The following is a 124,966-nucleotide window of genomic DNA, read 5'->3' as shown; positions in this document are numbered from 1 at the left end:
CCACAAGCTTGGGACACTTCTGCAGCCTCGCGGCCCTTTCCCAGGTTCTACACTGTCCCCCGGGAGCGCACGCATGATGTAGCCTGTCCTCTGTTGCAGGCACCGCTGGGAGCTCTCTGTCCTGAGCTTGGTCACCTCTCCTCCTGAAACCCACCTGGCAGCTCCACGTTAGCCCGGGACACTCGGTTTCGTGGGACACCCGATTCCCCGGCTGCCCATAGAGCTGACATGCAGACTTTCCCTGGGCATGAGACTTCTCGCCACCCTGGGAGAGAGACGGGACAGAGGGAAGGGCTTGCTCGTATCTGTGAGCAGCAGGGGCACAGCAGAACCTTAATCCAGCCTTGGATACAGTTGCTGGTGGTGAGGCTGAGCCGCCGCCAGCTCTGGTGCACCCAAGCAAAATTGCCCAATGGTTCAGGCATGATGAGGACATTGCATGGCGCAGGGCTGCGTAAACCACATCTCTGAAGGAAACCAGGCGGAAAATGAGAGCAGGAAGCTAGAAGTCTTTATGAAGCATATCTTTTTTTCCTGTCAGAGACAGCCAACTGCCTGCCTGTTAACAGCCTACATCGGTGGACCATAAAGCACGCAGCAGATCAGGAGCTGTTTTCTGGCACACGCACACTTGTCTCCTATAAATACTACTCTGGGAGGGAACAAAACAGGTATTGTCTCTTAATGCTCCCATTAAACAGAACCACACAGGTGGTAATTAATGCATCATGACATGATGACAAAGTGTAAGAAGAAATTGTTGCAACAAAAAGTCACCACAAGAACAGCAGGATTCAGATTAGTGTTCATTTCGAGATCGACTCCTCCTTCTTTGCTTGAAGAGCTAGGGACCAGCTATTCCACATTATGAAAGATTTATTTGTCTGCTTTCTTGAGTTTCGGGTCATAATGGAGCTTTGTTATCTTTAATAGATTCATATACTCCTTCCCTAGTGCTTTGTCAAATAATAATACTTACAAGGCAGTAAAAGGAAAAAGAAAACACAAAGAAAAGAACCACCCCGTGTCATAAGTCCTGGGTAGGTGAATGTGTGTGTGCACTTCTGTGCACGTGTGTATAGGAGAGGAGTTGTTTATTGCACCGTCCAGCACAGAATGAAATAATTTATGTACCATCTACATGCAAATGTATATTTCATTTAGGTAATAAACTGCACCCTTGTATAATTTACCCAAACAATGGAGCTGTGAGGACACGGCTACTAATCTTCAAAAATCAACTGTGCCTTTTCAAAAGGGATTTTTGTCTTTCTGTGAATTGATCAAACTTGACAAGTAATTTCAACCTAATGTTCACGGCTAGCCTCCTCTCTCCTCACCATCTGTAGGTGAGAAATCCTATTTTCTGGAAGTGACAGAGTAATGCAGGAGGCTGCAGACATCTGTAAAAAAAAACAGAAGTGGTTTTCCCAGAGCTACAGGCAAAACAAGGGTGAATTCAGGAAGGGTATGAGTATTTTTGAACAAATTATATATTCTTCATGCCTGCAACTGTCCACATGGAGTCATGTTTTTTAAGCCCCCAAGTTTAATGAGAACAACTGAGAGATTAAAATGTCTCTGTATTTAAAATACTATGGTAGAAATGCTCCAGTGGAATAGCCTTGCTCTTGTTAACAAATATAATAAAGACTCTCAGAAGAAATTAATTCTGAAACTTATTGCATCAATGAAAACTGCATTATAGACAAAGAGACTGAATGTAAACTCAATTTGCTTGCAGATTTATTTATAAAAATATCAGCTTTGACTGAAAGCTGATCAGTCCTACATCAAGCAATACAGGAGAAATTGGAAAAAGGCCAGTTATCACCCTGCCAGGATCACTGACATGACTGAGATTAATCCAAAACAATTTGCACAGCTACAAGAAAGCTTGTGCAAATTTTGTTTTTTCTCCCAGGAAGTACAATGCTAGCTTTTTAGGGCCCTTTTTGGCCGTACCAGGACACTTCAGGGAATACAGATCAGCCTCCGTGCACCAGTGGATGGAGATCCTGGTATCCTTAGGCTGAGAGTATCCAACCCCAAACATAAACACATCTGTGTGCAATCCATATAAATACACCAACACTGAGGGAGTAATTAACTTTTTTACTTAGAAAACCTTCTGTGCATGTTCCCCCTTTCTGGGTCACTGCTGCTCCTGAGAAATCATTCAGGGCTATTTTCCCTAGCAAGTAGGAGGTCCTCATGTGGGACACCAGGCGCCCTCCAAGGTGAAAGGTTGGTTTTTTTACCATGCCTACATCTAGAAAACTGGACCCAGGAGTGTCCCCAGCTGCTGGGTCCTGTTGCACATCTGTGCCCTGCCTCCAAGAGCCCCAAGCCAGGCTCTTTCCCACACACGTGCTCTACTTCCCAGGCAGAGGAAGCCCTTACCTCCTCTCTTCACCCCTCTTCTGGGGCTGCTTATTGTCATTTTTTGGGGCAGACCTGCTAAACATAAGCTAAAGTACTCATTTCATAAGGATGAGAGGGATAAGTGGTGGCCAGCAGGCAAGCTATGACTCAAGGCCAGCTGTAGGTCAGGTTGAAGCACCTGGCTGTACAAGGCACAAGGAATGGCTGGAGGGTGGCAATTCACTTTGGTGTCACGAGAGTTTTTGAAGTTCTGAAATCTGCTTTAACTTTCCCATCACAAGAAACCCCATAGCTTCTGATGGTTTTCACAGCAGGGGATTATGTCAAAACAGATTGAAAAGGTCCTTTGGAAGATTGAAAAGGTCAGGGCTTTCAGGTCTTTCTGTATTTCTCCCCCTTTGTTTCCATCCCTTAAGGGTATAACCAGACAGTCCACCTCAAACTTCACTAAAGCATAATGGGAAAACACAGTCAAAATATATGGCCACAAAATATCTTCTTCAGGAAAAAAAAGAAAAAAATAGAAACTAGCAAAAAAATACATTTTTTAACAACAAAAAAAAAAGTTCTCTGCAACTCTCCTAAGCATGTTTTCTTCTCAGACATCCCAGCTGAAATTAAAATTAAGCTTCTTTCTGTTGTTGGGTAGGTGGACACTGTGTTAGCTCATCAATCAAGAAAATTATCTTCATCTCAAGGTCTGGTCATTGCTGGTTAATGTGGGTCATGGGGTTTTCTGATTGCACAAGCGAGAGCTGATCCCCTAGATTTGCCCCATGAGGGCACTGGCAGCAATAAGTCAGTGGAGCAGTGTTAGGTTGGCCATGCAAAGAGAAAGACAAGATTTTTTTGGTCACAGAACTCACCAGAATGGGATTTCTGAGCCAGGAAAATGCCAGATACGTTTGTTTCTATTTCAATATGGGGAATAAGATTTCATTTCCATCCTGTGTAAATAAATAGTGATTTGCCAAAATATATTGGCCTCTAGAATCACAGAATCATAGAATCATTTAGGTTGGAGAAGACCTTTAAGATCAAGTCCAACCGTTAACCTCACACTGCCAAGTCCACCACTAAACCATGTCCCTAAGTGCCTCATCTACTCGTCTTTTAAATACCTCCAGGGATGGGGACTCCACCACTTCCCTGGGCAGCCTGGTCCAATGCTTGACAACCCTTCCAGTGAATAAATTTTTCCTCACATCCAATCTAAACCTCCCCTGGTGCAACTTGAGGCCATTTCCTCTCGTCCTATTGCTAGTTACTTGGGAAGAGACCAACACCCACCTCACTACAACCTCCTTTCAGGTAATTGTACAGCGCAATAAGGTCTCCCCTCAGCCTCCTTTTCTCCAGGCTAAACAACCCCAGTTCCCTCAGCTGCTTCTCACAAGACTTGGTCTCCAGACCCCTCACCAGCCTCGTTGCCCTTCTCTGCACACGCTCCAGCACCTCAACATCCTTCTTGTAGTGAGGGGCCCAAAACTGAACACAGTATTCGAGGTGCGGCCTCACCAGTGCCGAGTACAGGGGCACGATCACTTCCCTACTCCTGCTGGCCACACTGTTTCTGATACAGGCCAGGATGCCATTGGCCTTCTTGGCCGCCTGGGCACACTGCCGGCTCATGTTCAGCCGGCTGTCAACCAGCACCCCCAGGTCCTTTTCCGCCAGGCAGCTTTCCAGCCACTCTTCCCCAGGCCTGTAGCGCTGCATGGGGTTGTTGTGGCCGAAGTGCAGGACCCAGCACTTGGCCTTGTTGAATCTCATACAGTTGGCCTCGGCCCATCGATCCAGCCTGTCCAGGTCCCTCTGCAGAGCCTTCCTACCCTCGAGCAGATCAACACTCCCGCCCAACTTGTGTCATCTGCAAACTGACTGAGGGTGCACTCAATCCCCTCGTTCAGATCATTGATAAAGATATTAAGCAGCACTGGCCCCAAAACTGAGCCCTGGGGAACACCACCTGTGACCAGCCACCGACTGGATTTAACTCCTTTCACCACAACTCTCTGGGCCCAGCCGTCCAGCCAGTTTTTTACCCAGCAAAGAGTCCACCCATCCAAGCCATGAGCAACCAGTTTCTCCAGGAGAATGCTGTGGGAGACGGTGTCAAAGGCCTTACTGAAGTCCAGGTAGACCACATCCACAGCCTTTCCCTCACCCACTAGGCAGGTTACCTTGTCATAGAAGGAGATCAGGTTGGTCAAGCAGGACCTGCCTTTCATAAATCCATGCTGACTGGGCCTGATCACCTGGCTGCCCTGTACGTGCTGTGTGATGGCACTCAAGATGATCTACTCCATAACTTTCCCCGGCACCGAGGTCAGGCTGACAGGCCTGTAGTTCCCCAGATCCTCCTTCCGGCCCTTCTTGTAGATGGGTGTCACATTTGCTAACCTCCAGTTCACTGGGACCTCCCTGGTCAGCCAGGACTGCTGATAAATGATTGAAACAATCATTGTAACAACATTACTCTTGTAGGTAAAACAAAACAAAACAAAACAAAACAAAACAAAACAATGCCTCTATAATCATTCATAAATTTCTTGAATCATCCAGTCTTGAAGAATGCTATTTTTTTCCCCTTAGACCTTTGGGCTCCCTGAGGCTGTGAGCTTAAACCCATGGTGAGGTCAGAGAGTTAGACTCCACTGATGAGAGCTCCTCTCCTCTCCTCTCCTCTCCTCTCCTCTCCTCTCCTCTCCTCTCCTCTCCTCTCCTCTCCTCTCCTCTCCTCTCCTCTCCTCTCCTCTCCTCTCCTCTCCTCTCCTCTCCTCTCCTCTCCTCTCCTCTCCTCTCCTCTCCTCTCCTCTCCTCTCCTCTCCTCTCCTCTCCTCTCTAGCTGTTGCTCTGGGCCATCTATCAACCATTGCTCAAGTCAGGCAGGACTGGACCTGCAGCTCCCACCATCAGTAGAAAAAAGTTCATCAAGTTCTCTAAATCCTTTGGGTCATTGAGGGGAACAGGGAGAGAGCCCAATGCCAATGAAACCTTCATTTTTCTCTGAAAAGAGAGGCAGCAACCTAAGTTAACTGCCAATTTCCATAAAGCCGTAAAAGTCTGGCAGCATTAGTAAGATAGGATTCAGTCCGCAGCTCCTCATTATTCAGAGGGATGGGAGGATACGGAGATGCCAGAGTAATCTGGAGCAGACAATGAAAGTTGTCGAGGCTCCTCTGATTAAAACTGCAAATCCTACAATCCTAACCCTAATCCCCCCCGTGGAAAGGTTAGATTAGCCTGGGTCCTGAAGAAAGATAACTCTATCTTTTCCTTAAGTTACACGTTAAAATTCAATCTCCTCCCAGGAGACAGCATGCATGGATATTGCTTTTTCTCTCCCCCTAATTAGGAAAGTATAAGAAAGTAAACGCTGCTGCTTGCACAGTAACTGGCATAGCGGAGGGGGCTGCCTCTGTGCTCTCTGATTGCTTTATTAGCACGCAAAGCCTACCTACATGGCCAGGGAGGCTGAGCGAAGGGGGACTTTTCCAGCCCTTGGGGGCTAAATGGTGTTTTGCAAGACGCTGAAGCAAACTGTCAACTTCTCCTCCCATCTACACCGGTGTGAATCTACAGCAAGCGGGCATGCTGCCAAGGAGAGCCAGTCTGCTTCCTCAGGCCTCGCACAGTCCTCTGGTCATTTGGAGCTTTTTTTTTAATGGGATTATTTTCTGCGTGACCTGCGCACACCAGGGGTGATCCCGATCACCCTGAGACTCCTGGTCCAGCCAAATCTTCGCATCCCTAAAAGCTGCCTTTAATGTCAGCGGGACGGGCCGTGAAGGCTGCTTTCTCAGCAGCACGCCGGAGGGATGCATTTATGTGTTTTGAACTAAGGAACCCACACCCCGCAGCCAGGGCCTGCAATGGCTGACGTCCTCTGGGTATGGGGACACAGGCGGCAGCCAGTGCGATAGGCGTTCAGAAGATGCTCAACGTCAGCGCGTGGTGAAACACTCTCCCCTCTGGCATCCTCCCGCTGTGCTTCACTCCAGTAAGCCCCCAGTGCATTTTTTCCTGGCTGACGCCCCAGCCAGAGCAGAGGCAGGAGCGCAAGCCTTCTTTGCGCAACCAACAGGGAAGGACCGAAGAGTGCAGAAGGGCTCTTTCCAGCTCCCAACAGTGCCAACAGTTCCTTGACACAGCGAGGCACATCCTTGATGAATTTCCCTCCTTTGACTTTTCGAGCCACTGTGCCTCCATACAGGGCTGCTGGTTTTCAGCAGGAAAAGACCAGTTTTGGAGGATGGATGGAGCAGAGAAACCCTCCTGGAGAAGTGCAGCCACCATGGAGCAGGGGACCCACTGCAGAAGCCCATGCCACTGGAGGGCTCAGCAAGCCCCTCCGAGGGGCACCAGGATGAGCCTCCACCTGCAAAATGACCCTTCTCAAAGCCCAGAGAAGACGACAAAGCAGCAGCCAGCATTAACGTGACACTTTTGTCAGCCGGGCTCTGACTGTGCTCGGATGGAGACAATAATAACTCGGTGTCATTTTGTTTCCAAACCAAATACGGATGAGACCTTTGAGATCAACTGGAAACCCTGCTGATGCCTTTAAAACACATCCATGGGAGGACTGCAAAGCATTAGCCGTAATATTTTTTTTGTATGGGATAACTATGTTTTAAGAAGGGGAGAGCGGTGCTCATTAGCAGCACAAATGTACCAACCTGTATTTTCAAGCTATTAATATGGTGGCTAGTGTTAATGGAAATATAATAGAATGAGATGCTTTTAAAAGTATGGGATTTAGCAGAGTCAGGAAAAAAAAAAGACATTAATGACATTTTAATAAGAAAATCAGCTTGCAGAAATTTTACAAGTAATGATTATTTCCTTCATTTGACTAGCCTGAATAGCTTTGTCTTTGCTGGGATGCACTTGCGAGGTGTGCACGTGAGGACAGCGAACGATGCATTACAGGACACAGCTGTGACTGTCCTGGAAAAGAAACGTGGTTCAGGATTTTACTGTCTGCCTGGATGAGAGGCTAGAGCCTGTCCATATCCTTTCCTCTGAAGAGCAGGGAAGGCTGTCGGATGTGCTTAGGCCACTGGCTGCTAGTCATCATCTCACTTCTCAGCTCTCTCAATCTATCCTTAGATTCACCTTCTCTCCTCCTCTGAAGCTAGAGCTGAGGCTCTTGACTTAGGTAGGGCATCTTGTCCTCCAGGAGCATGTGCACCCAGTTAGGCACTCAATATAAACCCAATAATACACGGGATCTCATTATTGCACATGCATGTACTCGTGCACACCTTTTAGAGGTTTTCTCTTTGCTAGGAAGTGACCGATGCTCTCACCCACCTCTGTGGCGTGCTGACATGGGTGGACCATTACAGCTTTCCACTAGTGAAGCTGATCTGGAGGGATGGGATGGTGCTAACTGGGCAAGAAGGGCCAAGGATTTGTCTCGCCTAGCTTGGGGTGCCAACAGAGCAGTTGTGTCTACCTGAACAGCCCACTCTCAGCTCCCTTCCCTGTCTGTGGGGAGAAATGGACGCATTTAGCATCGAACCCATTTGACCTCATTTGGACCTCTGCTCTAGGAGAGGTCTCACACCTTGAAGGGGCCTATTTGCCTTCACTGGGAATAATGGTGACCACATCTGAGCTTGAGATTTACCCTGCAAACGTGCCATGTGAATCCAGACAGACATGGTCAGTCCTTCTAAGATCTGTCCCTCCTAAGGTGAAGTTGTATATACCTGCATCACTCTTCTCCACTGATGGCATCAGAAATTCCCAGGGGCCTGAGGAAATAACAAGAGAGATGCTGTTTCAGGGATGGATCGGGATGATTTCCATACTGCAGTTCCAGCTTAGGTAGCTTGAGCCTGCCTTATCATGCCTTGGTGGTAGAGAGGACACTCAGGCAAGGAAGATTTCTGCCTTGTCCAACAGAGACAGCATCACCGCGATCCTCTGCTTGGATCATGTCTCCCTGAACCCCACATAAATCACTGTTTGAGAAGCTGTATCTGAGTAGCTTGGTTAAATCCGTATGCATCTTAAAGATACAGCCTCAAAAGAGACATTTCTTGCTATTTCTGGAGTCTGACATCTAGAATATCCTCTCACCATCTCCCAGTCCTGCAGCTGTTATAAAGAGAGAACTTCTGCCTCTCTCTATTAGGCAAACAGTCTCTGGTCCCCCACAAAAGGGCTGGATCATGGAGGTAAGCCAGTGGAGAAATCCCCTGTGACAAAGACTTTCTCCTGGCTTAAAGCTCCTGGTGTCAGCCACTGATGGTACAAAATTTGTAAATTTTGGGGCCAGAAAGGAACTAATTGCCTTATCTGAGATCCTTGATAGAATTAAGGGCCATTTAATTTCACTCAGTATTCTCACACTGAGCTCGAAACTCCCTGCTGAGCTATGGCATGCATTTTAGGAGGACATCCAATTGCTTTTTGAGGTTGTCAGTGAGAAAACAAGACATGAGGGTATCCAGGAGGGGTGTTGCTTATGGTGCCCTCTTTTTTAGTACTGGTCACGCTTTGCAGCAAAAGTAAACTTAAGCCCTGTCAGACTGAAATGATTTGTTAATGTTATGTTCAGTGCTCTTTCCCTACTGTTACTGCTCACTCAGACGAATGCTGTGTGAGCCACCAATGTGGGGTGTATGCTTTGGCAGGCCAAAGTCCAGGAAGTGTGCTATTACCTGAGCTTTTCCTTTTTTTATGGTTTTTTTCATTCTGGATTTAGAAAGGTTAAAGTGAAAACTGGAAGCCAAACCTTCATGCCTGAACTGTAACACAGCAAGGTAGCTCTGACCACTTCAAAACTATAATGCTCAGGAAATCAAGTGGACCCCTCTAACATTTGGAAGTCACTGGAGAGACTCTCCATCGTTTTCTTTTCCCTGGTAGATTTATTCTGTCATTTGCTTTTGTTTGTTTTCTTTCCAGCATACTATGAAATTTAAAATTAAAGTTCTACTCTGAGGGGAAAGGAGTGCAAGAGATGTTATAATTTATCATCTGAGCTGCTAAAGCAGAAGGGAAAAACTCAGCAAAGATACTGGTTGTCACCTGCCCTTTAAATTAGAGTATATTGCTCTGAAAGGTGTACCATATTGCAAGGAACCTTTAGTGCCATTTGCAGTATTGCTTCAAGCTTGGTTGCTTGCAACTTGATTTCTCCAACAGTTTCTACCTAAAAGCAAGTTGCGTATTAGGAAATAACACTGCAAACATGGATCACGCAGAAACACTTTTCAGCATCAGCAGTAACATCAGTCCCAGAAGCATACGGAAATTGTGGGGTTGCGCAGAGCTCTTGCCTGCCAGTGCACATGGAGCCAAAAGGGATCAAGCAGTGTGTGTGACGCACGACCATTTTCTTGCTACCTCTCCTGCGAGGTTATTTTATTTTAGTGAAATGTAATCTCACAGGGTTTCATTTTAGTCATTGTCACAGACAACACAAAAATAGATCAGTCGCTTTTCTTTTTTCTTTTTTCTTTCATTTCACCAGCTGAATTTTCTGAAATTCTTTGCCTCAGGTCCTGATTCAGCAGAGTACTTAAACATGCATTTAATACTCAAAGGATTATTAGTAGAATGGTTTGTAAACATTTTCAGGGTAGAAAAATGTGTCTGTGCTAAAGCTATCTCTTCCTATAGCGAAGGGAAACAAACAGTAGCATGGAACCTCTTCAATTTTTTGCTGTCGTTAGCTTTTCTTTATGAAGAAAGCTGGACTTTGCAGCAGCAAATCTTGTAGCACAAGGAATCAGAGGTCTCTCACCCAGCTTTATAGTTTAAAATGTAGATGTTTACATCTAAGCCAATTACTGTGGCTTCCTTTATAGCCAAGGAAATAAGCACTCGTGGGGTGCTGCTGCAGGTCCCCTGTGTGCGCGGTGCTGAGAGGAGACCCCATGCACCCACACTGGAGACCTTCACAGCAGCCATGATGGGTCCCCACAGCCTTCCTCAAGGGTAAGCCTACTTTCTCCTTAAAACTTGAAAACCCCACATTTTCAGCTTTGAGCTCAAGTCATTGATTTCTCTCTTCAGTGAAAAAATGAAGCCGGTTGCTAATAATGGCAGCATTTCTTTCTTCGTAATCCATTTGAAAGAGGCAGGTAGCACTACCAAGCTGTTCAGTTCACGGGATTTGTTTGTGTCTTCAGCTCACTGTGAAGCTTCAAAGTGCCGCGTAAGTATTATTGGGACTGTGTTTTCAAGACTGTCCACCACCAGCCTTATTGTTGCATACTTGAGCATATTGCTGTCCTTTGTAAACACACATGAAACCCATCTTGTGAGAGGGCATTATTTGTTTATTCCTGGACACCTTTAAAGGATCTGGAAATTAATTATAATGAATTCCATATATATGTGTGTGTGTGTGTGTGTGTGTGCACATACATGTGTGTGTGTGTGCACGTACGCAAGTGTATATTTGGCTTATATATAATTTATATATATATATATGAAATAACTTGGAATTATTTTGGAAATAGATGATCCAGAAAAAGAATTAACTGGGCATGAACTGTGCCTTCATTTTACCACTGACATGTATATTTGCACGAATGCCTTGCTTCCACTGTCGCTGCCTGTGTTAGTGACACCTCAGCCTGTCGCAACACAGATGTGGGATGGCAAAGTCGTGGCACTGAGGAAGCAAGAGGCTCCTGTCTCCCCGAATGACCGGGACATCTCCAGCCATAGTGTTTCCCGGGGTATTTACTGGGCACACATACTCGTTAGCTTAATAGCAGGAGGGCCTGAGGCCAGGCAGAAGGGAAAGCCATAGCTGTAGATGAACAATCTGCCAGTAAACAAGGTTATCCCAAGTGATGCTCGAGCTCTGGGCGAGGCTGCGGTGTTGCAGCCCAAGTCCCGAGACTCATTTCTCCAAGGCTGGGTGCAGCAGGTGGTTAAGTCATTTTCTGCAGACCAAGAAGCAGTTGTCAAGGAGCCTGGCCAACTTCCAGGGCATGTCAAGCCCTAAGGTAAGATGGGCAGGTCTTCAGACTCTTTTGCATGTGTTTAAATCCTTTTCTTGGAGACTTTGTGACTGGGGATATCTTTTATTAAACCACTGTAAAAAAAATTACCAGGCAGCTGCCTTTTGGTCTCTGCCTTCACCCCATCTCTCCCAGAGCAAGGGGGTGCTGCCTGCCCCTCTGTTATAGCCACCGGGCTGGGAGCAAGTCCTGGGGATGGCCCACAGCTCCCTCCCTGTCCCTTTCCCTTCTTTTGCCTCCTTTCGCCATTGAAAACTGTGTGTTCCCCTCCAGCAAAGAAGCGGAGCAGCTTAGAGCTGTTACTGGGTGCTGTTATGGTGGGAGGCTCGGGGGTCTCAAAGGAGGGAGTGGATAAGGTACAGGATTGAGGACTGATGGTTGACACCCCAGGAGGGTGCAAGCCCCGGGAAAGGGGCTTTTCATCAGGTCCTTCACCTAAATCCCCCCTCCCTCACACACCCTGCAAACTGCTTCTTGCAGGGCCAGAACTAATATGCCTTTTGCCTTCGGGAGGAAAGACTCCTTGCAATCCATACAGGATCTCAATACACCAAGTTTTCTAATGCCACACCTTCCTTTTAATGGAGAACTCAGCCGGGTACAGACGACCACAAGGGACTTCAGCCGTACCTGGCTCTCCTAAACATCTATTCAGAGAAATTAGTACAGCTCCAGGTCTGAGCAAGTCTGTCCCGCTGAGACCTAAGACAGAGGTTTAAAAGGAGAAGGCAGGTCTTACTAGCATAGCACAGCCCTCTACCACTATGCACTTCTGAACTACAGCTACGTCAAGTCCCACTGTGTTGGAGCAACAGCCCTGTGGCTGCACCCACCCTACAGATTCGCCTCAAGTCTCAGTGGTAGAAATCTCAAAGCTAAATTATTAAGAGGAAACATTTCAAACAGGGTAAGGCCTGGCCCTCCCTTTTGCCTGATGACAGTTTTCACCTGTAAAAATTGCACCTCCATGTTTGCACTTGCAAAACACTTCACCGTGTACTTGCATCACTCCCCACTCCCCATTACCCCAGCAAATAGCTGGAGGTGGCATCAGTTTTATCTGAGCTTGCTTCTCGATCCCAGGTGGAAAGAGTCTGTGCAAATTGCAAGGCCGACCTTCTGAAAATGAGGCCTTGAATTACTCCTCTCTTGTATTTAACTTCCGATTTACCATATGGTGGGAAGATAAATTAGATAGGTTAATTAGGAAGCCCTGGAATTCTGTTCATCGTTGTGCTGTGCAATCATAGATGCATCTCGCCTTTAGGACTCTGAATATGCTGACATGTAGTCTTTTCTGCATGCCAGCCTCACGGCATCTCCATCACAATAAAGGAGCGGGAGGGGGAGATGGTTGGAGTAGCCAAGCAAATCAGGAAAAACAACCAGCTAAATTGAGTGCTTTCTAATCCAATGCATTTAAGTCATACTCAATAAAGGTTGCCAACAATCCCTGGCCTCTCTGCTGCAAAGATCACAGAGGCATCTGATTAGAATAACGTGTGTCTTCTAAAAATCCTCCTTTAAAAAGATTTTCATTCTGGATAGGCAACAAGTAATGAATCAGAAATGTCCCTTTGCGAGTGTGGGAAGAAGGGGGCATTCACCAAGCCCACCCAGCCCCGGGAGTCCTACTGCTCTCTGCCTGCTGCAAGATGGAAAACTCATCAGCTATGGCAAGTTTTTTCTTCCCTGCCAAAAGTAAATAAATGGAACAGAAATAGCCCTAATCAGTCGTGCATTCAAGTAATTTCCTGAAAACAGTTTTGGGCTTGAAATCCAAGCCCAGTTTAGATACTAGCAAATGCAGTCACACATCCAAGGGTCTCCAGGAATCTCATCCCTCAGAAAAGTATCAATTTCAACATGTGTGTTATATGACTTACAGTAACTTGTCCCAGGTAAGGCTTTTGGGGTTTAGGAGACGAGAGTGGGCAAGGATTTGAGGACAGATTAGGAATATAGTGAGGAAATGGATAACCATGGTGTCACATCATGGGCAGAGGGGCAGAGCAAATCTGTGACATGGGCTGTCAAGAGGAGAGAAACACAAATATTTTTTTGAAGACTAATTTAAGTTTTGCACCTGAATCTTGTGAAAACCAGACCAGATGAAACCTTGATTATATGTTGTAAAAGAGCACAGATTGTGCAACACATACTTTGTGGCTGTTTATTTGCCTGGAGAAGAACAACTCCATGGACTGTGTGCATCCATGCTCTATCTGTGTTTATTCCCAGGAGGAGTCTGAGCTTTCCACTCACAGAATAGCTGGTGTCCATGCCAGAAAATAGTACTTTCTTGGGCACTCGTGGTCAATCTAATGCTCTGGAGATGTTCTTTAGCAGGGTCACTTGGTGCTTTCCTCCCTCCCCCCGCCATCTTAGCGGACCATATCAGCCTGAATAATGTCACAAATGAGGTGTCCAACCTTCTTGAGGAGGGTTGTGTTTGTGTGTTGTATTTCACATGTGTTGTTAGAGCCAAGAAACCCCTCAGGGTCTTTCAGACTGCACCTGAGCAAAGCTTTGCTTGCAGCAACAACATTCAATGCACCTTCCCCTATTACAGTCCGGCTTCCCCAGACTGCTGGTATTTTTGCAGCCTCGGAGTCTTAGAGGACGTGTGATGAAGATGTTTCTGTCCAAGACATGCCTATAGGTGTGGTGGCAGAAGAACCAATTCACATGGGGGAGAAGGAGAGGGACAGGTGGATGGATATTCAAGGAGGGGTCCATACTGGCCTTCATAGCTTCACCCAGCAATGGCAGGGCAGCAATGCTAAATACAGCAGCAAAGCTCAGGGCCCCTTCCTACCATGTCCTCCTCAGAGGTCACTCTTGCCTGGTCAGAGCTCTGGCTCTGGCCTGGTGGGGTGGGATAACCTCCCTTTTCTAATCTGGCTGCACCTGTGACAGCTGGGGACGGGGGAGGTGATCAAAGCTGCATGGCCCTCTATTCCTTGCCCAACACCCACACCACCGGAAAACTCAGTTGAAGATGAAAGCCTGAGATAGCTGAGAAAATGTACAGTCAAAACAGACTTGCTGCATACCAACGCGTGGGGAGAGCCCATAATATCAGCCATATTCTTCAGTTGTATCTACAGTCCCCACGACCTCACACTTTCTTTGGAAAATTGGACAGGAATGAGGACACGGCTTGTGATATCCGATACCTGGAGAACCACTGAGCTATCTCAGATTTGCAAACATGTTTAAATTTAGCAGTAAACCATTCTTGAAACTTGGTGCCAGACTCTGCTTTTATTTGCTCTGGTAAAAAGGTTTCAATGCAGCATTAACGCACACTGGTTTTACTGGGAATTAGACTGTTAGCTTTAGCGTGGCATATGGTATTTTTTTTGTACCAACAATTAGGTATTTACAGGCATGCAATTTTATGCCTAAGGCTAGCTTCCGCCAAGCAGTAAGGGTTTGCACATATGGTGCAGATTTCCTATAAACAAGAAGCTTAGGTGGAATAGCAGAGCACTGGAAGGTTGCATTCAAGTCTGATAGTACCTTGAAGAATTGTAATTTCTCCTTGTTTGGTCCATCTCGGAGGGGTACAGCAATGTACTACCTCTAACCATTCCCTACAGTGTGTCCCATAGAAAATGAATTTTCCATTCCCTTTATGGAATTAAATTAGCACTGTTACAATTCCTCCTTCAGGATGTTAAAGAATATATAAGGAACCTGTTTGTGATCTCCAGCTGACAGAGACACACCATTTTATACTTCCAGTATAAGTGAAATCTGCTCCAATCCCCTACCTGCTTCCTTGTCGAGTGCTCTTTTGCAGTGCCCATGAAATCTCTGATTATTTAAAATAGTTTAAAATAGCTATGGGTTAAGAGAACTTGAACCTTTCCGTACTCTTCGAAGAGTAATTTAGAAAACCTGACAGGGTTCAGCATTCTGTTCCTGATCAGTATAATCTTTTACATCGTTGGCAGTGGAGTACCAGCTAGACGAAGGGAAGATAACCACTCACAAGTAAGCTGTTGAAATAAAAACATATTAAGCAAAAGGCTTGGACATCATTCAGTAATGACCTTCATCAGCTGAAATGTTTTTGTATTTTAAGTGAATTAATGAGCTATAATTATTAGTGATCTTGGAGACGGTGACCAGAGAAAGCATTTTGCATAACGCAAACAGTACAACACAAATGGAAGCACTGTCTGTCTCAAACAATCGGACAAGGTCCCTTTTGTTATAATTAAGTGTTATCACCTTCCCTGCTTCTTAAAATGTGCTTCGCACTTTATACTTTGATGTCCTCGTGCCACCACCCTGTCACTATTTATGGTACAGTCACCTCTGCCATAGCAATGGAGGTTTTGAAAATGTTTTACCTGACTTTTAACAGACGGATGTTAATGGGATATTTATTTACAGAATAAAATTAAATCGAAGCTGAATCTTAATGTACAATTTACATAATCAGCTTTGTTCTGAGCTGGTGAGCTGTTTTTCCCAGCACTTGGGACCCTTCAGTCACAGCTGCATCAAAGAAACAGCCACTGAGAATGGAGATTAAACAATTTCCTAAAGCTAGAAGTCTTGATGAGAATCTATTATTCCATATTAGAATCCCATAATTTCTCCAGACACTGCCATAAGATCAAAGATGTATGTTAGAGCTTTGGCATAGCCCATGATCAAAAGGAAGATGTTCAATTTGCATTTAGAAAACATTTCTGTCAATTATATTTGTCTGAAAATTTGAAAGTTCTGCAATTTTATCTTATCTTTTGCACCAAGAAAACCCTATTAACCTAGAGGCATAGAAAGACTGAAAAGCTAAAATGTATATATTTACAATGAGTTTGGTGAGATTTGGTTGTGCTATTTGTGTAATCTAACTATGGTCCTCCATCCTGCTGATGCTCAGCTCAACTGGAGTTTTGCCACAGGCTTCAAGGAGAGCAGGACAGAACCCTCAGCTGCAATGCTGAAAACCTGCTCGGTGGCTAAATCCCTAACTCCGAGGCTGGGTGAACGGCTGTGAGCCGCCAGGATCAGGCTGGGGAGTTGATGTCGGGTTCAGGGAACGAGCTTTTGGTTTTTGCCTACAAGGAGAGCAAGACAAGTGACCTCTGCCAAGTCACTTACGGCTCCCCCACCTCGCATTGGTATCCTTCGGGGTGTTGTCTAGGCAAATGCATTAAGGGATCTGACCATCGCTCAGGCCTGGGTTCTTCCCACCTAACCTTGGCCACTCCAGGCTCTCACCAGCCAGCGGGGAAAGACCTGCACCCCTGGAGAGGGTCCCTCAGCAAGCCTGCCTTCCTCCATCAGTTGCAGAAGCCACTTCAGGTGGCCATGGGTCTCAATTACTGCTTTCATTTAAGTGCCTCCACCTAGGTGGGTTGAATACAACTTCGGAAAATGTGGTAATGTTTTAAAGCTGTCTACTTTAAAACCAGCCAACGGCCTCTGTAGGAAACAAATTGTTCATGCACCTTATCTGAAGAGTTGCTCCCCCCCTTCTTTGCACCTCACTGCATGAATATTGTGAGTGGTCTGAGCTCAAATTTGAATGTCAAAAAAAGAAGATGACTAGTCCTGTTTCAGTACAAAGGTTGAGTGAACGACTTCCACCATATCCTGCATTTAGAAGTACGCTTATGGCTAATTCTGTGCTGAACTGGGACCAACACTGGGAAGACCAGACTGGGCTGCTGAGAACCCCAGCAAACAGCCTGCACCACCACAGAGAGCATGGGTTTCGGCCAGTGCCACAGCTTCTGAAGCACATCCCCAACTTCATGAAACCACAAACAAAACTCTGGGAAAACTGTCTTCAGCAGTTAATAGGAACAAGCCAGGGCTCAAGGAAGCTCAAAACACTTCGAAAAAATTCCTAAATTGCAATTTAGGGATGGGAGGATGTGGTGGGGCTGCTAAGACAAGTGCAAAAGGCCAGGGTGAGTGTTATATGAAGACAGTGCAAAACCAGCTGTATTAGACTGCCTAATAAGAAATGAGAACAGGAAAGTCAGCATTTGCACAGCGCCCAGTTACAGGCAATAATCCAATTTGCAGGGAAGCAAGAGGCTGATGGTGACCTTGCCAAAAACCCAGCTTTCCAAAAATAGTACTGACAAATGAATAGTGCAAAAATAAGCAGCTAATCAGCAACAATAAGAAGGAGAGACACAGAAAGTTTGTCTCTTTGCAAAAGGTAAGTTATGCACCATAAGAATGACATCCATCCATTTCAAACCAGAATAGCTATCAGTTTCCAGGACTTGCAAATCAGTGAACAGGCTAGGAAAAAAATTAAGTTTACCCCATTTTTTCCCAAACCTGCCTAAATGTTATGGCAATTAACAAGTTGTTCCTGTAAATACCTGCTGCTGCATTTTTCCTCCATCCGTACTTCAAATAGGCTGCAAAAGCGGTGAGCCCAGCCCTCCTCACCCGCACCCACTCCGGTTGGAGACCTGTAGGAAACTGTGATGGCCCCCACTGAAGTGGTTAATGCCACTTGCTAGGGGCATGGAGCAAAGCAGAGAATGGGCAGTGCTTAAGACTGTGTGGGTGCAGCCCTGTGGCACTCTGCAGGCAACTCCGTCAAACCTCACCATCTGTGCCCTCAACATTGAGTAACAGATCGAGCAATACTCATGTAGACCGAGCAATACTCATGATCATCTGCCTTTCTGCCATCACCCAGAAGTGATCCCCCACTGTTGTCACCAGCTCTGTCCGATTTGTAACCAAATAAACGCAGACTGGAGATTTGGTACCTTCTGAGATTATGAGCGTTTGCTTATCACACAGTCCTCTGCAAGATTACGCGCTGGGCAGTCATTGTGGGCATTGTTACCTCAGCACATGACAGACCTGAGAAACCTTTAAGGCTTGAGTCAATTCAACTTCTCTACAAGAGACGCCAAAAAACATACACCAGGTATACGCTGTTTATAACCAGGAAGATCAAATATCCAAAGCAACGATCAAAGCGTGAAGGCCTCACAAAACCTAATTTCCTCCAGGAACATTGTTAGCATTCGGGAGAAGTAGCGTGTTCCCCTGAGGATCCTACATGTGTTCCTGACACTTAAGCTCTGCCCAAACTAACTCAATGTTATTCACAAAGTAATAATTTCCCCACACAATGGAGAGATCTGACTCAGCTGCTTAATGAAGGCATCTCACAGAAAGCAAAGCCAGGGACTGGGTCCGGCAGCACACGCTCCCGAGCTTGTGCCACTTCACCACCTGGTGAAGCACCTCCTCTGCTCAGGACTGCCAAGCTCCTCACTCAGAGAGCAGGATATGTCCCCTCTAACTCAGAGAGCTCTAAACTGAACATCTAAGTTGGAGCTAATTGCCCCCAAAGCAATTATAGAGGCAACAGAGAGAAGCAGGTGACTCCAGCTGGTGACTCAGCCCATCCTAAAACGTTTGTCTAAGAGAGGTCAGATAAATCACAGCCTGAAGGTGCCCATTTCTTCCTACAGGCTAGAAAGGAAGCCCGGGGTGACTAGCCGAGATCTGGATGTCCTGTCCTGGATGGACACCCAACATTAGGTGAGATGACTCCTCCCAAGCACCTGGTGGAAATCTGCACGTCCGCATGTCTTTCCTACCCACGTACAGGGACCTGCCAGGAGTCAGTGCCCCAACCACTGGCAAAGGAGCAGTTTATTTCTTCTAACAGGACACAAATCACTTTGTTAAAATATGAACACATGACTAAAGCTTGTCACTACTGCTACTCTCCTCCGGAGCTCAGCATTAGGGTCTTCATAGACCCCCTCCTAAGACTTAACAAATATTACGTTAAAACACAGTGAGGGAGACAGCTAGGAGAAAAGGAGTGTGTCTGAAGGCAAGAAACATGAACATGTTCCCCAGCACGGGGCTGAGGTATTTATCTATATATAGTTGTAATTCTGTCATTAAGCAGGAGCAACTTGCTGTCTGCACATCCTCCTACTAGTGGACATTGCTCCTCTTCTTATCGCCTGGTCCTTACTCATGCAGCCCTCCCTGCACCAATGAGAGCCAGCCCTTCACTTTCAACCATGCGAGGAGATTTGTCTCAGCATCTTGAAGCCCTAACAGCCGAAGAAAATAGCCCTTACTTTAAGCCTCTGAAGTAAACAGTCATCGCTGGTATTTGGCCTGGTGTTGTCTGAGTGAAATACAAGGTGAAAGATAATTCATCCTTTAGGTAATTTGGTGCCAAATAACTTAGAGGCCTATAAACTAGAGTGGCAACCTGCTTCTTGAGTCCTGTTGCAAGAGGTAAACCTCACCATAACCTTCCCTTTGCTTTACGATAATGCTCCTACAATTGCTCTGCAGAAGTGTCCTTGCGCCTGTCTTGTTAGATTACCTAAAGACTCCCATTTTCTGCCTGAAAGATTGCTAAAAATTGCACTGCATCCGGGATGTCCAAGACAGAAGAAAATGTGTTTCCAGACACTCTGGCCACACAATTGAGACTAGACCCAATTTTTAAACATGAGCATATCAACAGGCTCTCCATCTCCTGTGTCAGCAGATCACTTGAGACTGGAGTGTCCATTCATAGTGTGAGCAGATACGCATTCAAGTACCAGCTTAAGCCGTGGAACAGCCACCAAAATGCTGCCTTTGGCAACCTACTTGCTTGCTATGGAGCAGCTAAAAACCTGCCTTATCTGACCGTTCAAGAAATTAAGAGGGACCTCACTGCTCTGTGTAGGAGATGTGGCCCTGCTGCCTGCTCCGTTCACTCCTGTGGCCCCACCATGATGTCTAGGAGGAGGGGTCCTCCTTTATTCATCAGCACTTTGTAGCAGAGGACTGTGAGTATGCCCTTGGACTATGAGCTGGGACCCATGTTCCTCACTGTAGTCTTCTTGTCCGCCCCTCCCAGGCTACAACTGCATGCGACAGTTCAGTGACGGTACAGAAACAGGCAGTTCTCCCCAGAAGTAGTGTCCCCCACAGCCTGAGCACCCACATGAGTGTGACACCTCTTCCCTTTCTCTCCCTCTCCGTCACAGGTGAGGACATACTCCTGACCTCCCTTCATTTTCTCTGGAGTTATATCCCTGAGGGAGGGCCCAAATCTTTGAGCCGCCAGTCAATGGGACAGTTCTGTTGAAAACAGCTTAATGGTGAACTGCAGGTGTCCCATCAGCTGGTCTGCATGCAGGACAGTATGGTGGCTGCTTAAGCTGTGCAAGATGCAAAAGCAAAGCTGAAGAAAGCACATGGAGAGGGGACTGCTGAGTTGATATCAGTTATCAACAGTTTAAAACAAAGCGGGGGAGTCATCAGACATTCAAACAAAAAGGCACTGCAAGGACAAGGTATAAAAATTCTAAGAGAAGCAACAGCAGGACCAAGGTGCAGAAGAGGTCAGCCCTTCCCCACCTGCCTGCAGTGGTCTGGCCAAAAGGGACCCACTGGGTGATGGAGCAGGGCTGGTGAGGGTATTGGGGCTTAGCCTCGCAGCATGCTTACCCCAGCCCAGTCCTTTAGCATGTGACAGTGAGTTATTGCGGTACGTGTGGTCCTGCTTTCAAGCTTCAAGTCCAACAGAAGATTTCAGAAAGACAGCTCAGACTCACAAAGCTGCTGAGGGGCTTCTGCTGCACAGGAGCAGGGCATTGCCCTTTCCCTTGCCCTGTGATACCACTAGAATTATCAGTGCTCCTCCAGACTAGATTGCTGTTAGCTCCATAACTACGCGTGATTGTTTGCAGACAAAGACGTGCTTAATTCCTGGCCACAAAGAAGAGCTCGTCCAAAAAGACCACCAAAGTCTACAGGATTTTTTTTTTAGCAGTGAGCTATAAATAAGACACTAAGCAGTCTTTCCTATACACATTGCATCCTAAAAGTGCCATTTATCAGCAAATAATAATCTCACTTGAAATCACTAGGATTATTCAAGTGTACAAAAACAAGGCAATTTGAGAAGAATTAAGCCTAATTAAGGTACAAAACGATGAAGGTAATTTACAAATAACCAAGGCAGAAGGGGACATACTGTTCTGGTGGGCGATGTTTGCTTTATGGTTGTGTTATACTCTGAGGCAAGGGGTGGATTCTCTTCCGAGGAAGAGCTTTAAACAAGGGAAACAGACAAGTGGAAATGTGGGACTGGGAAAAGGAAACAGCAAGAATGTATATATATGGCACATATAGTGTGTTTTTCTGTGTCCCATTGTCTTTCATGGGCCTGTCTCATCTAGGAGGCTACATTTTCCATGATCCACTGCTTACCCTATATGAGAGAGGGAAGGCTGGTGCATGGCAGAAGACACAGTTCAGCCATTGAACTTGGCCAGCCATAAGAAAGAAAGTGACCACAGGGGATCCAAATTCAGCTCACAGTTGGGATCCTCATTTTCAGGAAGTGCCCATCCCTCTGAAAAGTATGGCCAACATAAGGTACCTCAAATTAAGTGTGAAAAGCATGAATTATCTTCTGAAAATCTAGGCCTTATTATCAGAAACTTTGGAAAAAATGCTGAAAAACATGTTTTCTTGACACTAGGCAAATTCATGACAGTCACCCACACTGTATAATCAGAAGGTGAGATATATCTAAGTAACGTAAGAAATTTTCAAAATAACACAAAATTCCCCAGATGTCTTCAGGCTCTACTGGGTTTTTATTAGGTTGCCTGAAACAAGGAGAGAAGCTTTCCAAGAAATTGAACTAGCACATCTTAGCACCAAGCTTTACATCTCTCCAAGCTGATGCTCAGTTGCCAGCTTCTGTCCTGCTTCTTCATACATTGGGGAAGTGATGGCAATGAGCTCATTTTCCAACATTTCCATTTGAGCCGTAATGTCTGACACGGTGTTTTTCACAGCATTCAGTTGCAGCTTCAATTTATTGTAATCTTCTTGGAAGGATCTGTTCACATTGTAGAGAATGTTACAGCCTTGTTTCTCCCAAGGGAAATGGTTCACTTTCAGGAAGATGTGGAGGAGTTCATATAAGTCCCGAAGAGCCCGGAGGATTTCATACTCGCCGTGTGTGCTTGGGGCAGACTTGATCTTATCCTGGGTTGGAGCGGTGCTCTTCTTTTTAGCTTCATGTTCCTGCTGGGGGGCTGGGCCAGGCTTACCTTCTTCCACAGCTGTGATGGCATCAGTGTCCTTCTGAAGATCTGAGCTGGCATCTTTGCTCTCTTCGTGGACTGTGATGGTTTTTTGGTCTTTCCAGATGATGGGGACTGTTTTATTCTCCTGCTGGAAATCCTCTAGGACTCTATTCTTTTCCTGGACCTCCTGGAGAGCTTTGTTGCCTGGGCTGACCTGAAAGCCTATGTTCCTCTCCTGGAAGAATGGGAACGGCTTATTTTCCTTCTGGAGTCTTTGCTGAACGGCATCAGTGTAAATAACCTGGACAGCTTTGTTCTGTGACTGGAGACATTGTAGAGCTTTGTTTTCTTCCCAGAGCATCCTGTTTTCAATTCGGAGGACTTGGTTTTCCTCCCAGAGTGCTCTGTTCTCCTCCCAGATGCTCCACTCATTCTGTGCCTTCTTGCTAAAGAGTTTCTGGTGGAAAGCAAAGGGTGGCTGGCAATAGATCTCATTCACACGTTTGCCATCAATAACGACAAACATCTCATCCCTCAGTTTCATCTGTGGGGCGATATAGTCTATCTCACGCTCTGTACACTGCATGCTCTGGTTTGTCAGATCAGAAGCAGACATGGCCTTTCTTTAGGAGGACTGTGGGAAAAGACTTCTTCCAGGACTTCTGCAAGAGACCGCTGTCCACTAGCAAGAAGTAGGTGACACAGCGGGGCTGGAGAAGCTTGATCAGGACTGAAAGAACAGGGAACACAAATGCACAGAATTAGTGCCAAAATTCAAGGTCAGAATTAAAGTCCATTGGACAACAGGAACAAGCAAATAAGTCAGTTCCCACAGTCAACTGTGTTGCCCCTTTGACTCTGGAAGGTAAGGAATACACCAGAAACATAGTTTATAGACGCTGAGAAAATTGGCATTGGTAGATAAAGCAGCTCTATGGCAGCACCACAAGCGTTGGTATAAAAACCTGGACCTGCCTTTTATCTATCTACCTCATTTTTACAGACATGTAAGGAGGTAAGATGCGAGAGTATTTTGCACCTCAGAATAGCCCATTCCCAACTGAGTGACAGGCAAATGAATTAAAAATTGCTATGGGGCTGAAACCAACTTTTCAAAAGAAAACATTTTTAAAGGATCACAGTGAAAAACTGGCCTCAAGAGCAGCTTTTTCTTGTTGATGCTCAGTAGCCTTTGTTAACAGGACGCCACAAAAACGTGGTGGCAGTTGTGCTTTTTGATCTTAAAATCCATAGAACTGTAAACAGGAAGAGCACCGAATGATACCATATGCACAAATCATTAAAACTCCAAACCACAGCCCTGGGACATTGGGACCAGGAGAGGTCTGTTGCTCTTTGCATGTTTTTCTGACAAGTTCCCATCACCATGGTCCAAAAACTGTCACAACCCATAGGTAATTCTCCATCTTTCCTTCTCATTTCTCCCCAGTCACTCTTTTCTTTATATCCTTTGATAGCTTCATTATTTTTCTTGCTTTCTAGCCTTGCAATAGTGATTGCTCATCTCTTTCTTACAGTCCGTCTGCCCTCTTTTTCACATCACCAGAAAACCCATCTCTTTAAAATCCATACTGCTAGGCTGTACCTCCAATGCTTCTCATTTCAGTCACAGAAATCTCAGACTTACCTGCTCAACAATCTTCCCTCCTTCACTCTACCCAAAATGTTGCAGTTTAAATTACCTTCTAGTCCTAAGTAAACCTGAGCAAATGAAGGATTTCAGTCTTCTTGCATGAAAAAAACCCACCGAAAAATGTGGTTTGTGCCAAAGAAAATCTTACTTTCTGCAGTGTTTACCAAAATTAAATTTGCATGATTTTCAAGATGAAGTCATTTGAACTGAGGTTGAACTGTTTTTTGTAACCAGATTGTCGGAATTCTTAGGGTTTCTGCGCAGTGTTTCAAAGAGCACAGATGTGCTGTTTTCTAGTTTAAAAAAAAAAAAAAAAAAGAGGTGGGCTGTCAAATTTCACCCAGGTCTACCCCTCTCCCCCCATGAGGTCCCCCAGCTGCCCTCCTGTTCCATGTGAAACCCAGTTCTGCCTTTCCGTTGGTGAGGAGAGTTTTACCTTCGTGAATTTTGCCCCCATGTCTCTGCCCCGAGAGTTAGGCACAGGGTGACAACCACACACAAGCTCCTCATACCCTCCAGCTCTGCCATCACATTGTGCACCCCTGTCCTATTTTCACCCTCTCCTTTCCAAAACCTGCTGCTCCCCCCTTTCCCTGCCATCTCCACCATGCAGTACTGCATCTCTGGGCTCCTCCAGGTTGCTTCTGAGAGCCAACATCCATAGATGCTTCCTTCACCCCCTTACCAAGCTTGTCCAAAAACTCAGAGAATTGTTGGTTGCATTTAAAATCCCAAATCCCTTAATGCAGGAGAGGGCAATTGCAATATAGGTCTGTTTGCAGTAACACTTGATTTTATTGCAATAGGGTCTCCGTCTGACTTTCAGGTTTGTCTTCCACATCACCAGCCGGTTTATCTCATATCAGACTTGTGTTTTCATAATATCGTTCCTCTGCTAAAAGAGATTTCTCCCAAAACTCCCAGTTTTGGAGGTTTTTGTTTCCACTTCTGCCATGTTCAGAGCTGTATATCGCTCCCTCCCTTGCATGCTCTCCCCCGCAGCCTTTCCAACCCATCCCGTTCCCTTGGGGTGCCCAGTCCCGTTGTTTCCACCAACAGCCCCAAGATGGGGAGGTAGATAAGCCACAGGGAGAACAGACCCCTAAATATCCAGAGGAGAAGCAGAAAACATCCAGCATCACAACTCCAGACCCACCTGCTGCTGCATATCACGGGCAAGCAGCTAGAGTTGTTAGTGTCACTCATATTTAAAGTGTTTAGACGGCATGTTTTCAGGATAAACAGAAATGTATAATATATATGGCACTGAAGGACATTATCTTGGGGACAATTAAACTTGACAGCGGCTCTGTCAGCTCTTTTGCACTGCAGGGGAGACATCGACCCAGGCTTCAGAGAGATGCTTCAAGTTCTCCCACGTCCCCTATTGTTTTCCCCCCATCTCTGAACTAAATAATCCCAGGAAATGCTGGGCAGCTGGGGTGGGCAGGCAGGACAGCCGGCTGGGGGGAAGCCACATGAAATCGAGCCAGGCTGGGTAACTCAGCAGCGCTAAATTACTCCCTGGCATGTGCTCACCTGTTCGCCGGGACCGGTGGTCTTCCCTCTCCCTGCACCCCTGCCAAGCAGCCCAGTCTGAGGTCCTGCTGCTGCCGGGGTGTCCAGGGGTGGTGGGGGTGCGCCGCGGGGGACAGAGGGGACCGACTGTGATGCGAGCGCTGGGGGGGACCTCACCCCAGAGCCAGCTCCCTCCCCCCCCCACCCCGGGGGCTGGGAGCTCCTGCGCACCCTTCTCGCACAACCCACTTCTGTGCTCCTTCCCTGCTGGCCTCCAAGGATTGTCTTTGATTTTTCCCAGCGTTGAGCTTTTGGGTTATTTCTCATGGAAATGATCTTTCTGGTAGCTCAGCTCTCATGCCCTTTCCTGATCCCAGACTTCCTGATCTGCCTTTGATGCTCATAACTGAGAACAGTTTGGGTAGATTCTTTCTCTATCACACCCTCTTAAAACAAATTTTGTTTTTATTCCGAATCTTCAAATTGTATTTGTTGCTGAACTGATATTGATACATTCAAAAATCACTTCTTTGTATGCACTATAAGACCTGAAGTTATTTTCCAAGGACAACATGGGTTTGGAGTTTTTCTTTTACTATAAGTTTAAGAGCAGACTATCACTGAACCCTATTAAGAAAATAGAATATGCAGGGCATTCATGCATTGCAAGTTTAGATATTATTTGTAGCAGCTATTCCCACTTCCATGTCTTTACATTTCTAATGATCTCATTCTCTTTCTTATTTGCTACATCTTTCAGATGTGGAAATCTTTTTTTCTAATCAGGGTTCTTGAATAATAAATACAGCAGTTAATTTCTTTTCCCATGAAAATTACCAACTTGACACCAGCCTCAAGGTGACTGTTACTGCTCTAGGAAGTTGGAGGTATAGTTCAGCTTTGGTGTTATACAAAGATGATAAACTCAGGTATAAAATTCTTCTCTGTAATTTCTCCCTTGCTTATATTTAATCTTAGACAACAAAAAACATCACAGGTTACTATGGCAACTCCCCAGGGAGCATTCTCCTTTATTCGAGCTCCAGGATCCTGCACAGGAAAGCAGGAGAATGTCCTCAAAAGAGAAAGGCAAAGACCTTATCATGGGGTGCTTGTGCGTGGCCTTCCCTCAGATGGGAATTTAAGGGTGCTACCCAGGTGCAGCCAGTTTTCAGGAGAGGTGACTGAAATGGCCGACCTGAACTTCTGAAGAACTGAGACTGTGGACCGCTGAAACAGACCTTTGATGAACATTTTAAGGTCTAAGAGCCAACTGGAAACTGAGTTAATAGAATCAAGCGCAGCATAGGACTGATCAGCTGACAAAGCCTGCTTAATCCAGAGCCATTGAGAACTAAGTTAGCAGTGTACCTCCGCTTTTTCATATGCAATATTTTCCTTAAAGTTGGATAACGTTCTTCTGGCAAGTCATTTATTTGCTGAAAATTATGACTTCAAATACCAATATATTTGGATCAAATTTAGTGAATATCATCAGATGTGTGTACGCGTACATCAGAATTGGAAATGCTGCAACAGCTCACTGCAGAATTTTTTATAACAGCTACACTGATTTCTGAGCTGGACTCTCAAAAGGACTGAGGTGTCATTCACAAGATTACAAAGGCAGAAATAATGCTGAGTGTGTTGACCCTCCCTGCCAAGAGACAAGTAACCCCTGCTTTGTAAGAAGGCTTTGGACTAACTTCCCAGCTGAGTGCTTTGTCCACAGCTTCAGACTACTCCATTTCTCCAGGTGAAGCTGTTTCACTATACAAAGAATTAAATATTGATTGGAACCAAAGCCATATTCCACATCCTACCTGCACACCTTACACCAGGCTGTTCAGCTGACCTTGCTGTCCTTCTTCTCGGAGACTATCTGTTTCTGGAAAGGATCCAGTGGGAGAGAGTGGATGATCCCACACACATTCACATAATACTCTCCAGTTTGGAAACTGAGCTCCATGCTGGGCTGCAAGAGGTCACCATCCAGTGATGGGCTGGAAGTGGGGGGGAGAGCAAGATCTTAACTGCTGCCATGAAGATCTTGCAGAAAGGACCCTGGAGACCCCATCCCAGCCTCCTTCCCACTGGGAATGGTGGCATGTACCTACAGTGAAGTTCAGCCCTTTCCTTCTTCTGCTTTTAGAAAACCTGTTAAATTGCCTGCAATCAAAATAATCGGGGGTGGTGGTGGTGGTGTAGTAAATGCACAATGTTTCTTTGAATTTGGAGCATCTTCTGTCTTTCTCTTTTTATAATTGTGTTATACTCCCAAATCTTTTGGATAATAATAGAATAATAATAATAATAATGATAATAATAATAATAATCTATTTGATAAAACCAAAGGCATCCACTGCCACTTTTTACCACTCCGAACACATTTGTGCTTCTGAAATGCCAGCCACTGTTCGTGTCAGCACAGGCTGGTCTCACCGCACACTCATCCACTGTTCTCCAGGGCATTAAGCCTGGATGCAAATCCCACCAAGTCACTAAAAAGATTCTTGCATATTTGAGTGATCTTGAATCATCTCCTGACCTCAATAACTGGAAAGGGAGTAAAAATTATGTTTTCTCAGTTTTTGAGGCAGTGAAGTGTCTGGAGGGAGAGGTGGCGATATCTCAGCATTGTATTCTGCCCAGGAAGAGATGAGTGCACTTGGTCAGCAGTATGAAAATCAGTAATGAAAGGCTCCAGAGCAGGTTTTTTTCAGACAGATGGCTTGAGGGACACACCTAAGTCACCATCTATTCAGACTAATTGTCCTTCCAGGGACAGCATCACAGTGCTGCTGCCAGTGTGCCTCAGTGTAACCCTCACGCATGCAATGCTGTGCAAAACACCAAACTCTGCATGCTCATGTTGACAGCAGCCAGGATGGTTAGCTCAGCTGAGAGCTGGAATGAGAGGTGGAAATATCTACTTCTATACCTTGTCTCTGGTCCTAATTTCATTTTAGACATTGGGTAAGTCATCTGTTTCCATACCCCCATTTTCCTCGGGTTCTCAGTGAGTTTGGGATACTGACTTTCTGATGCAAGCTGTCAGGAGAAATTAATTCTTACTTGTAAAGTGCTTTGAACATGAAGAGCACTACAGTAAAGAAGCCCTACACACCACTCTTATTTATCCCCACAATTCATAGAATCATAGAATCATAGAATCATTAAGGTTGGAAAAGACCTCTAAGACCATCGAGTCCAACCGTCAACCCAACACCACCATACCCACTAAACCATGTCCCTAAGCGCCGCATCTACACGTCTTTTAAATACCTCCAGGGATGGGGACTCCACCACTTCCCTGGGCAGCCTGTTCCAATGTTTAACCACTCTTTCAGTAAAGAAATTTTTCCTCACATCCAATCTAAACCTCCCCTGGCGCAACTTGAGGCCATTTCCTCTCGTCCTATCGCTTGTTACTTGGGAGAAGAGACCAATACCCACCTCGCTACAACCTCCTTTCAGGGAGTTGTAGAGAGCGATGAGGTCTCCCCTCAGCCTCCTTTTCTCCAGGCTAAACAACCCCAGTTCCCTCAGCCGCTCCTCATAAGACTTGTTCTCCAGACCCCTCACCAGCCTCGTTGCCCTTCTCTGGACACGCTCCAGCACCTCAACGTCCTTCTTGTAGTAAGGGGCCCAAAACTGAACACAGTATTCAAGGTGCGGCCTCACCAGTGCCGAGTACAGGGGCACGATCACTTCCCTACTCCTGCTGGCCACACTATTTCTGATACAGGCCAGGATGCCATTGGCCTTCTTGGCCGCCTGGGCACACTGCCGGCTCATATTCAGCCGGCTGTCAACCAGCACCCCCAGGTCCTTTTCCGCCAGGCAGCTTTCCAGCCACTCTTCCCCAAGCCTGTAGCGCTGCATGGGGTTGTTGTGGCCAAAGTGCAGGACCCGGCACTTGGCCTTGTTGAAACTCATACAGTTGGCCTCGGCCCATCGATCCAGCCTGTCCAGGTCCCTCTGCAGAGCCTTCCTACCCTCGAGCAGATCAACACTCCCGCCCAACTTGGGGTCATCTGCAAACTGACTGAGGGTGCACTCGATCCCCTCATCCAGATCATTGATAAAGGTATTGAACAAGACCGGCCCCAGTACTGAGCCCTGGGGAACACCGCTCGTGACCGGCCGCCAACTGGATGTAACTCCATTCACCACAACTCTCTGGGCCCGGCCGTCCAGCCAGTTTTTTACCCAGTGAAGAGTACACCTGTCTAAGCTGTGAGCCGCCAGCTTCTCCAGGAGAATGCTGTGGGAGACGGTGTCAAAGGCCTTGCTGAAGTCCAGGTAGACCACATCCACAGCCTTTCCCTCATCCACTGGGCGGGTCACCTTGTCATAGAAGGAGATCAGGTTGGTCAAGCAGGACCTGCCTCTCATGAACCCGTGCTTGCTGGGCCTGATCCCCTGGTTGTCCCGCACATGCCTTGTGAGCGCCCTCAAGATGAACCGCTCCATCATCTTCCTCGGCACCAAGGTCAGGCTGACAGGCCTGTAGTTCCCCGGATCCTCCTTCCGGCCCTTCTTGTAGATGGGCGTCACATTGGCAAGCCTCCAGTCGTCCGGGACCTCCCCCGTTAACCAGGACTGCTGATAAATTATGGAGAGTGGCTTGGTAATACACACAATGTTTACAAGCTGAAGCAAAACATTTGACTTTTGCTAGTAAGTGACATCTTACAGAGATGTCAGGCTTTGTGTTGTTCCACCTTAGATCTCATTCCCACCTTGATTTCATTCTACTTCAGCTATTGATATTTTAAAAAACATATCAAAACCATGTGCAGTCTTTTGGTCAACTCTAAGCCATTGCCTGTCAACACTATTCCTTTGTGTTGTGTCTCTGTGATACACTGCTTGTGAGCCTTGCCAACAAAATACTCACAGCCCGATTACCATATCACTCTCCTACTTCTGTTTGACCAAACTTTACAGAGCAGTCTGTGTTGCTGAAAAAGCCCATTAGTTGTTCATTGTTGAGTAAGTACTAGCAGCAATAATCATAGGTGCACTTGTTTTTGTTGTGAGGGCAGAGGCACGCTCACCAAGAGGAATGGAGGGGCAGAGCTGACACTGCACCCAAAGGAGCTCTTTGGCCTTCCCCTCCACTGGGACAAATCAGATGGGTACGGTCACCTCAGCATGCCATGTGTGACCGTGGGGTATCCCGCGTGGACTCCAGGGGCCACTCCGAAAGGCAGGCCTGCCACCAAGCTGTGCCAAACCTGCTGGCCCTGATCTCTGATACCCACAAACCTCAAACAGCAATAGGCACCAGGCTTGAGCCTTTGGTGGCTCATCAGTCAAGTGATGCTCCAGCCCTCATTACTGCACTGATTAGGTCTTTGCTGACTGCAGGAGAGCTTAAATGCTTCACTGTCCTGTAGGCACATGTAGACATCTCAAAGTAGGTGTCTACAGTTTGGAGGTGAATCCTCCCTGGCCTGCAGCATTGATGGACACGGCGTGCCACCTCCTAAAGACGTAGCTGTCTCTCCCTGCACTAACTGCAGAGGAGTCTGCAGTGGTTAACCTCGATTAGGTGGTTAAAGCAGGGAGGGCCTCACACCCTAGCAGAGTGCTCCAGCTTGGCTTGGCTCGCACGTGTACCCTGCAAAGGAAGGTGCTGCTGAGCCAACAACTGCTGCGTGGCCTGGGACACCTAAATTGGGTCAGCTTGGCAGAACTGAAAAACTTGCATTAAAAATAAGCATCGTCTTCCCAGGGGTTACAAAAAGCCATGTGCAAAATCCCTGTCCCTCACAGGCATCAAGCAAGAGACTGCAAAAGGTGTGGGGATGGGGAAACACTAAGGAACGTCCCATTTCATGTGCAAGGGCAGGAGCTGAAAGTCTTGATGAGCAGAGCAGACCATGAGAGCACAGACTCGAGCTGCGATGTCTCGTGAATGGGTGCGAGGTTTGGGAGTTGAGGGTGTTTCATCTCATTTTGAATGCAGCAGTTCCTCCACGTGACAAGAAGTCTTGCTGGGTGAGAGAAAAATTCGGCGGCTCCATTCCTGATTGACAGGGAGAAAATTGAGGGTTCAGGCTTATTAAACAATCTCTAATAGTGATTTATGGGGTCCTGTACATTTTAATCTAAGAAAAAAAAAAATCATCTAATTAGCTAAGTGTGTAATCCTGTATATTAATTGTCTATTAGCCACGTCTTAATTGTAATGGAATGCTTATCAAATAACATGTGATGGCCACGTAGCACCAATTTAAGTCATTATCAGACTAGCTCCTGCTTTAATAAGGATCTGTTTAACTGAAATCTAACCATTTCATTTTATTTTAAGAGCTGTAAAGAAGAAGACGTTAAGATCTTAAAAAATTAGTATCCCATTAGGATTTACTAGATGGTATACTATAAACAATGCTACATGAAGAATCATGAAAGCAATGTGAAAAATCCATTCTGATGCTAACCCAGATGATTAAATGGCAGAGCATGGTGGAAACCTACCAGGGAAGAAAGACGTCTCTCATTTAGAAATACTGGCAAGCTCAGGTATTTCCTGTCTGTTGACTGTTTGATTTTACAGCCTTAATGTTCAATTGACATGTGTTTATGCATGTGCATTTTCTAATATTTTTAAAGAGATGAACCAAGAAAATTTGATTATATGCAACCACATTGATCTCTACACATGTCACCAGCAGGACTGGTAACATCTCCACAATTTGAATTAAACAGGGTGTATTTACAATAGCAATAATAACAAGTTATTATTTTATACATAAAGCCATGCTATAGGAAGACATGTATGCCTCAAGGAGATAGCTGTTTCACAGGACTACCAAGGAACCTGGAGACCCCAAAACACTAGGTTTGGATCTGTGGGTTTCCTAGTAGCTCTTCACCACTGCCCAGCTCCATCAGTTACTCTGTACCTCTTCTTCTTTGTCTTCCCCAGTCACTGCTGCCTCTGATTTCTTTGTCCTATTCCTATAGCTCACAAAACAGTGTTGCATCCTAGAGATGCCATTTCCAAAAAGGATGAGTATGTAGGTTCTCACTCTACTTCCTATGATTTCAGCCTTTTCCCTTCTTGCCTCGTTAATCAACTTCTGCTCTTAACTCTATGTACCACCCCTTGCTGCCTCATACTTTTGGCCCATGTCCCTAAAATTGCATACGCTAATACCCAATTTTCATCCTTCAAGAAATTACGAAATAGCTTACTTGGAGTTGCACCCATGCTCTAATGGGCAAACACTCCTGCATACGACTCTCTCGGTCTTTACAGGCATGCAAGATTTGTTCTCCCATTTTGTTATCATTAGATCTGTGGGGGCAGACTTCTAATGGGGCACAGGACCCATCTGGTAATCTTATTAAAAATCAGGTTTGGCGTTCAGAAACACTCTCTACCCGGTGGGTTTCTCTAACAGTAGCTTTGTCACCTGAGTTTTGCAAAGAGCTCCACACCCAGCCCCAAGGACTGTCCTTCCACAGCATTTTTGTCTGCTACAGTTGCACCCAGGCTTTGACTGGAGCTGATGGGCTTGTGCAAAACAAGTATCTTATTAAAAATATAAATAGCTTGAAGGGTGTCTGAAGCCTATTGCTGGACAGTGTAGGTTTGTCAAACTAGATATGCAAAAAGCACAGAAAAAAAAAAGGGAATATAGGCTCATAATAAAACTTCAAATGTGGAGCAGTGCTGAAATGAGACCATTTCAGGCTCTGTGGAGCCACTGGTTTACCTTTTCTAGCATGTATCATGTGTTGATGGGCCACGGCACGCTTTGCTTAGAGGAACACAATTTTAACACCTGTTCATCTCAGGGTTTAAATTGCTGCCAGAGTACTTCTTTAATGGTATGCCAGAAGAAGAGAGGTTTCAGCAATAAAAGAAGAGAGTAAATAGTTAGATCCCAGGTACTATTGTTAAGCACACCCAGGAACAGTTAAACAGGCAATTATAGAAATGCTATGCAACCCCTAGGAATGATTTTGTGCCAGAGAAACAGCCCCTTTTACCCATTTCCCTCGACTTTTAATCTGCAAAGTCTGTCCTGGGGTGACTGGAGGTTACAAAAGTTACCTGGTCTTATAAAACTACCTGCAAATGTCTGTGCAAATTTGGGTTTACTGTCTGTCCAAGTGCTCTGTGGTGGCACTCAAAAAATAACTGGAACCAGAACACACATCCACCCAGAGAAATGCAATGAGAAAGAAATAGGTTAAACTGTCTTCATACGTGTCCGGAGGATATCATTAACATTAATGTAGTCATAAAGCAGCACCTGCTGGCTCAACGCAGCAAATCTTTGCCTACTACCAATTAACTCTTCAAAAAATAATAGAGAACAGTTTTCGCTCTTCTTGCCCCAAGCACAATAACTTGTTTCCTGCTAAGCATTATTAATTATAATGTCCCTGCTGCTTTGCCTCGCTCAAATGAACAGTCCCATCAGTGGCATAAGCTTCATAGTGAGGTGTATCTCAGCAGGAGCAAGTACAGAGTTATTGGGCTTTAAAAAATATTACAATACTTTTTATTACTGTTGTTGTTCCTTACTTGGTGTAGCGCTTTCACTCTTAACCATCTAGAAGGAAAAAAAGCACAGATCTCAGTCAAAGCACAGATCTCAGCTGGGTGAAGATGTTCACATTACTGTAGTGTCAACGATTCAGTAAGCAAAGTCTGAGAAAAAGGCTTACGTGGGGCGAGGTGTGTGATGAGATGGGGAGAGACACTCCTCAAACACAGCTGTTACTTTGTCCGGCATTGCTAAATGTGAACTGCAGATTGCTACCACAACTGATGGGAAGAGTATGGGAGGTGACCCTTCTTCTGGGGCCAAGTGTAAGGCTCTATGACCATGCAGCTGCACATTAGCTGTGTGCTACTAGCTTGCATGTGTCCTTGGTTCCCCCCCAGTGGCCTTTTTACATCAGCTCTTCTCCAGTGCACTGAAGCGATGGCAACCACCCCTTGTGCAAGGTTTCTGATATGGTGGCCCTGGGGTGCAGAACACCATAACATGTGTACTGTCCAGCGGGCTCACTGATGTATACATAAGCTTTGGATCTCTGATTTGCAGTGTAATGGATACTGTCTCTTCTGCAAGGTGTCTCCTGCAACATAAGTCATGTTATGTGGCTGAGCTGCTAGCCATCTCAGACACCACCAGGCATCACTCCTGGTCTGAGCAGTGATGGCTGTGCAAGAAGCAAAGCTAAACCTCTTCTGCTTGGGGAAAAGACAGCTCATCTCTTTCCAACTGTAAGCAGGGATGACGTGGCAGAAATATGCAATGCCCTTTAAAATCTTTCGCATGGTATTTAACCTGAGCATTGTGGTAGAAACCATAAGCCACCTGGACTTTCTGTAGAAGATAAACATACAGTATGTGACAGTCAGCCCTTTAAATGAAACACCGTTTTGCGTGATACAAACACTGAGGTTACACATTGTGCTGAGGCTACTCTTTCTATCTTACCAAAGTTGCTTTCTGCATAGACAGAGTATCAGGAATATGATTTACTGTTTATACTTGTCAGTGCATTGCAGGTTATCACGGACCAAGTATCGTGGTGCTCACTGCTGAATGGACAAACACCAAGGACGCTGGTTTCCGTACTTATAATAGAAAGACAATAACGGGTCAATAGTTCCTGTCTAAAGCCAAGTTGTCATTAGTCTGTAGCTTGTGGAAAGCAGCACAACTGCTCCTCTAAATGTGTGCCTACTTGCATGTTTATTCACAAGTTTGAACTGCATAGAAAAGAACAGTTGCCCTGGCTACAGATCTGTGCAAACCCTTTTTTATGAGGCAGCAAAGTCTTTCCTGAGCCATGAAATGCTTTGTATTATTTGCTGCCGTCACATCTTCTGTATCTAACAAGGTACCTGGAGACTGTCCTCCTATTTCTAGTGAAGATTTCTACCTGACACTAATAAGAAGACAGCATCCCGACACTGCCTTTTCGAGGCAGAAAGGGGCATTCCAGTGACCTGGGAAGCCTCATCTGAAATGACTGAACCAAAGCCTGTCATGAGCTTACAGACAAAGTACATGTCATCAGCCCGTATCTCCCTCACCTTCCACCCCAATGTTGATTAATTTCTACAAGTCTTATCCCAAGAACTGATGAATGACAGAAAAAAGATATTTCTGTGGCTCTTGGGCCAATTTTTTGCAGTGCATCTTTATCTGCTTTGCCTGACTCATCAAAGATACCGTTATCTGCTGTACTCTAGTCTCATTGACTAGGTTCAGCCTTGCTAACCCCAAGCCTTCAACAATCATAAAACTTGCTAAAAATAAAGACAACTTAAAAAAATTAAAAAAGAGTTCTTTTTATTTGACATCTGGATTCTGGAACTTTACAGAGGTCAAATTTCCTTCTCACCCCTGGGAGACAGAAAGTTACTTTCTTTCTCATGACAGCAGATGCTGTCTTACAAATAATGATACATCTGCCAAATTACTTGTCTTTGTTTTGTCATATTTACTTTTGCTCTGTGATTTTCTTCCCAGAATGTGCTTCCTTGTTATATAGGGAGTAAAAGACCACACTATGAGCATCTACTTCATGAAACTCTGCCTCAGAAGAGAAAAGCAGACAGATGACTAGACAGCTAGCTACCTCCAGCTCCTCTGGCCAGAGGGATTATTAGCAACCCTTACAGACCTATCAGTTCTGTTACCTGCCACTATATCCATTTCTTTCTCTTTGCACCAGCTTCACTCCACCAAACGCTGAGCCCTTAGAAACCATCTCCAACCATCTCCATTTACACCTATATACAACCCTCACACTTCCCCTTTTGAGGAACCCCCAGGCAGTACTGTTTAAAGACAAAAATTTGCATGAAATAAACATGTTTGAGCAAATGAGACCAGAAATTGCTTTCCCCATTGTTCAAACATGCCATTTCTGATACACAACTGCCACCAAAACACAGGCAATACCTGGTTGATAGCTAGGGCTGAGCTGCAGATCCCCTGGGAGGCCTGCTAAAGAAACTGCTTCTGAGATATAGGGGAATGTTAATATTGAGTGAAATTGTATCCTTCTGTGGGATACCTGTGTTCTTAGGGAGGAAAAATACATAGCACTGGAAGTACAGACACAGAAATATGAAGCAGCATTTCCTCCAAATTATGCATATAAAACACCAGTACCTGAGAAGTAACATCACACAACTTTTTTTTTTCCACATGACAGAATCACTGAAAAACTTAAGTAAAAAAAGGTGCATATAGTAACAAGAGTTGAACTAAAATGTGGTCTGGCTATGAAGTTTATTTAAAAAAATACTTGTTTTAAATGCCTTGTCACTTGCATATACATATAAAATAAATGATAGAGATAGTGGCGCTTCATTATACTGACATCTTTTTGTAGTGTGTCTGAGAAACCACAGGTACAAGTTCACATACATGTCACTGCGTAAAGTGCTCGTGGTAATCATTTTCATGGGGAAAAATAGGCACTTGCAGGATCATATATTTTATGTCGTAACTTTGGTTAATGCCCACATCAATCAGATTGTCAAAGCTGTTTGCAGCCCATGCCTGGACATTTCCAGCTTTTGACATGTTATGTCAAGGAGAACCAGAATCCTTGAAAGATAATTTTGTCACTCTCCCTCTACTTACTGCTTTCTTCCCATCTTTGATTTCCCTGGTAAACTCTTTATATCATTTGCAGCTGCTTCAGAATCCCACAGCCACCCGCTCATTAGCAACCTCAAGATCACATTATTCCTCTTCTGGGAGACTGCCCTGGGTTTCCCACAAAACTTAAAAGGACCAAGATTTCTAATATTTAGGTGGGTTCAGCTGCAACATCCTTCTAACCTAAGTTACTCTGTTACTCCCTTGCACATTACGTTAAAATCTAAGTCCTTTCATGCAATTCCAAGAATGTACTGTTCTTCTTCTTTTTCTTCATTTTTTTCCTTTTGCATTTGATACCTCCATGTCTGGCAAATCATCATTTGCTGATTATGAGCTGTGTCTCTTCTGGGGTTCGGCCAAAGTTTAGAACTAGCCTAAGATATAATAGTCCCGAAAGAGGGTGTGAGAAGGAAGAAGGGTTGGAGGATCTGTATTTTCTTTTGTGAAAATTGAACAGTCTGGAATTATAAATGACTCTTTCCTCTATATTTTTGCCCAGAATAAAATCACAGAGAAATCCACAGTTTTATCTCCATGCATACCATGTGTCACATAACAGGGACTCTGGAGACGGCTATTTCAGGCTGTAAAGGCACAGCATTCATTAACTGAGTGAGTACCGGCACGGACGATTTCTAGGAACATCCACAGAGAAGAGGCAAGCCCAGATGTGGTTTACGCCGTCACCAAATGAGGTTATCTCAGTCTGATGGACTGTCCTTAAGAGACAGGCGCTGGACTTGACAACGAGCCCATGAGAAATCAATAGGTGTAATTTATTCAACGGACTGAGTATCTCACAGAAATGGGCAGGGGGGAGGAAAATGTAGAAGGGGAGGAGAGGGGTCAAAAGCATACCAAAACTTGTGCAGGCAACTGTGGCATAAAAAACCAAACCAGTACTACCCTGAGACCATGGTCATAAAGTTTAATGGCTTGTTATCTTTACGAAACCTTCAGCAACATAGAAAGAAGTGCCTGTTTCCCCTCACTTCACATCTTTACTGTTGGATGCTTTCTTTTCTCTCCCCCCCCCTCCCCCCCCCCCCCCCCCCCGTTTTAGTCTAAATAATATATCTGGTTTGAATGAAACTATAAAGCAGACTGTTAGCAGGGACAGAGGTGTGTGCCGACTGGAAACAGCCCCGCTCCCGTCCCTTCCCAAGGGTCGTTCCCCGTTTGCCACACATGAGGACAATAAGCCTGCGATGCCGTGATCAGCCACAAGCATGCACCAAGGGGTAGCAAAGGGACAACGTGTCCCAGAAACTTGCCGGATGTGCCTGAGTGCAGCAGGATCTCAAGCCTTTGAGGTGTTGTCAAACATTGTCTTCCTTCAAAACGTCTGCTAAACACTGGATTATAGAACGCCCTGATAGGTTTGCATGAAGGGCATTGCGAGCCTGACTGACAGACTTATGAGATAAAGATGTCAGAAAAATATTCAAAGTTTAGTTTTGGCAAAAGTCAAGGAAAACAACTGCAAAGCCTTCCAAATCTTGCTGCAAATAGGCTTTCCCACGGATTTAATGGGGGGTAAAATGTGCAAATTCCAATAGACCCCATTTTAAGTCACATTAGTGATTTGAGATGCTTTGTCATTCTCTACACTATATGAACTGCAGACTTTTTATTTCCCAGACTCTATTAATAACAAGCCCTATAATTAGGTATCTGTCCTTTGCAATCAGCACTACAGCTTTCTGTTCATAGGAGAAAAATTGTAGGGCGGGAGAACCACTCAAGAGCATAGGAAAGAGCTGTCACGGGCATACTGTGACTGGTTAACGGTTTCAAAAAAGTTATTAGGAGAGAACAGTTGCTTAATTTCAGTATGTAGCACACTAATAAAAACACTCTTGTTCATTTGTCTGTCTGATTGAACCTGACTCAAGTTTTGGGTTCAAACTCCTTCTCTCAGCCTGCAGCAGTTAAGTAACACGTTTCTTCTGATCTCCTCCTCCCCCATACCCATGAGGCGTTTGCCTGAATGCCTGGCCACAGACTGTTCTTGCTCATTAGTGCTGGTCAAGATTTGCTTTTGAAGTTTGGTATAGCAAGGCAATGTAGAAAGACACGCTGGAGAGATGCTGCCCAGGTTTCTACCCTCCTGTTTTGCCCCAGTTTAGGAGTGAGAATCAGACCGATAGCCATGCAGTTTGCCTGCTTCTGTTCTTTGATTTGCAGTGAAGAGCCCAATTGTCAGCAGGCAAGAACCAGGCTGTTATTTGACTATCTTGGAAAGCTTTGAGTAGCAGCAGCAGGAGGCTTCAGTATAAAATCTTGACTCATTGTAGTCACAACAACATCAAGTGAGTCAGGGATTTTACATCCAAAGGTAGACGCATTTTGCCAGTCTTATTACAGCCATTAGAAGCAAAAGAGCAAAAATTAACCCAATTACATCGCCCCCCGTAAGGCAAAAGTCTGCTCTTCACTGCATCACACTGTTGAGCCTACACCAACCCCATGAGCCATTCTGGTGGAGTTCCTCTGGACCTGCTTTTACATCTGGAGAAGTAAATTTCCCCACCGAGTTGCCTTTGACTGCATTTTTTAAATGAATTTCACGCCAGTGCAGCATCCTGTTCCTCACTCCAGCAAAACTGCCTCTGGAGGAAGGAATGACAGCTCTCGGAGATAATCTTCTGCCCAGCACTTACCCTATAGTCTTTTCATCTCCGAGGTTTCCAAAGCCAGGAGGGTTATTTTCAGAGCCACACGTATTAAAATTAATGCTAAATCAAAAGGACTGCCTGCCGCGGGGCTTGATTGGATTTGGACAAAGAATGTCGCTTTCTGAAGTCAACCCGCGTGTAGATCATTTTTCTCACCACCTAATCATGATTGTGAGAACGTAAATCATGCGAATTACAATGAGCGGGGTTGATGAATGTGCACCACAGGAACTCCAGCTTCAATCCCCTTCGAGGTCATCAGTGGAGAAAGTCCTTTCCTAGGGCTGGGTTTCTACTGCCTGGCACATCCACTCCTCAGCCACGCTCTTTTGGGGGAGATGAGAAGGATACCACCTTTGCTTCTGTTTTGTCTATAACCTGTCTCTCCTTTTAACTGGAAAATGAAGCCTGCTAAGTGTCTTTGCTATAAAGGCTTCCTGTAATTTTTTTTCATTCACTTACAATCGTGCTCTTAATAATTGGATGTAAAGCAAAAATCCTCAGGACCACAAGAGTGAAGTCTGCAAGTGCATGGGAATTCAGTCCTCTCAATATTTATGTTTAGCATTAAATACTTCATGCAAAAATAATGACTTTGACTCCCGAGGCCTTCCCTCTCTTATCTCAAAAACTGTTCATACACATGCTCTGGGATCTCTATGCAAATATAAAAAGGGGATTAAGTTGTATGTGTAGTAAATCCTGCTTTTACATTAAATAGGTAAGAACTAACGGAGGGCCTTTGGATTAAAAACAGGTCCCTGTTTGCTGAGCAGACTAAAGCATTTTTTCCTCTGGCTGCCCTGCCATGCAGGAATTGACTTTTTCCTAGTGAGAATTTTGAGTCAATTATAAAATCTATAGTATATTAGAGGTATGTACTGTACAATACATGATTTTGATTTAAATTACTGTATATCAGGGAATGCCCCCTGCCTCAACAAAAACACTCTTTGTTTTGCAACGGGAAGCCAAGCCCCAGCCCCCATCTGACAGCATCATTGCATGAGAAACTTCCACATCTGGATGCCCTTAGGGAAATTCTGGGGACACAAGGTGGAAATCTAAATCACGGCTGTCCAGGAGAGGGGGCAAGCCCCTGGCCCCAGGTATCATGTCTTTGACCATCATCCGGTGATTTCTCCCCACCCTTTGCAGCAGAAGCTGTGCGGAGGAAAGCTCCTCCAGCACCACCGACCCGCCAGCTGCCAACTTATTGATTGTAACGTCTCAGACCACACGCAAAGGTCAAATCCACTGACATTTTGGTTTAATTTTTACTGCCAGTCCTGCAAAAGAGGAAAACCAGACTGCGGCATCAAGCTGAAGGGCACGTAAAGCAGAGGGCTCTGCAAGCAGCCCAGCTGCACGGCTGCTGACCTTGTCACATTTTGTTTTGTTTCACCTATTGTCATTTGCTCCCTTTAAAACAAAAAAAAACCACCAAGACACCACCGAGCGCAAGGCGAATTCCTCTCCGTGCATTTTGTAAGGTTATCCCCCGGGCTCACCACAAGCATGGTCGCCAGTGTGGAAAATACCCCGCAGAGTCTCACGGAGAGGTTCAAAGGAACTGGCTGCAAAGGGTAAAACACAGCTGGAGACAGCAGAGACGGGGCCACAAACTTCCTGACGACACCAGTAGATCTCACAGCTGGACTTTAGCAAGCGCTCCCTTTAAACCTGGCTTTCCTTTCAAGAAATCTCTGAATGAAATGAAGAAGCAGCTTTTGCCTGAGTCATTGGCCTTTGCAACTTCCCCAGGACCCCAAGCCCTTTCAGCTCAGACACTCAGCTGCCAGAATAAGAAGCAACCTTATTTCACCTCTGGATGGGGGGAAAAAAGGCATGTATAAAAAAGACCTAAAACCCACCAAGCTAGAGAGCCCTTTCTGAGGACAGCAGGGGTTACTAATTCGTTCCATGCCCCAGCACCAGCAGCCAGACAGGGCAAGGATGATGGTGTGCTGGGGACCGTGGGGGCAGCTCATGCCGGAGAAGGCTCAGGATGCAGCACATGGCGAAAAAACGCCAGCGAGGGAGCCCTCAGATGGAAACCGTCCACTGTGACTGAGATGGATGGGTCCAAGTGTGAGATGCCCAGGCTCTCCTTGTGGAGAAACACACAAGGGCAATTCACCCGCCTCCTTTCAGGGCTTGCCTGGGGCAAGATGCCTCAGGTGCTGGCAGTACCGATCCTTCCCTGCGACAAGCTCGCAAGTCAGCATCCTGCTTCCAGCAAGCAGGCGGTCCTGACCTCTCCAGCTGCAGTCTCGCACATCCTCCACCACGGCAAGCCCCTGTCCCCTCCATCCCCCAAGCCCTGTGCCAGGCTCCCGCAGCCCTGCTGAAATTTACAGGGAGGTTGCAAGCTGGCAGGAGCCCCCATCTCCCTGTCTGCCCCGTTGCTACAGCCCTGGGAACTGTGACACCAGCAGCCAGACAGAACGGGGGGACAATGGGACAAGGGGACAACAAGGGAAAGAGGTCCACCAACCCTCAGGGTGACTGGGGACCAAGAGGGTGTCCCGGGCACCTCCCCACCAGTGGGTCTCTGCCTGCCCCTTGTGCGGGGGTTTCCTCTCCTGCTCTCCTGGATGCTCCTGCCCAGAGAGGTAAGCCTGTCCTGGGATGCCTGCCTGGGGTTTTATGGAGGGGAAGCTTTTTTGGGGCCCCACTGTGGCTGTCAGATGCTGTTTTACCATTCCCTTTGTTTTTCCTTGTTGCTCTTGTTCCTGTTGTTCTCCTTGCCTGTTTTTCCTTTTGCCTGGCAGATGAAAACCAAACCCCTGCATGGAAATCCCCGGCACCATAAGGGGGTTACGGAGGGAGGAGGAGGAAGCTGCAGGGTGTCCCGAGGGCTGTCCCCTTCTTCGCAGCAGGCAGGGGTGGAAACACAGGGGTGGGTGATGGGACAGGGAAGAGATACAGAGCCAACCTCCCCCTTCAGCCTCCAACTCTCCCTGAAGTCAGACCTTCCTGAAATGTAGGAGCAACTGTTGGCCAGACAATACTATAACATACCTTAATTAAAAAAAAAAAAAAAAGGAAAAAAAAAAGAAAAACATTCTTTCTTCCTCCAAAATCTGCTGAGCCAGTCCTGGTGAGAGTTGGAGTCAATGCCCCTCTCTGCGCCCACCCCAGGGCACCAGCGCAGACCCTCAGGCTGGCAGACCCTGCAAATGGCATACAGGGACAGTGCAGCCTTGCAGGCAACCTCTTGCCAAGGTGCCTATGGATAGCGTGCAGGCGGGTGGTTTTTAGGGCGTTTGGTAGGACTGTGCCTCAGCACGGTCAATGTGGACAGCATTAGCTCTTGGCTTCTTTCTCATTCTCTGTTTTCCCTTCATAAACAATGTTCACATTTATTTATCTCTTTTTCTTTATTTTTTTTCAGATTACACCGTTATAAATTTCTACTTCAGAACTTGTAGCTTTAATAGACGATTCTGTGAATATATGCATTTTCCCTGAGACTTACCATAACATTTGTATTTCTAGATGCATACTTTAGAGAGTGTAGCATAAAAAAGAGGCTCAGTAGAATAGCGTAAGTAAAGTTTATTCCTTCAAGGGAAGGAGGAGACATCAGAGAGCTTCTCAGCGCTGTCTCAGTGTGACTGCCTGTGATTCTGTGATTTATTCTGCTCTATACTTACAGTAACTAGTTACTCAGTATTGCTGCAAATTTACACTGGTGTGTTTCACTGGGTGCATCGTGACTATGACCTTTAGCTCTGTGTTTAGGGGCTAATGGATTAGTTATGCATTATTTGCCACCTGTAAGAAATACTGTTCTGATCTCTACTAAAATATTTGGCTTCTGAGAAGGGCAGGGCTTCCTTCTTGCACTGTGGGATGTGAAGCAGGAGGGACCCTACTGCTGAAAGACCTTTGCACAGATGAGAGGATCAGGTCCTGTGTGCCAAAACGAGCACAAAATGTTTCTACCTGCAATACGCTGCAGTGTTAGAAATCAAAACCACAGCCGGCAGTAACTTCAGCTCTGCGTTACCCAGAGCCAAACCCAGTAAATCTCCGGTGGCGCTGTCAGACGAGTCCTTTTCCCTTCCAGAGCAGGGAAGAGCTGGAACCGCAGGCAGCGTTAATCAGGGATTTCTGTGCTTTCAGACAATCTAACTTCAGTTTACTTCTTATCTCTCATGACGCAAATCCTAGAAGACACACTAATAACCGTGATTTACGGCTGGAGCCGCTTCGTTTTACTATGTCATGTTATTGCTATCGTGTTGAAGAGCCAGGCTTTCTGAAGAATATTCATGGACTGTCGCTCCTCAGCTGTGCATAGAGCATGTATCCTGTCCGCTTCATGGCCCAGGCAATGGGATCTGCTAAAATCAGGTTTATTTTAAAATCCTAGTGGTAGAGCTTGGTATTCTGATTCTGCATGCCCCTCCTAAGCTGTTTGTGCCTACGTATTACAAACGCAAAGGAAGAAAAGTTACTTTTCTGATTTACCAGTATAAATGGCTTCAGCTCTTAATTTGCGGGTGTTAGTGGCAGCAAGCAGAGGCAGCTGGTTCTCATCTGTGCACCTGTAGAAATAGTGTGGTCTTCATAACATTGAGGCTGAGTGAATTCACTGGGGCCTGGATCGCCTCATATTTGCCATATCTTTCTATATTTCCTATAAGCCTGTTAATGGTCACTGTGGGTTACAGAGACGTAGGCAGCCCCTCAGTTGGAGCCGATGTCACCGCTATGGTGAGATCCAGGCTTTTGGATGCAGCCCTTCAAACTGAAAGACACTGCTGAGATGAGTATTACTGGCTCTGCTGGCGCTTATGGGACTGGTAGGATGTAATAGGCATAAGGGCTGCACAACAGGAGATCACTCAAGAGTCTTCTGTGTGATTTACAGCGACCAGTTGCTCTCCAAATGTCTTTGAAAGTGCAAAGTGCAGAAATAGAGTTATTTTAGGAGATTGTTTTCTCTACAAGAGTAGTGGTTATAACTCAGAATTTGGAGATCTAGTCTGGACACAGCTGCAATGGCAGAAATTGCAGAAACATCCTGCTTGTTTTTATTGGGTTTGTTCTGCAATCGAAGCCCATAAATGCTTTTTTATATATATAAAATATTATATTATATTGTATTATATATATAAATGTATTTAATGTGTATTATAATAATAATAGTGTGTATAATGTACATACTATTAGGAAAGTAGTCAACTACTCTCCTTGGATCTGTAAATAGATACATATAGACATATATGCATATGTATATACACATATATAGCTGCTTCTTTAGCATTTAAGGAAGTGTAGACTCCCACCAGCCCAACCTGCCATTGGTGGGTGGTATTAAGCCATAGATCTGTGCATCACAGCACCCACGGTGCTGGGGGGCCCCTCTGGTCCAACAAAATGGGGTGACTGCAGTGACGGGAATGCTTTGCTGGGGGCCTCAGTCCCTCCTGGGCTGTGGGTCTGAAAGCTCCTGAGATCTGATACTGCATTGTGAAGTCCTGCCACAAAGTCACATCTAAACAAAGTAGAGGCACCGTCAGATGCCTTTCATTGTGGTGGACTATAGAGCAGGAGATTATAAATCCCGTGGGATCAAGCAGGCATTGCTTAGAGGGAAAGATTCCCTCTACAAACACAAATATCTTGAAGATAGCAAAGGAAAGCAGGGGCTGACTAAACTCATATTTACATAGTATTCTCTCCAGACCTGCTGTGGTGTGGAAATTCCCCTGCAATGTCTGTGTATGAAAGTCTCTCGAGCCTTGTGTACATAGCACTCCTCTACCTGTTGGGATATGTGCAGGGAGCTTACGACTGGAATTAATTTAGTTGACATTTTGCAGTACGGCGCGGGGTTTAATCCTCATTTGATGACATTGCACTCTCTGCCTTCTGCTGCTGCATGGGGAGTTACAGCCATGCAAATAATACCATTTCCCCTGGGGCGGTCCTGCGGGGAAGGTATCATCTCTGACCATGTGTTTGCAGCACCCAGCGGAGCTGCCTGGGATACTGGGTCCCACCAGTCACTCTCAGCGAAAGAGCTTGCCAATGTTTTCCTGGCCATCCTTGCACCCAACGGCGGACCCCAAGCCAAGGGCCATGGTCATAGAAATGGTGAATTCAGCTTAATTTTTAATGGGGGATGATGGGAGAGCTCAGAGTAAGGAAAACAAGGTTTTGATGGTGAAGCTGGCAGCTGTGATGGGAATACCCACGTGGGGCTGGGCAGCTCGGTTCGCCGGCCCCACCGAGCTCAGGGCAGTGCCCCAGGATGGAGGTGGCAGGAGGTCCTGCCGTGACATCCCATGGACACATCCAGCCTGGCCGTGGCTGAGAGCGGAGGAGTGGGGGGCTGCGAGATGGGATGTGACAGCAAGAGCCAAAGAAATATGGGGGTAATAGCGCCAGGGAGGCAACGCCACTGTTATTAACACAAACACAGTCATCGCTCTGCCTTTGTCTCCCGATGAATCAGAGGAAATTGCCTCCCGAGCCCTTCGCCTTCCAGCTACTTCAGCTGTGTTTTGTTTCTCTAAGATTCAAATATTCTGACTAGATTTCAGCATATTATTATGAGAACAGAAGAGCTATAGAGAAAGTGAAGCTTCACAGAGGAAATAGCCAATAAATGTTGCTTTGAATTCACTTGCTTTTTATGGTGAGCTCTGATGTCAGGGACAGATATGGCTTTGGAAAAGATGTGTCGCTGTGCTGCAGATGTGTTTGTGAATACTTAGTGGACAATCTCCTGTGACATTGTAATGGGCAGCTTACCATTATCTATTAGATTTTTAAGCCTGTCATTTTGATGTGACTGATTTTTCTATTTAATATCTGTCCCCATGAACTATGAGCTTACAAAAGCAAGAGCACTCTTCTTTGTGTGGTGATCCTATCTGGTCAGATTAGCAAAATGTTTATTTGCATTTTGCAAAGAAGATTGGGCTTTGTAATGAAAATATGTATCAGGTCAAGTGAAAAATGTGATGGTTTGATATCAAAATCCTGGAATGGCTCATGATGGAGAGGGGAAGGCAAACTTCCAAAGCAGAAATCTTTAATTTTGGCACTTTCAAAATGTGGCATTTCATCCCTCTAATTTGCCGTGGGCTTTTTTTTCGAACATTTCTTTTGTTGAAAGCAAGCATGCAAACAAAAAAAAAACCTATTTAGAATTCAATAAAATGCTTCATTTGATCCTCTTCAGTTTCCTGGAAAAGTTCAACATGAACATTCAAGTACTGCATTTTTTCAAATTGTGGGGAAACTGCTGATCCATGAGTTGCACAGCTTTGATGTGCCAAGAGAGGGTCCTCTAAAAGCTACCGTAGTTCATATTACCCAGTAGGACCATCCCGATGAGCGTGAAAGCTCAGCCTGGCAGGTATGGTACGAGCACAGAGCCAAAGGCTGTCTGTCCTGTGAATCAACACAGAGTTAGGGAATATGGCTTTTGCCAGACCAGTTCAGTGATTTCTTTTAATGAGATTTATAAGTTTGATTGACAAAGGCAAAAGTATCGATACCCTCTATAGAATCATAGAATCATGGAATAGTTTGGGTTGGAAGGGACCTCTAAAGGTCATCTAGTCCAACCCCCCTGTGGGCAGGGACATCTTCAACTAGATCAGGTTGCTCAGAGCCCCGGCCAACCTCACCTTGAAGGTTTCCAGGGATGGCGCATCCACCACCACTCTGGGCAACCTGTCCCAGTGTTTCACCACCCTCAGCGTAAAAAATTTCTTCCTTATATCTAGCGTAAATCTACCCCCCTTTAGCTTAAAGCCATTCCCCCTTGTCCTGTTGCCACAGGCCCTGCTAAAGAGTTTGCCGCCATCTTTCTTATAAGCCCCCTTTAAGTACTGATAGGCTGCAATAAGGTCTCCCCGAAGCCTCTAGGCTGAACAACCCCAACTCTCTCAGCCTTTCTTCGTAGGAGATGAACATATATGTTCTTCTCTGTAGCATTTGAGTTGATTCTGCTAGGCACTTGTATTAAGAAACTAAACTAGGTCAGCCTTGTGGATTAAAACGTGCTAACCAGCAGGTCTCAGACCTATGGTCTTTAGTACGCAATAAATTGTAATGGATGACCATTGCCAGAGTACCACAGAAATAGTGCTGGCTGGGACCTTGCCTACTCAGTGTCTTCACTATGGATGGTGCTGTGCTGTTCCTGCTTGGTGTTTGCCTACTCTGTTCTCAGAAATTCTTCTGCTGGGGAAGCCCAGCCGAGGGGTGAGGAGCACATCCCACTGAACGGTCCCCTGAGCATCCGTGGTGCCCACGTGCATGTGTGTGCATGGGCTTCCACAGCTGGCCAAGACCACTCTGCCCATGTGGACAGAGAGGGCTGCATAGTCTGGAGGTGATGCATGGGTGCCCCAAAGCTGACACCCAGGGCACTGGAAGGTTTTGGGCTCCCTACATCAGTAAAACACCTGGAAACAGCCATCTCTTTTGACATTAAACAGGCTGAGCAGATGAAGGGAAGATGCAGACGCAATTAACCAGATATTGCAAACAGGAGGGCAAGTCGCTTTTTATGGCTAGTTTATGTTTCAGACACACAACTATACAGAATAATGCAATAACAAAAATCATGCAGTATTTACCCTGGGTTTATTCACTGCAAGTCCTTTGAGAGCTGCTTTTGTTTGTCTTTATTTAATTGGCATGGTCGGATGGCCACCAGCAGGTCCAATTAAACAGATTCAATAGATTCCACTGTACGTTTTTATTTTTTTCTTCATCAGCATGTAGCATAAAAATGTTCAGAATAATTTGTCTGAGTACTAGTAATGAATATAAAGTGCCCTCTGTTCCAGCCTGCATACAGTAAGTTTCAGCTGTACAGCGTTTTACAGCCAAAGCAAACTGGGTTAATAATGAAATCACTGATGCAATCTTTAGTACAGCCTTAGTGGGGACAAGAGTACCATTGCGTGTTACGATGCGAGGTATTTGGTTGCTCAACTTTGAGCCTATCTGAGCCCAGATAGGCATTATGCCATCTTTTTTAGCTATCTTAAGCTTTGGCGTTTAAGTGTTAGGTGGAAACTGTTTAAGAAAATCCCACCAATGGGACTTGGGCATGCCCTTAATATCAGGTATTTGTTTAAGTGCTTTGTTGAATTGAAGCCTAGTAGATCCTCTTGAAAAGAAAGTGATTTTCAATCTAATAAGGTTATCTTAGTGTGAACATTTTAACTACATCAATCAATATGCCCGTCAGGAGTAAATGAGTAATGGGATTTCTCTTTTCTTTCTTTCTTTGTTACCAGAATGATGAATTGACTTTGCCTGTTGCTGAAGATTCTCATCTCCTTAATGCATTGCAGATATGTCTAATGGACACAAGCTGTCAGGGTCTGGCAGTAACCAGTCCCAACCAAAAATATTTCCCCCTGGGACTGGTTCATCAGGTTCCAGCTCTGCTCTCACAGTGGAAAATGTGAAAAGGCTGGAAAAGGAGCACATGACTTCTAAAGAAGCCTTCAATAAGCAGAGAATACGAGATTATATTAAGCAGACTAATCTTGCTCGCTTCAGCAAAGAGACGACTAGGAAAACCAGCACAGAGCTTGTCTGGGATGCAGAGCCTGAAGGGGCCTCCTCATCCTTTCCCACAAAGCAGAGTGAAAATAGCAAAGTTTGCTGGAAGACCTCTGAAGAAACTTCAAGGAAAGAGAAGCTATTAACAGGTATTTTTCAGCAATCTGTTAGAGGGAAGGAGAGAGATAAGACAGCTGTCCTCGACATTTTCTGCATTTCTGTTTGCATATGGTAAATATGAGTGCCATGCATTAGCACCTAAAATGGTGATGGATTTTGAGGAGCAACATGTGCCTGCCCTTCCCTGCTTGCCAGCGTGGGCTGCAGTTATGTGGACCGCGGGGCTGGTTTGTACCATGTTTTGGGCAAAGCTGTGAGAGCATGGTAAGGAGCACCAGCACCCAGACCTAAATCCCAACCATGGAGTTTGTCAGAGAGCTCATCACAACAGCAAGGTATTAGTCTAAGTGTCTCGGCTGGAAAAAATGGGATTTTACCAGTAATTTAAACAGAAGCAGAGTGAAGCCAGGATAGAGTGTAAACAGAAAACCCATGCATCCATTTTAGACAGCACTTCTGACGTTCCAAGGTGTTCAGAGTCCAAACACTGTGATTTAGTTTTGTCTGGAGCAGAGTTGCTCTGTTGCATGTAAATGCCAGCAAATTAACATTAGACAATTATCTCTCTTATTAGATATCTCAAGCTATGTTTATCTTTTTTTTATATATATACCCTGCTTTTCATAATATTTTACAGCTCATTAAGTAATTCAACCAATGTTCGAAGGCAGATCGCAGGGACAAACATGTAGTTAATCCATGGAAAGGAAAACCCTCTAAGTTACAGGGAAAAAAGCCCTTTTTTAAGGATGGCAAGAATTTGTCCCATTTCTGTTCTGGCTGCCTGTGGCGACACAGCCCATCTCCTCTGCTTGCAGGCCAGGATGTGGCTTGTGGCTGTATGCAGGACAGGGTCACAGCTGTCCCCTGCGAGTGGGTGAGGAAGGGACAAGTGGCTCCATCAAAAGCCACTGGAAGGGGACCACAGCTGTGGGGAACGGCAGCTGGTTCCCTACATAGGGAGAGTCTGGCTTTCTGTAACAGAGACTGGATCACAAACTGGGGTCCAAGTGGGACAACTTGGCCTTATCCCAAGTATAAATCAGGTTTTTAGAGGAAAGATTGGACATTTTCCACATTTCTTCTTTGAACACGCTATGAGCATGCATTCCACTTGCTACAGGAGAACCCCTAGCACAGCCTGCCTTGGCATAGCCAGAAATGCACAGCCGGCATGAAAGAGCCAGGCTAATCCTTGAAGTAAAGGGTTACTTATTTCCTAGACAATTCATGCATTGGTCCTCCTTAGGGGTTGGCCAACAGAAGTGTTTTGGGCTCACTTCTGCATTTTTCTCAATGCAAATTTGCCAGGTCCCAAGAATGAGAAAAATCGATTGTTTGCACATGTAAGGTTTATTTTTGAAGAGCTTTCCACATGGAAACCAAGTATTCTTAGCAGACATACACGTGAGCTGCATCCTTGAGGACAAATCTGCCCCAGCAAGAGGCTGTGGATCTGAAATAGCCACAAGTGATTGGAAGCAAATGCATGCAGAAACCTCGCTCAGTGCTATCCCAGGCAATCACTTGTTGGATTTCCACACCACAATTTAAAATTCAGATGAAATATGAAGTCTCTTTCAGCCTGTTTCAGTAGAGGGCTAGTATTACACAAGCAGATTTACCAAGGAAAATCAAATATGGGAATGCCTCATTAGGGACCTAGAGTGAACAGTTAATATGTCTTCAAGAATTTGTACAGTACAGTGATTCACAGGGCTTCTTTGGCCTTTTTCAATCTCTTTTCATTGTTTTTTGTCTTTCATAAGAGTGGCTTATGTAATCTAAGCAGCAACCTTCATTTCGACGCTTTTTCTGGCTCCCTGTCACAGCCATGCCTCTCTTTTTTCCATGTCTCTTACTCTTCGACATTTTCTTTTCCACCATCTCCTCTGCCACCCTACTGCCCTCCCCAAATGCCTCCATGTCCACGCTCTTTCCCCAGACTTCTGCATGCCCTAAAGCTCTCCCCCTGTCCTCTCTGATTTTTTGGAAATAACGCCACTTGGGATGTTGGCACTGAGGTAGGTTGCATAAGCGGTGGTTTATCTGATAGAGCGTTTGAGCTGAGCTGAGCTGTACAATTAACCCTGTAGCTGGGGGCTGCAACAGACCCCAGGTCTACTGTGCTGCGCACACAGAGGTAAACATGCAGCCTGCGGGCACTGAATTAATGCAAACCTGGAGGAGAAAGGTGCTGCTCTGGCAGCAAACCCTCCAAGGCACTTCATCGGCCTGTACGAGGTATTGGGGCCAAAATTCCCAGTTTCCACCCCATTCTTGTAGCATCATGCCACAGAGGGGCAGCCCCGGTCCCCTTCACCCCATTGCCCCTGTGCAGCCACACCGGCACAAGCAGCAAAGGTGAAACACACATGGAAATATGCCCTCCCCAAAAGTCAGTAAAATAAGGAGACTGCTTATAAAAAGCTGCTTACAGATCAAACCTGAGCTGAAAGCCAAGTAAATTAGCTTGTAACTCTTGTCTCTTCCTCTGCAAAGTCTGCCCTCGGTCTCCAGCAACTTTTTTTACAGCTCATTTTTGGGAGCATTTTCTTCACTCTCCTGCAATTTATTATACCATTAAAACCAATGGGAAAAAATGTTGCTCGTTAAGGTGGGAAGGTTTTATCTGAAATACAAAATAATGAAATGGCAAGAAATCTCAAGGCAAGAAAAAAACCCCGCTGTTCTACACAAAAAGATGATCTTTTTTTTTTTTTTAAAGAAAGCCTTTTCTCTCCCCTCCAGCACCAGCGACAGCTTCCCCGTCAGCTCAGCCCACTGGCTCTAAGCCGAAGGAATCCAAGTAAGGAGAGTAATTGGTAACATTTTTCTATATAATTCAGTCACGTTAGGCTGTATTTATGCCATACGCGGGTGAGCAGCAGGAACACCTAACAACTGGAGATTTACAGTATGCCTGAGACATCCACAGCCTGGCAGCCACTGCTGTCCCCCTGCTATTAATAAACTGGAAGTTATGTCTGTCCGAGTGGTTGTCTTTGGGCCCCTCAACATTTGCTGTATTGAAAGGGATGCTGCCAGCCTCTGCAGAGGCTTTTTTAATTTTTTTTTTTTTTTTTTTGTTAGACTGATAAATCCCGTATAGCATCTCTCGAAGCGGCTGCAATGTGTAATTTTTACTTTGCAGGCTGCTCTTCCAGCTGGGGAGGAAAGGGAGGTCTGATTCCCCAGCCATGGTAAATCAGCGTAATACCACTCTTCACGCCACTGATGCTGCTGCAGCACCATGGATTTACATCCACCAGGGATGTAGCTCACTCCTTTCAGCTGTCCGATATAAACGTTAGACATATCTAATCTTCCTTGCAGACAGAGAAAAAGGGAGAAAAGAGAAATTGGAGAGAGGCGCTTGTTCAAGAGACAAATAAAGACCAAATTCTTCTGCAGTGTACTTTAAATGGCACTCAGTTCATTGATAACATTCCTTGTATGAATATATGAAGGATGTTTTAGCTTTTTTCCTTGAAGATGTTACCACATGCGCTTGGCACCAAGGGAAATGGACATAAGCAGCTGTTTAAGGGAAGGCTGTTGTATTGCTACACGAACATGCAGCAAGGTGGTTTTTTTTCATTACAGGGTTATAAATTCATAACTTCGAGCCTGAAAGAGTGCAGGCTCTATTTCTTCCCCAAATTATGAAAATGTTATGGTCTGAGGTAAAACCTCTGTTGCGATATCAAGGGAAATCGGTCTTACGGTTTCCAGGCTAACAGAAAGTCACTACACAAATGCAAGAAAAATGAGATTTTCAACCCATCTGAGAGGTTTGTGCCTTCCCGCGAGGTGTGGAACTGCTGCTGCAGGAGCTGGAGGGGACCCAGCAGCCCAGCTCCGCGTGGGGCTGTCCTGAGCTGTCCTTAAGGGAAGGGCCATGATTTGGGGTTCATGCAGCCAGCTGCCCACACATCACTGGGGCTGCACCCAGACCCCTCACGGGCAGGCAGGTTGCTCAGTCTGAGCACATGTCTCGTCCTCAAGCAAACACCAGCTTGACCCGTGGAGCAGCCCGAGTCACCCGCCAACCCCCCGGTCCCAGGAACGGGGGCTCCTGTGACATTTGGGTTCGATACCTGGCCCAGTTAGCCTGCACGTGGCCCTTTACTGGGCTCTGCTCCTCATGGGTAAGGCTGAGATGATGGCGTTGCACTACCTCAGCAGAGCTGGGAGAGCAAACACGTGATGGAGGCACCAGAGCATCACTGCTCCCCCTATTCCTCAACGGTTTTTCATCCACAGATGCATTAATTTGTGTGCGCTGTGCCCAGAATCCTTTAAAATTCATAGGTAACCAATAAAAAAGCAGTCATGTTTAAAGGCCTTGTTGAATTACTAATGCAGATAAACAAACCAAAAAAAAAAAATCAAAAGGCCTTCACTCCTTCCCTTGAATCAGATCAAGTCAGGCCCCAATCATAGTTTGTTCAGCATCTTTTTTTTTTTTCATGCTTTTTTTCATTTGCCAAGCCCACAGGCATCTTTAAATTAGTATATCATAGGGGCAATCAAAAAATTCTCCCTGTGTTACACAGATAGAAGCAGCTGGACACCTTGATAGCTCTGTGTCGTAGGCTGGGAATGATTTCATACCCTGCCAGACAACTGCAGGTGAAAAGAGAGAGTGGGAGGGGGTCTGGAAAGCCCCAGTTATCCCTCTGCGCCCTGCTGCCCTTAGCTTTGCAAGTACATCTCTCCCTTCCGCACGCTGCAAGACCTAACTTTCACATTTTCTGAGCCAGAAGTCATTTAAGGTGACTGGTGCTCCCTGCCCAAAATAATGCCACCAAGAATCACTGGAAACAGCTGGGAAACCTTGCCTGCTCCTAAACCCCACAGCCCTCTTCCCCGCTGGCCATGAACCTCTTACGAGCATCCTACCCCGTGTCACCTCTTTGCAGATGGCGTGTAGATGGCTCTCCTGCCTCCTGCTGCAGCAGAAGGCACGACATCGAGGACGAAATGACCCAGACAGAGTGGAGCTATTCAAAAACATCCCTGGCTGCCAGGGAGGATGGTAAGATCATTTAAAGCAACCCTGTCTGACATCCCAAGTACTCAGAATTGTAGAGGTTTTTTAAAAAGTGGCTTTTGGCACCAGTTTACTAAAAACAAAAAATACTCACAGAGTAGGTTTTGTTCGGCAGAAATGTTGATTCAGTTGAAGCACTTTGACTAGGATAAACGCCTCTCATTACCAATATCCTAAGTTCTGTTTCCCTTCTATTATTACGGCACAAAATGCCTTATGGCATTTTTCCTTAGACGCAGCTTTGTTTCACTTCCCACGTTATTAGGGGTTTCATGTAGAAACTGGCAAAAGGCAAACTCTCAGACCCCTACACAGAGCCGGTCAGACACCAGTGAGAGCCCAGGGGTATGCCAGGGCCATGCTCAGCCCCTCGCCTGGTGGCCCAGCAGCTGACGAGCATCGGCAAGAGTGCTCTGAGCCCGTATGACCCCAACCCACTCTGTCAAGGTGTAGGGATGAGCTGATTTTGCAGTGAGCTACCCCTTGAAGTCAGACTTGCTCTCCGTCACCACCCTAAGCTGTGAGACGCTGGAGCTGAGGGATGACACTTGCTGAGGTGGGAGGATGCCCAGCGGTTCTCAGCATCTCCAGCCCAGCCCACGCTGTGTCAGTGTGGGTTGTCTCAGTCAACAGAGATGGTCACAACCCAGAATGGAGGAATATTCTAGTTTTCAGCTTCTTGATCTCAACAGGCCTCCTCGGGCTGATGAATCCCTCTCTTACTGCCCAAAGAGAGGGAGTGAAGTGAACTTCACTTGAAGTTTATGAGCGCTTCAATGGTGCTGTCATTGCAGGCTGCCAGCAATGTGCAAAAGTCGTTCCTCCCCTCCCTGCCTCCTGCAGTCCTGAGGTTGTGCCTCCTTTTTTGCCACCAGCAAGGCGGGCCTCTGCAACCATCCAAGGTCACTTTTCAAGGCCAGCATCTCCTTTTAGGCTAATGCAACTCTTCCATATCCAGCCATCCAGGTTCAGAAGGACGTTTGAGGGCCAAAGTCACATTGATTTCCAGGGGCACATTAGACACCTAAATGTTTTAGGGGATCCTGTCCTAAGGGTTTCTCTGTGAGAGAAGCACAATGTTGTCACTAGGCTGTCTCAGCCCACAAGGGTTTATGAAATGCTTAGCTAGCAAAACAAAAAGCATTAACTTCTTGGCTACAGCTTTCTGCCAAAAGATAAGCAGGTCGTGCTTTAATGCAGATGTCTCGGGGAAAAAATGTGCAGTGCATTAGAGAGCTGTGACTCATAGAATAATTATCCTCGTTTCTCATAGTTTATTAATAATTTAAACCCAATCTTGGTGTTATTGATCTATCATTGAATCGGAGATTTATTTCAGATCTGTAGTCACTGAAGCAGTAAATTTAATCCCCCTTCCCCTCCCACCCTTCCACCCACTAAACTCACTTTATAACTAAAACATGATGTTTAGGCTGTTTCAGTAATAGGAGAGGAGAAGAAGAGCCCAGAGGCTGTGGGTGGCAGGAGCAGCCTTAAGCCCACAGAAGACCAAGGTGAGCGGCATTAAGGTTCTGGTTTTGATACACCTTTTTTTGACCGAACCACCCTTTGCACATGGTCTCAGGGATGCCAAAAGGACCAAATGCTACTTGCTGGCATGTGCATCACAACCAGATCCTAAACCACTTTTGCCTGTTTTCATCTGGGTTTTCTTGCCCATTCCCATAGCTAACCATCAGTTTTGCACGCATCCCAGTTGTGGATCCCAGTCCTACTCGTCCTCTGGAAACACAGATATGAGCTCACCGAAGTAAAAGCACCTGCAACGCGGAGGCTGTTGCAAGGCACACAGTCTCCTGGGCCCGATCCTAATCTTACTTTAACTGGTGAAAACCTGAAGCAGCTGCCTGGGTGTCCCAGGAGTACCATGAGTGTAAAATCATCTTAAGCGCGTGGAGGATCAAGCCTAGAAAACTATGATGTGAAGACTCCTACAGCAGTGCTCACTTGGCTGTAACATGTGTCTGGTGCATTCACTAATATAAGCAGTAAGATCTGTCCTTTTAAAGGAAGCCAGGAATAGAAAACAGCATGCTTTACGGCTGTAAAGTGCCCAGAAGAGTGATTTTTGTAGGCAAATGAAATACATTTTTATTAGACCAATTGTAGTATACAGTTGGGGTGGAAAATGCATTCTTGGCTGTACCAACTCTTTCTCAGGTCTGAAAGAAAGCAGCAAATGTGCCCAAATGCTCGCCTGTTCCTTTCCTTTTATATTAATTGATACAATTAAAGATATTACCATCCCCTGCCAGCCCATCCTCGCTGCTGTCCTTAGACCCTGCAGCTGGAACCACAGCAAATGGGGGCTCTTGGCCACAGTCGGGGCTTCTGCAGGTACGGAAATGTGCAACGGGGCCAAGCTGTCACAGCCTTACTCTAAAAAGCAAACAAGACTCAGCGTAACCAGGCAGAGCGGATGCGTTGGTGGGGTAAAGCGCTGGCATGCACGCGTGAGTGTGGGCTCTTAGCGCACCTCGTGTTTCTTGCCCAAGTGGAAGACATCCCTAGAGATGAACAGCAGGAAAACAAAGCACAACAAAGTCAGCATAGTCTATAACCATGTTTTCCAGAGGTATCATTCTTAATTAAATAGTCATGAAGCTAGGTTTTCCTTGGTTTGGGTTTGGGGGTTTTTTTGGTGTTTGGTTTAGGTTAGCTAAACCTGGAATAAGACCAGTGAAATGCTGCTATTTCACTAATCCTGCAGGACAAGGGATGGTGCCAGCAGTAACATACTGGGGTGCAGGTGCTGGGTGTTGCGGGCTGTTGGGAGGGGAGCAAAGCCAGGGAAATCCACGGCTGGAAACGCTGCTGGGTGGCTGGGTCTCTGTGACACTGGGTCCCTTCTATCCTGATGGGACCGTTGTCATTGGCGGGTCACAGCTCCTGCAAAGCCCAGGCTTGCTGGCATTAAACCTTTCTCTTCTGCGAGGCCTGAGAGACTTGTTTGGCCAGATGTCACCCAAAGGTGTGAATTCCTAGAAATTGGGGCTTTCCTGCAGTTACAAAGCAGTGACCTCCCTTCCTCCCCCTCCTCGGTGAAATAGGCAGAGTGAGCAATCACAGGCACAGGTACCCATCACCAGTGCAACTGTGTTTTGAGTACCTACCTGCGATGGGAGCAGATTTGGTGCCTCTCTGAATACATAACCCTTCCTCCCACAGTTTAGTCCTGCACCAGGCAATTAGGAGGGTATTTTCAGTATTGAGCAGCCGAGTAGAGAAACTGAGCATCACTTCAGGGCGCAGTTGACCCAGAATATGTTATTTAACATGTTTAGGTCTCATTGCACCCTGGCGAGGTGAGGAAACGCCTCTTCCTGCCCTTTTAGGAGTGGGTAACTAGAGAACTCTGTCCTCGTCTCATCCCCCCTGAGCTAGGTGCCTACTCTCCCAAATCGCTTGCTGGAGGTGCTGGTTCCTTGCTGTTGACAATATTAGGCTCCTACTTCAGGCCTTCACTTACAGGAATGACCTTGGGCCTCAGTGCAGCTTGCACAGGTCTCCTGACCCGCAGGACACCCTTCTCAAAAGGCCCACGTAAGGTATTTGCAGAGGCAGATCATGGTCAGCTAGCCCTCCTCCACTCTGGCTGGCCACAGGGGGGGGCGTGTGGTCCCTACCCCGCCTGGCACCCCTCGGAGGCTGCGATGGTGCAGAAGCAGTTTCGGCACCATGTCCTCACGCTGCGGGAAATTCTGCTCTTCCCTCCAGCTGTGGAGGTGCTCTCCAGGGACACCGAGGAAGGAGAGAGCAAGGGGACAGCCGAAACCGAGGAAGAGGCAGCAGTCAAGGACGGAGAGGAGAGTAACCAAGCAGGACTGCGTGAGCAAGGTACAATGTGATATTTGGAATAATCACAGCCTCTGTGAGATAAATCTGAGTTTTCTAGGTGCTCATCTGCTGTCCTTTGAAAATCCCAGGCTAAACTAAAGATCATTTTGCTCATAAGAATGACCAAAGCATTTGAAGTCCTCCTTTTGCTGCCATGGATCAGAGATTAGCACTGTTAGGTGGCCATGGAGGACAAGTGATCCTGTCTAGTCATCCAGGGCCATAATAAAAATGACGAGGGAAATGTGAACTGGGAGCATTTTTGTCAGAATACTAGAGTTAGCCTCTAGGAAAGGGCCAAGTGGATGCCTGGGAGCACCAGCCTTAAACCGAAGGGCTGCAGCCCTCTTCTTCCCATGGTCTTCCTCCTCAATTTCAGTGGGTTTTGGTTCTGCCATATCTCAGCTGGGTGAGCATGGGATGTCAGAGACTGCAGGAGGCAAGAAAACCCTGTGGTTTGGAGGAAAAGCAGTTGGGAAAGGGGATGAAAGAAGGAAAACTGGGAATCTGAGAAAGAGGGCAAGTAATATGAGATTAGAGAAGGAAAAAATATCAATAGCTGTGGGGGTATGAATGAAAAACTAAGGAGGACAGACCCCAGGGAAGAGATGAAAACAAGAATAGGGATTAGGATAGAGGTAGAGCGGGGGGGGGAAGGTGGAAAAACAGAGGGAGGGACACTGAAAGGGGAGGTGGATATAAATTAGAAGCAAAACTTAGAGGAGAAGAAATTTAGCAAAATTGCAAAATGAAAACAGCAAAGTGAAGAGCAGCTGATTCCAGAGAGCAGAGGAGATAGGCTCGGCAAGACAACACTCCCGGTTGTTCATTGAAAGTTTGGTGACAAAATAGTGCAGGGAAGGTAACTCCTCTTTTCTTTTTCTGTCTGGATATCTGCAGTCCTCAGAGGAATCAGGCTGCGAAAGAAAGACCTGGGACTGCAAAGCACTTCCTTTCTGTTTGGGATAAAAAACATTCATTCTGGGGAGAAAAGGGAAAACAGCAGAAAGAAGAGATTCTTGCTTTTCTTTTCTTCTTCTTCTTTTTTTTTTTTTTTAGTTTTTTATTTTCACAACAAGCTTTGATACACGTTCGTTAGGTAGAGAGTGGCTGCCTGGAGCAGGGGACATGCTCTGCAGTGAGGTCTGCTCCAGCATTTCCCAGAACAGATACCAGGCAAACGGAGGGGCACAACTGCAGAGCCGCTGCCTGTTCTACCTCCCTTTGCCCACCCCAAACCTCTCGGTCTCCCATTACTGGGGTGCAGTGGCTTGAAATCTGCAGGAGGATAATTCCTGGAAACCCTTCTCTGCGCCTTCCCCCGCCATGCATCTCATCCCTCCATCCCTACTTTTGCTTGTCAGGCATTTGTATAAATAGGATTAACATTTGCAGTTACACTTAGCTAGGTTGCAAATTACACAGGCTATCAAGCCGTGTACTTCAGGGCATACACTGATTACCATCGGAGGGGCAAAAATGAGTTTTTCCAATAACAGAATATTGCATGATTGACTGGGGACATTATGGGGCAGAGTGGATTAGCCTTTGCCATCAGTATCATTTATATGTCATTACTGCACCAGACGTGGGCGAGCCGCTTCCATTCAGGCAGCACTGGAGGTGGCCGGGTCCAGAGGAGTAGGGCTGGTTGTTAAAACCAGCACTGATTTCTGAACCTGCTTATAAAATGCACCTCTAGCAAGCTGCGCTCTCTGCTTCTGCTTACCCACCTCCTGAGCAGCACACTGCATGCCTTCAGCTCACCGGAGGAGCCCGTCCTCCCCTCCCTTGTCCTCTTACGGCCAGACCCAGCCCTCCCTGCTGCTACTGCAGGGATCCAACCCAAATGATATTCCTCTGGCAGTGGTTTCCCCGGCTCTGAGCCAAGGGCCAAGTCCTGCAGTACAATATATAGGCTGCTGCTCATAAAACATCATCCTACGACGTGATTTTTCAGAAGCCCAATTCACATGCGGGCTCTTAGGGCTCTCCATCACCACTCTGATACTATGCAGTCAGAGAGGAAGCTGTGGCCTACAAAAAGCTGCAGCATCTCCTGGTGTTTTCCAACTCTGGTGGGATTAAGAGATATCAGAGGAGCTGGGACACGCTGTAACAGGAGGCTGGAGGGTTCCTGACCGAAGGGTCTGCTGACCTCATCCTTAGGGTGCTTCCAGGGGCTTGCGAGAGGGGCTGAGGTCCCCGTTAGCTCTCTATTATGTATGAACAGCTTTGTCTACCCTCAACTTTCAGGCCATCTCATTTCCTTCATCTTGGCAGCAAATGATTGTCTCATTTGAATGGAAGACCTAAAATTGACAGAAAATCTAAAATAAGAAAAATAATTAGCAGCAAAACTTTTAATTCCCCTTTCTAAGCCACTTCTAAATGTGTTAGTGCTTATTTATTGGACCTGGCTTGACATTTAGACAGTTCCTTTTAATGCTAATAGGGTTGATTACCAGGTTGAATCCTACTGCTTTGAGGAAATGGCTGCTCAGTATTCAGAGCTGCCAAGTTCCCCCTGCACAGAAATACCCGCCTTTCTTCACAAGAAACATGTATTATTCAGTGCAAATACATTAAAATAAGGCTGTATTGGGTCTGGCTGAGATGGAGTTAATTTTCCCCATAGCAGCCCTCATAGTGCTGTGCTTTGTATTGGTAGCTAGAAAGGTGTTGATAACACACCGGTGTTTTGGCTACCGCTGAGCAGTGCTTGCACAGCATCAAGGCTGTCTCTCCAGCATTCCCCCCTCACCAGTAGGCTGGGGGTGGGCAAAATCTTGGGAGGGGACATAGCCAGGAATGGATATGGACAAACTGCCTTTATCTTGACCCACAAGGTTTTTCCCATCTTATTTTCTCCCCCGCCCCCCCCCCCCCCCCCCGTCCTGCTGAGGAGGGGAGTGATAGAGCGGCTTGGTGGGCACCTGCCATCCAGCCAAGGTCAACCCACCACAAAAGCCATCGCGGGAGTGAGGAGCCTGCGCCAGCGATGCTGCACCAGCAGCCCATGCATGAGGCGTGTGGCAGTGGAGTGCCTGGGCTCTGCCCTTCCGTGGCTAAAAACCAGCGCCTGCGGGACGGGGCCAGCCCACGTGCTGGGAACCGGGCTGCGGTTTGCCCTGGCTCATCAACTTGGCTGCGGTGCTGGCGGGCACCCTGGGGGTGGCAGGGCCCCCATCCGGTGATGGGTTGGGAGCCCCAAGGAGGAGAAGGAGTGAGAGGGGCAGCCATAACAGGGGAGGAAGAGGAAGAGGAAGAGGAAGAGGAAGAGGAAGAGGAAGAGGAAGAGGAAGAGGAAGAGGAAGAGGAAGACGAGGAGAGCAAGGAAGCCACCTGGTTTCCCTAAGAGCTGGGGTTTCCTGCCTTTGCCCGCTTGCAGTTCACCCTCTACTTTCAAGACTCTCGTCTTCCTCCCTATCCTACAGAACCAAACACAGCAGGGACTCCTTCCTAATGGAAATCTAGGGGCAAGAAATATGGGTGGGGTTTTTTTCCCCCCGTAACAGTCACTGTCAGATTATTTGCTTCACTGTGTATAATGGAGCTTTTTGTGCTCCCTCTCCTGCAGATCAATCGAACAGACAGATGTCTGATTGTCCTCCTGTTCCAATGTATATCATCATTATTCCTTCGGAGCTGCTGCAAAATAGCACAGGTGTCAATAAGAATAGAATTTGGCCTTACATTTACTTTAAATTAGCCTTTATAGGTGAAAATGGCAGGTTTTCAGAAAATGAGCCTCACCTTCACATTACTGAGCATGCAATGTCAACACGAGGCTGCCTGGGCGATGCAGCAGCCTCCAGAAATAGGGCAGGCTCCTAAACGCTGAGGGTGACAAGCCTGGCTTGACGAGCTTTGCCAATGGCTAGTCGAGCACAAGGAGATTACCCTGATCTGGGGAACAGAGATACTTGAGCTCAGGAATTTCCCCCCAGGGTGTGATTACCTTGTAATAGCCACTATCCCTCATTCTCATTTCTAGCTGGAAAGGAGTTGCAAAGCGAGGCTCCTAGTTTGTATCCATCAGCTGGTAAACAGCCAAGACATGGCTTTTAAGGCAATCTTGGAAAAGTGCACAGGGACACAAATGTTCCTGTCATTAAGGTAGTGAGTTTTCAGCCAGAAAAGGCACTTATATATTGTGTCATCAGAGCATCCAAGTGTTTGTTTTTAATTTACATGGGGAAAACCCAAGTGAATCACTCAGATTTGGACTGACTGTTCAAGCCACTGCTGTACATTTTCTTTTTTTCGCTCTCCCATCGTTCATAACCATGCATCATAAGCAGTACAGGAGCCACTCTCTTTCAGTGATGCCTTGGAACAATAAAAACCAAGATGATCCAGGTTAGGCTGGGGGAAGGTGAGCTGACTGCCATAAAACATCCTTGTTCTGAGACACAGCCACCACCAGGTCACATTTCCACTGCATGGTGAGATGCACGCTAGAGGTCTGCATGTAGCATGAGGCGCATCCCTTGGTTATCAGCCATGTTCCAGAATGACTTGGCCTCCAGCTGAGGACCGGCAGAGAAGAGCTGTCCATGCAGGAGAAGGTGGACTGGACAGGCTTCCTCAGGTCCCAGACACGTCAACGGGAGGAGATGGTGTGAGACCGGTTTCTGCAGCATGTGCCTTTTGCTATATGTCAGTGTGCCCATAGGGGATAGTCAGCACTCAGGTGGCTTGGTGCTTTCCCTCGGTCACTAAGGTCTGCTTCAGGGCTCCCACCGACAGCCACAGAGGTCACTGCTTTGTCTTCCACAGTGGAGGTATCCCATGAGACGGGGTCCGTGCTCTGAAGTGGTTGGCCTACAGAGGCTTTCACTTTGGGAGCTAAAGGGAAAGGGGATGCACCTGCCCGCGGGTCTTGGTGGAAGGGTTTTTAAGCTGAAAATCGCACCCGGTGTGTTCAGGCTGGAGAGCCACCAAGCAGCTCTATCTCTGTGATGCAGGGGGCTGCGTTGGAAACGGTGACAGGCAGCAGCACCAGACAGCTCAGGCTGCATTTAAGCTGCTTTGCCTTAGTGGGAGACATGGCCTGGTGTGAAATGCAGAACATAGGGATGACTGCAAAGGGTCAGCCCCAAAGTGTGCCTGGCCCAGCATCCTGCCCTGAACGAGAGCCAGCAGATGCTCAGGAAGCAATACAAAAATAGAGCAAATATTTGTTTATACTTCCCAGAATACTCTCCATTCTTCTAGTGGTCTGTGACTCAGGAACATCCTGAACCATAGAAACCGTCTCTGCATTTAATAGCCCTTGATGGATTCTTCTTCCATCGATTAGTTTACACCCTATTGAACTAACAGTGAGCGAGCGGCTGTGTGGTGTTCAGTTGCCGGCTGAGGTTAAACCATGACACCAATGCAAACTTTAAAGATCCACTGGCACTTGCCACTCCATGGCAAGGAGTGCCACAGCTAAAAATCTCTTTTGTTTATTTTGAACTTGTCACTTAATGGTTTTCTTTGATGATCACTCTCTTCCTTTGAAGAGCACTGAATAACGTGAACAGCTGTTCCCCAGTCACGCCACTCTTCCCATCATAAAACTCGGTCATATTTCTTCAGTCATTTTTTCTTCCAAGATAAAAAGTCTTAATCTATTCAGTCATTCCCTGAATGGAGGCCCTTTTATACCTCTGATCATCTTCAGTTGCCTTCCTCTGTAACTTTTCTATTTCTTCTGTATCATATTTGAGATTGGTGAATCAGGACTGCACAACAGTATTCAAGAGATGGGAGCCCATGGATTTATACAGCAGCATAATAATTTCCTCTGTTTTGCTCTCTCCTCCTTTCCTAATAATTCCTAGCTTTCTGTTTGCTTTTTTGATTGCTACTGAGTGTTGAGCTGACATTTGCATAGAGCTATCTATTATAACCTGAAGATTTCACTCCCAAGTGGAAACAGCCAGCTCAGAGCCCATTATTTTGTATGCAAAGCTAGGATTGTCTTTTCCCATGCACATCCCTTTACATTTATCTACATCAGATTTCATCTGTGATTTTATTACCCTTTTATTCAGTGCCATGAGGGTCTTTCTGCAACTCCTCACAGTCAGCCCTTTGCCTCAACCATCCTGAATATCATCAGCAAACTTCTCCTCTCCCTGCTCACTGCTATTTTGAGATTATTTATGAATATTTCAAAAGTATGGGACAATGTTTAGGCTAATTTAGCAGCTTTCCCTCTCAAATTTGAAGTGCCAGGTCCCAGGGAGAGGGAAGAAATGCAGTTTCCCAAGCTCTTGGGATGGCACTGGAGATCAGTTGGCGTTTCTGGGGATGGATGGCATTGGGCCTAACCAGCACGTCTGCCTCTCCCCTTGCACAAATAGATGTGGGGGTGATGCCGCTTGCTGGGGTATATGTGTCTGCCCCCTCCACCAGACTGTACGGGACCAGCGGGAGATGGATAGGGTTATGGTGGCCCTTTCTCCTGATAAAGCTGGGCCCTGGCACAAAGAGGCATGCAGAAATCCTGGGGCCCCAGGAGAGGAGGCAAAGGGGAAGCAATGGATGGGGAAGCCTTTCTCTGAGAAAACCACTGCACACAAAGTTGTGAGATTTGTCACTTTGAATGAACAGGAGCTAACTGGAAACTCTTCCTTGCAAAAAGCCGTGTGTGAGCCTGTTGAGCTTGCCCAAGGGAGTCCAAGGCTGGAATCAGATGAGGAGCCGCTGTCCACGGGAGGAGAGTGTGAGGATGATGGGACTGCGACTGACCTCTACCCGGGCGAGGTGAGACCCAGCCAGCCAGTTAGCGAGAAGAACCAGGAATTACCATGATGAGCACTTTTTCGGTGGTGGTTTTTTCCCAGGGAGCAGCACCTTGCAGCAGTGCCCAGTGGGGGGGTCAGTGCCAGGGTCAACAACAAGGGGCACTTCTTTCTGCTGGGGGCATCCTTGTTTGGGGGAAGAGGCTGGAGAGTTGCCGCTGCTATTTGCAGGCAAAAGGAGTCAGGTTGAGCATCACTCCGGCAATGGAGGCAAGGGTGAAATTAATTCAGAGGAGAAAGTGAACAGCTTCAGTGGAAGGTTCCTCATCCCTGTCCGGTGGTGCACCTCGGGGCCATGGGGTTGCACCAAGCATGTTTCCCTCTCCTCTCCGACCCCGGTAATTTCTTGTTGCAGCCTTTAGAGCCAGGCAGCACAGGATTTGCCAGCTCTCCGGCGAGACACCTTCCAGAAAAGGCACCTAGCCTCCAGAAAAATGCTCTGTGAAGGTGGTTTGATGCTCCTGCAGCTGCAAAGGGAGAAAGGAAGATAGTGTCTCTTCTCTGATAGCGGAGCAAAAATTGCTCCGAAGGGCAGAGGCTCTCCCCTTTAAGAGACTTAAGCTTGACCATCAGAAAACCAGGACCCGTTTGATGAGAAAAGAGCAGGCGTCAGTGACTCAGGCACAAAGTGTCTCTTGAGCTGTGGGAAGACCTGTGTCTCCTGGCAAAAAAATGCATGCGCATGTAAAAAACCCACTGGTTTCACAAACCCACAAAGCAAAACAGAAATTCAAGAGAAAACCAGCGGCAGACCTGCTGCTACTGCAGCCATCAACCACCTCCTCGTCTGAGTGGGAAAGGCGCTCAGCCACCTTAAACATGAAGGCAGAAGTCTCTATTTCCATCCCAGCCTTTTGGCTGATGGCCGTGCCGCTGCCCGCTCCGGGGACTGAAGCTGGGGACTGGCGAGTGCCAGGGGCTCCTCTGGCGCGGCTGAGGGGTTCAGCCGTGCCTTCACCCCTCGCTTGTTTAAGGGTAAGGTTTGGGGCTGGAATGGCTGTGTGGTGTGCCCAGTGCCAGCCCACTGCTGGTGAACCACACCGGCTTGGCGCGCATGTCTGCGCAGCCCTGGGGCAGTGATAGGGGGTGTGAAATCAGTCCCTTCAGTTGCTGTTAAAAATTTCCTGTTTCATTCTGGTCGGAGCTGGAGGGTCTTTGCCTTCCTCTTTCAATAGCAGGTTTTTGGTAGGAACAAGTAACAGATAAAAACTCTTCTCACCACCAGAAGGGTAGATGTGGATCGTAGGCAGAGCACAACTTTTCTATAAGCAGCAGTGACTGGACCAACACAAACCTGCAACGCGTGCAAAGAAAACCAGAGCACGCTGCAAAAATGTATGGGTGCCATTTATCAGTCCTGGTGGCACCAGGGTTTGTGCTGTCGGCCAGCCCACCCTGCCCCGGACCACAGCTGGCTGATGGAGGAGGAAAACCCATCCAGAAGGCCACCTGGGGCAAGACGGGGTGGCTTTAGGTGACATGACTGCTCACGGTAGAAGGCATCGGGACAACTACTATAAATACTACGGAGAGGAAAAAGGCCTTTAAAGCTAAACCAGACTTAAGCCACTTTTGAGCAATTATCAGGAAGGAGGAAAGCTAATCATGAATGTTTCCATCACAAATGCTTTGCAAACACAGGTTTTTTTTCCTTTGCAAAATGCAAACGTTTTCATTTTCCTTGAAGTTTCTCCATATCAAGATTGCCTTAAAAACTGAATGCATCTTGTTTTTTAATGTAGTTTCTCAGGGTTTTGGTTTTTTTTAAGAAGAGAGAGGAGCTACTTTTTAAAACTTGTTTTAAAAGTTTTAAAGTTTTTAAAGTTTCAAGCCTTTTAAAAAGGCTTAAAAGCCTTTTTTTTTCCTCTTTTTTTTTTCACTTTCACAGTGCTTCACAGGATGTTAAAAGAAGGCCAAATTAACAAGTTGTTCGCATTTTCACATGAAAAACAACTATAACTTTCCATTGAGCTCTTAGGAAGGAAGCATAAACATGCCAACTGTATTTGTTTGGGAGCACAAAAAATTAAATATAACCTTCATTTCCTGATATTATATATATATAGATAGATACGTACTGAAAAGGAGTTCTGGTGTCACACTAAATGCAGTGGGCTTGGCTGCTTTTACAGGAACAGCCTAGACTTTAGCCCAATTTATTTATTTTTTTAAATTAATGAAGCTGATGCTGAATTTCCTTTGTCCTCTGAGGAGACCACCTGGACTGAAGAGTCTGCAAAGTGCACCTTTTGCAGCGCTCCTGAAAAGCCAATCCCAACAGCGGTGGATCTGAAGGAACAACCCCAGGAAAATGTGAGTCTACCCGTACCGTGTGAGCATGCCTGTAACATAAGTTTCTTCCTGGCAAAAGGGAGAGTGACCACCCCATGGCAGTGGCAGAAAGGAAGGGGAGAGGGATGTGGGCAGAGGAGCTGGAGGGTGAGGAGGTCTCCGGTGCGCCCAGGTGCCGCATACCAGCCTCACCGCTGCTGACAGGCGCTGCACCCCACAGCTCTTTTGCTGCAGGAGATATAAGGAAGTGTTTGATGCTGTCATCCAAGAGCAGATGAGTGAAGATGAAGCAGAGGAAAAGCTGGACATCATTCCCCGTGCCAATCCTTCCCAAGCTGAGCTGAGGAACAGCATCAAGGAGAAACTGCTGCAGCAGTAAGGAACCAAGGGAGACTGGCCCAAGGCCCTGGCGGGAGGAGAGAAGCCCCATCTCCAGGTCCCTTTCATTCTGGTCCCAGGAAGTTTCGCTGGTGGGAACCTGCTCGTGGTGTTGTGGCACTGCTGCCCACATGCACCAACAAGCATTGAGGCATCCTCATGTCAGTCCTATGATGGTGCCACTGGCGGGAAGGATCTATCACCTGCCCTGTGCAAGACGTGCTGAGCAGGCAACAGCGCTGAATAGGGCATTAATGTTGGACCAGGACAGTTCAGTGCTGCCAAGGCAATACTTGCCTGAGGGTCCTCGTGCAGCTCATCTTCACTGTAGGGCCCTTAGAAAAGCACTAGTGGGCTTGATGAGGAGCAGCTAGAGCTGAGGGCTCAGCAGTCATCAGCTGATCCACCTCTGCAATATTTGCATTGAAGGTTTGACACTCGCAGATTTGGAAGCTCCCTGGAAAGAGGGATGGGGCCAGATGCTTTCCCAGATGGCAAAAGATTTTCCCAAGCCAAACCCCAGGTAACTGTTCCCTCACAAGAGTCCCTGAAGGCATCTGACCCCATCTGGGGACTCCCTCCCGTTGCACAGCCCCTGCACACCTTCCACTGCAGCTGCTTCAATCCCCACACCCAGCAGCCTTGGTGGACGTGGATGTGACTTCCCAACCACCTCCCAGGCTGCCAAGCAGCACACGAAGGGTCTAGTTCCTGTTTCGCTCCCTGGGAATGTGTTGTTCCCAGGGCATACCATGGATGGCCATGGCTGGGGCACACTGGTTTTGCCAAGGTGGGCAGAGACCTAGCTGCATCACCTGAGGTATCCATCCTTCATTGCTGTTTCCCCTTTTCTCCCACTGTTTTGGTCCTTTGGGGTCTGACATGTAAGTGCCATCATACCTTCATGGGAGCAACAGCCCACACCGAAATTTCCCTCGGGTGCAGAGGGGCAGTATGAGGCTTGAGTGCCACTCAGGTCTTCAGGTAGGACATGGTTTAAGCCTTTTGGGTAGGGTCTGTCTTCTGGCTCTGCAGCGGCCAGCAGCATGCGTGGAGTACAGCGCTTGGTCCCAACAGCCACACAAGCCGAGTTTTGCCTTGAGAGGCCAGAGTGACAGTCAGGGGCATGACACACAGGTGGAGCGAGGCAGGGCGTCCAGTCACGTGTGTGATGAGATGTGTGGGCAGGATGTCCTGAGGGTTCGGACTCACCTCACTTCTGCAAGCCCGTACCCATGCCTTCCCCCATCACCTGCAGCTCCCCTTGACTGAAGGACAGGGAAACAGGTGTTTCTACTGCATGATTAAGCAGACTTGTAATGAGATGGATCTCCCATTTCTCTTCTTTGGCTATAAAAGCCATCTATGGTGACAATCTCATATGTAGACATCTGCATTGCTTCAGGTGAATCCTGATATAACATCCCATGATACTTTTCTTTCCCTTAGATTATGTGGGTAGTGTCATTAGCCAACAATTTGATCTTATTTTTAACTTCCCTTTTTTTTTTTGATCTTAGGTTGGATGAAGGAGGTTTTCAGAGCTACAGGGAAATATTTCAGCAGTATCTGAGATTTGCTGCCTGTAAGTACCTTTGCTAGTGAGTTGCTGTCATTGCTGGGCTTGACCTGGAGCCAGAAGCACACAGTAGCTTCAGCACACCCAGAGAAGAAGCAGCGACTGCAGCCCTTTGTGTAGTAAAAGGTGCCATAATCCTAATTACGAGTGGCCAGGGACCTTCATAGTTTCTCAAAACACAGGTCTGCATAATTCTCTGCCTACAAGGTCTGTCATCTCCAGGCCATATATCCTCTGGCTGAGAGGAGTAGGAGATGGTATGGAAGAGACTTGCTAGTTCATGTCTAGTCCATCCTTTGCTATGAGTAATTCTCAGCTGCTCATGGGTTGGACACTTCATTGTTTTAAGCAAGGAGATCCCTTACATCTCTTAGGAAAGCCATCCTGCAGCATCACAGAGCCTACCCCATCCTAGTTAGGTTAGATTTTCCCCTTCCACTTATTTCTCCTCAAACAAAGCAAAAGACACAAAAACTCCTCAGTCCCTCCCTCCATCCCCCCTCCTTTCCAAATCATCCATGACACAAGGCTTGGAGTAACAAAGCTCCATCACCTTTTCCTCAACAACAACCTTCTAAAATTTTTTCAGGGACCAGAATTTCGTTCAGACTCTCAAAACAAAATGAATACACCGTCAGACCAAAGACTGCCCCTTGCAGTCTTTGCAAAAAGCACCAACCAACATCCGCACCTCCAGAAGACCTACTGGAGCTGGACAGGGATTTTGTTGCGGAGCACTTAAAGGTGGGTATAGCCTGTTGGATCTCTTCTTGTTGCTTTTCAGGCAGGGCTTGTAGAGAGCTGTATAATGTTAGGTCAGCTCATACCCCGCAAGAGTCCAAACACATTTAGATATCTCCTATGAGATACGGAGAAGATTCTGATTCAGCAAAACGTTAAAATGATCATCAGTGGGTGCGTTAAGTTGATGGGACATACCAACTTGTGGCTGTTCGAAGATGGACTTAATCAGGTGTCCATGGCTGACTGAGGTGGAAAGCTGAGTCTGGTGTCCCTGGGGTCTTACTGGGATGATAACTGTGTGTAAAGGGTTTTACTTATGGAGCATCCTATGCAGCTTGAAGGCTGAACACCATCAGTCAGTGATCCTCATCTGCACTGAAGCCTCAGACCCTGCTCTACTCACTTCCATTCCATTCAGCTCTCTCAACCTCCAAACCAGGCTGCCCTATCCAAACTGCCTAGCGGGGACGGATCCAGGCCCCATGGCTAGGAATCACTTGGGGAAGTGCTCCTGGTCCCAGGCCAAGCCTCAGTCCAACAATTTAACAGCACAGGCAAAAGCTTTGCAGGGTCCAGGCAGCCTTGAATCATTAGCAGGGACATCACCGCTGTGTCCAGCAAAGGATGGGGTGGGGGGCTCACATGGCAGCTCTCCCTGGAAAACCAGGCTGGATGCAACCAAAAGAAAGACAATTATGGGTCAAGGAGCTGATTTTCGTGAGAATGGCAAAAGTACATTGCATGGTCTCTGTCCCTACTTAAGGAAAGGGATCCCTGAGATGTTCCAGCACAAGCTCATGTGGCTTATAAATCACAGAGGCCCGACCAAAAAAAGGTCATGGAGGGCTGCACAAAACCTGGCAGTGGCTCAGCAGTGCCTTGGCAGTGGGATGGGAGCTGCCCGAGGGTCCTGGCACCTCAGCTGGGAACGAGCGGTTACCGAGGTCCTCACCAGAAAAGACTACCAGGGTGTCCCCTCCACCCCAGCTGCCATGAGAAGCAGCTCCTCGGAGCCCATCATCCCAGCCCCAGTGACCCCGGGAGGGCAAGCAGAGACTGGGGGCCTGCCAGGGGCTGGGTGGGACCCCGCACCAGCTCAGCACCCCGCAGTGTGGTTCTTCTCTTCCCTCCCCTGCATCTCCTCTCCCTTCCCAAACCAGAAAGCATTGCAGTTTCTGCAGGCGTGCAAGAAAATTACCTGTGATTTATCACACAATCAGTGATTTTGTTGGCTTTTTTATTTTCGACATAGAAGCGCATTATACTGCTCTCCCCTCCCGAAATATAGGGGTAGCAAAGCCTCCTGCCTTGGACCATCTGTCTTTTTAGCCTCATAAAAAGCCTGAAAAATGAAAGCAGGAACAAAATTGTCTGTTTGTTGCTTTTTTGTTCCCCTCCATCCCTTATAACCAGGAAGTAATTCTTGGCTATTCCGCAGAGCCAAAACGTGCATCTTCAGGTTATAAATTAGTGCCACAGTTATGGCTGGAGTCAGCCACTTCACATGTACGAAATGCCTCCGCCTGGGAGCTGCTGCAGATGAGTCCCTCAGGTCCCCGCGACAGACAAAACCCGAATACGGCCTCTTTCTGCACGTGAGAATTAGCTGCTGCTTTTAACGATGATGTTAAAAGGGAACAGCAAGGTCTCCCCGCTTCCCCCCTCTCCAAGCTGCTCTCCGTTCTTCCTGGAGAAGCAGGCAGTAATGCTGCTTATTCCTATTAGAAAGCATTAAACCCATCTCCCTTGTAATGCCAGGAGCTAAGCCCTTAGCAAAGAAATGTTTCTATTTCACTTGTCAGTACATTACAGGATAAATTACTCGTGTGCCTGATGGAAAGAGGGCTCTTGGCAAATTATATCATCAGAGAGCAGCTAATAACATAAAATAAGAAGAGCTGAGCTTTGTACATGAAATGTGAAAACACAGAAGTGAAGGATGAGTTTTCCTCAGCTATTTAAACGTCTTTAATTAAAAAGTAAGCAAACAAACAAAAAAACCAAGGCTAGGTGGAAAGCACAGAGTGTGACGGTCTGGCTTGCCGGTGCTCTGGGGTTGGTACCGGTGTGGGGAGAGGGAGGCCTGGGGCAGAGCATCCCCGTCCCCCGTGTATGGGCCGGCGTCCCCACAGTGCTTGCCCCAGCCCCCCACCTGCCTCTCAGCTCCTTGGTTTTGCTCCTGCAGCACTGCCGCTCTCCTGAGCCTGTAAGACGACGTTATCCTGATGGACAGACATTTTTTCTCCTGTTCCCAGATGGAAGTGGTCAGGTTTAGTATCCGGCAGCAACGGAGCTCGGGTAGGGGGGCAGCCACGGGAACGCCCTGCCTCAAGGTGGGTCACCATGACCCTCCTCCCTTGGGGTAACCCGCCTCAGCCTCTTGGGCCGGCTACGCAACTCGTGCTGCTCTAGCAAGGAAATGCAGCCTACAGAGCTGGTTGCCTTGGGGTTGGCTCTCTGAAGGGTGGTGGAGGCTTGGGTCATTTCCCCCCAGACACTGTCCCATGGTGGTTTTCTTTCAAAGCATGCTTTCTGTGGGCTTTCTATGGGCTCGTCTTTCCTTAACTGTTTCTCAGCTACCCGTCAGGCAATGTGGCCATTCTCATCACGTTCACTGAGGAAGCCCTGTTCACCTATTGCATCCTGGAGGACAGCAGGTACCCGGGGATCAGGGCTGCCTTCGGGAGCCGCGGCCACGGGGTCTGCTTCCACCCTGACGGCCACCTCTGGTAAGTGCAAGCCAAAGATGACGCCAGGTCCCAGCTCGGCACCAACCCGCCCTGGTGGCACCCCAGGGCTTTAAGGCATGCTAAGAGCATCTTCATTTTTTGTTCCAGTTTTATTTTTTTCTATGTGAAAGTGCACGAAAAGGCGGGAGGGCTGTGCTGCAGCCCACCAGAGAGATGGCTTCTCCTGTTGTGCACCAAGGTGCAAGGTGCAGGCAGCATGCATGGCATGAGGGCACTTGGGGATCACCCTATCTCAATTGCCAGTGACACCTGTCTGGAGACCCTAGTGTGAGGATTGATCTTGGCCAAGGTTGGCCACACAGCCATGGAGGTGGCTTGGCCTCATTACAGCACAAGGATGAGGGTGCACCTTCTTTACCAGCTTCTCGTGGAGCCCCAGGTGGCCACGATGGAAAAGCATGGGCTTATTATCTGCACGCGAGGGGAAGACGCAGTAGCCGGAGTCGGTTAGCTTGAGGTCAACATTGCTTCTGGTTTGTTTCTCACAGCCAGTGAGTGTTACTCACTAAAGAATGATTTAGGTGATCAATTTCTTGCAGTCAAAGTTGTAATATGAGGTGACTGATGGCTTTAGTAAAAAATGCTGGCATTCGAGCCATCAAATACTAATTTTTGACACCCCATCCCCAGTCTCCAAAGTTTCCCTTCAGAAAGCTAGGAACTGGGGGAATCAGTAAATTCCATCTCAATTTTACAAGTCCTCCCTGTGTTGAGACTAATTAACAGACATCTTAAATGTCTAACTGGCTATTACAAATCATTTTAAATAGCTTTTGCACTAACGCTTCCATCAGACTCCTGCAGTCCTACCATTTGCCTGCAGACACGCCGGTCTTTCATCCATCATGCAGCAGCCAGGTTTTTACAGCCCAGCACCGAGGCGATCCCTAGCAGCACTAAACCATCGCCGAACCCACATGGGGCTCTCCTGGCCCCACTGGACCACACACTCCCCAGCAGCATTAGCCACACGCCGGCTTGCTGCTGAGCTGGGGCAGGCTGCTACAACCCTCCCAGCCTCTCCCAGCAGCTGTAAATTAAGGGCAATGCTAAGTGACCGCTCTGATATTTATAAAAAGAATATGATAGCTTTGCTGAGAGAAAAACAGAAACCCAACAGCCTGTGGGTAGGTTGTCTGTCCCACATATGGACCGGTTCAGGCTTGTCTGCGGCTGGCGCTGTAGCACATCACAGCTGCAAAGTTAGATTCTTTTTTTCCCTGGGTTTTTTTTTGCTGCTTTTTCTGAGCTGCGGCACGAGGTAACGCTGGGGGAGGCCGAGTTGCTCTCGCAGCCGGGTGAGAATCAACTTCTTCATGCGTAGGCAGGAAAAACTCAACATAACACATGTTGTGAATGATAAAAACTCCCCGTGTGCCACAGCTGGGGGGATGCTCCAGCACCCAGAGCTGCCTACCCAGGCTGCCTTGGGATGGGGAGTATCAATTCTTATCTGTACGCTGTAAATATGGGCTGTTTTCCCACACACGCTGCGTTTCTCTCTTTCGTAGTTTGGCAAGGCCATTTCCCGCACCCAGACACACACACGACCATACACACACGCCCATAATACCTGTTTTTAGCATAAAGGTTGCCAGAGCAAAAGAAGTTACCATGTCCAGGGACTTTCAGAAGATGTAGACGTGCAATAGGAAGAGGGGGACTCACACACACACGCACAGAGCCCACGCTTCGCCTGAGGATTTTCTCTGCCCGTTGGGGACTCATTGCTCTCCCAGGGGCCAGCCAATTTCTGTAGCGTGCTTGTACTGTAGGACAAAAACTATTAGAAAACCCAGTCCTCAGCCTGGTGCGTCAGATCCCAGCAGTGACTCTGGGACCACAACAATAAGTTTGATCAAACTGCAGACAAAAGATGGCATTTGGGACCGGGGAGTTGTTTGCTCCGGATTCATCCAGCTTCGTGTTTGTTCCCAGGGCCGCCCTGGACCCCTGCACTGGGATCTGCCTGGACCTGGCAGGATCCAGCCAGAAGCGCTGGAAGTGGCATGACTTCAGCCACCACACTCACAGCCCTCCTTTCCGGTCCGTCACCATGAAACTGAACGGCCACGTCACCATTAAAATCCTGGCTCAGGATCAAATTGATTTATTGTTCACCAGCCGCAGCGATCGCATCCGTTTCAACATGGGGTCCCGGCTCAAGGTGAGCGCTTGCTGTGGTAGCCCTGCCTGGCCGGCTCCTGCCTACCAGCTGCTTGGAGAGCAGCAGCAGGGAAACCGCCCGGTGGAGAAAAGCTTGGGGCTGCTGCATGGGACTGGTCACAAATTTTCAGGTGGAAGAATCACCGTTTCATTCAAAAGTAAATTTCCTGCCTGTGTGAATCTTAATGAAATTCCCTTTCAGGAAAGCATTTAGGTAAGATTGAAATGCTGTCGCTAAAGGGCAAGAACAGCACATCTCACAAATTCATTCTGAAACACTATTTCTTCTCAAAACATTTATATTAAATGTCAATACAAACAGAAAGCTCCCGATTTTATCTAAACAGCATTTCACTTAACCTGAAACAAGCAACTGGGGAGAGGAGCGCCAGAATCCTTTGGTATTTGTTGTCACTCAGGTTTCCCACCTCTGACCCTTCCCTGGAGATAGAAATGCTGTTTTGGCCGGGGCTCAGCCCTGCTCAGTGCAGTGCAACTGTCCCAGTCTACTGGTATGCATCCCTGTCCTCCGCTGGATGCAAACACAACTGGTCAGCTCTGAAACACAGGTCACACGTCACCGGGAGCTCATGCCTGGTTAGGGGCTGTGTCCTCAGGGCAAAGGATTCAACTTGCCTTCCCTGGTGCAGGCACAAACCAAACGTTGACAGCCCTCACAGCAACAGTCTATACGTGGCCACAGATATATTGCTAACGGAAACAGACATCTGGGTAGCTATTCAGAAAAGTGGCAACAACCCAAGGTCAGCATGTGGAACCATAAAGCATTGGCACCTGCTCTTCCATCCCCAAAATTCAGACTTCTCAGGACCCATTGCTACGTTAGGTAAGGAAGTCGTCTTCCTTACTCCACTACTTCTGGGCAGCCTGCTCCCACCAAAGGAGGCCAGAGCCGTGCGTTTAGCTCCTCATTCCCCTTATACATGCACTGGAAGAGGATCACCTCCAAAGGGGAGCCATAAGGGTTAGTGTGCTCCATGGGCATGGAGAGAAAGGGCACCCTGGACACACTACACAGGTAAGCGTGAAAGGCTGGGTTACAAGGGATGCTCTCCCACTCAGCCTCCCTTCAGGGGGTTCAGCATTAACGCTCTTCGCTTTGCACGGGCTCTCTTTGCAGTTGAAAGACCCAGAGACAAGTCACCTACTTAAGTGGCCAGAAAGCGAAGAGGAGCTCTTCCTTCAGTCTAAAAAGATTCAGCTCAGGAGCCTGCTGTCCAAAATACAGAGAATGTTGCAATACTTTTGGCAACCCCTCTCTCAGTGATATCACTACTTGTGTTCCATCATCTTCTATCTGCATGAAATACTGAAATGAAGATATTAAGACTTGCAGCAAGCAGTTACATCAGCATTTCAGATCAACTTTTCCTTCACGAAGGTGATAAGTCACTTGGCAATGAAAATAAAGCTCCTTTTTTCAAGCTCACAATGCCTATCTTCCTGTACATCAAGTCCTTGTAACACAAAGTTCGTCTCATTTGAAAGCACTTGATGAGTCATTGTATGATCAGTGGGGTTATACACCGAACGTGCAGTACTTTGAAGGAGATGGCTTCCTTCCTACAGCTGAACAACTGGACTTTGGGAACTTGTACCAAGCGTGACTGACGAGCCCGCTTTGGCTCTCAGCCAGAGACACCCATGCTGGTGGAGAGGGGATGGCGAACAGCAGCCTGGGTACAGGGACCAGGGGTAATCCAAGAGAGGGAGGATGAGGGGCCCTCTTGGGCGTCAGGGCTCCAGCTGATGGTAGATGGTAAGTCCCATGGCTTAGTGGCATGGTTGGCTGCCACTGAAAGGGGCCAACTGATTCTTTTTTCTTTTTTTTTTTTTTTGTTCTATTCAGAGGTCTTTATATCAAAGATCTGATTTGCTCCACGGTGTTGACTTGGTTTTAGTGTTCAATGAGGATAAAAATGCACGAGGCTAGGAGAAAGCAGCGTTGGTGGACACAGGGCTGGATCTACCTGCAGTCACCACGAGTCGCTTCAGCAGCACAGGCTTTTTCCCCTTTTCCTACCCACATCACTTTGTCAACACCAAACACGCACAGTTTGAAGAAGGGACTACTGGTTTTGTTTGGAAAACACCCGACACAGCATAAGCTATGCTGCGGGCATCACTGTTGTACAAAAAGCAGCGTGAATGCCTGGCCAGCTGCTTTGGCATTCACTTCATTTGTGAGATACAATCCAAAGGGCCAACCCTCTTGAGGAGGCTCCAAGCGCCTAGGAAGCAATGGTCACGCATCGCTGCCTCATACTGGTCAGAGAGAAGCTGAATTCCACAAGAAAGGAGCGTTTTTCCTTAGGTTAGTTCATTCACACGACATTGTCAAAGCCAGAGGGTGAAGGGAAGCTTCACGCTGACATTACAGGGGACAAACCACAAGCCCCTGGATGATGTGTTTCTACAATACCAAGGGCCAGAAGAACAGTATGTGGTAATGAGAAACTATGGGTAGATGAGTCTGTGAGTAACCAGGCAACAAGAACCGCTATCAAATACAGTAGTAACTGTGATTTCTGCCACCAGCTCCCAAGTTTTCTTAGTTTTAAAAGCCAACTAGTTAAAATATGTTCTTGTATTACAGGTGGGGTTTCTTCCCCTTAACAAAAGTGCAAGCAAAGAGACCATTTAGTCACACAAGATCATTTGTCAGTAAGGAAAATACAAATTTACTTTTATTATAACCATGAAGAGGCATTACTTTAACAATTAGCTGTACATTCAGCACTCAGGTATACATCCGTGCCAAATAAAGTCAATTCTCTTACTGCTAAAAAAGAACACTTCTTCTCAGCGATGCACTGCCTGTGCTTACAGGATGTTTATTGTCTCTGTGTTACAGTTATCTTGACAGACAAGCCTCAGATTACAGAATAAAGCTTTACTCTTGGACCAAAATAGGAGGCAACATTTTTATTTAAAAAAATTAAAAACAGCAAGTTTCTAGTCAGATAATATAAAGCATCTTAAATTAATCTTTTGAAAGTATTTACACTATTTGTAAACGTAAATATCTGAAACTGTACATGTTTAAACAAATGTTCGTTTAGCAAACAGGCTGTATAAACTGATTGCTCTTCTAGTCTTTCAACCAGCTGCCCCAGAGCTGTCTGGGCACTCTAAGAGAGAAAAAGATCCCAAGCACAAGAGCGACTACTGCAACAGTTCACCCTTCACGTCTTTTCTGTACAATGTCTGTATTAAGTCAGTCGTAACTCTGTACAGCGACCATGCAGTCCTTCTGTAAAACTTTATAAAACACAAATGTACATATATTACAATGCGCTGGACATTATTTTACAGCCTGTATTTCTACATAAGTAAAAAGAAAGGGCAAGTTTTCTTCCTTGTTAGTTCCTTTAGTTAATTTTTAAGGAGTCATGTAGGGTCCTACGAGTACCATTTATGTACCTCAGCACCACTGCTGCAACACTTCTTGTGGTAGCTTTAAATCCTACCATCTTAGTCTCCAGCCATGTGATTGGTAACAGGAAAATTATTAAATCAAAACGCCACCAACGTGCATGGACATTTCTACATATTTAAAACTACAGAACAGGTTTTATAAATAAGTTAAAAATCTGCCATGTAAGTCACCACATTTTTCCCTTGCAGTGCTGCACAATAAGGACTTCCACACTGAGACACCCCAAAGCTGCTTGTAGTGTTTCATTCCATTAATGGCCAAGCCTTTAGCATTCAGCTTTCCGAAAAAATGACCAATGAATGCATACCCAACACCGTGCATTGTTTACCAGTTACCGAGTGCTTATCCCCTGTTTTACAACGCTGATTTGACAGGCTTGCACATTCAATTTCTGGCATCCCCACACGCCTTTATTAGCACTTACTCCAGCGCACAAAGGCTGTGCAAGTTCCAGTCCCAGTCCCCACTTTAAACAATGCACATCACCATTTGATCTTGGGCAAGGCCAAAAAACAACTCTAACCTAAGTACCCGAGAACCTCAATGCTAAGCTTTGCAGTAAAGCATCTGAAAACATGCAGTTCCCGCAGAAAGAACAGAAATTATATTGCACAGCTTTCCACTGCAAATCCCAAGGAACTGAGGTTCTTTACATGGAGTGAAGTTAGAGCATGAAGCTTCAGGTCAGACCTCACAGCTCCCAATCACAACAGTGTACAAAAAACAGCACATCCAGTGTTTCAAGAAATGCTTCACATGCGGGAAATAAAGTTTTCCCAACTAAGAACCTCTGAATTATGTTCAAGCACGTGGTGGATTACCAGGATTTTCGGGGGAGTTAAAGAAAAACTGGAGCATGCCTGCTTAAGTCAAATTGCCATACCGAGGTGCTTATCTCCAAGCCCTGCAAATACCTATTACCGCTCCCATTTGATTCCCTGCGCTTTATTTCCAGCGTGCCTTTGAAAGTGCAGCTTTTCACTGCATACATCAGCTTATTAAAGGAAAGCAAGAAAGGTTTTTATGTTAAAAAAAAAAAAAAAACAACAACCTGGATTTCAACTTTGAAAACATCTGGGTAAGGCAGTAACTGAGCTCCCATAAGAGTGATCAGCAAAGGGTTTTTTGTTTTGTTTTCTCCCCCCCCCACTTCTCAAGCCAATGAACAGGAAGACCTTTCACAAGTCAAACTGTTTATCTTTTTTTCCTAAAACGGCGTTAAGCAGCCTGGATAGTTTTGATGCAGACTGGACTGCACAGTGGGATCCTTCGTTTACTTCAAGCAAATGTCTTCGCATTCCCTTCACTGCCTGGCATTCAGCTGAAACTTATTTCAAGCAGCTTCACTGTTGGGCTACTTGGACATCGATAAAAGTAAGTTCACCTGAAAGATGAAAGGAAAGCCTACATTAGACAGAGCAGCTAAGTTTCAGAACTGATGTCTTATATTTTAACCTTTAAACAGGATTCCTAGGAAGCACATAGAGTCTTAGACGAATCAGAAGACAGCTACAAAACAACTGGCCAAAATGTCCAGTCAAATGCCTTCTCACAGGCTTTTTAAAATGTGATTGTTGACCATGTTGACTAGTCACTTCAGCAGTCACAACCTACTGTGTCAAAGTTTCTAAGATGACTTCATGCGTTGTCAAGGAATTCAAAAAAATACGCGCACTGGCAAAACACGTTAACATTCATCTTACATATCTGACACACATTTGGGATCCTTTGCAATACTTGTTTCCCACAGATTACAATATGGTTTCCCATACACTTCAGTTTGTAGGAGAAGTGATCCCAAGGATTAACAGATAAACAGTTAGAGGAAGCCATCTCCTCTAGGATAACCCCACCTCCTTCCAGTGCATCACTCACTCCCACTCTGTGCTCCAGGATAGTTATCACACATCCCTGTGGCCACATTCACTGCAGGCAATGTCCTCTAATCCGTAAACTAGATTATCTGTTTAAATATTGGCATCCTGGGATAATCACGATTCTATCCACATTCCCTGGACCACTAAGGTCAAAGCAAGATTTTTAAAAACCTGCTTGGTTTCTGTCAGAGCATCCTAATACAGAGAATTCTTAACCCAAATCATCTCTTGAGACTAAAGACCTTATCATGTAGGGTTACATTTCCATAAACATCTGCACATTTTCCCAATGCAATTTACTTCAAATGAACCCTTGTAATTCTTTCTCATGCTTCCTAAATGTAAAAGTTGCCACTTCCTGTATTTGTCAGAAGCAAGACTGCCCTCACACGCAGAGGCTTTTTTAATGTGTATTCACCAGCTTTGATATCTCTCCGAAAAGACAATGCCCAGAAACGGCAAGACTCTGCCATGACGTTGTACAACTCCATCCCCAGCAACATCGGTCACCACCTTCAGTTTAACAACTCTACTGGATATTCATTAGGAAAACCAAACAAAACCCCCTTTTAGCTGAGAGCCTAGAGTTCAGATGAAGCCCTGAGTTTAAGCATCCAGGACTAAGAGGGATAATAAATAAATAAATAAGGATTCTGAACACTGAAAATACTGAAAATGAAAAATTAATGTTTAAAAAAAGCCAGTCACATGAAAGAGCAACTGATAAAACAGGGAGCCTCAATATATACCTGTTCCATTGAAGGACAAGCTATGATCTGGAGATCTTCATTACTAAATTCTTCCTTTAACACAGCATGGAGTTTCTGGAACATTTGCTGAATGTTATTCTTTTAAAGGAAAGAAGAAAAAAGTCAATATTAAAAAAAACACACCACCATCTCAAACATGAACCAGAATAAGCACAACGTACATGGAATAGCTACTGAAGTGACCACTAGGGAGAAGCAGTCGAGCTTTAACAGCTTTTCTTTTAAAACAAGGCCCAAAACAGCCACAAGGAACCCGTGTTGGCTGTGAGATAAAAACTTCAGCTAAGATGAAACACCGAGTCCTACTGACTTAACCTGGAAGCTTAAAACTCAAGCTTGGTTCTTTCTGGTGGGTTTACAGTGGGTCTCCCATTGAATCTATCTCATCCTCTCTGCCTCCAGTGCTTCTGCCCACGCGTAACTGACCAAGTTGTACTGGTTTTGGCTGGGACAGAGTTAGTTTTCTTTACAGTAGCTCATATGGTGCTGACTGGAAGATGTGCAGAATGAACAGAATTAGTTGCTTCCCTGTAACACGTGTGTGTGTTATGTAGGCTGAATACAAGGGAGAGCAGGACAGCTTTTTTTTTATGCTTAAACATATCATTATAAAACATTTTGCTAGATTTTTAGTTTTGTGGGTTTTTGGTTTTTTTTTTCATTTCACCTGTCTTTTCAACAGGCTTCTCAGATCAGGGACAACGCATTGACTGTAATAGTCTGTTCACTATTACATGTGCATGGTAATTGTCACATGTTTACTGGCTGGACTGGTAGCCTAGAATAACTCTACAGATATAGAGATATGTTTATGTATGTGTGTCTGTATATATACACTTATAAATATATGCATACATACAGTTATATAGATATATTATACATATAACCATACACACACAGAAATATAAGGTGAACGATCCCACAAAATGTATTTAAATTCTTTAACTAAATGAAGGCCCAACACCTATAGGAAAACATGCTGAAGTACATCTAGCAATACTCACCCTAACTGGCTTAAACAAAATTAATTCTGTATCTTTATTGGACAAGTATAACGACATGCTTCGTAAGGTCGATGGCAGCTTTGTTTTTATTGTCTTATAAGTGGAAGAGACCAGATCGTTGATCTTTGCTGAAAGTAAAAGAAAACATGCTTAAAAGGCTAAAATGACATCCTGCTAGTTGAAATCTACACTCCAGAATAATCAGCTCCACTTTACTGGGGCTGACCATAACCACAGGGTTGAGTGAAAGGGAAAGAGGGGGTGACTGGGCTGTGCAGCATCAACCCATCATATGACCACAACATGCCTTTTCTTTTGGGACCTACTCAAGACATCAGCCCCTCTTCTTTCCCTGCAGAAAATGCATCCAACCCATTTCTGCAAGCTACCACATCCTCCTGAGATTCCTGAAGTCACAGCCTTCCAACAGCAACAAAGTTCTACATAGGCTCCCCCCCTAGAAAACTTGCCTGGAAAAAAACCTGCTGGGAAATAAACAGGGCTAGTAAAGAGAACAGCATATCACAAATTCTCCTTACTGACCACAGGCCACGTCTGTAAGAAGAAAGGCTGCACAGCCATCTGGATTTCGAATCAACCAGGCAGGAATCCTCTCTCAGGCAAGACCTTCCTTCTTTATTGCTAGGTATTTTAATGATTTTACAAGATTTTTGCTTAAAGGGCAGGGGAAAAATACATTTTGTAGCTTTAAAGTACCAAAGTTAATATACTATGTTTATTTTTTTTTCTCCTCAATTTCTACTGTATCTAAATTTTCTGCCTACTCTTGCTTCCCAGACAAATGACTCCAAGAAACAGCAGAAGCTCTGCTTAGATCTGCCTCTACACACATAATTCTCTCCAAACAAACATTAAAATACTCCTGAAGAAGCATGAGATGTTAAGTAGAAGCTCAAGTTAGCCCTTGAGAGCATCTGACCCACGGAGCAGCACTGAATTATGAATGAACGTGGCTGGCTTCGCATTTTAAGAACATGATGCAACAGAAGGTTCCAATGTATGAATTGGAATAGTCAGATTTCTCAGTGTCACCCAGAAGCACAACTTTGTAATGTGAAGAGCAAAACAACCCAGGAACATCCAAACTACTCCAAATGTTCCTACGAAGCATTCATATTTGAATTCTTAAGAAGAGGGAAACAAAGCTAGATTCCATTTTTGCATAGTGACAGAAAACTGAAAAGGAAGTAGGTACCAAGTGTACAGACAATAAAAGCTTCAATGCAGATTCATTTTTTCCTACAAAAGCAAAAGCTTTATCTTAATGTAATCAAATAATTCCTTAAGCACATTCCGTATGCAGCTGGGGAAATGCTGTTTTCATGCAAGAACAGTCACAGCTTGAGAAATACCCATCATTCATCTACTGCGCCAATTAAATACATACTCTGAAGTTTGTCATGTTTTGATTTAGAGGTATCTTAAGACATTTAAACTAGCACACAAGTAAAAATGGAAGCCAGGATTTTCAAGAAAAGGGTAGGCAGTTCTTAGGTACTTCAAATTTTTCCAAATCAATCACAGTCTCACAGTTCAAATTAATCTGGCCAGCTTTTCAGATTCCTATGTTTTAGAAGTCAGGCACAGAGACAAATGACATTCTGAAATACTTGAGCCCCACATAATGCAGCTTATATTGCTCTACCAAAAATGGTGAATGGAAAGGGTCTTTTTCTTCATTTGATGAGAAGTTTTTAGAAGAAGTCTCAAAGTAGTAAATGATCATGGCTTTATTAGCCTACAAGCACCTCAGAGTTAGCGTGAATATAAAACAGCAAATACCTGGTTGTGCCCAAGGTTGCTGCGAAAGGCTGTACTTGGGACCTCCTTGAGTGGCCATTGTTTTTAAAGCAGCTACCTGAAACAAGTACAATCAACAAAATGATGTTTCTTTCACTTGAATTCACAACAAAGTGACCAAGTAACAATTGCACAAGTCTCGTAGATACTGCAGTGTACGGAATCTCCCCTGCTCTCTCTCTGCCATGCCCTGACTTAACAACATACAGGGAAAGCAGCTTGACAGAAATGCAATTCAAAACTACAACCATGACCACTTCTTGAAAGTAAAATTCAAAATGGGATTAAATTTACAAAGACGCTTAGGCACCTAAGGATACAAAACCTCAAAAGAGATTTATACTTAAGCAGGTTAGCCAAACTCCCCGGATTCCCAATGAATCACCGGGATCACTTGGACAATCTATCAACCTCACCAGTTACCCATCTATATTTTAGGCATGCCACTGGCTCCTCACCCCAACATGACAGGCATCGGTAAATTTAATACTGTAATCTTCTAAATTCTCAAAAAACAGCAGCTGGGATATTTGTGATGTCCATGCAATGCTGTAGCCTCAGTTTCTGAGATGTCATGCCACTTATTCTCAGTACATAAGGATCCACATCACACTTTTCATTTTCCAGAAGTAACAGATCCTGCTGTGTGGTTTTCTCAAGATGCCTAGAAATCCTGAGCTCTAGAGCAAGTTCTAGAAAGAAGTGTGTTGTAACAAGACATCTTTTTTGTTTCTATCCCCTAGGATGCCTAATCTTTCTGACCAACTTTTATCAGGAATTTCTGTCACAAACAGAACTTGGGAGGAAAGTCCTGCTCAGCAAGCACCTCACTGGTGTAAAATATGCTGAGAACAGAAACTTTTAACACACTTCACAGCCATACTCTAAGACCTCCCTCAAGAATACACGTGACCCAAGATTGTTTTTGAAGACTTATGAATTCAGTCAACGTAGGAGTTTTCCTGCAAACAGAAAAGCTCCTGCCAACTTTCACAGACCTGTTTCAACTCAATGAAACATTAAAGCTTCTTGACCGAAAAGCATAAGGGCTGCTTTTAAAAACAAACTATGTCATGTTCCTTTAATCCATTAATCTCAAAAATGCCTGGAAAATTGTTGTTGGAACTTAAAAGGAAGCACGACCTTATAATGGGAAATGCCATCATCTTCAGCTAATCAGACAGAACTAGCAGCTTCTCCTATACCCAATTTAAATACTAATTCCCTTGTCCTACCAGTATTTCAGTTAGGTTAACAAATATACGTTTGTACCTTTGTCATGAACTCCTCCAGCTGTTCTATAAACTGTTTGGTTTGCTGCTGAATAAACTGCTCACACGCTGATTTCAGATGACGATCTACATCTTTCTTAGAGTCGATATAATGTTCTCTGATTTCTGGAGTACCCTTGAACAGAAGACAACAATTCTCTCCTTTTTATTTGCCAGAGATCACCACCCACTTAAATGACCCAATTTTTCTTAATGCAGTAAGACTCCATATTACCTCCAGTAAGAACTGTATCAAGGCGTTGTTGCTGTTTAGTCTAAAAAATCTTGAAACTGTTTTAGGGTTCAGGATTTTAAATGCTGCATCTGTGAATCAGAAAGTCACTCACGCTGTAAGTCAATGGGATTCAGCTCCAGGAATTAAAAACTTTAATCACTCATTTACGCATAAAAAATGGCCTAGCATGATTAGGACTGTAACATTAATGATTCCACTACCGCTAGGTGTGGATGCACAAAGTGCACATGCACAGAAGTACACAAAGCTTGATCCACTATTTTTTAATTGCACCTATGGTAAACCTGAATCTAACAGTTGCACAGTCTAAACAGATAAATACATTACATGAACCTAAGAAGTGACTGATACTAGCTGTAGCGCTATCAGCACGCAAATTGTGTGAGCTCTTTTCCTTTTGTAACTATACCTACAAGTGAAAGACTTTTACATAAGCTATGTAGTTAAGCATTTACGAACGATATGCAAAATTTGGCCCACGTTGCCTGGGAAAACCAAGTACAGTTGCATGAAATAACTTAGAACTGACACTCTTTTCCTCTGTGCTTAATTATTTTAGTTAGGACTAAACATCAACCTTGATGTTTTGTTATAGACTCATGTCTCCACAGACATCCCAAGAAGGAAAAGCAACAATATCTGTAATTAACATAAGATACTGAAATTACTCCTATAGTGTTAACAGGATGTTGTCAACCTGAAATCTAGTCAAATTGGGAAGAAGAAAATTATCACTACAGTTTCAGTATGGCTTATTGACCTAATGTCATTCATTTATCATCCTACACATCCATCTGCTTTTTTTTTTTCCATTTCAAAAGCAATTCTGCACCCCTCTTGCTGTATAAAACAATGGGAGGGAAACAAGACGTAAGAGTTAAATGAAGTGCTGTCAAAGGCATTAAACAACAAGGGAATACCAGATATGTAGGCACGTAGGTTTTGCACTGAACTAAGAATCTGCATTCCTATGCAGTTAAAGGAGGCCGCAGAGAAAGATTCATTTTGTTCTCTGAATTATTTCCCAGAAACTTCACTGATTCCAAAAAGAGCCTAAGTTCTTGATTAGAAGCCTATGAGCTAGTCAGTGTGAAAGTCACTTCTCTCCACTGCATACATCCATTACATGAACCTTAGCATTATACTACTTTAAAAAAAATTGGGCGGAAGCATGACTTTTACATTAAGCAGTGTCCCTTTGCCTATAAATCCCAAATTAAATCTTAAATCTATGTGCAGAAAGCTTGGCTAGAACATGGTAAAACTATTAGCCATGTTATTTTTCTTCTACAACTCACCCCAAATATAAAAGCCCTACTGGCCTATGCTACACTACATTAAGAATTAAGCACAACGTACACCTTTTCAACACCACCGCCACCACCCAATATAAAGAAAGCGTTTTCCAGTACTTACCACTACCATCTGCAAAGCACTGGCTGGCACAAAAATTTATTCAGTTAAATGAAGATGGAGAACAAACTTGTGTGTCAGCCAGGACAAGACACCAAAAGGATGTATTTGCCCTTTAACCTCCAGTCAACTAGAAACTACTCAACAGGTAGGAGGTTTCATTGATGTTCAAATGCAACAGGTGAAATGGTTAGTGTAAGAATTGCTTGCTTCAGAGTTAAAACAGCAGCATATGAGATGGCAGGAAAGAAAAGTTATTTCTTCACCTTTCTCTTCTGGAATGGAAGAAGAAAAACTTGACATGCTTCCAATTATTTTTCCCCCATTATCTTTATAAACTTGACAAGTGCATGACAGTTCACTTTTGTATTGAGAGGTTTTTTTTCTGCATTTTACAAAGGAACCATAGTACAATTTTAAAAATCATGACCATGGCCACTACTCTCTATCTTCCCTTCCTACAACAGACACATTTGCTACATAAAACTATTCAACAATACTGCTTATTGAACTTGCAACGTAAGAAATCCTTTCCAAAACAAAACCTCACAGAAAGGTCTAGGAAATCTAGACAAGTCAACTACATATTGTTAAATTCTCCTACTAAACAGTGGTAGCAAAAGATATTCCTTTAAAGGGTCAGAAAAGGGAAAAGACATCTCGGTGCAATAGAAATGTAGATTATTTAGCTGTTCTTAAAAAGGACTGGATAAATAAGTTAGGTCAGCAGCAAAAAGCAGTCAAATGCGTTTCATACAAAAATAAAGAATGTTAGATATATTTTGAATCACCCTGAATAAGAGACTGGTTTTGGCTTTTTTCAGAGAAGGTAAGAACAAAGCAAGAGATTAGAACAAGCGAACAGGTCATTGCAAGTGAACATAAAATAAACCCAGAACTTTTGCTGGCACATTAAGGGAGGACAATCCCATCCCATTCTGTAGCCAGCAGCTGTTTAGTACCTCTAGTTTTCTTAAGGTCCAGGGAAATTTCCTTAATGGTGAAATCAGTGTGGAAAGGAGCAATTTGTTCACGAAGAATCAAAAGGTGTTTTATTAAGAAAAGCTGTCCATCAACCTGGGTCTACAGCACAACAAGAGAAAGAACATGCATTACATGTTAAAAAAAACCCCCACAATTAAATGAAGAGCAAAGTTTCAACACCTCTACTTTTATTAGTTACTTCCTATAACAAAATTAATACTAATAATCTTACTAACAAGCTTTTTCCATTAGTCTGTAGTGCCATTAACTACACTCTGGGATCAACAAATCCCACTTCTGTACTGTTCCTAACACATTGCTCTACAGAAGCAGACTTTATTCACATTTCTTAGAAAAATTAGATTACACAGCCATATCACTAAATGTCCACATTAAATACAGGTATCCATTATTTCAAAGACACAAACTTATTCTTCATAAGAGCCAGGAATTATTTAATGTAATTCATATAATTTATAGTTAAAAAACACAAGGTTCTAAATTTTTTTTAATCATTACGATGATTAAAAAAAAGCCAAACAGTTAATGTTTCTGCAATAACCTTGATGAACTGTGGCATTGTGCGAAGGTCTTACAAGGCATTTTTCTTATGTCATTAAACACAAAGCTTGGTTAATTTCTAAACAGTACAGCAAAGATACAAAGAATAAAACAAGGCCAAGTTCACACCACTGAGACGATCAGTTTTGCACTGCTTGCTATTTTAGCTATGTGCTTTGTACTGCATGCTGCTTTTAATCTTTGAAGTTCATGGCTCATTGAGGTAAATGGAGGAAGACTCAAGAATTCAAATTTGCTTTTGCAAGCTGGAACAGAAAACTTTCCTTGATATAATGTTAAATAAAACAGTAAAGAAGAAGTTAGATTTAAATCTGCAGTTTTAACAAATAGAAATGTTTACTGAAAATAAGTGGTGGAAGGGTTTCTTGAGGTTTTTTTATTCTATTATTACATGCACGATTTCACCAGATAACATTAAATTAACACGTGTCAAGAACGAAGTGGTACAGATCCTAGTCCTGGGCCAACCTATCAAGGGTTCACTATGGGATGAGTTTCATTCTCTGCAATACTTAAAGTCAATGCTGACCCAATATACAGTGCTGGAATGGATAATTAACTGTAGAACTCTGAATCAATTACATATGAAATAGTTATCTGCTCAAGCGAGAAGGAAACGCGGTTTGAATTTCTTTTTAAAGATACTACATTTAACAGATATTTTTCAAAGGACACTCAAAAGAAATACTTCAAAACAGCTCTTCATTTCTAATAGCAACTAAAACTTCTTTCATTACTAAATATTTACTGCTTATACAAATCCAACAATTTTAGCCTACTAAGACTTTCCTTTTTTAAAAAAAAAAATTCACTTCCTGGCTGTTAGGAATTAGCAAATTACTACAGTATTTGTATTAAAGGAACTGTGACAGGAAAAAAGAAGGTTTACTCCAACTACTTAAAGTAACAAAGTTAAAATGACTTGATGAAACTGCATTGAACTCTGAGCAACACACCAGATCAAACCTTTTGATAATAGACGGTTCTGAGCGGAAAATACTTAACAAATCTTCCCAGTGACTTTAATACTTAGAAAGATTTTTGAAAATTCAAACAATGGAGGCAGAGAAAAAGAGAAAAGAGTAACAGGCAGTGAAAACAAATATAGGGAGCAGAAACTTGTAGCAGAAATTTTTCTTTAGGTATCACTTGACTGAATTCACATGAGTTAGAGCAGCCTGTAAGGACGATTGCTACGATTTGTATTCCACCTTTTCAGATAGGCTAGCATGTGAATCATTATCTTTGCTTTACAATACATTAACCGTAACTAAAAGCTGGCAAATCCATCAGGTCTCTGAGGGCAGAGCAACATGCTTTCACTGAGATTTCAATGGAATTCTGAACAACTGCTTCATGGCTTTAGGTACGCAGGGGGTGAAAAAAAGAAATCAAACCCAAAGCAGATTCTGACCTTGTTTTTGCTGATAGAATCAGCAGCTCCCAGCAGCGAGCGGATGCAGGCAGATAGGGCCTCTTGCGATAATCCCTGAAACACTGCCCTCTGCAGGGAAGAGGAAATCAGACGGGAAAAAAAAAAAAGGTGTTGGCAAAGCTTTAGCAGAATTTAAGACCTGTAGTTTTGTGAAGGATGTGCTTACCAGCACATAAAACTCTAGAGTAGTTAGCTACAAACATGTCATCTAAATGCAGTAAGACAGGATGGCGCATTCATACGTAGAAGCTTGCTACAGCACTTAGTTAGACTGGGTACGGGTATGCACTCAAGCATGCCCTCTTCACCCTCCGCCTCTGAATTTGCACCCAGGTGGTGACATGGTCAGTGACGCCTAATGCATTCACAGCTAACGGCACGAACGATGATTACTGGGTAACCCGACTAGACACTTCATGTGTCAGGGTAACTATCTGTGTGTGCAATTTATACTTGCAATAGACATGAGATCATTCGAGTGAGCTTAACCTCAAGCAAACTCAAATTACCTCACATTTGCAGCAGGTTAGTAAACAAACATGACAGCTGCCATGGCCCAGGTGACACAGAGTAACTCATTAAGCTGCAGCAACTAGATCATACAGCTGAGCTAGCTGTAGGAACACAGCTCACCTCCAAGGTAGTACATGAGAGCCCTGACTGCCCCAAGACTTGCCAGTGCCACTTCATTCATTTTTTTTCCTACCTACAGGGTGCAGGCAAGGCATACCAGTTCTGCTAGAATATCCCAGTGAAAAAATAAATAAATCACTGCGCAGACACACTATAAATGAGCCTTGCAAACAACGCAAAAACGACCTCATCTCCAAAGGTCTAGCTGAAAACAAGAGCAAATATTCATTTATCTTTAATGAGATTGATATATTAAGCAATAAAGTATTAATATTTTCCAGCTTCTTTTTAAGCAAATAGCATCTTGGTAGCAGTTTCACATAACACCTATCAAAGATATTTTGAAATGCATTAAACGTATCTAATAAAGATACAACACGTACAGAAAAGCAAAAACACTCGCATTATGTTTCTCAGAGACTTATTAGCCTTTTATGCTCTTAGGTGACAGGCATAAATCAGATTCTAAAGGGCAAGTCTCAAAATACTTGTGAAGTAAACACCGCTTTTGTTTCTGTTAGACATGAAGATTCCTACTGTCTTAAACTTTGGAAATGTCTCCTACATTTTAGAAGGTCAAAAGATGTGCCACAAAAAATTTTTGATAACATTTCCAAAATATAGAAGTAGTAGAGTCACCATTTTTATGACCAGAAACATCACCGTGTCTGATGTCCTGCAAAGCACATAGCAAGAAACACATTCACCCAGTAATTTCAGCAATAAGATCATTCTCTGTAATCGACCCAGAACTTTCTATTCTTTCCTGTCCCATTCACTCCTCAACTTTGGTGCGATAAGTATCTTGAGCATCAGACACTGAAGTATTTCAGTAATAGCAAAAGCAACAGATGTACAAACCAGTGACTTTTTTCTAATTCTACAAATACAAAGTTGTCTTGGAAATGATGAGCTAAATTTGTCACTTCACTTGTTTTACATAAAGATAGCAGCAAAAAGACTAAGAGATAACAGAGGCCAGTAATTGTCCATTCCTAATTTACATTAAAATATTTAGACATGGTGCTACACACTTCATAACTTCACTTAAAAAAATTAGATAAAGAAATTTTTGCATACGTCTATACATCTGTACAGTTTGGAGAGACACACTAGAGTCCTTCTGACAGTAGGATACCACATTCCATGCAGATCTGCTGGTGAAATCGTGGTCTGGTGCCTGGGATTAAGGGATTCTGCTGAACCTGTTTAAAAGTAAAATACACACATGAAAAACTTGCCCATCTGTCCTTTCAACTGAAGGAGACTGCAATATCGACTGCACTTTATACTGACTCCACAGTAATAAGACATTTTATTACACCTGAACAGGTTAGGGTGTTTTTTAATTCCTCTGTGCAGGTCAGTACTAGATTTCTGATGTGTATAGAGCACATGGCTGTGAAAGACATGAATTCTCTTTCAGAGATGGCCCAGCTCGACCTTTTTTAATGAGTTAGTTTTACAGGCATGTCTCCAATGACACCCCCCACACTTAGCTGAACAGCTGAAATGATCAAAGAATTACTGAAAAAAAAGGCACAGGAGAAAAAAGAAAAAAAAAAATGGTTAGTGATCATGGAACTACAGAAGATGCTCAGAAAAAAAAGGAAAAAAAAACAACATTCCATCAGTTTTACTTCTTCATGCTTTACTTTCTCCTGGGGATAATCCTACATGGATTAAACAGTTGCAGAAAGTGTAGGGTTTAAACATCGTGTTAATAACCGCAAAAATAATGACAAAAACAATTTTGTCATGAGGGGGTTGTAAACATAAAAACGTGTTCCTCCTAGGTAACCTTCGTAATAATTCTGTATGCTCAAAATGAATTTTCACAACACCTGATAGACAGAAGTCTTGTATTATTTTCATTTTGTCCTTAAATCCTGGGAAACAGCTGAGTCAGTATCATCAGAACTCTGATTCCAATTAGCAACCATTCAAAAAAGTAACATTTTTAAAGTTTTACCTAATTATGGAATAAGCACTTGTGACGTGTTTGTGTGATCAGTGCAGGAATTGCCTAAAATAATTCAGCAATATCTTTCTACCTTTTGCAACAATAGATTTATTCTCACAGTAATTAGAAGACCTGTAAGACCTTAGTTGTCACTTTGAGGTTCCTAGGCTATTTATTAGTCAGTTCAGCTACTCCTGCGGGCACTGAAATGGAGAAAGGCACCTTTGAAGGGCAAACAATCCCAATTATCTCAGACACTTCTCTTCAAATTACACCATATAGGTTCCTTCTGCCTCCTGAGTGCAGGTGGGATTTACAGGACTTGTGAATGCCACACAACTGGCTTGAAGCAAGATGAACTCCACTCTCAATGGGATTTGTGGAGTCCAGCTAAAAACAGCCAGAAAGACCTTTGCAGGCCTTGGAAGCCAAAAGCAAGAAACTACCAGGTAATCAAAAGGAATATGAGAAACAACTGACAAAGAACTGAGAAAGGTGCTGCTGGGAAAAATAACACTGTGCCATTCTGATCAATAATAAAATAAAGGGAGAAATTCTTCATGGATCTTAGACAAAAACTTAAAAGAGTTGTAATACTCAAATGACTGGCATCAAGAGAGCCACATTTCATGGAATTTGCTTCCAATTCACTGCAATTTACAGGCACATGGCTCACATATTTAAAGAGTCAAAGACTATATTCTGAATTATTGTAAACAGCTAAAATTACTAACTGGTTTCAGTAAGTAGAAACACATTCAAAGGAAGAAGTTGCCTTCCCAGGTAAAGGCATACACAAAGACACTCCCAGATGCTCAAAGCATTCATTTAAGAGACATGCCTGACACACCAAATGACCCTTCTCATCTCAGCACAGCTAACAAACAGTAGCATCCTTAAGTACACATCTTGATGGTAAGGGCTACTTTGCAGTAAAGAATACAGAAGCTCAGTTTTATACAAAGTACAATAGATGCTCTCAGCTACAAAAGTAGTTGCTTCACAGAATGGATTGCACTGGAAGCACAAAGAAATGCCACCAAAAGAACAAGATTAAGTTGTTTCTCATTAAAAAAAAAAGTTGTAAGAACCCTGAGACAAAGTTCACCTCTCAAAATCTCTTATTAATTTCTCTAGGAAAACAACCCTTTAAGACACATGCAAGTTTCTCACTCATGGTTCAAGTTAATGCTCACTCTCCGTGAGCTTTATGCATTAATTTGACAACATGAGATATATTTCATACCAGATTTAACTAAGCTGCAGGACTCGGGATCTTCTAGCCGGACATCTGAAAACGAAGCTTCAGATGGCAGCTTCTTCTGTTCCTCTTTTAAAGTCTGTGCAATTTGCTGCAGAAGAAAATATACCACAAAAAATTAGGTTTTTTTCCTCCTTTATTTAAGCAGCATTATGCTGCTTTGATTACAATAGAGAAAAGCATACTAAGTTGCAAAAGGAGTCAGCTACACTAAGCTCCCCAGTGTTTCAAAGACATTGAAAGGAATAAAGACAGATGTTTCCAAAACAGTAGCAGAAACATCAATTTAAGATTCACAAGTATTACACAGATCTGTGTAAAGCACTGTTCTTTCCATTTTGCCTGTTTTTATGATCTCTACATAATAATCAGTGAAGCCACCTAGAAAGAAAAGCTCAAAATAGGGGAACCCAATTCAACATTCACTTGGATTTCATACAGATAATTTCTGTGATGGCTTTATTCCTATAAATGATATGTGCAGATGGCCCCAAAGTACGCTTTAGTTTGTTCACTGCAGGAGTTCAACAAAAAGCTTTCCCCTAACATTACTCAAGACTTCCACACTTCAACCTTTTTCACTACTTGGTCTGCTTCAAAGCAACAAAAGGCAGCAAGAATGGGCAAAAAAATGCATTAATATTTGAGCAGAACATCACAAGAAATATTTCTGCCCTGTGCTTTTAACATTTTAATAATTCATTTACTCAGACAGGTCTCTCTAAATAGCAAGGTTTTGAGGTTTAAAAGCAATCAAGTAGCAAAATTAATCTCAAACCAGGCAAAAACTGGAGTCTTACAAGGACATACAAAGAGCAGCGTAATTTCTCAACTTAGTATGAACTGTAAAACTCACTTTCGTCTTCTTCCTAACTGAACAGCCATAGGACCCTAGTTAGAAAATAAGGCCTTGTGTAGACTAAGTATCTGCATTGCTTGCCTATAGAAGTTATAGCTAACATTAATTCTCACAATCATTTTTTTAATCCAGTTCTATCCACACAATTTTAGCAAAAAACCCCAAACCAAACAAACAAACCTGCACTCCTAACAGTTATACTGGTAAAACTTCTGATCACTAGTTGTTCTGAAGGGAGTGATCCCATTTAGCTACATTTCGTGTGGTGGGCTTCTCAATTACTATTTTTGCTTTTTTGTCAAAAGCTTCTTAGTCCTTAAACTTTCAGTATAAAGGGCAAGTATTCTACAAACTCACTAGCTTCAGGATTTGTAAATGCTTTCCTAAAAACCTATGAATGTCCCTTATAATCACCAAAGCATAAGCTGTGACATAATAAAAGCTTTAGACATGCATAAAGACAAGATTACAGCAAGGTGAGTTCAGTACTAAGAAGTTTCTCACAGTGTTTGTCTGTTTACAGGCAAGAACTGGACACAATAAGGTACAGTTATACAATGTTAATTTCTTCCAGCCCACAGCAAAATGTATATATAGCTATAAAGCTTCTGTGTTTTATATAAGTAATGCTCTGATTCTGAAGTCAAACAACAGCTTCTCTACCAAATGGTCAGCTGCAAGTAAGTCCCACAATTTTCTAAGCACCACCAGCTATTCTGGTAGATAGATGGAAAACAGAATACAGCAATAAAATCTGGATCTTGCCAGTCCATGTTGGAATTGCTGTTCTTAGTCAACTCAATCCTTTGACAGCTTGGGCTTCTCATTATAAAGTGAATGGCAACAGTTTTTTGGGGAGGATCTTTATCATGCATAATCCCTTCCATGGAACGCTACCTTTCAGTTGCATATCAAATGCAGTTTGCTCTAGTCAAAAACCAATTTGAAGTCTTTCATCGGCAACTTTTTTATTTCTGTGAGTAGTTTCATTCTGAAATCTTTCATCAATATAGTATTAAACTTTTAAAGTAAGTAGAATTAGTTTGATTCCTTTCATCAACAGGAACATTTGACTCAAAGGGCTTGGAATGACTACAAAAATGGCTAATGCTGGTAAGAACTTGAAAAAGAAACCATTGCTGACATGTTAAATTATCTAAAGGTACAAGCAAGTCTCCCCTCACACTGTCTGAGCATAGCATACACACATGTGTACCAAACACTAGTTGACCAGTAATTCTGAAAACAAACTTGCAGCTAATTGTGCCTGTCTAAAGCTTCTCTTCAACTCTAGCTCAACTAGAAAATACACTGGATAATACCTACTACTTAAGAAAGTAAATAAAAATTTACTGTTATGAGAGAAAATGTAGAAGCTTCAAGTCTAGCTAAAACTGTTAACTATGAGAACTATTGCCAGTTTTACTGCGTTTGCCATGAAGTGTTCTCTGACATCTAGTTTAGGGTCATAATTTAATCAGCAGGTGCCAATTTGATAGTGCCAGTAATACTAAATACACCTAAGAACTGGAAAACCCCATCTGCAAAGCACTATACTGCACAATTGTATATACTGCATATAAAAAGAAAACCAATCAAGGACAATAAAAAAGCTGATGCTATACCTCCATCATTTCCAACTTGTCAGGATATGCAAGATCACCCGGAGCAGGCTTGTAGCCTGTGATATCTGTCTGAATGTAAATATGCGTCCTGTAGACAAGACGCTCTTGTACATCTTCTAACATCTGCTTGACACCAGCTGCAAACGCACCCAGTTGTTCAGCTGACAAAGGTAAAAAAAGGCACAAATTTGTTAATTTAATTACAAAACAGGCTTATAGACACAAAAGTTTGAAGTATCGCTTATAGAACCATCACAAAACTGGCTTGCTGCAGATGAAGTCAGACTATTTTTGGAACAGTGGCATGCAGACAAATTTGTGACAAACAAGGAATTACTGAACTCCATATTGCAGTTGCTTCAGCTCCCCAAGTTTTCATTAGATTGTGAAAATGCGATCTCACACTGATAACATCAGACACCATGTCAGAATTAAGCATTCTAATTCTCTGAGACTTGGTTATGTCAAGTGGCATTTCTGCCTGGATACCAAACCAGTGTGCTTTGGTTCTATCATAGCCAATGCCTGCGGTGTGACTGTCAGGAGTTGACAAGCTAACTCATCTGCCTACCTACCAGAACAGGTGATCCAAAGCAGCTCACATCCAGCTTAAGAACTATTGTATCAGCCTGAGTTTAAGTAGTAGAAAGTCACTTCTTAAGATCAACCGAAAGATTATGTCACCAATTTTTTTCCTCATTCCCAATAGTGTTATGATTCTACTTCCAGGAAAACGAGCAATTCTTCATGATATTGGCACAGCTTCAGAGACAAAGAGCTACGCTCTGTTACATACCAGCTACCAAGTATGGTTTCTGTTTATCGCTTGGTGCAAGGTTAAGACTGTGAAATGATTCCATTATGCATTGGTCGTACCAAGGAAATGATACACCAGACTTTTTTCTGATGGTCAGCTCACTTCCATGAGATCATGAGCTCTGAACACTTCCAAAGCTCCAAAATCTCTACCAGCTATGAATCTCCTCTGCTAAAGTTACAATTTGTAGTCTGGGAAACACTATGTCAAGGAGAATGAAAAAATCAGGTTTGCATTCCTTTGTTTTATCATCACGTATGCAGAAAGCTCTACACAGATGATGCATTAGCAGGGCCAAGCGAAGCAATTCATTCGAGAAGTTCATTTAAATCAACCCTGGTGCACATATACACACTGGGTGGATGCTTGCTTGCATTTGTACAGTCTAGAGAAAATAGGACTCTATAACACCAGTATATTAATTTAAATGAAGTATACACAGACCCATAAATACAGACATTTATTATAAGTGAAAAAACATTATTTATTTAAAATAACCTTCCCTCATCTTTGACATGTTTAAGACCCATTAGAAAGAAAAAAAATCTAGGGATTTTTTTGCCTATGCAATTTAATAATTTTATCAGTTAAGAAGACAGTTAAAAACAACCAGGTTCCATCTATGAGTTACCATTGTTCTGTACATGATCTTCAAGCATCTCATTTTTGAGAATCCCGCAGAGTTCAGAAAGTGTCTCTAAGTGAATGACATGGATGATCATTGGCCTCAGGACATCATACAATGAAAGACACAACTTCTCCAACAGTTCACTATGAAGAAAAAAAATAAAACAAAGCAAAACACTTTCAGGATCCCGCAATACCAAACTAAAACTGGATTTTTAAAAACATGGATTATTTTATGGCAAAGATTTTTAAAAGAAGGGTGAGAAAACAATGCAACACAGTGTCATAGAAGACTTAAGAAAGGACTGTTTAAAACACAAACCCCTGATTTCCTACAAAGTCTTTTAAGAGATGTAGGATACCAACTGCTTAAAATGGTGGTACAGTTTTGAATTCATTTTAAAATAAAAAAAAATAAAATAAAAAAAAACACAAGAAAACCAACCAACAACTCAACCTGTCACAAAGGGAAGATACTGCAAACTGGTTTACCTGGCTTCTGTATAAAGAAATGCTCCTGCTGAGCTCAGAATCATACCCCCAAGTTTCCCTTTGAGAAAAGGCATCTGATTCCAAGTCCTCAATAGTTTGTTAGAACCAGGAGCACATGAAGAGGGACACAGGAGGAGAAGCTTTGTAACCTTTTCTGTAATAACTTCCAACATTGCAAGGCACGCTTTCCAAGCTAACTGAAGTTACAATACCAATGCAATATGAAACACCAGAAATCCCACTTTGATTTATTTTTTTCTTTCCTGTTCAAAGTGATGCGTATCTTGGTTAAAACACCAGTAGCATTCATTCTAGGCATTTTTGCCATTCTCAATGCTCCCTTCACTAATCACAGATTAGCTAATAATGCTGTTGCCAGTAGCTGAAAATTCAGGTAATTCCCCAGTTAGACTTGGAAATATAAACACTAAGAATATTTAGGTATTTACAGCATGGTACAGTTGCTGAGTTTATTGCACTATTTTTTTTTTTTCCTAATTCACAAAGAATGTCTGACAATAGGACAAGGACACTTCAGCTCCTTTCAGAGTGTGGACAAAAATGCTCACAAAAGAATGCCCACAGAAGAAACATTTTGAACGTCTCTTCTGTTGTATTCTATAGCTTTACAAGCAACTTGATAAAACAGTAACTCTCCACATTAAAAGCAGAAACAAAGGAGGAAGTTTCAACAGCCTTATTATTAAATACAACAGTCAACCTCAGATCTCTACTCTTGGCTAGATATTTGGTAAACTCTTTTATCTGTACATAGAGACCTAGCTCTCATGTCTTCAGAGCACCTCAGCACTTCAGAAAAAAAAAATGAGGCTATTTATTATGCAGCTAAGAAAAACCTAATAGAGTAGTTACTATTTGAAACATTTTCTTCAAAATATTTTGTTTAGATGTAAGCAAAAAAGGGAAGCAAGTTCTTACGAAAGGAGGTAACTACTTTCCACCAAGATTCAAAAATAATCAGAAGTCTATTCTCATTCTTGGTGTAAAGAACAATAGTGACAAAACTTCGGTCTGAACAACATTTTACACTCATTCAATCAGGGATGTTTACTTCAGGATTTGGACTGAGATAGCTAAATTGGTTCTTAAGCCAATTTAGTTAGGTCACCTCAAATCCTGAGCATGTCCCACACAAGACCTCAATTTCTCAGAAAAGAGAAAGACTGCTACTACTCTGGCACTATGGCTTATTTCTAGCAAGGCTTTATGCGTTTATGGTTTTCCTTTAGTTTTAGAGGACAGGGAGGGTGGTGGACAGTATTTTTTCCAGGTTACACTTCTTCAACTCAAGCTGCACTTGATTTTAAGATAATACAACGCTCAAAACCAGTGTGTCTGTTATATTAATAGGAATATACTTTATTTATGAACTTCCTAGCAAGGGAACACGACTTGCCCAAATTTCAAGATTAAGTATCATTATTAAAACATACCAGCCAATTGGAGAAGGGGCATAATCTACTCAATTGCTCTAGTATTACGGGTCTGTTGTAAAAAACTTACAATACTTTTATAATGCAATTACCACGTGAAGACAACCACCTGTCCCTCTTCTAGATCTAGGCAGAGCAGATACAGACACTGTCCCTGTCAGGTGTTCACTACCCTGCCTTCCGTTCAGCCCACATACAGGCACACGCAAACGTCCCTTGACAGCAAGGGCAGCTCACCAACTCCAAATCCTTGACGAAAAATGCCCGGAGTTCATCAGCTTAATTTTACACTGAAGTACATGAAAAGCACTTCTGCCATCGACTGTGCAAACCATTGGCATAGAGGCAGTACAAAAACAGCAGAGAGCTGTAGCACTGTAAACTTCTGTAGCTATTTCCAAAGCAACTGTGTGTCTTTATCTCCTTCAGACCATCTACAGAGCATTTACATCACTCAGATTATTTATGGAGAATGTAAGCTATCAGCTTCGATTGAAGAAAAAAGAAAACAAAAGAACATCAAATTCTGATGCATAAAGTGATTAAGGTTTTTTTTCTGGCTGGTTCTTACCAAACCACTTCAATACAACCCTATTTGCTATATAACATTGTCTGCCATATCACAGCACAGTAAATAAAACATGCAGTAAAACAAAACCAGCATGTACCACCTACTCCAGTTTTGGTGTTGGTTTTGTGAAGAACTCATTGTAAAGCTGGTGTTCATCCTGGCATACATGGACCATAAAGGCACAACCACTTCGTACCTGTATTCACAGAAATACAAATACTTGATTATTAAATTATTTTCCTTGCATCAGTACCACAGGAGGTATTACAGATATTATTATTATATCATTATATTATATATTGTATTATTATCATTATTACCACAGCTATGATTAAATTGAAGCTTTGTGAAATTCAAAATTATTGAGATCAACTATAAAATTAAGGACTGAAAAGATATTACTAGCCAAATAAAAGCTCATTGTGCAGCTTCTGTCCCTTTTTGTTTCTGATGAAATTTAAGTAACCACATTTTATGCTTTTGCAAATACCCCTCTGCGAGGTTTGTAGCAGAGCAGAGTTTTTACAGAATAATCTTCCACAAAACATGCATTACTTGAAAATATTAGTAAAATTTTAATGATTCAAACCCACAAACAAAAGAGACAATTCTACATGTAAATGATTGAATTAAGTAAGTACATTTTGCTTGGGGGAGGGGGGATTAAAACATAATGAGAACCCCACAACACATGACTACTTTACCTACCAGAGCACAATGATCTCTGTTGTTCTGACTGGTTAATTCTGTAACAGTGCTAGCGATACTTGGACCAAGCAAAAGCTCCCTCTGGTCGAGGTAACATTGATGGATTTCATTGAGAACTTGTTGATACCTAGGCCAAGAAATTAAAACAGTAACTGCATCCTGAAGCTCATTTTCTGGTAAACATAAAATTCATTCCCATACCCTCTTTTAGGGCTACATAATTTCAATTTTTAAAACTATCTTTTAAACGAATAATGTGTTAAACAGTACTTAAAAGTGAAAATTTTCAAAACTTAAAATTGTTGAAAATAAATTATGTAGACATACTCACTCTGGCATTTTTTCAGATCTTTGCTCTACTTGTTCAATAAGAGTCTACTCAATAAAAAGAAAAAAGTATTATCAGTAAATGATTTTTTTCTAATAATTGGAAAATAGTCTGCAGAATTTTTCCATGGACACAATATGCAATCTTTGGACATTCACACTTGCACAATACGCAATCCTTGCATTCACACTACTAAAATTCAAACCCCTTTTTCATAGCTTCCTTTTTAACAGCTAGTTACCAGCCTACTTACTCTGACTTTGGGAGCAGCTGCTCTGAATTTTACGTAAAACAGTGTGAAGGCATTGTCAGAATTTGGCACAGCTGAAGGATCCTGAAAGAAGAGATGAGTAATTAGTTAAAAAGGAAAATACTATATTTGGCTTCTAGCATTTAATGGCTGAGATAATGAGGCTCTAAAACAGGGTATTGGTTCTTTATGCTTACACTGCCAGTGGAAAAGCTCTTTGACACTTTCCACCTAGAAAGGCATGCTTGTTTCAGAACTCAGATAAAGCCAGATGGAAGAACAAAACCCAAAATAAAAGTTTCAACCAACAGTCTCTACAGCAAGTAACATTTTCAGTAATTACAGCATTCTCCATTAGAGACAACAATTTTCTCTGGACCTGCCACAGTAGTACTGATTGTTGCTCCTTAATCTGTAGTACCAAAATGGAACAAAATTTCCCTTTTACATGCCAGTCCCAGGGCAGAGAAGCTAAGTTTCAGCTCACATTCAAACTTCAACTGTGATGTCAAGTTTCGAGGCAGTTCCCCCTGCGGCTCCCCAGCTTAGCTGGGCAGACAGCTTGAACTTAGACAAATTCTAGCACTAACGAAGCAGAGCAGAGACCCACTTTAGCCACCAGGCTTTCTTCCCCTTATCCCTACTGATGACAGAGAGAAGCGGATGGCCTGCCCTTGAAACATGATGGGGACAGGAAAACTCTTCTACCTTCCCCACCTCCTACTTTCATCCCTGTGAGCAACCTGATCATCCTACAAACACAGATCAAAATCCCCAAACACTCATATGTGAGGAGTAACAAAGACCATCCAGATCTCATCAGTCCCTTTCCAGTCCTGACAAGACCTCCTGTTGTGTTGCAATAGGAAATCTAAATGCTTGATCACAACTAAAGACCACTGGTCCAGTACTGCACTTCTAGCAAAAGCAGGCATTAGATGTTTCAGAGAAATACGCAAAACATCCACAAAACCCCCACGTAGATGGGAAGAAGGAGGTCATCTGACTCCTAAAACAGGTCTCCTTCCTGACATAAAACTGCTAAGCAGCAATTCAAATCCAGAAATAAAGTCTCACTTCTTTCTGTAGACATGCTTATTATCAGAGATGTTCAATTCTGCTTGAATTCAGCTCAGTCATGGCAATCCATTGGCATCAAACCAAGCTATGATACTTTCTAAAAAATAAAAGCTAGTTTTGTACCAAACATGAAAAATGTTCAATGCCACTTAACCCAGATCTTCACTCCAGGAGTATCCTTTAGCAAGTTTCCATTAACACTGTCTAAAATCCCCTTCTTTTAGGTCTGTCAGTTCTCAATCCTAGCATATTTCAATTTCACTGGTTATCCCTCATGACAAGTTTGCCTGTAATAGGACCGAGCACAAGGCATACAACAATTAATTGGAGAAAGAAAGTGGGTAGAAAGAGACATTCCCCTCTCCATTCTCCTCTGCCAAAATATTGCAGCATGAGACTATTAACATTTTAATGAGACCAAAAAACCTCCCTACTCACCTTTATGCCTAAATCCCACTGGACCGAGTGGGAGTAAAGCACCTAACTCTTCCCTGTGACCCTCTAACATCACTGTCAGCATTTTAAAACTAATCAAAAGATACTGCCAAAACTAGTAGGAACCTGTCACAATTATTCTCTGCAGCTACACAAAGCACTGCAGACTTATCAAAAACAAATATTTAGATGTCCAAGAGCACCCAAAAATACTTACTGGAATAGAATACTGAAAGAGTCATGTCATGAACTCAGAGCTGTTGTGCTTTAAAAGTTTTCACCCAGCTCCTGTATACTTTCTTCAAGTATTCCCTGCAACCTCTCTCTCCATCTCTAACAATCTATCTGCAAAACAGACCCCCACAGTACCTGTATCTTGTGCGCTCTCCCCATTTGGCAACACAGATAGCAGCATGCACTGCAGCCGATTCAGAGCTACAGCGCACAAACCGGTTCAGGAAAGCATGCTGTCTGGGCAGCTGCTTGCTGCCTCTCTAACACACTCGTTTATCCATCCCTGGCCTTCACTGAGGTTACTGTTCACCCACCTCAATTCACCTACTTCACCTTCTTCAATTTCCAGGATTTTTTAATTACTACTAATTTTAAATCTTTCGGATCACTAGGTCTCTGTCAGATTCGGCTGAAACTTGGCCAGTCTACACAAACACAGTAGTATAGGACTGACCTATTTTCACAAAAAAACGCTGACACCTCCCACCCTCAAAAAAATAAAAAACAGAAAAAACTGTATAGTGTTACAATAGACATTTCAGTACAGCTCGAGTTACCACTTACTGATTCACCTTACCCTTTTCATTAACTGGCTTGTGAGGTTCTGTAGTGTATTCACAGTGTATGTCTTGATAAGGTGCATAGCTTTAGAAAGGCATTGTTTAAACTTAATCAAATATACAGGATAGTCTTTAAAATTTGGCTGAAAGAAATAAAAAATCCATTTTAAATACGAACAATAAGAAAGTCGAAAATTTATCAAAACTTAAAATATTCTTTTTACTAGCTAGAAATGCTAGTTTGTACAAACTAAAAGCAGTATTTTATAAAAATTAAGCAGAATATTAAGTATATTCAGTAAAAATTTCTGAAGTTTATAAACAGTCATCTTTGCTTTCTTACTGTATTTGGCAGAGAGAACATTTTATAGGACAAAAAACCCACCACAAAAATAGTATGAATAAATAGTTTTGAAACTATTAAGATTTAACTAAAACCAATAGAGAATTACTTACATGCGATGAAATATATGCAATACAATCATCAAGCTTAGCCAGCATGGGAATGAATCCTTCACTGTTCACGGACAGCGTAGGGGAATTCAATTTCTTTGGAAAACAAGACAAAGCATCATTGTAAGGAACCCAAGTAACTTAGTGTTGGCAACAAAGTTCAGAAGATGGATACACTTTCATTTTCTAAGACTATTAACAGTGAAATAATACTTACTGTGTTGATGTTTTCCAGCTCATTGAAATAAGAAAGTTTCTGCTGTATGTTTTCAGCCAGGTCAACAAGTTCTGACTATTAAAAACAATAAATAAAAGAAAATCAGCAACCTAGCAAGTAGTTCAAATACGTATTTTTATATATATATATATATATATAAAAAAAATTACTCAGCCTCCCTTTCAGCTCTCCGCACACACAAGTGTTAACTAGCTCTAGATAACTTGCAACTAAGTAAGTACAACAAAAGAAGCAGAATACAGCAGTGCTCTCTTGCTCTCTCTTCCCAGAGAAAGACACACTACTCTCAATAGTGTATGTAAAAACATATATTCTACAGGTTTGTCAGCATTCCACAGATACTACTGCATACAAACAGCAATGCGCTGTCATCAGTATTACAGAGAACTGTAGAAATCCTGTATTTCAGGATTGGAGCCTTTAAAAGTTCTCCCTTGTCCAGCCATGCTAAAAAGACATGTACATTACATCACTGTGCAACTGGAGCACTTCATGAGGAGAAAGAAAGTATCTGGGAAAGAAGCTCGTAACTTTAAAAAAAATTTTCTTCTTGCAATAACCAGCCCAAAATACTTCTGTAAGTGATATGAATTATTAATCTCAATAAAGTTTGCACTCGTCAGTTACAAAAGCTCCCCTCAGCTAGCTATCCTTCTTGATTAAAGTGTGTATCAACACATACCGAACATTTTACTGCACAGAGCCTGACACCCTAGCTGCAGGTGAAACACACCAAAAACGAGGTCCAAAGCAAATGGAGGAATTGTCATCACAGCTCACAAGTTTTCCTAGCCCGATGCCTGGTTTCGGCAGGGATAGAGTTAATTTCCTTTCTAGTAGCTGGTACAGTGCTGTGTTTTGGATTTAGGATGAGAACAAAGTTGGTAACACACCGATGTTTTAGTTGTTGCTAGGTAATGCTTACACTAGCCAAGGACTTTTTAGTTTCCCATGCTCTACCGACTGAGAAGGCTGGAGGTGCACAAGAAGCTGGGAGGGGGCACAGCCAGGACAGCTGACCCAAACTGGCCCAAGGGACATTCCACACCATGTGCCGTCATGCTCAGTACATAAACTGGGGAAAGCTGGCCGGGGGGGCCGCTGCTCGGGGACTGGCTGGGCATCGGTCGGCGGGTGGTGAGCAATTGTACTGTGCATCACTTGCTTTGTGTATTATTATTATTATCATATTATTATTATTATCATTTTATTTCAATTATTAAACTGTTTCTATCTCAACCCACGAGTTTTTCTCACTTGTGCTCTTCCAATTCTCTCCCCCATCCCACCGGGTCGGGGGGGGAGCGAGCGGCTGCGTGGTACTTAGTTGCCGACTGAGATTAAACCACAACACCCGAGAAAAAGAAACTTTCGTTTATGGTATCTTAGAAGTTTCCAGTAATCCTCTCAAAGATTACCTGCTCTTTCAAAAGTTGTTCACAGGCCTCATGCAGCGTTCCTGTCTTCGTGGACACAAAAAGATACTGTTTTTGCAGTGACTCCAGGTGCTGAAGGGCACTATTCACATCGTTCAAGATAGCATCACACTGCTCCTGAAAGCCAGACAAGTAATCCCTCATCTGTCTAGAAAAAGAGAATCAACAGATAACAGAAGTAAAATTTCACTTTCTGTATTTGCAAATCCAGCTGCCTGCAGGGACACTGCCACTACCTTTCCCTCTCTAGGAACAAAAGACCACTTGCATCAAGCAAGAGTGCACAATAAGGAGATGTTTCGTGACCTGCAGAAACAACAGAGCTATAGGGTTTGGAATAGCCACTGCAGTAACTCCGTTTCCCCGACATTCCTTACAGCAAGCCTACCCAGAAGGAAGCAGCATGCACCACAGCTAGTCTAGAGCACGCAAATACTGTTTAAATGGGCAGCACAAACATGGCAACTACTGCAGGCTACTGCTAGCAGCCAAATTCTACCTGCCTTGCTTCCAATAGGGGCATCTCCTCTTCTATATAATTTTCAGTTTCCATTTACTTTTACTCTCCTAAAGTAGCTGAAATTATCCAGAGGATTCAAAACTTACTGTGAGGATTGAAAGAGGCTTACATGAAATAGATCCAGTATCTAATGTCGCCAAGTTTGTCTAAGGCTCAATGCAGATATAAACTCTAAATGATCACTAAATGTATGTCAAGCGTTCAGCTTGACTAAAACATCATTTAAAATTAATTACTCTTGGATGTCAGCTAAAACTTCTGAGCTGTACTTTACCACATACAAAGCAGCAAGTAAAATCACAATTCTCTGTAGTCATGTGCAACCCTTTGGTGTACAACAGGCAAAGAACTTACTTATTTTCCTCCTGCAAACAATTACTTATTGGCCATCCTACAAACCATTCTGCATCCGTGGCACACTTAAGTATCTGTGTGCACTACTGTGAACACGTCAACTGACAAAGTGCAAGGGTGCTGCTCTTTTTAGGTTGTTAATGATCTGATCATGTGCTTAGTATATGCCTAAACCTCTGCTTTTAAGAAACATCACATCCTCAGATGTCAGAGCAAGAGAGGAAGAGACAGACCAAAGAAAAGCAGAGGAAAACAGAAGAGGGGACTTTGTGGCCAAGGGCAAGTTTGTAAAGTCTCAAAACACAAGACAGTTTCCATAAAAGCCAAATCAGCAGATTTGGCTAAGCCATTCAGCTGTACTTCAGACTCTTGAGGAGTAACTGCAAAAGTCAGTGGGAAGGGGTTCTGAGCCTGACAGAAAAGTCAGTTAGACAAAAATAGATGAGAATGTCAAGTCTCAAAAACGGAGTTGAGCAAAGTGTCAAGGAATGCAGGGAATGCAGATAGAGAATCACAGCCGTAGTCACTGGTGAACCAAATGGCAAGAACAGAAATGACTACCAGTCACACCTGCTTACACAGTCTCGCCCTCAGAGGATGCCATTTCAATAGCAGCGGCAGTTGAAAAGGCATATGAAAGCTCTTAAGATTGCCTTTGTCTACAGGCCTGTCTATAAGCCAAAACTAATTTCAAGCTGTCTTAATATACCGGGCAGTTCAGAAGGAAATCTGCGTCCCTTTTAGCTGCTCTGCCACAAGGGCAATAGCCTTCAGGATGAGAGTGGGGCATACAGCCTTGGAAAGCTTCAGCTGTTCCAACACATTCCCCCGTTCCCCGCCAGCTGACTCCAAAATGCGCGCTAACATTATATGGACAAGATGAAGTCCTTCGAGGTTTAAACTGCTTACAGTGAAAGGAACTGAGGAAGAACACGTACCTATACTTGGCACCTTCATCTTGATCCATCTGTGTTTGTACCTGAGCAAACCAGGAGAAGAACTAGAAGAGATTTTATGGTGTGAACAATACAGATAACACATGCAATCAATTAAAAAAGAAAATCAGATCTATGAAATGAAGATGAGCTTTTGTTAAAAACAAAGCTGTTTCAGAACTGAATTATTAATCAAGGAAACAAACTATAACTCCTCGTTGTAGGTCCCTTCCAACTGAAATATTCTGTTCTATTCCTCCACTAAATTAAAATGGGAAAGACTGAATTTCATCTGGTTTTATTTGCATAAGAACAAGGCTGTCACGTTAGAAAGCGGGGGAGGGGGCATGACATTCTTCTATATTATGAGCAACACCACCTTACTGAAGGGGTGCCTTACTCTCTCACATGACTCCACTGGAAATGGGAAAAGTATCTGTCACTTAAGAGCTAAGACTTCAATGATTTTTTTCCCCAAGTTTCTTCATGCGTCTTGAAAACGGCCAAAAAAATTTAACAAACCCACCAAAAACTAGGCAAGAGACACGGAAACCCACAGAACTCTCTGAAGAAGACTACCGCAACTTGGAGGTTATTCAGCATCACTTACCTGCTGTGCTGTTTCAATTCTTTCATCCTCCATCCCCAGTATGGCAAATCCTTTCAAGAGGACATCCTCTGTGGATTCTGGCACCGCAGCCGTCAGCGTAACAGTTAGCGACTGGGATGTTAGGCTGCACAAATCTTCAATTGGAAGCTGCTCACAAAAACCCACAAACTTTAGTTAGAGAACTTACTAAGAATTAGTATATTCAGCTCAACTACAGGAACACAGTCCAAGGCATCCACTTAAGAAAATTACAGGCATCTACTTTTGAAGAAACAAATGCAATGGACATTTTATCTATCAATATGGTAATACACCAACAACTACCATATCTATATATTCAGAAACACCTAACAATTTTTTTTTTAAAGTCAGAAAATATTATACAGCATTTTATATAAGTACACATTTGTGTAAGAACAGAAACTGAATGTATATGTACCTGACATATTGATGAGCTATGCTTCCATTTCCAATTTAACTGGTTCTATAGCCAGAGAAACGCACTAGAAAAGTATCTGAGAACGTAGGAATTCAGAACGCACGCAGAAGCAAAAATAAATGCCACTATTGTCTACACTACATGGCAACACCACCGCACAGGAATTCTCAGACTTTTTTGCCAGATATTCAGAGAACTCAAGACTTAACACTGCCAGAATTTATTCAGGAAATAGTGTTTCATGTTCTTTCAAGTGCTTTTTAATGAAAAAGTCAAGCTAAAAAGAAAGGCTTTTTTAGAAGACAAGGAATAGCTCTGCTGAACGGGAATTATCGGCCACAATGATTTTTTTTTAAGCAAGAAAAATATGGAAAAAAGTAACTTGAGAGAAATTGTATTTAAGTATGATTGGAGACTATTAATTAGCTTATATGGAAGAAATTAATTCAAGAAAACAAATACCATTATACACTCTTAATTAATGTAATACCCTTTTTAATTCACTTGACGAGTAAAGTGTTTTCCATTGCTGAGAACATCAGTAACATAAAAACAGAAAACACTACTTAAATACAAATTGGCATCTCTCTAGAAAATTACTTGCTTGGTAAAATATTCATTGCCTGGTAATACTAGTCCGGCAACGAAAGAACAATGAGGATTTCAACTATTTGAGAAAAGACAGATTGACCTATCTTGCTCAACTTCCACATCTCTCTCCCCCCCGGCTCCCCAAAACAGGCAGGACCCTAGCTGGGGAGCCAGGGTTTCTCTCGTGACTACTATTGAGGAAAAGACGAGTCCACCAGAGCCTGCTTTTTCAGAACAGCTGAGACGCCACTGTCCCAATCCACTTCAGCAGGAGCCAAGACCAGCTGAAGTACTCAACGTCTTGGCATCCCTGTTGTCCTGACTGGCAAATACAGTCCCTGCCTGTTTTAGATTCTTAAGAACATCCTCCGGTAGCAGCACAACCTTCTACAATCACTTTGGATGCCTGCCAATATTTACTTACACTTGCATGCAGCTTACACAAAAAAGAAACCAGGAAGCATGAAATGAAACAGGTGCATTTCAGGAAGGAATTGCCCTACCCCCTCCCCTTTGTTATTTTGACCTTTCAGACACTTGCTGAGAGCCAACTTTGTTGATTTTATGGCGCTATATCTTGTGCTACGATCCTGTTCAAATACAAAACCTCTCGTGAAAAGTGCAGTTAAGAAATGCAAACATTTCATTCCCCTTCCCTCTGCAGACAAGGGAGCATTCATAAATAATCACCTTGTCAGAGTTTGATATTTTATAACTGAGTGGGAGACCACATCTTCCACGGTAACGACAAATCATTACGCTTTTTACCACTATTCCTGGCCTAATACGGCTCGTTGAATCATCTGTAAGTTTTACCAGGAAATAACACTAGCGCCAGCAGCTACGCGTTGACCGGGATCCAATTAAGAGGACCAGAACCACGTAACGCCACGACGAAAGCTCTCAATTTCAAGAGGACAAACTTTGATGAACTGGGGGAAGTCCTAAGGACAGGCAGAGAAAGCCCCGTGAATTTTAAGAGGAAAGCCGCCACCGCTGCCTACAAACCCCCTGCAAGCCAGGGCGGGCGGGCAGCACCGCCGCACGGGGCACCTCGGGAAGGCTGAAGGAAGGGCGAGCCCTCCCGAGGGAGGCGAAACGGGGCGACGGGCTGGGGAGGCGGCTGCGGGCGCAGCGGGGGAGAGGGCTCACGCCCCCGCCGGCCTGAAGCCCCGCTAGAACGCAAAACGCTGTTGAGCCCCGTAAAGACCGGGGGAGAGCGGCGGCCCCGCAGGCCCCAGCCGGTCGGGCTGGGCCGGGCCGGGCCGCCACCCCCGGCCGCCTGGCGACGTGGCACCGCGGCGCGGCGCCTCCCCACCCGCCCGCCCGCCCTCCGGCCCGGGCAGCGCTGCCGCCTCACCTCGGGCGGCACCGGCAGGTTCTCGGCCGCCGCCTTCAGCTCCAGCACCGAGTCCGTCTGGCGGTCGCTGAGCGGCGCGGCAGGCTGCGGGCGGCGGTCCCACAGGCTCAGGCGGTCCCGCACCTCCCTGCCCGCCGGCTCCGCGGGCGGCGGCTCCGCCATGCTGGCGGCGGCGGGATGAGCGGCGGCCGGGCCGAGGACGGGAGCGGGGCGGAACGCTTGGGAGCGCGGCGGCGCTTCCGGGGGAGGCACAGCGCGCTCCGCTCCGCGGCGCGTGGCAGCAGCGTCATTGGTGGGGAGGAGAAGTGCGTCAGCGAGGGGCAGAGGGGGAGAGAGCGAGCGAGCGAGCGGAGGCTGGCCGGGATGGCGCCCCCTGCCGGCGGGGAGGAGCGCAGGCGGCTGCGGCATCACCGGGCCCGGCCACCGTGCGGCGGCGCTCCGCGTCCCCGGGCTCCCCCGGGCTCAGCGGGCCCCGCGGCGCTCCCGCACGTCTGCGGCTCTCCAGGGGACACCGACGGGCAGTCTGGAGAAAGGCCGGGGCTGGCAGCTGACTCGTCCCCTCCGTTCCCCGGAGCCTTCTCTCCCGAGGCGAGCAGTCCGCGGGACGACCCCGGTGACGGCTCCTCGCTCCGGGCCACCCTCCCACCGCAGCCAGCGGCGCTTCTCCCGGGCAGCAGTTCTCTGTCCCAGACTCAACCATAGCAACACCTTTGTGTTAATAACCAAGACTTGCTCTTGCAGCAGCGTCTTCGACCTAGTTTAATCTGGCATGGCCCGCTGAACTCCTCCTGAAACGGGTGAGTGACGTACCGGAGCACCCCATGCCCTCAGATCTGCCTTCACCCCGCTGCCAAACCCCTGCCTGCCTGCCTGCCACTACGAGGGGACTGTTGTCTCCCCCCTTCCCTTTTGCCAGCTCTGGCACTTGCCCAGCCCTGCAGCAGGCCAGGGCAGGGAGCTATCATTCCTTTTCCTACACGTTAGCTCTAGCGGCTCTCCCTCGAGGGTCAGGACAGCACCGATAGGGAGGGCAGGTGAAGGGAGGCAGCCCTCCATTTTGACAGCGTGCATACCCTTGTATCGCCGCCCGGCTTCTTCATTGCTGAGCTGGTTTTCATTTTTCTGCAGCATCACCCACTAACCAGAGCTGCTTTTTCCACCATGCCTCAGAACCTGCTGCAGAATTCATTCTTTACTTCGGAAATCATCTTCATTATCATTGCACATTAAACTAAATCCTAACTAAGGCATGACTGAATTAAAGAGCTTGAAAATAGCTTGAGGTATTTACTGCAGCAGTCACCTCCAGCTGAGATACCAAACTCCCATTTCGCTGTTTTAATGCCTTTGGTGCTTAGCAGTTGATTTCAGTCCATCTTGTCCATCTGTCCCTCTCCAGAGGGACATCTGCATCTCTCATGATAGGTAACAGCCAGTAACCGGAGTAGCTGGTGCAGTGCGCTCCCCACCCTTGTTGCTCCAAACTGGCAGGTTTCTCACCCCCTCTGAGCTGCATCCGTCAGACTTGCGCTACCACACGTGAACTCCAGAAACCCGCTCTGGTTACAAGTGTAATAAACGTGTTTTGCTGCTACACAAAACTAAGCTGATCGATCTGTTCCAGACCAAGCAGTTTTCATAACAGAGTGGGAAATGGTCTTGCAGTTTAATGTATGCCAAAGAACAGTGAAAACATATGGTTAATGCATGTTACTCGGCCAGTAATGTCACAGGAACATAGGCTTGTAACTACAGCAACTTTAGTCTGCCTTGGCTCAACAACATCATACAGTTCAATGCCAGCGACAGCTTTCCTTTGTTTATCACCTTGAAGTATTTGAAAAGCCCCCCATCCCCCCCTCCCCGTTTGAAACTCAGAAGCTGAAAGCAGTTCAGAGTCATGACATAATGATCTTAAAACTTTTAATCGGCTTAAAAATGTAAGACACACTTAGTTTACACAGTGTACAAAAATATTTACAAATATTTCTATTAAAGCATAGAAACAGCTGTAAGGAAAAACACTGCACATAAGCATACCCATATACATAGGAAAACATTGTACCTTAGAAAAGAAAGTGCCTTGTGCATTTAAAAATCCATCTGTGAATTCAAAATTAGTAATTTTAAGCGATTACAGTAATTCTGAAATCGCAGTGAAATTTCTTTAAGTGGAATGTATGATTAACCGAAAGCGTTTAAGAGATTAACACAATGCCACAAGAATCCAAAGCTACGCATCCTGCTTTGCCACCCTCTGTGAACACAGAAGGACCACCGCGTGACTTGCATCTCACACGTTTCCTTTCTTGGAATTCAGCAGCAACATTTGTGAGAACCCCGACATAAGTGTTTAGTTAACAGCCCTGAAGTTTTGGTATGCATTTAAGCCAAAAGGTGATGCTTTAAGGAAGTTGTGGTTAGTTTCTACATAAAGTGTTTACCTGCATGTAACAGCAGCTTGGGCCTGTTTGCTACATGGAAGTGCTCAGGAGTTCTGGGTTTGGGTGTCTTTTTAAAGAAGGAAAGCAGTCTTTATAGTAGACTTACCTTTGGAGGGGCTTGGTTCTTTTCACATGGGCACCTACACGACACGGCCTGAACTGCTCAGTGTAAAACTTGCATCTCTCAGATGATATGTAACAGCCAGTAACCGTGACAAGTAGATCTTCCCAACAATGGAAGAAGCACGGAAAGTTTCTCTGCAGGATAGGCAGATGAGCATGGACTTGTTTGAACTTCATTCCTACTTGCAATTTACATATGAATATGTTTAAGAATCACTTATGCTGAAAATCAAGAATGATACATTGGAAAAAACTTCCTTCAAGCTATGCAAAACTGACAACTGTAGCAACCACACCTTCAAATGAGGCTGGATTATTCCCAGCAAACTATGCAGACATCCAAGGACTTAGAACACAGGAAAGCTCTAAAACCAGAAGCAGATTTTGCACTGCAGCAGGTATTTTGCTGAACTGAAAGCCTGCAAAGATGTCATGTGACACTTCCAGTTAATTAGAAACTATAAACTCAGTCGAATTGTATACACTCCTGAAAACAGGAAAAGCCCAGCTCCTTGGTACTACTGATCTTCCTTTACAGAAAGATTGTTCTTTGCCTCTTATAAAACACTGTGCAGTGTTGTGAGTCTCAACAGCATAAAGTTGCATTACAGATCTTCACATTCAAGAACACGTAAGCCGTTGACAGAAGGTATTCCACCATGTTTGGGTCAGTCTAGAAAATACTGCACACCATCCACCGAATCACGTGAGCGAGCCATTGTTATAGGAGCCAGTTTGCCTTGAAATCGCTTCCAGGTTGTTCTCATTCACAACAGTCTCGTAGTGACCTCTTCCTTTGGCCAGCATCTCAGACGAAAGAGCAAATACTCAAGACAACTTACAAGTTGCTCTAAACTCAAGCAGTACATTAACAGAATTCAGTATACAGTTCAGTGTGTCAGAAGTCTAATTTCTTCAGCTGCTCATATGTCAGAAAGAACTGGAACAGCTGATTAAGGAAAACTGTTTCCTGTTTACACAGTGCAAAGTGGTCACTTCACTACTACAGGACAGCTGCATCTGTGTGAAACTTTGTTCCACTCTTCGTATGCAATGCTGCCGGTTGGCTGGTTTTGTTATGCAGTACTAGGCAGAACAATGAAACTTGCTCTAAGGCTGGTGATGCCAATTACTTTCCCATCTCTATTCCTCAGGATCTTAAACACAGGACTGAGGAGGCAGGATAATACTGCGACAGCCCTTAGAGTCTTTACTCACTTCGCTTTGATGGGCTAAAGTAGGTTTGCTCATGGTAAAAAACATTACTACCAACCCACTTCCCAGGGCTCTGATCAGCTGGCTCTTGGAACAAAACCAAAATTGTGTGAGACTAAGATAAACAAAAACATTTCATGGCTAACTGCCAACACTTCCCCCAGTTCTGGAAATAGACCCCATTCCTGGAAATAGACCCCATTCCTTACTCATCTGGTCAATTTTATTTAAAACTAGGCTCCAAACTAAAGAAACAGACAGGTATGAAATTGGAGGAACAGAAAAATGTTTTGCAAGATCACATTCTAATATTCACTCTGTGTGAATCACAAATTCAATCTGACCAACAGTAGTTGACTAAGAAAATGGTCAACTACCCAATTTTCCATTCATAAAAAGGGAATATTTGTGCTGACATGACACTTTCCACACTGAGCATTCTGTGAAACTGTCTGTCAATACTTGCTGTTGTATGGCTAGCTTAATAGTTTTGCACACCTTTGAAAAGGATACAATGATATTCCAAGGACCAAGTCTTAACCAATTTGGCCAAAACCCTTTATATAGAGCAAAAAAGCCTTCATTCTTCCATGTCTGGAAAAAACCACAGCAAGAATACACTTGTGTAATTCTTTTAGTGAGAAATCTAGACAGCATCGCAGCTAACAAGATTCTAAACCAGGCAAGGGGATGGCTTAGTGCTGTAACCTTCGTTTGAACATATTTTATGATGGGACAAGGAAACGTTTCACTAGATAAAGCCAAGATTAGTAATGCCTGCAGCATTACCTGGCAGGTAAGGATGCAGTCTATGTCATTCAGTACCCAACCCAGATTCCTCCAAATTGCATTCCTGGACTTTTTTTTCCCCAAAAAACCTTGCAGAGCACTGCATGTAAACCTGCAGCTCACGTTAGGCACCCCCTTGAAATTTTTCAGTTTGCTTTATGGACTTCACAAAATTGCACTGGACAGTGTGACTTGGACTGTTACACAAACTGGACTGTTCAGTCAACAGTTTGGACACCAACAATTTCCTATCCACTCTTCTCCATGTAAAAGGCCATCACGCTCCCACATCATACCCAATTTAGGGATTTAAGAAACCAAACCAAAATAATCAGAGACCGACACTGCCTTTGGCTGTACTAGGCTTTCCATTATGCAGTACGCACCAGAGAAAACCATCCACCCCAGAAGATGTCATTCTTCAAGAACTGACCTAGGAAATCATCATTTCCTATCAATATCCTAACATTGTAAAAAGTTAAGTAAGAGACAGTGCTGCTGAGAGACTTAGTCTCCTCATCCAAGCACCAAAAGGAATTAAGTGCCTGCAGTACACACTAACTTTCTTCCTGCCTTTCTGTCAGGCCAGTAGATACTTTTCACACCAAGTGCATTATTGGCAGTATAGTCCTTTTGAGCATTAGGGCAAAAAGCATATCAAAGTTACTTGGATTAATTTCTAGGGAAACTTAGAACAATTTCAAGTTCTACACCAAAATCATTGCTTGATGGCACCAGCTTCTACTTACGTTGATAAACTACTTACTTGTACCAAGCAATCCAAAGTACCCTTGTAGTTTGAGTGTCCCCCATGTTGTTGGCTTCTCTGATTCATCATGCGTGTTCTCACAACATCAATTGGGTTGGATGCAAGGGCTCCAGCTAAGCCACAAGTAAAACTTGAGCTAATAAAAGAAAGGTTTAATGAAATTTGACCTCCCACATTTCAAGATGCACAAGAATCCCCCCTCCCCAGAAAACATGCAGTAATAATGAGTGCTTAATGCTTTTAGTTAAAAATTACATCAGCTAATAGATGTGAAAAATTACTTTTCATTTACTATAAAGCATCATTTTCAAGATTTGATATACAGCCCTTACCTACAGTTTCTGTATACCTGAACAGATGTTTGTGCCTCTGAGAATAGCAAATATTTGATTGGAACTTTCCTCTAATCTCAATTTGCAAAGATGAATGATTCAGATCATCCACAAACCAAAATTCCATATTCAAAAGAAAATTAAATCCAAATCCTAAGTAAAATTAGCTTCCATGCTATGTGCTACCATTTGAGATGCTATTGCATTAAAAAGTATAAACACATCAGAAGTGTATTTTTACATCTATACTGATGACAGAAAAATCAAAAAGATTCATCTCTCATAACAAGAACAAACCAATGATGAGCTATGCAAGCAGTTAGTTATACAGACTTACAGGAAGTGAGTATATACTGTATCTCCCATAAATCCAGACATAATTATGTGCTTCTTGGTAAGGTCATACACTGGCAGTTCCACTCCAACAACAATAGCAGCTCTCTGTGCTGTCAACGATACTCCCTGGCAAAAGAAAGGATATAGCTGAAGTTTAAAATTAACCTTTGTGCACCATCAGAAAAGCCTAGCTTTTATAATACAAAGCAACACAGCATGAATGTGTTAAGAACATTGTGAATTCAAATAAGGCTAATTAGTACAAGTCTTAGATGTATGTGCTCCAAAAATGCAGGTTCAGGTTAACAGATAAATCACTTTTCCACACTGAACAGCAATTTCAGTTCCTTTATGCTACTCCGTCTCTGCTTAACATACAAATTCTTACACCAACAGTCAGCTAAGACATCAACAACCAGGTGATACTGGCTCCCCTTGCTGCTAACTGAAAAACTGACAAAGTAAGGAAGATGAACAGAAAAGTGGAGATCAAGAAGCTTTGCAGAGAAAAGCACACTAATAGAAAAACATTTCTATTTTCCAGCTGTTTCAGAGCAACTGTCCATTCTTGGTCTTCAGTTGTTAAACAGTCACTGACTGTAACTGGCATAAAAGACAAACTACAAGACTGAGTACAAGAATTCCTGAGCTAGAGGGGATGTTCATTAGTACCTTCACTTCCAAATGTTCTTTAGTATATGTTTTTATGTTTTAAAAAGAGCAGAGTATACAGACTGAGGTGTCTTACAAAGGGTTGTTGAACTAGTCCTAGAGCCAGTCACCCTAATTTAAGCCTCCATTTGTCTCCCCTTTTTTAAGAAGTGGCTAATCCTTGAACACAAGACTGGCAGTAACCCTTTGTCAAAATGCACTGAGACACCAGCAGTAAGGTAGTCACGACAAATTACATGCATATTAGCTACTGACTTCTCCATATTTTGGCTGAGAATACTGTAGAAGCACATGAAATTCAGTGGAGCAAGAAAGTGTACTTTGAATGTGGAATATAGTTCAAAAAACTTGCCTTCCATAATCCTTTAGTGCCTTCCTTTTGGTAGATCTGTATGAAGTTGCCCATCATTCCTCCTTGAATCACACTACCTTGGGCTTGCATTCTGATCTGAGATTCATTTGAAGATAAAATTAGAAAAGAAATACTTTTCAAACATAAAACCGCTAATAGTTTAATACAGTTTTATTAACATTTCAAGTTACGATCTTTTAAGTAGTAAGGTCAATTTCTCTTTGAATACAAATTGATAGCTGACATTATCATAACCATGATGCAATCTTTTGAAGTGCCTTAACTATCCAAATGCAGCTGCTAATTTTGAACAAGTACGTGGTGTAGCTCTTAACTGCACTGTCACTTCTATTTCTGTACTTGTACACCACTCCATTTAGATTAGACTGACAGATGGGTTCTGCAGGATGTCCTTTACAGTGTTCTCACAGGAACATGTTAAAATGAAAGGTTAAAAAGATTAAGGTTTTAGCTAGTGAGAACCATGGTCTTCGACCCTGTGGATTTCTATGAATGTCCTTGGGAACCTGCCATGGTGACTACCAAATACAAGCTTGGTGACAAGCAAGTTGGTACGTGGACATAATTTTGGGAAATAACTAATTGAAGCCACACTTGAAATAGCTTATGTTTGAAATGCCTCTACATAACCACACTAGCCCTATGAAGGATTAAGTTTTTACTAGTTTTAGGAGAACAGAAAGAGGGTTTTTTTAATTTTTCATTAGAGGCAGCCATGTAAGTCACATGCTACAGTTTTTTAACTTAAATACCATCAGCCCTTTTAAGTAACTGGAAAAGAGGTCATTGACTATCAATAAGCCAACAGATTCTTAAAGAGGCAGTGGTTTCACCAATTCAGTTCAAATGACTGATGCTGGAACACTATTCCCATGGGACACTGGATTGCAAAGCCTTTCTACAGGATTAAAGAATCATACAGTACAAGTAGCACTCACTAAACTCTTGCCTCTCAATTGATCTTCACCTATTTTGAGCTCTAGAAACATCCCAGTATAACAGCATTACCAAGCAGTATAGATGAAATATGCAGTGTGGCTTCCACACAGAAACTATAGCACGGAAGTTAAAAAGAGTCATCTTAAATTATTCTCTCCCCACCCCCAGAAAAAGTTATATGGATCCAACTACTTCCCCAGCCATCAGTTTCCTAGTGCATACTTCCAAATAATTAATATGGACCAGAAGGAGGTTCCAAGAATTCAGGATGTTACCGATCTTTTTTTTTTTTTAAGTTAAGAGATGAGAATAAATAGGGTTACAAAACAACAAATCCTATATTCATCAGGAGATTCTGCATTTCCTCAAGGAGAGGACAAAAACTAAGGACAAACTCTATATAACACATAATTACCTTTAAGACATCTGTAGGGTTGGCAATAGATGATGAAATTACTCCCGAAAGAATGCCACACAGAACATTTATCGTCAGGGTTTCATCTATTCCATAAACAAAAGAAAGAGTTTAGCTGCAGATTTGCAAATCTTAAGATGCATCCGGTCAGGATGATGGCACCTCTCCTTTAACCAGAGAGAGTGCCAATTACAGAAGCCTTAAAAACTGCTCTGACAAGTTTTCCATGCTGACTCACTTTGTTGTAATTGGTACAAGGAATGTCTTCTACATTCTACAAGGAATGTAGACTTGTTCAAACTGCTACAGTAAGATACCAAATGGAAACAACCAGCTTCAAGCAAATCAGTCCTCAATTAAATTGAAAAAACCCACTCACCTTCTGGATGCTCAACAAACATTCTTTTTAAGCTCTGGTAAGTGCCTATTTTTATAGTTCCATATGAAGCTTGCCGTAGCATTGCAGGTGCAATCCTGTAAAAATAGGCAGTAATAATATTTATGCTCAAAATTGCAAAAGACTGATTAGCAAATACTTTTTAGAGCAGGAGAGACTGAACACAAGACATCTACCAGAGAAAGGTTTGTTCATTTAAATCAACAATTCAGACTCACTATAGACAAAACAAGGTTTTGTTGTTGTTTTGATTTTTGTTTTTTTTTAAATAAAGCCTGCAAGAACATGAATGAACTGTGGAAGGATTACTATGAGAGCATATCTCAACTTGTGATCTATAAAATAGCTAGAAAGCTTGCCTGAAATGTAATCTGCAGGTTACATCTTTCCCCCACCATTTTGTATGCTTTGAAGAAAAGCATGCCCATTTATACACAAAGGTTAATTCAATTTTTCTTCTGAGAGATGGAACAACCATAGCAGCATTGTATAGAATAACTTTATGCTTAGCTATTTTTTTTTTCCAGGTAGGTTTGTTCAGGTTTTTTTAAACATGAAATGCTATTGCAGAGTGCAAAGACTGAAGCAATCTAAGCTTGGGCTTTCAACTTCCAGATTAATTGAGGCTAACCAAATACCTTGTAAATCTGAAACCCAACAATTCGCACACTATAGGCTTATACTTATCAATATACTGTTCATAAACCATTACTGCAAGTCAGCTAATTTTACCCAGAGTATAAGGCTTTCAATCCTTCTTCTCTGCATATTCTGACTAGTGCATGCACCATTCCACGGTAGCGGATCTCTTTATATTTGGCATCATTAACTTGACCTTGAACCTGCAGACGTGTTTTGGTCAGATCAATGGGGAAAGTACCTTAAAGAAAAATCAGATAAAATTAATCAAGTAGTTACCTAACCAAAGACAACAAGGAACATGATCTAAGAAAAAGCAGCCTTTATTATATACTAAAATATATAAAAATACTCCCAGAGAAAAAAGTCTCTCTTACCAAGACTTTCTTTTAAACAAGTGGTTCATTTTATGTCATCTTGTTTCTTCTAAAAGCTTGTCAAAGGCCCTACCTGCTTCCTCTGTTTACATTTTGCATTCACAATGTTTTCAGGCAACATGGTATTGCCTGGCTGTAAAGAGCCACACTGAATAGGACTCTACAATCACAGTCAAATACAGAGTTTGCATCTGTATTCTACTAACATCTTTGAAAAGCATTTCATTGAAGGCAAAGAAATAAATTCCGTAAGACAAGCTATACAGATTCTAGCCTAGAATCTAAAAAAAAAAAAATAGCAGCAGTACCCATTTCTGTTACTGCTTGCCTGTAGCCCACTGCTATGTCAAGTTCTTACTCTCCATGCTCCCTTTATGAAAGGGTTTAGAAATCATATTCCTCCAGAGCTTATCTTTAGGAAAGGGACCACCTCAACATTCAATACTCACCTAAACACTAATAGGAGTCAGGATTAATCACATCTATTCTAACGAGGTTTACCAGGCAAGCAAGGCTTTTATGAATTGCTTGTCTTCCTCATGAAGCTTTTGGCATTATTTGCCACGTTCAGTCAAGTCAAAAAAGAGAGGTTTCAAACTCAAGCTTGAATAAGATTCATAAGAGAAGGTAGAAAAGGAAAACAAAATAGTAGTTTTAAGTGTAAATTTATACTACATCTACTTTATTAGACAGACTTCACATGCAAGCCCACAACATGTCAGACTATGCTCTAGTACTATGAAAATCCAGGTTTCCTTTATTTTCATGTACATGCATTTCAGATAAGTCTTTAAAAGGATGTTAGTATTTTAAGTTTGTCTTTAGAGTAGGCACTAAAACATCAGATGCACTGTCTCACTATAGCAATTATTCTATGTTGCACACTAACTGAATTCAAGTGTTCAAATCTAATCAGCCACTCACATCCAAGAAAAGGGAATTTAAACTGCAACATAGCTACTCAGAAAAGCTAAGAGAAAAATTTTACAAGTTAAGAGCTTAACTTATCTACTCTAGCAAAACAAAAGCTGTGTATACTTATGACTAGTGTCTAGGAACAGATCCACAAACACCAAATAGTAGAAAGCAAAGGCAAAGTTTGTATAAAAACAAGACTGAGGGGGGATGCGAGTTTACAGACAGAAGTGTTCTGACATTGTAACAAGTTCTGACCAACTCCCCAGTCAGCATTAAAGAAAAAAACTCCTATGCTGTAGACCACCATATACTACTGTGTCACTGATAGCATGGAACCAAGCTTGTTTTAAGAGGGACTATCTCAGTAAAGGAAATCATGTACAACAGTAAAGGAAAAGCTTACCACATTCTGCAGTGATTGATGCTAAACCTCCATAGATAAAGGGCTTCCAGTTTAGTGCTGACATTATTGATTTTTCTTTCTGTGAAATAAGACAACGATTTAATGCTTCTATAAGTACATCTGTTATATAAATATATATACTAACATTTAATAAAACTTCGTGCCTTGTCCATTTAAGATGGACCTTCCAAACATACTAAGGATAAAAACATTTAATACCTTGACAGTCAGAAGAAAGTCAGTAATACTGCACAAAGGCATCTGGGTTCAAATCAATGTCTCTACTATGTATTTGGGCCACCACTATCCTCATCATGAAAGGTTAAAATAGTTTGTCTCGCAGGTATGATCTTAAGGAGCACTGCAGTGAATAACCTCCAATGATCCTTACCAAGCTGGATTAGTTTGCCTATACCCTGCAATCAAATGGAACTTTAAGACAGTCATTACTAAACTTCTGTCCCTTTTTTCCTGCTATCAACATTAACATGAGCTGAGCTGGTACGCTTGGACAGAAAACAGGGGTGCATACAACATTTTGCCTCCATTAAAGCCTATTTCTGCTACCAGTGTTCACAATATTCATTCTTGTGAACGTTATATGAAAGTAGTGTAATCAGGTGCATAAGGCCTTTTACAGTAAAAAAGGCTGCTCTAACTTAGAAGTCAATTAAGTGAATTTGACAAAGTGACCACAAATCATAATTAACTATGGCATATGCTTTGCAAGATGCTAAAATCAGCCAATTATTTTGGAGGTAAGAACTGCAAAACCAAAGTAGTCCAACCAATACAAAATTGCCCTTCTCAAAAGCAAGTAGGTCTCTCCACAGCTTATTTTTTCCACTTCCTCATAATATAAATACTTTCCATTCCCCATTTTCTATAATATCCTCCTAAACATTGGATTCTACAGTTATCTTTTGCCAATTAATTTTGTGGAATAATTGTACTTGAAAATACATCCCTTGGCACTTCCATTCCCTGTAACTTTGTTTATTCACCTGTACTGCCCAGCTAGAAAATATCACAAATACACCAGTTACTTAGCACCGCCTTTTGTAAAGATGAACCTTCCTTGGTCACTTCCTCTAGAAGTGCCAATAATCCAGTGTCCAAAGTTAACAGAAGTTGCAGACACTGAGCATGCCTGAATAGTTACTGCAGCCCCAGTTTTCCTTTTATCATCTTTACTTCACAGGGAGTTACCTGGGTCTTCAGTCTTCTGACACTCAATACAATAAAAAACCCATAGGAGCTCACAGCACACAATTTCAAATACTCAACAACCAAGTGCACAGAAATCCATCTGACTCTTTAGGCCGCTGCAAAGAACACCACTGATGTAAAAAAAACCAAAGAAAAGGCAAGTGAGGGCACCCACTATATTGCCAAAACAGAGTGCCGGGCAGAGATCAGGAGCCACAGGCATAGACTATGCCAGCTTTTCAATATGAAAGCAGCAAAGCCACATGGGTATGACACTGTGCCAGAGGCAGGACACTTCCAGCTCCAAGTTCCTCACATTCCTTGTCCTGCCACAATTAATGGCAGCTCATTTAATTAATGGAGACAAAGCCAAGCTCAGTCTCGAAATTTTATAGCACACTGTTCCTTTGACATATCTCAAGGTAAAGGCCTTACACACCGTCAAGGTTTGTATGTCTGAAAGGCTTACTAGTCTCCTTTCCTGCTATTTAGGCCAAGCTAACCATCTGACACTTTCCACTTATTTCTACCTTTCATCCCTCTTTCTAGCTTTCCATACTTACAGGAAGAAATTAAAGCAGAGTGGCAGAGCTTATCTCAAAAAAAAAAAAAAAATTTAAAAAGACACACCAGCAAGCAACTTTGCCCTTTCACCTCAGCTGTCTTGTTTTCTGAATTCTTGTTTTGCTTCTTACTCACAAATTCTTCCCTACACTGATAAAAATAGTAAGCATCTCCTTAGAAGAATTCCACTGGCAATTCAACAGGTAAATTACTTAAAGACAGAGTCCAGCCCTCATTATAGAATAAATTGGGGTCTCCAATTTTACTAGAAGGAAATCATCCTCATCAAATACACATTGTTGTTCCCTGAACATCAGTAAGATGACAGACGTGATACTACCCCCTAAAGGACACTGGGTTAGATTAATACAGCAATTCATCCACACACTCTTTGCAGAAGTCAGAAGCAAGTTTGCTTGCTTTTAATTGGCAGCGTGACTGAAATAAAATCAGAAGCCGAGGTTCCATAAAAGAATGCATCACTTAAAGCAAATATTTAGATACGCCCCTGTTAAGAGAACAGACTTTAAAAGTCACATATCAAATTCTTTATTGGTTAACAATATTGCTGGTATACTATGTACACAGTATACTGGCTATTTAAAATGGATTTGACCCTTGACTGTTACAGAAGGCTTATGCTAAGAGTTATTAGTCCTAGAAAGTTATTACCTGTAATATAAGGATGCACATATAAGATAGTCATCCAAGCAATACTTTCTAACAGCATGGATTACGCTGCAGACGCACAGCTCAGTCTTTGTATTCAAGCAGTGAAGCATCACCAGAAAGAAATAAAAAGCCAGGACTAAAGCTAGCAACCATCGTGGCAAGTTCTTGCAAAATACCAGCTGTCTCACAAGTACGGAAGCCAGTGAAAGCCCCCCCCCCAAAAAAAAAAAAACCAAACCTGAAGGGACTGCCTGCAGCAGTCCCTCCCTGAGCAGCACTGCCAGTCTATTTCAACAGCTGGAGCAAGGACACAGCAAACACCTGTTAAGGGTCAAAGGGAGGCAACAACGACTGCACCGACCAAGTCCCTTTCAGCGACAAAACGAAGCACGCCTCCCTCCGGCTTCGCC

At 44.0% G+C, this 124,966-nt stretch overlaps 4 protein-coding genes across 4 annotated transcripts; 1 reads left to right on the top strand and 3 right to left on the bottom strand.

Annotated features, from left to right (window-relative positions):
- Positions 1–22,018: 22,018 nt before the first annotated feature.
- Positions 22,019–23,072, bottom strand: CBY2 (chibby family member 2). The gene has a single exon (XM_076342574.1). It carries the CDS (start codon positions 23,070–23,072, stop codon positions 22,089–22,091), a length of 984 nt encoding a protein of 327 aa, XP_076198689.1. The 3' UTR covers positions 22,019–22,088.
- Positions 23,073–49,259: 26,187 nt separating this feature from the next.
- ERICH6B (glutamate rich 6B) lies at positions 49,260–76,799 on the top strand. The gene is made up of 13 exons (XM_076341202.1): positions 49,260–49,670; positions 52,393–52,450; positions 54,567–54,682; positions 58,436–58,555; positions 65,196–65,317; positions 67,567–67,668; positions 67,868–68,022; positions 69,546–69,610; positions 70,194–70,348; positions 72,534–72,622; positions 72,925–73,077; positions 75,037–75,265; positions 76,406–76,799. The coding sequence occupies exons 1-13, from the start codon at positions 49,310–49,312 to the stop codon at positions 76,550–76,552; spliced, it is 1,872 nt and encodes a 623-aa protein (XP_076197317.1). The 5' UTR covers positions 49,260–49,309; the 3' UTR covers positions 76,553–76,799.
- Positions 76,800–77,954: 1,155 nt separating this feature from the next.
- Positions 77,955–111,275, bottom strand: COG3 (component of oligomeric golgi complex 3). The gene is given in 24 exon segments (XM_076363622.1): positions 77,955–80,108; positions 81,351–81,449; positions 82,376–82,503; positions 84,179–84,254; positions 85,469–85,603; positions 85,703–85,791; positions 88,099–88,219; positions 90,117–90,206; positions 91,851–91,975; positions 93,980–94,085; positions 96,479–96,639; positions 97,927–98,066; positions 100,544–100,635; positions 101,148–101,274; positions 101,479–101,522; positions 101,729–101,809; positions 104,052–104,177; positions 104,491–104,583; positions 104,705–104,779; positions 106,144–106,309; positions 107,974–108,035; positions 108,581–108,727; positions 110,971–111,138; positions 111,141–111,275. Coding segments are annotated over 24 exon segments (2,601 nt in total). The 5' UTR covers positions 111,261–111,275; the 3' UTR covers positions 77,955–80,078.
- A 1,601-nt stretch (positions 111,276–112,876) lies between these two features.
- SLC25A30 (solute carrier family 25 member 30) lies at positions 112,877–124,721 on the bottom strand. The gene is made up of 10 exons (XM_076363613.1): positions 124,557–124,721; positions 122,112–122,190; positions 120,507–120,654; positions 119,757–119,851; positions 119,378–119,463; positions 118,003–118,098; positions 116,980–117,104; positions 116,308–116,446; positions 115,266–115,346; positions 112,877–114,477 (listed from the first exon to the last, which is right to left on the bottom strand). The coding sequence occupies exons 1-10, from the start codon at positions 124,575–124,577 to the stop codon at positions 114,436–114,438; spliced, it is 912 nt and encodes a 303-aa protein (XP_076219728.1). The 5' UTR covers positions 124,578–124,721; the 3' UTR covers positions 112,877–114,435.
- Positions 124,722–124,966: the final 245 nt, after the last annotated feature.

Source organism: Aptenodytes patagonicus, chromosome 1 (genome assembly GCF_965638725.1).
Source record: "Aptenodytes patagonicus chromosome 1, bAptPat1.pri.cur, whole genome shotgun sequence".
Classification (NCBI taxonomy): Eukaryota; Metazoa; Chordata; class Aves; order Sphenisciformes; family Spheniscidae; genus Aptenodytes; species Aptenodytes patagonicus.
This window is presented reverse-complemented; position numbering and strand designations above follow the sequence as displayed.

Bases quoted from the DNA above. Each gene is read 5' to 3' on its own strand.
- CBY2 (XM_076342574.1), bottom strand. From the start codon at position 23,072: ATGTCTGCTTCTGATCTGACAAACCAGAGCATGCAGTGTACAGAGCGT.
- ERICH6B (XM_076341202.1), top strand. From the start codon at position 49,310: ATGTCTAATGGACACAAGCTGTCAGGGTCTGGCAGTAACCAGTCCCAA. The intron at 68,023-69,545 runs GTAAGGAACCAA...TTTTGATCTTAG, and splicing joins AAGGAGAAACTGCTGCAGCA to GTTGGATGAAGGAGGTTTTC. The intron at 70,349-72,533 runs GTGGGTATAGCC...TTGCTCCTGCAG, and splicing joins TTGTTGCGGAGCACTTAAAG to CACTGCCGCTCTCCTGAGCC.
- SLC25A30 (XM_076363613.1), bottom strand. From the start codon at position 124,577: ATGTGCATCCTTATATTACAG. The intron at 119,464-119,756 runs GTGAGTGGGTTT...TTTATGGAATAG, and splicing joins GTTTGTTGAGCATCCAGAAG to ATGAAACCCTGACGATAAAT. The intron at 114,478-115,265 runs GTATCCTTTTCA...CAGCTGTTCCAG, and splicing joins TTGGTCCTTGGAATATCATT to TTCTTTCTGACATATGAGCA.